This window comes from Lactuca sativa, chromosome 7 (genome assembly GCF_002870075.4).
Source record: "Lactuca sativa cultivar Salinas chromosome 7, Lsat_Salinas_v11, whole genome shotgun sequence".
In the NCBI taxonomy this organism is placed as follows: Eukaryota; Viridiplantae; Streptophyta; class Magnoliopsida; order Asterales; family Asteraceae; genus Lactuca; species Lactuca sativa.
The window spans coordinates 16461977-16593975 of NC_056629.2; the positions used below are offsets into that span (position 1 = coordinate 16461977).

Genomic DNA, 131999 nt, shown 5'->3' on the forward strand with positions numbered 1-131999 from the left:
ATTATATTAATTGTTGGTGGTTTAAAAATATAAAATTTGATTAATATTTATATATAAAAAATGTTTGTGTATTAAAATAAAATAATTTAATTAAATTAAAAAAATAAAAAAATAAAATGTTAGAAATGTCACCGTCTCCTACTAAATGATAAATAAAAAAAAATGAGATGACCATAAAAAAAATCAACTGATGTTACAAGATGGTTACAGATTTTGAGACGTAGTTTACCTTATTTTTAAGCAGTGCTAATTAGTCAACCATCTTGAGAAAAGAATTCCCATTCTAATAATGTATAAGGTATGAAACCAATTATATTTGCCCTATTTCATCAAATAGTGTAGCGACTCAAAAGAAAGAGACATAGTTGATCTCTCTCTCACACTGATCTCGATCGTCAGGTAAGGTCTCTCTCTATTAATGAATTTATGTATCGATTTCTATCTGGATTTTGCTTTCTATATGATTTGTCGATCTTTTATGCTCCGAAAAACCCCAAAATGTTGTCGGTTTTTGTTTTCTGTTGTGAAGTACTTTAATTGATGATCAGATGAAGCAAATAGTAGAGTAGCATTGTTGTAATGATCGAACAGGTGGTTTGTAAGTTTCATATGTTGATGTTTTCTTGCTGGTTTCCTTTTGTATACGTTACGACCAAGTCTTCGTTCATGTCCAATACGCTCATAAAACAAAATTGAGCGACTTGACTCTACTCTACTCGTGTGTTAACGTTTCCAGTCTTCATTCACACGCAAGGTCTGCTGCTAGAAGAGGGAGAGAGGGAGAAAGGGAGCAATTGAATTTTCACAGAAGTCTTGTCTTAACGGCTCTTGCCATAACCCCAGCAAAAGAAGGTAATTGGACATTAAGCGTTTGTTTGCACATCGCCTGCCTTTTTATTTTTCTCAGTTGCATTTTTCTTGATATGAATCTTAATTGTTTGTGATTGGATGAGGTGTTTTTATTCAATTCACCATCTTTATGACTTTATGCTTGCTATCCTCATGTGTTCGGTTTTGAAATTCACCAATGTCCAAATTTTTTTATCTTTGTGGCCATGGATTATAAGAAATTTAGTGTATATATGGATTTCTGGTCTTGGAACGTATCTGGATCCCATTTTCCTTGGATAGTTTCTTAATTTGTTGTTTGTGATATTGGTAATTGGTGATCTTACCTGATCATGATTACGATTGATACTCATGAAGTGTTAGTGATTTGAGCTTGCAATTTGCCTATTCGGACATTACAGTTAGTCACATAAACCTCTCTATATTGTATAACCAACCTTGGTTCATTCCCTAACACTGCAGTCATGGCTTTTTTTTTTCTTTCTATTTCTTGATACTTGCAACATGATGTCTTGTCTATTTTGACATGCTTAACAGGTGTAGTTGATCATTTTGAAGGCCTTGAATGAGTGTATGATATGATATATACGTCCATGTGAGGAGAAACCATTTTCTGCTTTTAAGTTTTGATCTCTACTGTCAACTTGGAACATTTAAACAGAGACAGCAAACAAGTCTAAACCTTTCCCTAGACCTCAGACATTAATTTCCTTCTGTGCTGTTGCAATGGATGATGCCATGGAGACTGGTAATTTGGCTCCTTACCAAGAGAGACCTAGGACTTTTCCAAACATGCGCAGTAAACCTAACACACCACTGGTAATAGTTATCTTCTGTCATCTGTTAGTGTTTTCATAAACTTCTTTACATTTTTTTTATCATCTTTTAGATCATGCAAAAGTGTTTTTCAGCTTCCTCCTTTGGTTTTTTTTTTTGTTTTATGTTGCTTCATTTGATTTCCTTTATGCAGGTATTTCGAATTCTCATGACAATGAATGTCCGTCTACTTTTTGTGCTTATGTTCGTGGTATTTGGAGGAATTTTTTACATTGGAGCTAGCACCTCACCGATCATTGTGTTTGTGTTCTCAATATGCATTGTGAGTTTCATCTTATCAATATATCTCACTAAGTGGGTACTTGCAAAAGATGAAGGCCCCCCTGAGATGGCTCAGATATCAGATGCAATACGTGATGGAGCAGAGGGTTTTTTTAAGACCCAATACGGGACAATTTCTAAAATGGCATTATTTTTAGCAGTGGTGATATTTGGTATATATATGTTTCGCACTACAACCCCTCAACAAGAAGCTTCAGGCATAGGGAGGTGAGAATGGAGATGGAATAATGGATGTGTATAACTTGTATATTTCTTTGATGAGTATCTTTTCATGTTTGAAGTTTTTGACAAAATTGGAAATATGTTCCTGTGTGATGCTTGTGCAGGTTAACTTCTGCGTCCATCACTGTCTTTTCTTTTCTTTTAGGAGCTGTATGCTCTGGAATGGCTGGTTATGTTGGCATGTGGGTTTCTGTACGTGCTAATGTTCGTGTTTCAAGTGCTGCAAGAAGGTCTGCAAGAGAGGCTTTACAGGTTTCTTTCTTTCTTTATTCTTACTTACATTACATAATTGTTTTCTAAGCATCTTGCTGAGCTGGCAGATTTTTTTTTTGTTTAGATAGCGGTTCGTGCTGGTGGTTTCTCTGCCTTGGTGGTGGTTGGTATGGCTGTGATTGGTGTTGCAATCCTGTATGCAACATTCTATGTTTGGTTGGGTGTGGACACACCAGGGTCAATGAAGGTTACTGACTGTGAGTGTCCATTTAGTATAATATACTACCATTTCTAAAAAAGAAAAAAAATCCGTTTTCATGTTATGTCATATTATTATGTATCTTCAGTGCCTCTTCTTCTTGTGGGATATGGTTTTGGAGCTTCATTTGTAGCCCTTTTTGCTCAATTGGGTGGTGGAATATTTACAAAAGCTGCTGATGTTGGTGCTGACCTTGTTGGAAAAGTAGAACAGGGAATACCTGAAGATGATCCTCGGAATCCAGCTGTCATTGCTGACCTGGTATATTTTGTTTTTGTTCTTCATTTCATTATGTTGACTTTGTTGACCTAGTATATTAAACTAAATTTTAATTTTGTGATACAAGGTTGGAGATAATGTCGGTGATTGTGCAGCAAGAGGAGCTGATTTATTCGAGAGTATAGCTGCTGAAATAATCAGTGCTATGATACTTGGAGGAACCATGGCTCAAAAATGCAAAATTGAAGGTAATCATTTCGTTCTATTAGTTTTAGTAAATTACATTTTTGGTCCCTCGAGTATAGCTGTTACTTTTTTTTTTTTTTTCGTTTCAAAAAGTTCTCTTGTAATTTTGGTGATTTGGTCCTTATTTGAGTTTTTTCTAACATTTTTGTCCCTGTTCCAAGTAAGATGATGATATTATTAGGATCAAAATTGCAAAAATCAGTTATATACAGGGACCAAAAATAGTCATTTTTACTTGGAACCGGAAACAAAAATGATACAAGAACGTCAAACAAGGACCAAAATATAAAAAACCAGCTATACACAGGGACCAAAACTGTAAATTACATTTTTGGTCCCTGAATATAGCTGATTTTATCAATTTTGGTCCCAAATCATGCAATTTCGGTTCTTATTTGAGATTCTTGTGACATTTCCGTTTCTGTTCTAAGTAAAGACTACTTTTGGTCAGAGTACAGCCGATTCTTGCAATTTTGGTCCCGAAAGATTAATCATTTTACTCTGAACAGAGGCAAAAAAACGTTACAAGAACCTCAAATAAATTTACATATTTGGTCCCTTAGTATAGCTGATTTTTTCAGTAATGGTCCTTATTTGAGGTTCTTGTAACGTTTTTTTGCCCCTGTTTAGAGTAAAATGACTATTTTTGGTCCGAGCAGTTATGGTCCAAAAAATAGTCATCTTACAAGGAACAAAAACCTGAAAATAAGTACCAAAATTGCAAAAAACCAATCAGCTATACTCAGGGAGCAAAAATGTAATGTTGTCTATCATTTAATATGCATACTAAATTTGATTTCTATTACTACACGCATGCAGATCCATCCGGATTCATCTTATTCCCTTTGGTTATCCATTCATTCGATCTCATAATCTCATCAGTGGGGATCTTTTCAATCCGTGCCACACGTGATCCTGGAGCAATGGGAGGTATGGAGGATCCCATGACAATACTCCAAAAAGGATATTCCATCACAATAGTTTTAGCAGTTATCACTTTTGGTTTCACAACACGTTGGATGCTGTACACAGAACAAGCTCCTTCTGCTTGGTTTAATTTTGCTCTATGTGGATTGGTTGGAATCACAACTGCTTACCTTTTTGTCTGGATCACTCAGTATTACACAGACTATAAACATGAGCCTGTAAGGAGATTAGCTCTTTCAAGTTCAACAGGTCATGGGACTAATATTATTGCTGGGATTAGTTTGGGTTTGGAATCTACTGCTCTTCCTGTTCTTGTGATTAGTGTGGCTATTGTTTCTGCTTTTTGGTTGGGGAATACTTCAGGGTTGGTTGATGAGGCTGGGAATCCAACTGGTGGATTGTTTGGGACAGCTGTTGCCACAATGGGGATGCTTAGTACTGCAGCTTATGTTTTGACTATGGATATGTTTGGACCTATTGCCGATAATGCTGGTGGGATTGTTGAGATGAGTCAGCAGGTAAAAATGTCAAAATACTTTTTATTTTTTCAGTAATTAGTATATAGCATCGTGTTTGCAGCCAATACTAGAACAAATATGTTGGTATTGTTTGCATTTAGTATAAGGTTTGGGTATTTATTTGTGATTTGCAGCCTGAAAGTGTTCGAGAGATCACTGATATTTTGGATGCAGCTGGGAACACCACAAAAGCAACCACAAAAGGGTTTGCCATTGGATCCGCTGCACTTGCATCTTTTCTTTTGTTCAGTGCGTATATGGATGAGGTGGCATCATTTGCTCGGGTCCCATTTGCACAGGTAGTCTTTTCATGCTTGCTTGCTTTAACTTCAAAATCCTATCTTAATATATGTAATTATAATATGAGGTTGGTTTGTTACAGGTTGACATTGCTATTCCAGAAGTATTTGTGGGTGGGTTATTGGGGTCCATGCTTATCTTCCTTTTCAGTGCATGGGCCTGTGCTGCAGTCGGTAGGACTGCCCAGGAGGTTGTCAATGAAGTAAGAAGACAGTTCATTGAGAGGCCAGGCATCATGGTAGGTCCCATTCCCATTCCTTTTTAACCTCCTATGATGATGATGATGATGTTATGTTATGTTTTGGGGTGATATAATTTGATAGGAGTACAAGGATAAACCGGATTACGGGAGATGTGTTGCAATTGTGGCTGCTGCATCTCTGAGAGAGATGATAAAACCTGGAGCCTTAGCGGTTATATCACCTATATTTATTGGTGTGTTGTAACTTGTATCTTTATTTTATATATAACTATTATACAAATATATATATATATATATATATATATATATATATATATATATATATATATATATATATATATATATATATATATATATATATATCTCCTCTTAACTTTTTTATTTTTAATTTTTTATGAAGGGATTGTGTTTCGGATATTGGGTTACTATACTGGGCACCCGTTACTAGGGGCAAAAGTAGTGGCATCCATGTTAATGTTTGCGACAGTTTCTGGTATTCTAATGGCTCTGTTCTTCAACACTGCTGGTGGTGCATGGGATAATGCTAAAAAATATATAGAAACCGGTGCACTTGGAGGAAAAGGAAGTGAAAGCCATAAAGCAGCAGTTACTGGTGATACGTGAGTGACAATAAATCCCTTAATTTTAAACATCCAATCTTCTGTTTTTGCCACTTACGTATTTGTGATATTACTTGATATACTTTTACAGGGTAGGTGACCCGTTCAAAGACACAGCTGGGCCTTCGCTTCATGTGCTTATAAAGATGCTTGCAACGATAACACTGGTCATGGCTCCAGTCTTTCTGTGAAGCATAATATTGCATATTGCATGCACATACAGTAGGGAGGGAGGAATCTAATTGAGTTACTTACTATATAATTACCGATTTTGTGTCAACTTGGAAGCCAGATACATGTGAAAGACTGCTGGTTGGCATAATATGAAAGAATTACTGCCGTTTTTTTTTTCAGAGAACTTTGAGTGAACCTGTATTCGGTTAAGGGTTTAGTTACATCTTCCATCTAATTGCTTCTTGTAGTTAACTATTACTTTATGGGGGGTTATTGCATTATTTTTATGGAAGAGATCGACTTTTTACTAACCTGATGTGTTCTTTTATTTTGACTTAATGGGTTCAGCTCTTAATGTGGACACATATGTCTGTTTCTTTTTACTTAATGCATAAATCGGTCTCAATTCATTAAGCCCAAAATGTTGGCTTAATCCATATGGACCCAAATCTTTACCATGTCATTTAATGGGTTTTCTCCTTGTTCAAATTTCTGATTTTATGGGTTTTCTCCTTTGTATATACAACGTTTTAGGCAAGCATATATTATTATCCGTTCAACCATTTTATTTATAATGATTTAATGGGAAAAAAGAAAGACACTAAGATATTAATTGCACTTTTGAGCTCCTTAAACAAACTATTTTTTTTTTTTTTTGAACTATCCATTTTTACAAGAAATTGCATTTTTGCAGTTTTCTCAAAATAAAATATTATGTCCACCTGAATTTATTAAAAGATAATTTTTTTTGATGTTAACGGTTATGAAAACCCAATTTATTTATTAAAAAGAATTTGTTCTGTTGGTTATAGCAGAACATAAGTAGCCAGCAACGAAGGAAAAAAAAAACAAAGCGATAAAGCTCAATGGTAATGGTGGTGTGTAGCAGCTGTATGTTACGGCCGTTCCAATCGCCGGTGGTCTCCTTAGCAGCGACAGAATCACCATCGTCATCGTCGTCGTCGTCTTCATCTTCATTATTTAAGAACATCAGGCATAAGCATAAGCCTGGATTTCATCGTCCTCAATCTCAACCACTGGTCATCGAGACTACGCTGGCCGAGACTTCCAAGGAGGATTCCAGTGTTCCATCTCGACGCTTGATTCTGCTTCGTCATGCAAAAAGCTCATGGGAGGATCGCTCACTTAAAGGTACTGATACAAATAACAATTTTGCCCTAGTTATTCTGATGCAACTACGAAGTTTTTGCAACGATAAACGCGCACAAGTTTCAATTCGTGGTTTCAAATTTCCCAACCTTATGTCATTACTCCATATAATCAGAGGAAATTTTGCAAAAAGCTCTCTGCAAAATGTTTTACTTGATGACACAATCATAATTGATTAGTTATCAGCGTTGAACTTCAATATTAATCGGACTCATGGTGAATGAAGAATCTTACTATTAGGTAATTCGAAAAGCCGAGTGTTACAATGTTCTATGAAATTCAAATGCATCTGCAGATGTAAAGTACAACTATTCAAATGCATAACCTCTAGCTAGCATTAACCTTTCTAGCCACTATCATCTGCATTCTCTTAGTTTTGTTTCTTTTCTTACCCTTCATAGACCATGATCGACCTCTGAAGAAAGCTGGAGAAGCTGATGCTATACAAGTCGCTTACAAGCTCCAACAGTTGGGTTGGATTCCTGAGCTTATTTTATCAAGGTAATAATTATCTTCTTTACATGTTCACATACTATTTTGATATTGAAAGTGTTGCTGTTGTTGATGCAGTGATGCAACAAGAACAAGGCAAACTCTTAAAATCATGCAGGAGCATGTAGGGTCATTCTTGGAAGCTGAGATACATTTCATCTCAAGCTTTTATTCTATTGCAGCAATGGATGGGCAGACAACTGATCATCTTCAACAAGCAATCTGTAAATATGCCAGAGATGAGATACTTACAGTTATGTGAGTTCTGGTGACTGCAACAGCTTATTTGGCCTTCAATGTGTTTGTTTGCATTTAAGTATTAGGAATCTTTAATTGATTTATAATTATATAGTGAATTAATTGATTAAGATGTGATGTTGGAATTTCAATTTTCAGGTGTATGGGACATAATAGAGGGTGGGAGGAGGCAGCCTCCACTTTATCTGGTGCCTCCATACAACTCAAGACTTGTAATGCTGCGTTGCTTCAAGCTGCTGGAAAATCATGGGAAGAGGTGCTTACACTTTTCATCTTTTACTATGGGAAAATTACATAAAAGCCACTGTATTCTGGTCATTTTTGTGGTTTAACCACTATATTTCAGTTTTGTTTTTGTCAAAGTTCAGTGGCTTTACTGAAAATATTTCATTAAAACCACAAAGTTTAACAATTTTCACTTTAATCTGTTATAAGCAGCTCAAAGTGGTAGACAGAGAAAAAATTGTCAAAATTGTCATTGACGAAACTGAAATATAGTGGTTAAACCATAAAATAGTCAAAATATGGTGGCTTTTATATTATATAATTTGCCCTTTTACTGTCTTTGTTTTTAGTTATTTTGTTATATACTATTTGTTTATTGTGAGTGATTACAAAGTTGTAAATTGTAGGCATTTCTTTTGGCGGGACATGGTGGGTGGAAACTACAACAATTAGTCAAGCCAAATGGTGGCCCTTAGATATAGAATGACTCTGGGTTATGATGATAGTCTTATGTTTTTCTTTTTAATATTTTCTAAGAACGTATATAAATTTAGAAATAAATCAAAAAATTTAATTAAAAAGCAAAACGTCCAACTCATAATTAGTGTACACATGGACAAAGATAGGGTGGAGGATAGAGCTACACTCTCTCAATTGTGTGTTATGTCATCATCATACAACTGGTTTTGTGGGTCGTATAGTTTAAATTGATGAATGCAAGTTTAATATTGTAGTGGATAAAAAGGTTAACTGTATAAAAGATATTCTATTTTTTTATATTTCCAGTTTAAACTTAATTTTTTTTAATACAAAAAGATCTTTACACAATTTTTTTTGGGTTTTTACCGACAATCTTTCGGTCTAGGAAAAAAAACCGAAAAAACATTAAATTTTTTTTCCAAAATAACCCATATATTTGACAAATATTTTCTTGTTTGTACAAACCTTTTCATTTTAGCTCAAGATTCTTTTTTTTTTTAAATACTCCATCTGTTTCAAAATTATTGTTCACAGACAAAAAAAAACACACACAGATTAATGAAACATTAATTTCAACTAACTTTATACAATAAAATGATAGTTTTGTTCTTACTTTGCATTTAATATTTCATTAAATGTTTAGTTGGTTAAGTAATAATGAGGGAGTATTTTGGTAAAAATGTTATTTATTTTAAAAAATAGACTATTATTTTTGGACAAACCAAAAAAGAAAGATAGACTATAATTTTGAGATATATGGAGTATTGTTTATGACATTCTTGATGGTTTTCAACATTAAAATCCAAAATAAACATTTGAATTGTTTTTTGAAATAAAAAGAAAATTGTGTATAGATCTTGTTAGAAAAATACTTATTAAAATCTATTTATAAGATGTTTTGAGATGGTAGCAATGAAAAACAACAATATAGGCTGACTTGACATCTTGTATTATTTTCAGAAGCAAACAGATAAATAGCTTTCAAACTTTATTTTATGTTTGAAATCTAATTTCAGTTTTCATGTCTGATCTCTTAAAATATTTTCAATCTTAAAATTGTTTTGATACATAATAATCTTATTAAATTCCTTTGAGAGTCATTTTCCCATTAATAACGTGTTAACATAGTCATTTTTTTTCGCATTGCATTATTATTCAATTTCAAATAAACATACGCAAAAGTCAAAACCTTTCGTTTGCTAATGGAAGGTTCTACTCCTAATTTGAAGTTGAACAATGGTATAGCCACCGTATGGGCTAAAAATAATTAAGTTATCTTTTCGAAAACATTTACTAATTTCAGAATTATTAGGAGAATTTAGACCCCAAAACTTATAGTATCACAATTATCGTTGAAAAGTTAAAGATGTATAGTTAGATCATAACATAAAGGCAAAGGTGAACCACTACATTATTAGTCAACTAAAATATCCAAGCTAACTCCTTTAGCTACGCTTCATTCTTCTAGTCTAAGTAACCTAGGCTTTTTGTCTTGGATCTGATAACGGAAATAATCCAAATGCCAAATTCTAACCCTCAAAATATTTATAAAATAATTATATATTTGTAAGACATGTGGGGATAAAAAACATTAGAAATAACCAATTCAAAATCAAGCAAGTATGTAATGTACATGTTTCTAAATTCCCAACTCTGAATCCTCTTACACTCGAAACAAGTACCTTGCATTGGTGGTTCAATGACATAAACAAGACAGTGACATCGTACCCAAAACCAGTTTAGAGGCCTAGTAATAAATATCAACATTTTGGAGACATATGCCACCCACATGAAACCATAGAATGTGTTTACAAAGTCTATCCATTAATTAGTATCGACTTATGCGGTAACCAATACCGAAAATAAGATTTAATCCTAAATTTTTGGGAAGGACTTAAGTCAAACTATCCCAAGTGATATACATTTATAGGATGCTTAACAAAATTTCAATCAATATGATATTTCCCCCAAATGAAAATACATTTAAAATATGTTTTGTGGATGCAACAACATACATATGGTAGCCACATAACAAGCAAGAACACCATAATATAGATTAAGTCAAAAATATCAAAAAGTAATGACATGGACATATATTTTTGGTATTTATTCAACTCAATTGATTGACAAACCTTCTCTTTTATTCCAAGACTATGGAGTTTCTTTAATCATCACTTATTGAAATTTTTCACATGATTACAAAATGATCAAAATATCCATATGAAGGTCTTCAACTTTCTTAAACTCATTTAATGATTAAGACCACTGTTTCAACTCTATATGAAAGTTATGGAGGTAAACAGAGCTCAAATGCTTAAAAAAACAAAACAAAAACTTGTTTTGGAAGTGGCACACCATTATACAACCCGTGTAACAATAGCCTTGAGAACTACACAAACACGTAATATGCATGGCTAACTCATACAAAACTTTCGTCCATTTTCAACATTATACTATGATCCAAATGACTTTGAATCATCAAACAAAATCTTAATTAACCTCACATATGTTCTAAGACCGTGAGACTTATTAAACTACTTTAACACATCTTATCTAATGATGAGTTTTCTAGGTTATAAAAGTGGTGGAAAATACACTTAAACCCTTAAGTTCACATGCAACCTAGAAATGATCTATGTTTTCTCTATTGATACCAACAAATAATGAATATCAAGAAAACCCTAGAGAGAGGCTATAAAATCGAAATTCACACAAAGATTAGGGTTACATACATTTTGATTAATATAGCAATCAATCAACAAAATCTTCCTTTGAGTTCCTTGGAAAGCAAGCACCAAAAGCTTGGATGCCTCTAATGGCTTGTACCCAAAACCTTAAACTAGAAGACTTGAGGAGAGGGGAAGCAAAAGTAAAATTTCGGCTCTATGAAGGTATAGAGGAGTGGACGAAATCAGGCTCCCAAGGGGCCCTATTTATTAGCTGTATGATAACCCCAGAAACCCTAATCTTGATTTAAATAATAATATTTCAAATTTAAGATAATTATCTAGTATCCTTATCATCAGGAGGCTTCTAGAAACCCTAATTGGGTTCCTCCAAAACTGTATCTATCGGGGAGGTTCTGGAAGCCTTCCTTTTTTCAACATTTGAACAATGACAACCTTAGTCCCTACACTTTTAACTAATTCAATCAATCCAAAAATTAATTCCAATTAATTCCAAATTAATTTGTAACATCCGGATTCCTAAGTATTCTATGTTATTCATTTATTTTGAGTTAGAGAGAAGGACTCGACGAGTTGACGCCTGGACTCGTCGAGTAGGATCGCGAATTGCTGACTGGATTAATGAATGGACTGTAGCACCTGGTTCCTAGTATGTATTTTTATTTAAGTGTTTTGCATTTTTGGCTTGGGAATCGGCGAGTTGAAGGACCAACTCGTCAAGTAGGAGCGGGTTTGGACACGGGATTTAAGTATTGGACTTGTCGAGTCGGGTCCCGGACTCGACGAGTAGGCTCTGACTGGACAAAAACCCTAATATGAGGGTTTGCACCTTATTTAATCATCTCTTTCAGCCACCACTCGTCCCTATTGCTCCCAAAAACCCTCCATAGCAAACCCTAAGTGTTTTGGTGCAAGATATAAGGCTTTTGAGTGATTTTTGTGGGTTTTTACCACAAGGAAGAAGGAAGAGCATAGAAGGATCAAGAGGAGACTGAAGGATTCGAGTTTGGTACATCATTTGCAGTCTTTGAAAGGTATAAAGTCTATACCTTGCTTGTTCATTTGTTAGATCCCTTTTTGGGGAAGATTTAGGGCTTTTTAAGCCATATGAGGTAGCCAACCATGATTGCAAACATGGTTGGGGGTCAAGACCTCGGATCTAAGTCTTGGGAGGAGTCACAAGGCAGATTTAGGTTACTTTTGCACTCAAGGAAGGTCCCATGCAACATAAGAGCCATTTTAGAGCCTTTTAGGCTTAAAACTCCCATGCATGCACGTAAAGTTCGTAACTTTACGTGCTAGATCGAGCTTAGGGGCTTGGATATATCATTTGGTTAAAGGTTGTACATTAGAAATCGAGGAAATAGGATGTGGACGCTATCAACTCGGCGAGTCCGTTCTTGGGACTCGACGAGTCCAAGGCATAAAGTTCCATATCTGTTGAGGGTCAAAAGAACTCAGTTGGGTGTTAGAAGGGTTGTAGAAGGTCCGAAGGAGTGACCCAACGTATTGGACTTAGCCTTAGACCTGGAGTTCATGGGACTCGACGAGTGCTAGAACAGACTCGGCGAGTCCAAGGCAATCTCCCAACACATGAAGACGAACTCAACGAGTTGTTCATACAACTCGGCGATTCAAGGACAGGACTTGTTCATCAGATGAAGGCAAACTTGACGAGTTTTTCATACAACTCGGCGAGTCGGATGAAGGTTCATTCGATGTTCATATAGAAGAGGAACTTGTCGAGTCGTTGCCAAACTCGACGAGTAGAGTCGTGGATAAGGACGGGTAAAGGGTTAGGGACTCGACGAGTTGACGGCCCAACTCGGCGAGTCGGGTCAACTGGAAGTTGACTTTGACTTGGACTTGGTTAGGGGCAAAATAGTCATTTTACCCTAAGAGTAGATATTAGATTCTGACTGAGTGTTTTGTGGGGATTATAGCCGAAGGATTTCCGGAGCAACGGCATACAGAGGTTTCCCGCACAGATTATCAACACCTACTCGTATGAGGTGAGTTACCTTCCAGTAGAGGTAGGTCTAAGGCACCAATGCCGGCCCACCGGCAGGAGTTGTATATTAGATGATTGTCTTTGTGATATTCATCTAAGTTTGCTACTACCTGATATGTTATGAGCTAGTATGATATGATATTAGATGCTAGTAGCAGTAGGGGAGGTAATCCCCAAGGTTACCGGTCGATTGGGCCAAAAAGGGGGTGGTCATATCCAGTCATACTAGATAGAATATGGTTGTGTGTTACATGCTATGTGGTAGTAGTAGAGGGGTGAAATAGTCCCCAACATCCGGTCGAGAGGACCGAATGGGGGGCCAGCACCCAGGTATGCTAGGCAGTATCCGGTCGAGAGGACCGCTAGGGAGGCCAACACCCAGATATGCTGGGCAGTATCTGGTTGAGAAGACTGAAGGGGAGGCCAACACCTAGGTACGCTAGGCAGCATCCGGTCGAGAGAACCGAAGGGGTAGGTCGGGCACCCTGATATGCCTGATAGTATGTGTATGTTATGTGATTGTATGGTATGCATTACGATAGGGGAACTCACTAAGCTTCGTGCTTACAGTTTATAGTTTTGGTTTCAGGTACCTCTTCAGTGAAGGGGAAGGAGCTGGCGCGGTAGCAGCACATCATACACACATTCATTATTTTCCTCACTATGGATATTTTGGGATTGTACTTTGAGATGTTACTATTTTTATGACTTGGGTTTTGAGATATGATACATTGTTTTATGAGATGTTGTGATTTCACAGTAATTTCTTAAGAATATTTTTATGAGTTAGTTAATTAAATGAAATTTTTGGACTTGAAATTTGGGTCGTCACATGGACACGACGAGTCGGTAGGGTGACTCGACGAGTCCGCACTGAGGTCAGAAACCCTAAATCCGCGAGCCTGAGCCCTATTTAAAGGACCTTATAGCCCTCATTTGCGGCTACCAGTCCAGAGAGAGAAACCTTAGAGAGCTTGGGCAAGTTGTGTGTGAGAGCAAGCCATTTTAATCATTTTTGGTGTTGTTTTGCAAAGAAGAAGGTGTTTCCAGCTAAAGGAGGTCAAGATGGTTGCTAATCTGTGGTTTCCAAGCTTGGATCTGCAGTGTTGAGGAGGAGGCTAGGTTGGGACGTTGAGCACGAGAGTTTATCCGACCTCGTACGAGGTGAGTCTTCTCATTATACTGTACCCAGTGTGGTACCTATGTGTGACCGAAAGGTCTTATATGCTATGAGATGTATGTGTTGTATGCTGTTATATGATATGTATGTGTTATGTATGTTATGAATGATAAGGACCGGAAGGTCAAGATGATATGGACCGAAAGGTCAGGAGATTACGGACCGGAAAGTCGATACGGGTAGGACCGGAAGGTTTACCAGAATTTCGGGACGGAAGTCCCCTGAAACACTTGGACCGGAAGGTCCCACAGAGTTATGTCCTTGAGTGGCGTATGTGTTGTAGGTGGTATTTTGGGGAACTCGCTAAGCATTTATGCTTATAGTTGTTGTGTTATGTGTTTTAGGTACTAGCGAGGATCGCGGGAAGGCGCCGACATGATCCGTACACACTCATGGAGTTTATGTCTTGAGATTTTGGGATATGTTTTGTTATGATAACATTGGATACATTATGTTTTGATATTATATTATGAATAAAAGTATGTTTTGAAAATGAAAAATTGTTTTGGAAATTTACGTGGTTACATAATTATTACTATTTCTAATTAATATATTAATAAATCATTTGTTACAAAACTCTTTACCCCCTCTAAAAAAATCAAATAGATGGGGTACGAGATGAAGAATATGTTTTATTATCTAGACTCTTAATGAATATGTATTCATATCAATTAATTGCTCATATGAATTAATTGGTATAATAGAAACTCATACAAATTAATCATATGCCAGGAACCAAATTTGAATTGGCGACAGGAGGATTTTCAGTCCTCTGCACTACCAACTGAGCTATCCATTATTAATCATATAATTAATTAACAAATAAGTCAGCCTCTCCAAAAACCATTCTATTCAATTATTGGTTATGAAGACAACCTAAAAAGGACTTTGCTTCTAACCCAAGAATATACCAATTTAGTTATTGGTTTAGACAACTTATGGGGTGTTTGGATAGGAAAAAAAAGAGGTGTTTATTGCTTATTCCCACAATAAGCTAATTTGAGTGTTTGGATAAAATCCAGCTTATTAGGCTAAATAAGCTAATTTTAATAAGCATTCCTCCCCATGCTTATTGCTTATTGCTTATTGCTTATTCCCACCACAAATAAGCTATAAGCAATACGCTAAAAATCTAATCTAAACACCCCCTTAATCCAACAACTAATTCATAACTTGATGATTTAAACGAGTTAATGTCTTAGAAGCTTAAATAAGCACACCCAAGGTATCAACCTTCCTAAGGTCTTGTTTGATTTCAATCTGACTGAGTCCAGTCAGAGTTTTTTCTCTGATTCGGCCAGCAAAGTTTGTTTGATTTGCATATTTAAAGGTCTAACCTCGTCATTTTGCTTCTTACCAAGTCAGTGAAAAAAATTAGCTGACTAAGAACCTTCACATTTTTACCTTTGCGTCAATCTCCTCCAGCCTTGAACAATAGACATTCCAGCCAAATCGTCATCGTCTCAGCGACGACAATGACATCGTCGCCATCATCTAGCCTCATCGTCGTCGCTTCCGTCATCTATCTTCGTCGCTATCGCCTTCCTCCATCGACTACCTCTTCTCATCAGATATGGGTTCCGATTTAATTTCTGTTCCTTTTTGATTCCTGATTTTTCTGTTCGTTTTTTTAATTCTGTTCCTTTTTTATTTCAGATTTTTCAGATTTCTCTGATTTATGCATAACAGTTGACATAATAGGTTCCAATTTCTGATTTTATCAGTTGAACATGTATATGGGTTCCAATTTTTGTTCCTCGTTGATGTTTGTTGTCCTGTTCATGTTGATTTTTCTGTCCTATTCTAAAATTTGATGGTATGTTGATGTTTCTCATTGACCGTTCTTTGTTTTTGCTGGTTTTGTTGTTGATTTTGATGTTGATTTTTGCTGATATGTTGATTGTGGCCATGATTTTGTGTTTGATTTTTCTTTGTGAACTAGTAGCAATTTTGTTGTTTTTTAGAAATACATATATATCAGTTAAACACATACATATCTATTCAATTGAACACATACATATCTGTTGGATTGACTTTCTTGTTAATCTTGATCTTGATAAATGTTATGGTGAAGTTAAGAATATTGTTTTACTGTTTGTTTTTAGTTTATTCTTTTGTTTTAGATTATAGTTGATCCTATTATTCTACCAAAAATAAAGTCATAAAACCATTTGTTTTGAGCATCAAAGATATAACTTGCTTTAATGGTAAGCTTATGGAGGAATGAGAATGAGCAAGAAAGATGAGTTCCCAAACACCTTTTCTTGAGAACAATATCATCCGTCGATCAATGCCTGGAAGTTATCAAGACTCATGTTAGGTAAATGGAGTTGGAATTTGAATGGAAGAATTTAAGGTTTTGATGATCCAAATGTCTAGAATTTAATCGGTGTTAATTTGATATAAGTGATCATTAATGGTTTTGTAATCACTAAACTGCTTGTTGATCAGCTTAAAAAGTTCTAAGTTGCTAATTGGTATATTGTTGATTTGTTTTGTTATTTATGGCATTTTCATGAACAGGGGTATTTTGGATACAAAATATTATATGTATGTTTGTTCTAAATGTTGAATCAAATTTGTGCTTAAAATGTATGTTTTTATAATTTTCATCAATTTCATCTATCATTGTATAAAACAACAGGTAAAATGGTCATTTTTCATTAGTCGGCACATTTAGTCAGATGTACAATCAAACAATATGGTTTCTTACTCAGTCAGGATTTCTTACCCAAACAGACATTTCCCGGTCAGTACTTTCTCAGTCAGCAACTATCAAACGAGACCTAAGTTAATCCATGAACTTCATTTGATTTAATAGATCATCCATATTGTTCCTAAATGGTTTCTATTGATAGATCTAAATGGCTTCTATTTAATCAAATGACATTCTAAACATGTTAGTATTCTTTTGAAAACATAATTACACAAGGATTTATGGCTCAAGTGTGATGATCCAAAGTTTTGACTTTTGAGCAATACAATTCCATTAAATCCCATAAAAGTCAAATAAACTTCAAATTCTCACCAATGTTTTACTAAACATAGATCATCGGCAATTATGTTTCAATCCTACTTAATGAATCAAACTCATGACATTTCAAAGAGCTTTAGTAAATCAAGAGCTAGTTTATGGACATAAAAAACGTAATTTAAAATTTCAAAACCAGATTCAAAATCTTAAATTTCAAGAAAATCTTTTGTTTTTTTTTTTTTTTTTTTTTTTAAATATCACATTCTAACAAAAAGTTAAAAAAACAATAGCAAAATGAAGTAGATAATGATGCAAGACATAAAAGATGTCATTTAGTTGAGAAAATGACAATATTTCTATTTCTATTTGAGAGTTAAAATAAATATTTTTTTGAAATATATTTCATGCAAATTGAAAAATATATATTATACATTAAAAATATATTATTGAAATCCAAAATGCCTATTTCAGAAATGATATTCACTTTCATAAATGGATAAAAATTGATTTACCTTTCTGTATTTTGATCATCATATAGTCAAATAGTCATGTTTGTCATTATCCAAAAAAAAAAATTTAAACCAAAAATATGAAAAGTAATGAATGAAATAAACCTGTATTGTACTTTTGTAGTTTACTCTTTTGAGTTTCTGGATAATTGAGTTGGCATAACTTTAATGAAATTACTTACTTATAACAGAACATGGGCCACATGGTCGTATTTCCCTTCCCAAATTAACAGTCCAATGGTCATTCTTGCTGTACTTCCACAATCGGATTACTCATCGTCTACCCCTCGCTCACCCACAAAATCCTTCATTACAGACGTTTGCACCAGAAATTGTGTCACTCATCCTCAATTACTACGCCCAAATGATCCCTAGATACACACGCATCTGAGTTCCTGCTAGGTTTCCTGGTGGGTCAAAGGGAGCATTCGTCCTCCGCCCTTGTTCATTGGGCGGAGTGGTTCTATACTACTCTCCGCCTTAACTTTCCGACGATATGATTGATCAGTTCATCAATTTTGTCATTCGACCTCCCAGGTATGGATACGCTTTCCGTTTTGACTCATGATTATGGTTTACTTTATTTTAAGAACTTTGTTCCACATCTTTTTGGAAGCATATTAGGTATCGATAATTATTTGCCAAACATAGCATAGGATATGTAAAACGGATTGGAATACTTCACTATGTGTAGCTTCGTATCCATGACATTGCAGATCTGTTCTTGGGAGTTTCTTTTATCATCTTATGAACTCCCCAAACTTTAACCCAAAGCCCTTCATAAGCAACTCTTTATGGTCATTCCTTCATTTCCTTGTGAAAGCCTTCATAGCTGTTAGCTCTATCCATTCCTGCTTTTTTCGAAGAAACCCTACTCAGTTTTTCTTAAACAAAAGTCAGTAGTAAGCAACATCCTTCCTCAAATTATCTTCTTGATAAAAACCTATGTTTCATGCTTTCTGAATGAAACAGTTTAGAGCAACAATTCCTTCTCTGTTATCTTCTGTAATAACAATATCATCCCATATAATGCTTGCAGAATTCTCTTAGATATAGTATTTATAGTTTAGGGTTTCATGGCATCTTAGTGTTACTTGTTTTTAGTTTCCCTATTTAGGTTGCATTTTGTATATAAATGAAAGTTTAACCTCACTATGAAGTACAAGAAATATATACCAGATCTGATGCTTACAGACTTCTGATCCTGTCAATGGTTACATATATAATCTGAACCTCCTACTCTAGGTTAGATATATTTCATAGACAGGTACCATGCTGATTAAGAAATATAACAATTGACAAGGTACTAAATATTAAAAGGGTAACACCCTTGTCAACATTTGACAATAGAAAACAGCAATAACACTTACCTTGAATAAAAACTCAAGGCAATCATAGCGCATCTAGTCCCTGATACATACATAGATACACCCTTGTCAACAAATTCATTACCTTTTTCTCATTCTTTACTTGCACCAGCTTTTTAAGGTTATACTTAATACTTTGGCTTAATCATAACATCATGTTATACAGACCACATATGATACTTGTTCATACTTATGCCATTATAATGATACCATCTTAAAATAATCTTGGATATTTCAAAATTTGTCATCACCTGTAGCTTGGTACCTGTATATATGATAGAGTCTTTATTTATCAAACCTTTAACTTAAGCATACTTCTCACATTGGCTACTTCTTTTACATATATTGTCTTGATTTGAACATCCAATTGATGTTTTCAAGATGAACAATTTTATGGACTTGGCACAATTTAAGTCCTTTTACGCATATTTTACAACTCTCCAGTTCATAACTTATACATTTAATTATACCATTGACAATCGAATCATGCTTACTTAACTTAAACAAGTTCTTTATCATCATAAAATTTAAGGATGTTACAAAAGGTCATGGTTGAACAAGACCAACACATTCATGGAACTATTATTTAAAAAGAATAAAAGATAATTCTGCACAATTATTATGACTGAATAGCAATTGATGATGTTGATGAAACAGGGCTGATTATAATCCTGATCAGTATTTATGGGAGAAAGACTTCACTCTTGCTGGAAGGAAATACAAAAGACAAGACCTTGAGGCAAGTATGGACATATGCATATATATATATATATATATATATATATATATATATATATATATATATATATATATATATATATATATATATATATGATATATCCACAACTTACTTAGTATTTACATTACATTAATTATTGGGATTTAAGTTTAGCAAAATTACCATAATAAACTTTCTGAATCATATTATTATTATTATTATTATTATTATTTAAATTTCAGCTCAGAAATGGTAGAGGGCATATATTAAGGTGTAGCCATTACATGCCTTCACCCTTCCCAGATAATACTTCTCTTCCTTGTGTCATATACTGCCATGGAAACAGGTTTTTCTCTTTCAGTTTAATTAAATGTTTTTCGTTAAATGTATATAAGAAACTTATTTGTCATCTGTGGGACCCACTCGTGTAGTGGATGCAGGGCGGATGCAAATGAGGCTGCTGTGATTCTTCTACCATCAAATATTACTGTTTTCACTCTTGATTTTTCGGGTTCCGGGTTATCTGATGGTAATTATGTCAGCCTGGGTTGGCATGAGGTATATTATAATTATACACTCTCCATTCTTGTATTTATTTTTTTTACTTATATTCTTTATTTTCTTTCTATATAAATATATATGTGTTTATTAATTTAATTTCAGAGTGATGACTTGAAGGTTGTTGTGTCATATCTAAGAAGCAATGAACAAATATCTCGTATTGGTCTATGGGGACGCTCTATGGGTGCAGTTACCAGGTACTCTTTAATCTTTATTTATTATTGTCTTGTTGAAAATATTTAGAGTTAGTAAATTACCATTTCGTCCCTGACTGAGTATAGCCTTTTTTGGTCCCTGTGTTGTTCAAGTTAACAGCCTAGGTGTTAAATTTACTGCCCATGGATCAAACTGAATTTTTTTTTTATTTTTATCAATCTGATATGATGCAGCTTACTGTATGGAGCTGAGGACCCTTCTATAGCTGGAATGGTGTTGGATAGTGCTTTTTCTAATTTATTTAATCTAATGATGGAACTTGTTGATGTGTACAAAATTCGGCTTCCTAAATTCACGGTAGGCTAATGTTTCTTGTGCATATGAGTATGGTTATTGTTTTTAATAATCATATATGATATATGATATATAATTAAAATTAAATTTATTGACAGGTGAAAGTAGCTCTGCAATACATGCGTAGAGTGATTCAGAAGAAGGCAAAATTCGATATTATGGATATAAATGCATTGAAGGTTGCACCAAAAACATTTATTCCTGCTTTATTTGGACACGCAAAAGGGGACAAGTTTATACAACCCCACCACTCCGACCTCATTTCTAACTCCTATGCAGTATGAACATATCCTTAAATAGTTATTAAAAAAAATAATAATATATTATACATTTTGACATATTGTTATTGATGATGATTTTAGGGAGATAAAAATGTGATAAAGTTTGATGGGGATCACAACTCATCTAGGCCACAGTTTTACTATGACTCGGTCTCCATATTCTTTCACAATGTTCTTCACCCTCCTCAGTTATCACCTTCATGTTCAACAAAATATGAGAAGTATTATGATTTGGGAGATCTTCAAGTTGATGCTGCTGGTATAGAAGAGGTAGTTTAAACTTAATAGCTTTTTTATTTCTCTTGTTTATGATATATATATATATATATATATATATATATATATATATATATATATATATATATATATATATATATATATATATATATATATATAATAAACATTTGTTGTGTTGTGATCAGAGTTTGTTGTATGAGATAATCGGGGGGAAAGGGCAAGGTTTGGGTATGGAGAGTGGCAGTGCAAGCACTTCATCTGCCCCACCTACCATTTTAACCACGGATTCGGTTGAGGATTATCTTCATGGAACTGGAATTATGCCCCCTCTTTTTAAGGTAACTCATGACAACTCTTCTTTAACTTTTAAAATCATTCATTTTGTAAAAAAATTGTAATAATTTGTTGTTATCCTCATGTCATGTGATGTCATGTGTGCAGAAGGCGAACGATGTAAATACGGAAGCAGCACAACCACAATTGCAGGAGTCTTGTTCGTATACAAGCTCAAATAGAGAGAGCTGGGGAAGATGCTCCTCTCTGGGGAGTGATGTTGAACCTTTTCCAGATTGCTCAACATCATCCAACGACAATCACCTGGTTGCTTCTCTCTCTCTCTCTTTCACACACACACACACACATAGAAACATGATTTTGATGATATATATATATATATATATATATATATATATATATATATATATATATATATATATATATATATATATATATATATATATATATATATATATATATATATATATATATATATATATATATATGATTGTTGAATTGTTGTAGGTAAGATTGAAGGTGCTTGCAACACCACTTCGAACGACGAGTAAACATAAAAATGCAGCTGCAGCTGAAGCTGAAGAAAAGAAGAAAGTAGTAAAGAAATCATCTGGACGTGAAAAGCTGGAAAAACTAGAGGCCCTTAGTCAGCGCTTGCGACTCTGTATTTTGAAACGTGTCAGGCATAGGAGGAATCATTCATCTTGAATTTGGTTATACTCCATCATATGTTGTATTCTTTGTAGGTCCCACTCCCCACTCCCTAGCTTTTCTAACTAACACATGTAGTATGTAATATGTAAACATGTAATGTACCATTTGCAAATTTGTATTTCTATTCTTGTGTAACAACCACTACTAGTAAAAGATGAAAACCCAATTCTAAATTAAACCTTTTTTTTTTTTTGAAAAAAAAAATGCAGTATTAGTACAATACAAAAAAGTCCTACTCCAAACATATGAATTCATCATCACCATTCTTTTTAGAAAGAAAGAAAAAAGAACCCCTTTTGACACACATTAACATTACATGAATCAATCTTAATCCGCCCTACCGACCTAATCTTGTTGATTGTCAATCGATGAAGTACCAAATTGGAAACCTCCTGATTGCTGTTGTTGGTGATGCTGGTATGGTGGCATAGTGGTGGTGGTGGTGGTGGTAAAGCTGGACTCCAATATCTGGTGGTTCAGCCCCAAAGCTGTTCCTGGTTTGACTGCTGTATCCATGTTGACTCGTCGCTTCTTCATTGACCTCTCTTGATCCTCTTTTGGGCTCTCACCACCACCACCACCACCACCACCACCAGATGACTCATCATCAGGCGTTAATGGTTCATCTATGGAAATGCTGTTTGCAGGCTGAGTTTGATTATTATTGTTATTATCAGATTCTTGTGGGTCTATACCAGCAACACCACCACCAAGTTTCTGTTGCTCTTCGATTATCTTCTTGAGGTACTTCCCTTGGGCTTCTATCCGTAACTGAAGTTGTCTTTGCACCTGTAAATAATGTATCATACACAACCACCACACTTTTACTAATCTTCACTTGACAAAAACCAGCAAATAATTTATAGAAAAGAAAATATAGATATATAACCACCTCCAATTGCTCATGCAGTCGCTTTTGGACCTCCATCTGCAGTTTCAGTGCTTCTGTGATTTGCATACCACTGTTTTTACAACACAACAAAACAAAACAAAACACCTAATATTTAATTCACTACACAAGTGATTGCTGGAATTGAAACAAAACAGGAGAGAAGGAGAATAATACTAACGATGACCCATCCAAACTGGAAACCATATCACCCGATTCCTTCTGGTCAAATGTTTTTCCTACCATATATCATACACATATTAGTTTCACCAAAATAATCAGCATCCACTTATCACATTAGTCAACAGCTTGGTTTAACTGGATTATATAATATAATATATACCTTCAGAAGAGGAGTCAGGGAGATACTTTGCAAGCCGATATTTCTGTATAAATAACACTTACAGTTACCATTACATACATAGATAGATGTCAACAAAAAAAATACCATTACAAATGCAAGTATGCAATCATATCTGTATCTGTAAACATTTCCACTTACCTGCAAATGGCTCTTTACATGATAAATTGTTAGACCTTGCACACCCATAACTCTCAGTACACCTTTTGGAGTAGCCCCTGAAAAAACAAAAACAAAAAGAAAAGGAAATCAATTAAATTCCTCTCAACAACATACATAACCTTTGGTCTTCCCATAAATTCTTTACATAGCTAGCTGATAAAAAAAGGCAAGATTTTAAAGAAGATGAAGATGAAGATGAAAGTGACTCACTATCTGGGCCACCAAGTTGTGCCACAGCATCAACAAAACGTTCATGAAGCTCATGTGTCCAACGAAGTCGTTGCTTAGAGGCTAGACTCTGGCTGCTGCTATTGTTGTTGTTGTTGTTGTTCATACCATTACTTCCATTCACCATGTCCATGATGATGGATAGATGATCAAGACATACTGTGCTCTTCAGACCTACAATTGAACCACAACCACCCTGTAATCAACAACACAACTCACTCATCAAATTCAAAATCAGTCACACAAAATTTAGTTCAAAAAATTCCATCAACTTATTGCATAACTAGGTCATAGTGTTGTACAAGGCTCTCTCTCAATGAAAGAGGATTAACGATTAGATACATATCAACAACTAACATTTTTCCATTCCAAGTATCAACTTCAATCCACCTCTAAAACCCTTTCATAACTAAAACTTATCAACCACACAAGTTTCATTTATAAACCAGGCAGAATTGTGTAAAGCTAACAAACAACAGTGACAATGCCTAAAACACCTTAAAAACTGGAAATGAAGATCAACAATAGACCACTTCTTGCAATAAAAAGGACTCGTCATCGACCTCTATACCTTCAGAAAATAAAAGAACGTGTATGATTACGGAAGTGCATCTCCGAAAATCGAGCTCGTATACAAATTACACAATCAGACACTCAGTTAGGGTTGAAGTGCAGTGGACGGAGTTTAGCTAGTTTCGTGAAAATCCACATCACTTGAAGATATCTAGGTATGCTGCTATTAACGATATAGCTCTACGATTAAAGAAGAAATCAAATGGAGAAGACAATGAAGACGCGACATACCGGCCTGAGACGTCGACGTCGTAAGGTGTTGTAACGAATCAACGAGATTTCGAAAAAATTACTGAATCTGAAGGAAACGAACTCAACGAGAAGAAGCAGGCGGTTGTAGATCAGGGCTGTTGCGTCTTCTTCGCCTTCCTCTTTAACTCCTGTAAGAAAGAAAGAAAGTCCACGCACCAATGGTGGTTCATAATCAACTTCACCTGGGTTAAAATGCTTCCATCAATTTTTATAATTTATTATATCAATTTGTATAATTGTAATTTGCTGCTGTTTTTATTATTATTCTTACCCAATAAAACCATATTCTTTTGTAAATTTTGTTTCTATTTTAGGCATAAATAAATAGCACTCCCTCTTCCTTTCTTCCTTTCTGCTTTTTCTTTATTTCTTTATTTATTTTTCTCAATTGATTATTTCTTATAGTCTAAAAATTAACTGTGAAAAATAAAACTTATAAATTTAAATGATGATAAAAAGTTTGTGATAAAGAATTTTCTAAATGCAACAATTTATTCAATTATAATTTAACAATATTGAATTATTAAATTAAATGATATATGTATTTATAAAATGTTGATGAAATAAAAAAATTTGTCAAATCAAACACTACTTTGACCAATACAGTGATGTACCCAACAACGTGTTTTTAGCCTTTGCCCTTTGGGTCAAATAGATAGCAAGAGTAGGCTAAAAAGTGTAACATTTATAATAGCAACAAAATCATTTATGAATGTTACCCAAAACTCTATTATTGGAGAGAAAGGGAGGGAGGGAGGGAGGGAGGGAATGCACAAATGATATTTAACAAAAACTTATTATATAAAATTTCTCACAAGAGATAAATTTATAAAGTTTATAACTATATCCATATTCTCAAACATAAAAAATTAATTTAAGACATTTGACAATTGAATTATTTTTAAAATAACTATCTGTGATATCTTAGTAATGATTTGATTTATCATTTAAATTACTGATTTTAGTGGTAGGGGGGGGGGGGGGGGGGGGGGGGAATTGTACAAATGATATTTAACAAAAACTTATTATATAAAATTTCTCACAAGAGATAAATTTACAAAGTTTATAACTATATCCATATTCTCAAACATAAAAAATTCATTTAAAACATTTGACTATTGAACTATTTTTAAAATAACTACAGTGATATCTTAGCAATGATTTGATTTATCATTTAAATTACTGATTTTAGTGGTATGGATCCTCTTATGTAATTGAAATTAATATGATTATCGATGATAAAATCTTTTATTTAAAACAAAGTAGAGGGTGCGGAATGTATATTTGTATATAAGACGATTTTAACCCCGAACATAACAAAATGTAAGGGTCATGGGAAGGACCTTTGCGGGATCCAAGGGACATAACCACTTAAAGTGATATAGAAAACATGCTCAGATGGAAGTAAAGTTAAAGAAATAGGTGAGTTTGGGTCTCATTAGGAGGCACAATTCAAGCTGCCTAATAGCTTTGAAAACCAAACTGCCTACTAGCCAACGCTGCCTAGACAACCTGGAACCAAGCTGTCTCGACAATCCAAGCTATTTAGACAGCTTCGAGTGAAGTTGATTGTTTGAGTAATTCTACCAGCAACTCAAGCAAGATAGTTTTTTTCAAAAAATTTCATCAACCTAATCAAATTTCCAGACAAATGAGTACATATATACTAATATTTCTCTTATAATTCTTATGATTTTTTTAGAATGAAAAAGACTTTAGTAAAACAAATCTAGCAAGTAGCTAGATCAAAACAACCAAACCATTACAAAATAATCGACATATGGTTTTGAAGTCAACCAACTTAGCTAAACGACCTCTTATACCTATTTCGACACCAAAAATACGCTTGAGTGACAATATTTTAAAAATAAAAACTCTCTTATGTTGAATTTAAGAAAAAAGAACTTTGTTCTTTAAAACCCAAAATGTGCCACCATATGATAAGGAAAACTGCCTCCAAGAACTCCTTAACAACCTTCCGAATTCAAAGACCTTCAAACCAAGTAAACCAATACAAAAAAAAACCATGAATATCTATAACCCGCCAACACAAAACTCGGTCCATAATGGCCAAAGCAACCGGACACGAGAAAAATAAACGGTTCACCGACTCCACACCATGATCACAAAAGGGCAACTCAAAGAAGGAATTTCCATGCCTATTTAGATAGAAAAATCCAAGTTGGCAACTAATCCCAAGACTCTCTTACGTAATCTAACAATCTATATTGCTTTGTGTTTTGTACCAAAAACTTTTCAAAGCTTTGTACCAAAAACACAAGAGAGTCCTAATGTATTGTCCCACATTGAATGTCTCAGTATCACATACATATCAAAAAAATATCAACACCAAAAGTGAATATACACAACCCATGTGATATCCACATTCTTATCTACCAAACCCATGCTATTGAATCCTATTTTCTAACAATTATATTGATATCTCTGTTGGTAACTAAGGTCGAATTTATCAAGGACTTGACTTCAAAGTTTGCGAAGTTGGAAAAGTTCAAAGACACTGATACCTAACGCCGGTAGATAAAATGCGCTTTTTGTTTAAAAATATAAAAGTAGTATATGTCTAGTCTACCCCGATGCTAGAAATTGTGGAAGACGAGACACTACAATATGTAAGGAGGATGAGTATTTTGGTAGAAAGATGATTACACATACAAAGAACATATTATAAACGATACAATATGTAAGGAGGATGGGTATGTGGTAGAAAGATGATTACACATACTGATGACATATTATAAAGGATATATCTAATTTCTTATCCGATATTTACTAAAATGCAAAAAGTACGAAGAGATTGTGAAATTACCTTGAATCAAAATATTCTTAGAAGATTTTGTTTCTTCACAGAAGTTTTTGGTAAACAATTTAGTGAAGTCATTTGCATTTTGGATCAATTCACACTACAAAAAATAAATATGAATGAATCCATTGTTGTGTCTAGTGTGATTGGTAAATTACCTCCATCTTGGAAAGATACAACGGTACATTGAAACACAAAAAAAAAATAATAATAATAATAATAATAAAAATTCTCATTTGTTTAGTGTCATTTGCTCATTGGAGATTTTTTTTCGGTACAAGAAAATGACAAAAGTAAAGGTAAAATTGAATTGGATAGACATCTCTTCACATGGTTGAAGAAAAGAAAACAAACTCCAACAACAAAGGAAAATGCAATAAATGGAAGTTTGATGGACCACACAAATCCAATAAAAAGTAAAAGGATTCGGTGTGTTGGAGATTCAAAAAGTTTGTTTGTGTTTTGTACCAATATCATATTATATAAAAAAGCATGAATAATATTGTTACAAAGTTGTTTCAAAATTCATAGAACAAATACGGATGTATACATTTTGCCTTTTCTTCATCCTTATCGTAGTTGTTTTTGTTTATTGGAAACTATTCATATCGTATATTTATAAAAACATTTGTAAACATGCAATTTTTGTTTGGTTGAATCGTTAGACGATGTAAGTAATATTTTAGAAATTGATTTGAAGAATTGTACTTTGTGTGACGTTTTTAAAATTACATACCCTATGGTGATCATTAAAAACATAAGACACCATCCATTTTGTTCATAACAACAATTATGCCACATCTGATCTAAATCATAGTTTTATTTGATCTTATGGGGTTCTCTCTCTCTCTCTCTCTCTCTCTCTCTCTATATATATATATATATATATATATATATATATATATATATATATATATATATATACACACACACACATCTCACATTAGTGGTAGTATGATTGACATGATATAAAAGGGGAAGGGAGGGATTTAATTTAATAGTATTTGTCTTTATGGCATGTCAATTTAGGCATCTTTCACAAACAGATTCTCTCCTCCCTACTTTTGTCCGTTACCTTGTCTTAATTTTACTCACCAATATTGTCCAATGGTAATAACTTACTCAGACAAGTTCTTGGTGGGACTTAATCAATATACTAAACCATCAAGACCCTTAATTTCATATTAAATCCTCAAACCTTGTTTAAATTTCACATTAAATCCTCCACAAAATAACATTTAGACCTCAGTTTCATTTCTGGTAGAATCTTGTCTCTTAACATCTCATTAATTTCATGAAAATTAGTATGAGATCGATCTCCCACAAAAAATACATAATTGCACCCCTTAACATACACCTGACTAAACCCTGGCAATTTACTACTCACTTTAACCTTCATCTCCCTCCTCACTTTAGCAACTTCCTCCCATCTCCCAGATGCTGCAAAAACATTTGCCAATAACACATACCCTCCTGATTCATTTGGTTCAAAATCTATCACCTTTTGTCCTATTTCACTTGCAAGAACATCATCACCATGCAACTTACATGCACCTAATAGTGCTCCTAAAACAGCAACATCTCTCATATCATGAGGCATTTGGTCAACCACTTTCAGAGCCTTGTCTAGTTGACCAGCTCGACCTAAAATGTCAACAAGACACGCATAGTGCTCAGATTTTGGTCCCACATTGTAAACATGCATCATTGAATTAAAGAACCTCCATCCTTTATCAACAAGACCTGTATGACTACATGCGGTTAACAGGGCTAAGAATGTAATTTCATCTGGATGAAACCCTAATCGTAGCATTCTTGCAAAGATTTGTATAGCATGAGGACCAAATCCGTGAGTTGAATATGCTAACATCATTGCTGTCCATGAGACTATGTCCTTTGTGTGAAAAGTATCAAAAGCAAGTTTAGCAGATTCAAGATCTCCACATTTGGCGTACATTGTGATGAGAGAATTAGCAAGTGAGATCTCATGTTCAAGCCCTAATCGTATTGCAAGTGAATGAGTTTGTGATAAGTCAACGCAATCATCACATGAAGTCACCACAGAAGTGAGAGTACACTCATTTGGCCTAATGTGAGAATGAAGTAGAAAGATTAGATGCTTGAAGGACTCACCTCTGGGACCTGCTTTAGCATATCCACCAATGATTGCATTCCAGCTCACAACATTCCTTTCAGGCATTCTATGGAAAAGCTCATTGGCTTCAGTCATCAGGCCTTCATTTGTATAGGCAGTTATCATTGCATTCCATGCAGCTATGTCTTTTCTTGGCATCTGATTGAAGTATTGTCTAGCAAGCTTTGTAGAGCTATTTTGTGCCAAGCCTGTCACCATTGTAGTCCAAGAAACATGATTTCTTTTAGGCATGGAAGTGAATAAGTCAATAGCTTCTTTAGTTCTGTTATCATTGAAACAACCTTGAATCATTATGTTCCATGAGTAAAGATTACGCAGTGGCATGGAGTTAAAAAGTTTAAGTGCCTCATCAGTTTGGAGATTATCAATGTATACCTTGATCATGGCAGTCCACACAACCACATTTTTGTTGGGGGTTTGATCAAAAACAGCCCGAGCTTGATCAATCAAACCATTATGAGCATAACCTAAGATCACCGAGGTCCAGGACACCACGTTTTTACCAGGCATTTCATCGAACAGCTTCTGTCCCTCACTGACAAGTCCATTTCTAAAAAGCCCGGATATCAAACTGGTCCATGAGTAGACGTTCCTGCGGGGCATTTGATCAAAGATTCTCCAAGCGTCGTCCATGCGGCCAGCTTTGGTGTAAGCATCAATCATTGCAGAATCAGCGACAATATTTCTCTCTGGAATTGTATGGAATAGAGCTTCGGCGCTGAAGAGATCGTTGTTCTTTATGTAGACGGTGATCATAGAAACGTAGGAAACAATGTCTCGTTGAGGCATTTCATCAAACAGTTTCCTAGCATCATGGACTTTCCCAAAGCGACCTAACTCAGTTAATCTGATATTGTAATCGTACAAAGTATTCGGAAATGCTTTGGGCTTGTAATAACCAGCGTCGGGGGAACGAAATGGATATGGAGGGTTAGATTTGTAGGAGTGTAGCTGGATGCAAAAGGTGCGGCGTCTGTGAGAAGAAAAGATAAACGGATAGCCAGATAAAGAGCCCGTCCACCTCCATTTCCACCGGATTAACTTGGCGCCAACATTCATATTCATAAACCACGCCGCCGCCGCACTATTGCGTCTTTACGACGGAGTGTGTCGTTTTCAGGGGCCAATTCATTTGAACATCGGTGAAGTGATTTGTGAGTTGGTAGTTAAACAATGTGACGATTCTAAAATTTCTTATTGAGAAAACTAGAAAAATGATTCCTGTGCTGTTTCCTTTGGTTCTAATCCAACAGGTTTTTGTTTTGCAAAAGGAATCCTTTTGTCAAAGTTTGATTGTGGTTTCGTTTGTCTTCTCTTTTATTGTTTTTATTACATGTATTAAATAAAAAATAGAAAATTTTGGTAAGTCCTTTTAGAATTTTCAAGATTTAGACAAATATTAAAGATTTTTAAGCAATAACCACCAATTTTGAGGTTAAAAATGTGAAATTAGCTCTAAGGTTGCGCACCTGTAAAATTCTTTTTCGTAGGTCACATGTAATGATCCAAATTTTTTAACATCTAATCTATAATTATGAAATTCTACTCTAATTAAAACACTTAAATTTCAAGGACAATCAGCTATTTACAATAAAATCTTACATACAAATTGGAACAACAAAAAATACAATAAATAGTAACCTACTATTTAAGTCTTGTCCTTGTGTTCCCGTCTTCTCCTTTGGTACCACGACTACTGCTACTTGAACCTGTAAAACATAAAATCTCTGCAAAATCAAACACAATGTGTCTGGTGAGTTATTCTTCTATCTTTCCTTATATTTCTTTTCCTTATCTTCTCATACTCTTTCTTTAGTAACATGTCCTGCTATTATTTCTTCTTTCATCTATTTTTTTTTTGTCTTTCTTCTCTAATTTGTCTTTTTACTCTTACTCATCTCCTCTGTCTCTTTCTCTGTCATCTACTTTGTTTCTCATACTCTTCTTTTAGCCTATTCTTAGGCTCTTCTCATACTCTATATCTGTATCTAACTTTGTTTCTTCTTTACCATGTTTCTTCTCTGCTCTACCTATTCTATGCTCTTTCTCTTCTCCATCCCCAATTCTAATGCCTCAACATTCTGTTCTCATTCAGACCCAACAGTCACATCTCATACTTTATCATCTATATCTTCTAAGGGAAGCAACATCCCACTACATTATAAAGTATTCTCATTCGGTCATACTTCTCTTTCTTATGATCCCTCGTGATCCTTAATCTTTCTTCCCCTCTTGAATCTGCTCATGGATTCATTGCTCTTAATCCTTCACGGATTATCTATAAGTTCTTATAAAGAACTATATTATCTTGCTCCTCTCAAGGAACCTTTCACTATCTTCTATAGCCATATACAATATGGATTCCCGCAGGAGTCATCTATCTAAATTCCCAAAGGGAATCATCATCTCTTTGCCCGTAGGGACATACTCTCATTCCCGAAGGAAATCTCCATCTCTTGTCCCCGAAGGAACCATACATTTATTCCTGAAAGAATCATACTCTTTGTCCCCATAGGAACCTCTATCTGTTGTCCCCAAATAAACCTCTATCTCTTGTTCCCAAAGAAACCTCTATATTTACCTCTCCATCTTTGTTATGTGACTAATCACATAATACTTGTCCCATGGATAATTTATATCTTTATCTCATCAAGATATCATCTAATATTTCTTTTATAGTACTTAATTCATTAAGTACCTTATTTCTATCTATGTCTAATAACATATATGTATTCTACACAATACCAATACTGTCTAGACATACATTCTTACTCTTATGATTATACTACATATAATCATCTTTTGTTACTTTCTACTATCTCTTGGGTATTAACAAATACCCTTCTCATCTCCAATCATGCATATGATTATATTTCATATAATCTTATTCTTCTTTTATCTACTCTTATGGATATTACTCATAATACCCATATCCCTTCCTTGTACATACACACATGCTCTGGTTATACATACATGCTCATGTACATGGTCTTACATGTATAACTACAAGCACTTAATCTCACATATGGTTATAATTTATATAAGCCTATATTTCCTTTCTCTTTGTCATGCTCATATACATGACTCTAACATACATAAACATATATACATATATACATAAAGTGTATAAAATAACTTAAAGAGATAAAGAGAGAGTAATAACTCACCTTATTAGTTAGCGAAGATTAACTATCCCATTTTCCTTTACTCTACCATTGATGCATTTTGGATCCATCTTCTTTGCTCTTAAGCATGTTTATAAACATGCACAAGTATCTTAATATTTGTCATAGTCTATTAAGAGTTTTTGACTCTCTAAGTCAAAATAACCACTTAATGGATCATATTTATATATTTTCATTCTCTACATCTTAATTCCTATCAATTAATGAATTAGGCATCCTATACTACCTAAGTCGTCCCAATATAGCATCCAATGAATTAATTAACCATAATCACTAGTTAGGGTTTCAGACCCTAACTATTATTGGATTGATCCCACTCATGGGGATTACATACAAAGCTTGTTTAAGGCATCTAACACTTTCATTAACACAACTAACAAACATTTTTTTAACATAATTTAACTTTATTAGCTCAAATCATCAAGAATATCGTTTAGCCGTAATTAGCTTAAAATTGGTTAAATTGATTACCTCATGAGCTCTTAATCTCCAATTCAAACCTCAAACACCCTTAACCGCCTCTTATTCGTATTCATTCCTCGGAATCACTAGAGCTTAGCTCCAAAGAGGGGTTTTTCTTAGGGGGGGGGGGAGTGGAGAGAATGAAGGCTTAACATCCTTTTTCATCTGATGCAACACCGTGCCCCAACCATCTTTTTATCGCACCGTGACCAGTTGACCTCGGTCAATGGTCGTCACTTAAGCCATCACACCGTGGCAATTTGCTTGCCATGTCGTAGTACTCTTTCTCCACTAGCATCCTACTTTGGCCACCGCATCGTGGCACCTATATACCGTGCTATGGGGAAAAGTACATTGCCATTTTTTTCTTACGACGGAGTCTCGCCGCGTCGTGGTAATCTACCCACCGTGTTGTGGTGGCTACTTGATAGCAGCTCCTTGGCTGATTTCAATCCAGCTTTAAGACATTTTGTAACAACCATTTTCTAGGATGAATCGAATTAGGGTTTCGAGGAGTCAAAATGTTGGATTTTGGAAGAAAAGTAGCCTCACGACATGAGATTGGAGGCTCACGACATGAGATGGGTTGCATGAAAACTTTTATCCAGGATTGAACTCACAACGTGAGACATGGAGCTCACGAGGTGAAAGCTGTTGCAACCCAAGCCAATGATCATTTTAGGGTTTCCTTTGTATTTCAGCATCTCTCAACTCATTTTAGGGTTTCTTATCAGCCCCAAACCCTCTTTCACCTCAGAAAAAACCCTAGTCTTGATTCTTGCTTGATCTTTGGTCATTTTTGAGCTTATCTTGGTTTGGAAGAAGGAGAAAAAAAGAAGAAGAAGGTGATGTTGAGTTGAGGCTTGTAAGACATCTTCATCATCATCTTACATTGTTTCTAGATCATTGCAAGTATCAAATATTCATCCTTTATTGTTCTATGAGGCCAGATTTAGGTTTTGTTCCATTTTTCCTCTTAGTTGTGCAAGTTTGATGGATGAAAACCATAAAGTTGGTAACTTTATAAATTATTAAGGTCTTAAGAGTAATATGGAGTTGAGATCTAGTGAATGGTTGAGTTTTTGGAGCCTTGCATGAAAGTTGGATGTTTTTTCTTCAACTTTTGACCCAAATGAGATCTAGACATGTATTGGACATATATGTCTTAAAAGCATCGACTTTCCAGTGCATTATGGAGTTATAAGATCTTCTGGAAAGTTTCAAGGCTTAATGGATTAAGGACTTAAGAGTTGGACTTTTGACTTCAGACTGATCTCACGACGTGAGGGTTGAATGACCTCGTTTCTTGTTAGCTTTTTGACGCTCACGACGTAAGAGGAGGCTCTCACGATGTGAGTTCAGATCCGTTGACTTTTCTTGACTGAGTTGGCCAGGGTGAGTTGGGATGAGTTGGAATCGGACCGAGTGAGATCTCATGACGTGACTAAGGGTTGGTCACGGTGTGAGGGTGGATAGTCTTCTGATCTTCCAGATCTGCTGAGGAATACTACTTCTATAAGCCGTAGTGCTGTCGGATCATCTTCTGATCAAGTGAGTGTGTAGTTATTTTCTTTCTAATACAATAATACGAAGTATTTTATATAAAATACGTGCTATGTGTATATATTTGGTTGTGTTATGTGTGAATGTGTATTCACTCTCTTCTATCTTATAGATCTGATTATTTCTCTATGAGATATGTGTTATGTGTGTGTGCGCCTCATCTGTAATGTGATATATGTGTTGATTAAAGCATGCTATACAGTTTTTTTTTAAAAAACTATGTATACAAATGTATATTTTTATCTACTAATATGTTGGGTAGAACATAGGTAGACAGTTGGTGTGTAATAAACAGATGAGAGGCCTCGTTGTTGTTTGATTGAGTCATCTAGCGGAGTTTAGATGACGACCACTGGCTATTCTAGACAGTCTTGTGGAAACATTAGCAGGTTTGCCACCTGTAGGTGTTAATGAACTTGGGTGTTCATTCGCTGTACTCCATCCCCCTCATGGTTGCCTTATTTGACTTATATTGCTGAGGTACCCCCGAAGCATGTGTTGTCGCCCCGTTGAAATATTCTTAGACTAGGTCCCTTATGTTAGTTGTTTTAGGGACATTAAAGTGAGAATAACGGGAATGGGTAATTGGGTTATTGTTGGTTGGTGAAAATTAAATATGATATTTATTGTGGGTTGAAAACCCTATATGCTCACCAGGCTCCCAAGCCTGACCCACTCAGTTTTAAATTGTATTACAGGAAGTGGCGCAAGGGCATGAGATGGATGAACCATCAAGTTGTTTTGTTTACAAGTCTGCATATGTTTATATTTGTTATATGACTTGTAATGTATTCGTTTATGCTTATTGGTCTGTATCGAAAAATGACACCCCGAGTTTTGATTATAATGAAAATACATTTCTTTTATGAAATGCTTCGGTAAACATTGTTTTATCATGTTTTGTTTTTGGGAACAAATTCCGCAACTCTTTCAAATCAAAAGGATTTACTCTGAAAATATTTAAAAGCATAAATGAAAATCGGTCTTTTCTGGCCGAGATTTTGGGGATGTCACAGTTGGTATCAGAGCATTAGTTTAAGCGAACTAGGAATTTGTAGGATTTCTAGACTTAAACTTAGAATGTTAAGTGAAATTTTGAGATGTGTGTCTGTTGTGATTTAGACACGAGCACTAGTTTATTTTAGGAAAGTTGCCTAAAATGCTTTTATGTGCTAAATGTTATATGTTGCCATATATGATATTATTTTTTCGGATCTATGGTCTGTTGCCGACCGGATCTAGAAACCTTATGTGTGTAGGATTCTAAGCGTACGTCTACGATATTAGAACTAGCATGTAAACGTTTCGGAGTGATAAGGATGATTTGAATATCTATCATGATTGATGATCTAATTTCACCTTATTCGGTGTGTAGATCAAAATGGTGAGAACAAGAAGTGGAGTTGGAAATGCTGACGAAAACAGGAATCAACCACCAGTGATTGAGCCAATACCTGTCGTAGCAGCAGCACCTGAGCCAATAACCATGGCTGGTGTGCAATTGATGATTCAGACGATGTTGGATCGTCAGATGGATGAAACTAGACGGTTGCTTCAACAAAATCGTGAAGAACTGTCGATTCGTGTGGAAGAGCCTGAATTAAATGAAGGGCACTCGGAAGGTGGAAACTTCAGTGGGTCTGTTGGTCCAGCCAACCCACCGATAGTTAGGCAAGATAACCGTGAAGGAAGGAATGATGGAATGGGATGCAAGTACAAGGACTTTTTGACTTGCAAACCATCGACCTTCAATGGAAAGGAGGATCCGATTGGGGTTATGGATTGGATCTCCGAAATGGAGCTAGCCTTCATGACTTGTGGCTGCAGAGGTAAATTACAGACTATCTATGCCGTGCGTCAATTCCGAGGTGGAGCCGTTCGTTGGTGGAACACTCTAGGGAAGACCTTAAGCCCTAATGAGCCACTGTAATTGTCATGGGCAGAGTTCTTGGTGCAATTCAAGCGCAAGTTCTGCTCGGCTCAAAATCTGTTGGAGTTGGAGAACAAGTTCCTGACATTGACTAAAGGCAGCATGTCAGTTGATGAATACACCAATAACTTCACCGATAAGATGGAGTTTGCCTTGCGTATCGTTCCAGACGAGCTGACAAAGGTGGATCGGTATGCGAAGGGACTTCCATGGGAGTACGAGGTGCCAGTACGTCAGGCACTTACTCTAGAGGCAGCTATCTGGGCTGCCAAGTCTGTGGAGAACATGATCAAGGGGAGAACCACCGACAAGGTTGTTGTTGGTGACAAAAGAAAGTTTGAGGGAACATCTGGTTCCGGTAAGAAAGGAAAATTTTCGAAATCTGATTCGAAAAAGTTTGGAGGAAAAGGAGGCGAGGCGAAGTGGTGTGACAAGTGTAAGAAAAAGCACTTTGGGAAATGTAGCGAGGATGTGACCTGCTACAAGTGTGGAAAGGTTGGACATTTTGCCAATGAATGTCCGATCAACAAAAGGATGTGTTTTGGTTGTAATGAAGAGGGGCACATTTTGAAAAATTGTCCGAAGAAGAAGGAGGCAGCAAAGCCCAACATTCCACCAAAGCCGAAGGCGAGGGCCTTCCAGATGACACTTGAGGCTGCAAAGGATGAAGCTGATGTCGCTTCAGGTACCTTTCTCGTAAACGAATTACCTGCTCATATATTGTTTGATTCTGGAGCCAACTACTCCTTTATTTCGCATGAGTTTGGTAGAAAGCTAGCTTTGCCTACTGATAGACTAGATAATGCTTTATTAATCGAAGTAGCTAGTGGCAAGTTTGTACATGTTAGCCATCGTATGAAAAACGTCTTGATCGACCTTAATGGGAATAAGTTTCACGAGGCGTTATTGCCTATCGAACTAATGGTTTCGACATCGTCTTGGGAATGGATTGGCTTAGCGCCAATGATGCCGAAATTTTATGCAAGAAAAAGATAGTTACACTACAAGAAAAAAGGCCTTTTACGACGCTCATTGCGCGTCGAAAAACGCTCAGACGACGCGCAAATGCGTGTCAAGGAAGGCCCTATCATAAAGAGAGACGACGCGCTTTTGCGCGTCGTCTATAGACGACGCGCATTTACGGCGCGCATTTACGACGCGCGGTTACGACACGCAATGCGTATCAAGGAAGGCCCTGTCATAAAGGAAGACGACACGCATTCGCGTGTCGTAACCTTACGACGCGCGTGTTAATGACACGCAATGCGTATCAAGAAAGCCCCTGTCAAGAAAGGCCATGTCATAAATGAAGATGACACACATTTTTGCGTATCGTAATTTTAAATGTTTAAAAAAATATTTTTTTATAGATTTACTAATTTTCAAATTAAATTTGCATTTAATGCATCATAATAGAAAATAAAATATCATATACAAAAAATATGATCCATTTCATAAAATTTAATGTCATACAAAAATAGAATCCATTGCATAATATTTTATTACAAATTTGACATTTTTTTGTTTCCGTACTTTGACAATTTGTGCTGCTGATGATTCCGGAGCCAATCCGCGACTGCATTCCAGAGCTGATTCAGTGGAAAGAGTATCCCAGACTCCATCACTTGAAATTACAAGCCGCCCACAAGCAGAAGATAGCTGAAGATCATGAATAAATAAAATTTGTTAATAAAAAGAGGAATAAATTGAGTTTAATTACTAAACACCAACATTCAAACCAATTAATGAAAGTTAAAGCATCTAAATAATATAGCATGGGATGCAAATATATCATGCATCGTACAAACAATGAAGATTTTTAGTTTCTGGAAGATTATTGACATCATTGGGATTAAGAGTTTTCTTTGCTTATTCGTTGCACCTCATATGTTTCCATCACATTTGAAGGATTATAATGCTACATAGCTCTATTAAAGATGCTACAATATCTCTCTATTGTTATGCATGAAATCAAGACATATGATCTTCTAATACTAGAAAACAAGAGCTATTCGGAATAATAAAGCTACATACCTGAGTTTGCAAGAGGTATCGCAAGGTGCTGCCGACTCAAAACCAAGCAGCCTTAGGCACTTATCAAGGACTGAACTGAGGATGCACATCTGATAGAAAAAAGATAAAAATATAATTACAAGGATTAATAAAAGCTATTCGGAAGCCAACAATGAGAACCAAATTTATTTAAAAAAAAGGAGATAGAGAAAGAGAGAGACTACTTGCATCTAGCCTCTAAAAATGTGCTTTGTGTAACCATCACCCGGATCAGCACCAATCTGGATCTTTTGATCTGAGGCTCTGTTATGTGTCTCGCTTAAGACATCCAGATAATCTGAATGCTTCTTCTCAGTTTGAAACTGCAATAATTGAGATACATTTCATTTAGAGGGGATAGATAAAGAAAATATGAATGACCATCAATTTATCAGTAATCAAAGGGGACGGTTCTCTTCAGCAGAAAGATAGAGCCTTTGATAGATCCTAGTGAATCAGTTACTAAGGAATGTGACATGTAGATTGGATTGGTAAACCAAAAGGTAACAGTGTCACTGCAGGGTTTTGCATTTTCTTGAGACTCAAAAGGGCAGTGATGTCTTATTCTAGGTTGATTGTTAAAAAAATTAATATGGAATACCTAATATGGAAACAGTAAAAAAATTAATAGTAAAAAATAAGTAGTACCAAGTCAACAGACAAATGATTTCTTTAAATATTACAAACAAGATAATCTTATAGTTAAAAACGCATCCAAACATATTTAATTTTGACAATGATTTATAGTAAAAATCATACCTCTTTTTATAGGTTTACAGCCTCAGCATAGAATTGTTTCTTTGAGTAGCCAAATTTTCTCAATTTTTCAATATCATATGCATTTTTTAGTTACATGTATATACAAAATAAGTAGTACCAAGTCAACAGACAAAGGAAGGTAAAACTGAAACTTGAAAATTAAAGATAAGTTAAATTACACTTTCAGGTTAAAAAGATAACATATATATATATATATATATATATATATATATATATATATATATATATATATATATATATATATATATATATTACTCGTATAAAGAAGCATTCAGAATGTAAAATTTCATGTAAAAGGTAGTAAAGTAGATTTAATTATAACATCTAGAAAAATATCATCTTTTGTTCTTCTCCATCCAGTCCTTGTGAACCACCTACAGATGAAGCGTCTAATTAAGCTCGTTTAATCAACTCAGATATCTAATTAAGCTCTTTTAGGACCCTATACCATTTATGCATTCAAGCCAGTATATTTATATTTTTAGGTCAGGCCTGGGGCATTTGCCCGTGTTCACATGCACTGTAGAACTAGCTGGTTGTACCTTTATAGGTGAACAAAGCCAAGAATAAGAAACAAGCTGTAAAGAATGCTGCCATGTCAGCTTGGTCATCTCTCTAAATTTGTAAGCCATATAGTCACTATATATATATATATATATATATATATATATATATATATATATATATATATATATAGAAAATGGGTTTATAAAAAGATCTACTTACTTTTTATTACCTAATGTTTAGTGACTCAGCAAACAGAAAGTTCACTGATGCAAAAAGGGATGTTGGAGGAGCATGTGATTGTAAAGCTACTCAACCAACATATCATGTCATTAGAATAGACAATAAAGAAAAATAGAAATTGAAAATACAAATTTGCAAAAACAACTTACTTGTAAGGGAGATTGTAGAGAATCCCTGTATCCAAGCTACATAAAAATTTATGATATCAACAATATATCATATTATAATTTTTATAAAAATAGATTATTGGATTAATAATGGACACCTCACCTCAAATCGTTCTTGTTCAGGAAGGGGTTCCATTTTCTAAATAAAAATACCCAACATCATCCAAGTATGACCTTAAGTCATGTCTTTGAGCTTCTGAGTAACAAAATATTAAATTTAATTCAAAATCATATAAAAAAAATGGACACACCAGAAACTCAACATGAGTCTCAAAGTGACCAAAATAATAATTGAACAGAAACTCTTGTTCCTGACTCTGGTTTGGTTTCCATCTCCAGCAATCACAACAAAAAAGTTTCCAGGGAGGATTCCATGGGTATGTCTAGCTGTCATGTGGTCAATGGAGTCCCTGCTCCCAGTCACTTTCATCCCATACGAATGAACTCTGGAAACGAGTGAGTTTTATTTTATTATATTTTGATGTGATGAATTAATAAAAAAAGATAAAAAGAAAGTTTTTCCCATGTGTTGTTACTGAAGTATGGGGTAGACCTTCTTGGACCTGTGGATGAGATCTTTTATGAAACTTATGACAGATATGAGCCAACAAATGATGTTGAAGCTGACAGCTGCTTTGTATCAACTGTAAGTAGCAATTAATGTGTTTTTTTGTAGCAACTGTAAGTAGCAATTCACCTTGTATCCATTTCCCAAGTTCAAATAGGCATCAGAAAATGTTGGCTTAAGTTTGACAGCCTCCTGAAATAAACAAGATCCACACTGAGAGTAAATCCATCCGAATAATACAAGACACATATAACATTTGCATGTGATTGACAACAAAAGTAATAATAATAATAATAATAATAATAATAATAATAATAATAATAATAATAATAATAATTATATGTATATACCTTGTAATACTAGAGTTCCCTATTAAGATCACGTGGCTCCATGAAAAGGCCAGCAAGGTTTGACCAAGCAATAGCAAAAGTTGGTTGAATACTCCTTTCCACAAGAAGTTCCCCTCTGAATAGCTCGTAAAGATATTTGGACAAGTAAAGATAGAATGCATAGATAGACAAAACTTAAGTCCACTTTTGCCCCTGGATCATTGTATTGTAAGCCACTGAAGTTCAAATGACATAAATATATAGACGTTAATTTCTTAAAACTATTAACTTTAAATTCCATATCACTTACCATGCTATGAGAAAGGCAGAAAGATAATATGCAGTATTGAGTAGCTCGTAGGATAGTATCCTTGAAATTCCATATCTCCTAAGCTTTTTCAATATCCTGAGAGAATTCCATGGAAAATATCAACAAAAAAATGTTTCTATTTAGGTTTGCCTTTGTAAAACTGATAAATGACAATCAATGTCATAGCCTGATAATATTGAGCAACAGTGATGAAAGACAAGAAGCTTGTACTCTGATGACGAGGATGACATGACTTTCATTTTTTTCTTCTGAACCTAAACAGAACATGTGGAATTTTCAGAAGCCTTGCACTAGAATTATTTTCCCATATGTAGAATTGCTATTGAGTAGACATAATTCCATTGATCAATACCTTCGATAAAGCTGCTGGCAGAATCTGATAGTCTATAAGGCTAACCTTGAAGTGAAGAGTTAACAATTAGCAAAATGGTAAAATTTAAACTGTAAATTAACATATAGTTAACAATGCTAACACCACTCTGAATCTAGAATTTATTCCTAATTTTGATATAAGCATGTAAACCCTAAAAGAACGTCTAGATAACTAAATTTCATCCATCAAAATCAATACCATTAACACTTCCTAACGATTTCAATAATCAAATATATGTATAAACAAATTAACCACATAACATAACTATAAGAGAATGGAGAAGAAATATCGAGAGAAAAAAAAAGGGGAGAATGGAGAAGAAATATTGAGAGAAAAAAAGAGCGAGAATTTAGGTGCTCAAGAATGAGGGACCATCAACTTACCTGATGGGGAGGAACAACAAAGATATATTGCGATTTATTTTTGGAGGAGGCACGACCAACTGTAACTTAGATGATGCTTGAATCGTACCTATCTAGGGCTTCATTAGTTCATAGATGGTGATAGGGAGAAGTTGTAAAACCCTAAATCTCCTTGTTGTATGTCTGACACAAGAACAATGTAACGAGCCCTAAATCGTAGTCTTGTGAGCGTGAAGATCCGAAAATGGTTGGATCTTAAACAAATGCTTGTAAACTTGAGCAATCGTTGCAGTCTCGGGGAGGTGAGGTGAGCTTGAGGATGCCGGCAGGAAGAGGTGAGCATAGGTCGCCGGTGGGAAGAGGTGAGTGGAGATGAGCAGAACCAGAATCCAATGTTTGTAAACTTGAGCATTCTAGTAGTGTTTCCTTCGGTTACTCCTTTCATGTCTCCGACAATCTCCATCTATGGAGGAGAGAGATGAGAGAAAACACGGTGGAGGGGGAGAGACGAGAAGGTGGATGCAAGCGCTTTCCAGAACCAGAATCCAATGTTGGAGAAGATGCAGCAGACATTACCATTGCAAATGCGTTATGTTTGATTAGGGTTTACATAGAGAAGGAAGTGAAAGTCGATCGCAGAGGAAGGGGTTGCAGAGAGAAGGAAGGGAGAGAATGAAATCGATTTGGCGGGTGTAGAGAGTACACAGGGAGGATGGCGGGTGTTCAAAATTTTGGGGGATTTCATTTTCCCTCGGACACGCGCGTTTCTTAAAAAAAATATAAAACGACATTCACAGATGACGCACAAGTGCCTTCCGTGTTTTTAATATTTTTACATCAGACACTAATTTAAAGGCACTCAGTAATGCGCGACATAAATCCTTAAAATTTTTGAAGAGATGACACTTTTTTAATGTCACTCTCTAATGCGTAACATAAATCAAAGAGCGTCGTGTTTTGCGCGTCGTAAAAGGCTGTTTTTTCTAGTAGTGTTAAAGTAAACCCGCCTGGAAAAGATTCGTTTATGGTGTATGGGGACAAACGGCGAGTGAATTCTGGGATCATTTCTCTAATGAAAGCCAGAAAGTGTTTGACCAAGGGATGTACATCATATTTAGCATTTGTGATTGATGCTAAGAAGGAAAAGAAGGTGATGCAGAGCATTCCAGTGGTGTGTGATTATCCGGAAGTATTCCCCGAGGATCTTCCAGGATTGCCACCTGATAGACAAGTGGAGTTCAGAATAGACTTGTTACCAGGAACCACGCCAATAGCAAAAGCACCTTATCGATTAGCACCGACGGAAATGAAGGAGCTGATGATGCAACTTCAGGAGTTATTGGACAAAGGTTTCATTAGACCTAGTTCATCGCCCTGGGGAGCTCCGGTGTTATTTGTAAAGAAGAAAGATGGAAGTATGAGAATGTGCATCGATTACAGAGAGCTGAACAAGGCAACAATAAAGAATAGATATCCGTTGCCGAGGATTGATGACCTGTTTGATCAATTGCAAGGTTCGAGCTATTTCTCGAAGATCGATCTTAGGTCAGGATATCATCAGCTGAAAGTAAGAGAGCAAGATATCGAGAAGACTGCATTCAGAACTAGATATGGACACTACGAGTTCTTGGTTATGTCGTTTGGACTAACCAATGCTCCAACAGCGTTCATGGATTTGATGAATAGGGTTTGTAACCCGTTTCTTGATAAATTTGTGATAGTGTTCATAGACGACATTCTGATTTACTCGAAAAGCCAGGAGGAGCATGGCAGACACTTGCGAGGAGTGTTAGAAGTTTTGAAGAAGGAGAAGCTTTATGCGAAGTTCTCCAAATGTGATTTTTGGATTCGTGAGGTCCAATTCTTGGGTCACGTGGTCAACCAAGAAGGGATAATTGTTGATCCAGCGAAGATCGAAGCTGTGACGAAGTGGGAACAACCGAAAAGTCCCACGGAGATTCGAAGCTTTTTGGGATTAGCCGGATATTATTGCAGGTTTATCCAAGGCTTTTCTTCAATTGCTACTCCATTGACAACTTTGACCCACAAAGGAGCTACTTATGCTTGGAGTGAGAAGCATAAAGAAGCATTCGAGAAGTTAAAGAAGAAGCTATGCGAGGCACCGATACTTTCTCTACCCGATGGAGTTGAAGACTTCGCTGTTTATAGCGATGCGTCTGGTGTTGGATTGGGTTGTGTTTTGACCCAAAGAGAAAATGTGATAGCATATGCGTCTCGACAGCTGAAAGAGCATGAAAAGAATTACCCGACTCATGATTTGGAGTTGCAGCGGTAGTTTTCGCTTTGAAAATATGGAGGCATTACCTCTATGGCACGAAGTGCAAACTTTTCACTGATCATAAGAGTCTCCAATACCTCTTTAATCAGAAAGAATTGAATATGAGGCAACGACGCTGGCTAGAATTACTTAAAGACTACGACTGCGAGATACTTTACCACCCCGGTAAAGCTAATGTTGTTGCTGATGCTCTCAGTCGGAATGTCAATCTTGAAAGGAAGAGGCCAAGAGCGTTGAGAATTGAAGTTGTCTCGACCATTGTGGAAAGTATAAAGAAAGCTCAAGAGGAAGCTTCTGAGAAAAATGACCGAAAGGAGGAACGTTTGGGTAAAACGTTGGTGTTTGGTACTAACGGTCATGGACTGAAGGTATTCCAAGATCGTATTTGGGTACCTAAGTCAGGAGGAATTAGGGATCTTCTGATGGAAGAAGCTCACAAAACCATGTACTCAATTCATCCAGGTAGCACTAAAATGTATAGGGACCTGAAACCCTACTACTGGTGGCCGACGATGAAGCTTGATGTTGCAAAGTATGTGGCCGAGTGTGTGACTTGTGTGAGAGTCAAGACACAACATCAGAAACCGTACGGGAGTTTAGAACCATTGCATGTGCCTATGGGTAAGTGGGAAGACATTGCTATGGATTTTGTCACTAAACTGCCCAGAACAAAGAATGGTCACGACATGATTTGGGTGGTCGTTGATCGATTCACTAAGAGTGCGCATTTCATAGCGGCCAGGGGGAAATGGTCTATGGAAAAGCTTGCGAATTCTTACGTGAAGGAAATTTTGAGGCTTCACGGTGTTCCGTTAACGATTGTATCGGATCGTGATAGCCGTTTCACCTCAAGGTTTTGGAAAAGTCTACAAGAGGAAATGGGTACCAAGTTATGTTTAAGCACAGCTTACCATCCGCAGACTGATGGTCAGAGTGAAAGAACGATACAAAACACTTGAAGATATGCTGAGAGCATGTACCTTGGAATTCCTAGGTAATTGGGATGAACATTTACCGTTGGTAGAATTTTCCTATAATAATAGTTTTCACTCGAGCATTAAGATGGCACCTTATCAAGCTTTGTATGGGCAGAAGTGTCGTACGCCGTCTTGTTGGCTTGAGGCTGGGGAAAAGCAGTTTATGGGACCGGAGATGGTTCATCAAACTGCTGAAAAGTTGAGAATAATTAGGGAAAGAATGTTAGTAGCTCAAGATCGTCAAAAGACCTATGTTGACAAGAAGCGAAGACCGATGACTTTTGAGGTTGGAGATTCGGTTTTGCTTAAAGTCTCGCCGTGGAAGGGACTTATAAGATTTGGTAAAAGGGGAAAGTTGAGTCCAAGGTTTATCGGACCGTTTAAAGTCCTTCAGAGGATTGGGAACCAAGCTTACAAGCTCGAATTACCCGAAGAACTGAATGGAATTCACAACACTTTTCATGTGTGTTATTTGAGGAAGTTCACGGGAGAAGTTCCCGATATAATTCCAATTTCTGAATTGAGAATTGATGAGAACAAAAGGTTGATTGAAGAACCAGAGGCAATTGTTGACCGAAAGACTAAGAAGTTGCGACGCAAAATGGTTGGGTTAGTGCTTGTCCGATGGAAACACACGAATGGGTCGAATCTCACCTGGGAGACGGAGAGTGACATGTTGAGTCGCTATCCGCATTTGTTTGTTGATGTGTGATTCCGGGGACGGAATCATTCTAAGGTGGAGAGAATTGTAACGGCTGTGTTTCTGGGCTTGCCATTTGTAGCAATATAATAGTCTAGGTTAACCTTCGTAACCCGTTTTGAAATAATAAGATTGTATTATTTGAGTATTATGTGTTTTGTGCTTAATTGCTTAATTATGTGGTTTGATTAATTAAGAATAAAAATAAGCGTCAAAATTTAAGTGTAAAATAAACTTAATATCTTTGATTTATGTTGTAGTAGTGGAAACGAGGTTTCCGAATATATATAGAACGCCCAAATCTGACTTCGTATGAGGAAGTTATGATTTATCGAAGTTCCGGCTTAGCGGTATACAGCCTGTTATACTCGATTTGAGATCGAGCGGTTTTTAGCCGAAGCAATCTAAATGAGAATCGAAGATCTCATTGTTGGTATTGAAGCGATAAAAAGTTAGGCGAGAACGGACGTCAAACGAAGAAGTTATGAATTTATAACGAAAGTTTCTGTCCCGGCCTATTAAAAATAATTAATAAAAATAAAGTCAAAATAAGCCGACGGAGTCTAAACGAAAGTCGTAGAGCGTGGTCTCACCTTTCCGTGGATATAAAGAACGTCGAAAACGGAGTTCGTATGAAGAAGTTATGAATTTCCGAAGTTTATTAATCATTTTGTATTTAAATTTAAATCAAAATTCGGAAGCATTATCCGAAGACGAGTCACCGGTCTGATCCGAGGTACGCCCCGCGTACGCGAGAACGCCCCGCGTACTCCGGAAGTGTCGACACTTCGGATGACGCATGCAGTGACGATTCGGAGCCCTGTACGCCCCGCGTTCGTGCGAGGGTCCAACACTATAAAAGGGGATCCGAAGGCAGCCAAAATTCTTGTTCATTTCTTCTCTTCTCTCTCCCGTTTTGCATCGTTTTGCGTGCCAGAAATACCCCGAAGCCCCGGTATCATACTCTATCCCCGAGGCAAGTCCCGAGATCCCGAAGATCCCGAGGAGTGCAGTTCCCGAGTCGAAGCTCTGCCCGCGAGAAGTTCGATTTTCGAGGAGATCTTCCAGATCTGCTGAGGAATACTACTTCTATAAGCCGTAGTGCTGTCGGATCATCTTCTGATCAAGTGAGTGTGTAGTTATTTTCTTTCTAATACAATAATACGAAGTATTTTATATAAAATACGTGCTATGTGTATATATTTGGTTGTGTTATGTGTGAATGTGTATTCACTCTCTTCTATCTTATAGATCTGATTATTTCTCTATGAGATATGTGTTATGTGTGTGTGTGTGTGCCTCATCTGTAATGTGATATATGTGTTGATTAAAGCATGCTATACAGTTTTTTTTTTTTTTTTTTTTAAAATATGTATACAAATGTATATTTTTATCTACTAATATGTTGGGTAGAACATAGGTAGACAGTTGGTGTGTAATAAACAGATGAGAGGCCTCGTTGTTGTTTGATTGAGTTATCTAGCGGAGTTTAGATGACGACCACTGGCTATTCTAGACAGTCTTGTGGAAACATTAGCAGGTTCGCCACCTGTAGGTGTTAATGAACTTGGGTGTTCATTCGTTGTACTCCATCCCCCTCATGGTTGCCTTATTTGACTTATATTGCTGAGGTACCCCCGAAGCATGTGTTGTCGCCCCGTTGAAATATTCTTAGACTAGGTCCCTTATGTTAGTTGTTTTAGGGACATTAAAGTGAGAATAACGGGAATGGGTAATTGAGTTATTGTTGGTTGGTGAAAATTAAATATGATATTTATTGTGGGTTGAAAACCCTATATGCTCACCAGGCTCCCAAGCCTGACCCACTCAGTTTTAAATTGTATTACAGGAAGTGGCGCAAGGGCATGAGATGGATGAACCATCAAGTTGTTTTGTTTACAAGTCTGCATATGTTTATATTTGTTATATGACTTGTAATGTATTCATTTATGCTTATTGGTCTGTATCGGAACATGACACCCCGAGTTTTGATTATAATGAAAATACATTTCTTTTATGAAATGCTTCGGTAAACATTGTTTTATCATGTTTTGTTTTTGGGAACAAATTCCGCAACTCTTTCAAATCAAAAGGATTTACTCTGAAAATATTTAAAAGCATAAATGAAAATTGGTCTTTTCTGGCCGAGATTTTGGGGATGTCACAAATAACATGAAACATGTTTACAAATAACACACACACACACACACACACACATATATATATATATATATATATACACACACACACACACAACAATTTTTTTGGGGGTACTGTAGTACCCCCAACGCCCCATCTAGCTCCGCCACTGCTGTTGTTTGAGCTTTAGAATTACATACCAGTATGGCTCTCATATGATTGGATAGAATGGATTGATTAGTTGGTATGTTGGTTAGACTTTCTGATGCCCCAATGTTGCTTGCTTTGTGCTGTGTGGGACTCATACTGATGTAAGCTAATTATTTCATGAATATGTTAAGTTGCATGATGCATAGGTTAAATAATCTCAGTCTGATTCATTTGGCCCTATGGCGCAACTCACGTTTGATTCTAACCGTTGTAGGGTTGAGTCTTTTAGTCGAAGGATTATCTAAGCTTTGTGGCTTGCAATTGTATTCATGAAGTAGTTAGCTGACACTAGTAAGGAATTTTCAGCAGCTGGTGGTAGGATGGGGTAAGGAATCCTAGGAGAACCTAGGAAGTATGTTAGTACAACGAAGACATTGGTAGCAAATGAGCTAAGAAGTCCTTTGATTGGTCTATGGCTTGGAGTGTTACTACACGAATGTTGCTTGCTTAGTGTTTTGTAGAACTCTTAATGATGTGAGTTATCTATTAAGTGAATATGTTAAGTCACATGTTGCAAAGGCTAAGTAATCTCAGAGCGATGGATTTGACTCTACTACGCAACTCTCGTATGAGTCTAACCGTTCTAAGGTTGAGTCTTTTACTCAAAGGATTATTTAAGCTTTATGGCATGTGATTATATTTATGAAGTAGTTAACTGATATTCATAGGAGTTCTTCAGCAACTGATGGCAGGGTGAGGTCGGAACCTAGGAGAACCTAGGAAGTGCTTTAGTGGGTTGGTTGCGCTGTTAGCGGGTATTTAGACATATTAGTTGAGAAGGTGACTTGAGGATTCAGGATGACTCTTGAGAAAAGTATGGGTAGGTGTGGAAGGTTGTATTGGGCCCGTACAACTGGAAGCACATGATCCATACTCGAATCGAGGGGAGTCACGGAGAATATAGGAAACCTGTGAATGAGGATCATTGGGCATGTTCTAATAATTTTTATGATTGTTTTTTTTAGAATGGTGATGAGCACACGTGGAGGAGGTTCAGCTTCTGGTTCAGGCTTAGGTGCAGATACTGAGCCTATTGATGAGCGGATGCGGGAGTTCATCTCGTCAGAAATCACCAGCGGTATTTTGGAGCAGACTCATGTGATCTTTAGAACGGTCAAGGAGGGGGTTATGGAGATTTTGGATGAGCGTCTAAGCGCGTCCTGCATTGAGATTATAGCTGTTGTGGGAGCTCGCACTCTTTCCTTCCGTGAGTTTCGTGCTTATGGAGCTCCTGACTTCTTTGGGGAGAAGGAACTTATTGCTAGGAGGAGATGGTTAGTGGATATGGTGAACACTTTCCGGACGAGTTTCTGCCTCGAGGGGTCGAATGTCAGATTTGCATCATGTCTTCTGAAAGATAAAGGTCGAGATTGGTGGGAGGAGGTAGATTTCGCTTTAGGAGGCAAAGCCCTTGAGACGATGACTTGGGATGAGTTTGTAACTCGGTTTAGGGCAGAGTTTGCACCGGCTATTGAGGTGCAGTAGTTGGATAGGGAGTTTCAGGACCTTCTCCAGACAATTGGGACTATGGTAGAGATCACTGCCAAGTTCCGAGAGAGGGCCTTGTTGGTTCCGTAGTATGCAGCAGACAAGTATATGAAAAATGTAAGGTATCATGATATGTTGAGGGATGATATGAGGGAGTTTGTGAGTTTTTCAGGGTGGAAGACCCTGAATGATATGATTGCTAGAGCCCGGGAACAAGAGATCGATTTGGAGCACCTCGAAAAAAGGAGGCCAAAAAAGATTCAAGTCGTAGTGGGCCAGGCGAAGAGGCCCAAGACTCAGGATTTGCATTTAGGAGGCCATCAGGGACGAGGCCGTTGTGCCAAGTGTGGGAGGACCCATGAGAGAGGATATCTGGAGATAGGTCGGGGATGTTTTAGTTGTGGTCAGATGGGTCATTTTAGTAGGGATTGCCCCCGTGGGTCAGTTCCGATGTGTTTTTACTGCAACCAGGTGGTCCATAAGAAGGAAGATTGTCAGATGTTGAGGGATGGAGCAGTGAGTGCACTTGCTCCAGTTACATTGAGGATCACTGACGGTCGTGAGGGCAGGGCAGGATCTCCAACAACGAGGAGCCGTGCATTGCAGTTTCAGACATAGGAGGCTTGAGTTTCATCAGACCCTGTCGCGGGTATGTTATCTTTTTTCTTCCTCATAACTTATTATTCGTATATATATATATATATATATATATATATATATATATATACCCTTGGATCATGTGATTGTATGTAAAAGGCATTGTCTTTGATTTATTTTCTCTGTAATTGCCTGGTTGATATTATCAAAGTTTGTTATATGCCATGTATGCATGCAAAGGGTTAGGAGTGGGACACATCTAGTGGAGTTGGATTCAGATTGTTAAATAGTTTGTTGTGGACCATTGGTGAAGGAAATTAGGGGTACCGCTTAGAAGATCAGTAGTTAGATTTGAGTGATTAGTTCGATTACAACTCAAAGTTCAGAAGTGTTGCGTCGCACAGTAAGGATGACATATGTTTATGGAAGGACTTTGGGGTCCGATCACTATCGTTATTAGGGAAAGGGTGGTAGCAAGTGGATAATATGACATTCGTACCATAAAGCCTGACACCCGTACTGCAAAATTAAGATAAAGTTTTCATTTTTATAGAGAAATTTACAGAAAAGTCCCAACTTTTGGGAAAAGTTTAAAGAAAGTCCTAAAAAAAATTTTTGAACAGAAAAGTCTCATTATTTTGAGAAAATCACATAATCTATCATTTGTTGTTCAAATATAAAAAATAGCTTTTTCGTTAATTTGGGCAAAATGTTAAATAATCAGGACTTTTCTGTTCAAAATTTATTTAGGACTTATTCGAAACTTTTCCTAAAAGTTTGGTACTTTTCTATAGATTTCATTTTTTTAATAAATTATACTTTTGTTACTTTTTTAAAGAATACATTTCTTAGATAACATTTCTCTAAACAATCATGGATTTATTCTCCCACTATGTTAGGCTCTTTTTATTTGTTAAGAACTATGGTGTAGTATTTTCCACATATATAAACTTTTCCCGATTTATTATATTTGGTAAAAATAAAGATAGGCAGGAGATAAGTATTAGTCTGTGTTACCAACATCCTGAATTACACTATGCTATAGAGATAGTTGATGAGAGTGATGTGTAACATTTGAAAAACTTTATTGAAGTGGCTCAAATGTTATACATATGTATTTGGTAATGGTGATGATGCTTCGACTATTCAATATAATGCATTGAATCAATCAATTGTTGGTGGAAACTAGTATATTAGAAATTGGTTTGGTGAGAACCGATCTCACAGAAGATGGAGCAACAATCAAGTACACATTTTGAACTATTGTAATTTCCCTGAATATGCTATGGAGTTCCTGAATATTAACACGAGAACAACCACTATCACTATCTAGATATTGAAACTTATGATGACGATGTTGCTACATATGATGCTAATGTTGGCACATATAATGATACATATTGCCAATATAGACTTCCCTTTATGAATTATACCAATCTAGCTCCTTATTGGGACCCGGTAGAACTTTGTTTAAGGGTATCTGAGTATTAAAATAGTAATCCTGATAAGGAATGGTCAGATGATATGCACACATATTAGTACATAAAACACCATTCTATGGTATGCCTCCAAAAGCATGTTTACAATTGGTTTATGCAACTATTCAATCACACAGTCAAAAACCATCACGAAGGATCAAATACATACAAACATTCAAAAGCAAAGAAGCTTTTCAACTAGCTCTTGTAGTGAAAAGTGTTCATGATCAGGGATTTCAATATAAATTAAACATATCTACAAAATCAAGGTTTGAGGCAATATATTATCAAGACAATTGTACCCGATGTATTTTGGTTAGACTACTTAAGTCTATTGTTTTTTCCATGTTTGAGAACTTGTTGACAAACACACTTTTTTTTCAACACAATTGAACCTAAACCATCACCAAGCCACAAAAATATGGTAGGTCATTTAATTCCCGATCTTATGGGTAGTGATTGTAGCATAAAGTGACATTATTGGTAGTAATATCATAAGCTTGATACTAATGGTTTGAAAATTATCTCTTGAATATCAAATACAAAAAATGACAACTCTCCATTTGTTTATCAACATTGTAATGAAACCACATATCCTTTACGGGACACGACAATATCACATCATTGCTGTCACACCCCCGAACCAGACGGCGGAAACGTCCGAGGGCTGCCGTGACTTAATTGAATACCATAACATTTAATATATATGAAACATAACATCATTCATCACCATGCATTAATATAAAACAACTGATAAAGTTTACACTGAGTACAATGTTTTAGCATTACATTCCCAAAAATAAATTGTTCGGTACATAGATAAACAAACGACAAGCCATCACTGAGTACGTTTTCCTTTGGTTCACTTGTTACCTGAGAATACAAGTATTTTGAAAAATGTCAACATATGAAATGTTGGTGAGTTCATAAGTGGTATTTGAAAAGCAACGTTTTGTATTATTTTGAAAACCACCAGAAAATCCGATATTTTCTGAAAAGAGTTTCTGAAAAAGTTTGTGAAGATCCATAAGTATGCTTGTTTGTTTCTATAGTTGTAAAAAGTGTTCCTTAAACTTGTGTACATTTTGAAACTGTATGTATTGAAAAACCCTAGGAAAACCCGATGTTTTCCTAATACTTTGAATTCCATGTAGTTGTAGAACCATCGCGGCGTGTGAAGTCATTGATTCCAGGCGACGTCGGATTATGGCGCATGGTGAATTGCTATAAACACGCGTTACACAAACGACCAGTTTACAACTATACTAACGATCCCGTAGGCGTCGTCCGTACTATTCACGTAATCCAACCACCCTGACTTCTTGTAGTCCCACATCCGAAGAGAAAGAGGGCACGAAGACCTCGATAACTCCGTTAGTCGGTTGGAAAAAAAAGAGTGCGAAGGCCCCTTGACCCGACTCGCATTTTAATAACCGATTTTACTAGCAGTACCAAAGGACCCTTGGGGACCAATAGTATAAAAGCCATTGAAAGTCCTTTTACGTTGTGTTTGATCATGTAAGACTCAACAACTCGTAAGGTTGAAGTCTTCGGGCCTAAAGATCAAGCCATTGGGCTAGCTAGGCCCAACAAACAAGATTTTACACTTTGGGGCCCAAAGATGGTGCGTCGACGTCTGTGCACTCTCACGTGTTTATTGAATTCCCAAATTTTCCGTATACGAATCGAGTTGTCGTCGTGTTAGTAGTTTCGGGTTTGTTATTGATTCGAGACCGAATCAATTCGTTAGATAACGATTTTTGGTGTTGATGTGTATTGTAATTCGTCAGTAGTCGCAGTGCCAATATTTGATCACAACGGATGTATCGAATTAGCATTGAAAATTTTCTGTTTTCAGCCCCTCTTTATTTTGTAATTTTACTTTTTCAACCCTTTGCATAAATAAATTTCCGGTTTAGTCCTTAAACTATTTTTCTTAGCATTTTAACATCAAAACTTATTGGAATTGATATTTTTCAGCACATTTTTAGTTGAAAACAGTTTTAGTCCCTGAAAATACAATTTTCTCGGTTGAAACCTTCCTTTTTCGCAATTTTACACTTTTGGCCCAAATTGGAAAATTTTTGCAACTTTGGTCCTTTTTAATTATGAAAAGCATTTTTAACCTTAGAAGAGGACTTGGGACACTAGTAGTCCACTGTTTTACAGAAAAACACAGTTTTGGCCCTTCAAAACAGAAAATTTCGCATATTGGGCCCTATTGGGCCAAAAATGTCATTTTTAGCCCATTAAGCTTCAAATTTATATTTTTAACCCTCCAAAAGAGTATATTTCCAGAAAATACTTTATTGAAACTGTTTTGACTCTTCTCATCCATCAGAATTCGTAATATGTCATTTTGGGCCCTTTAACTTTATTTTTTTAACATTTTGTGTCCAAAAAATGAGTTTTTAGCCCAAAGGAGATGTTATTAAGCCACTTAGCAATTTTTCTTGGAATACTTTGTATGTAATAATATAGTTTATGCTAGTATCATTTAACATAAATATATCTCGATTTTTAGGAGTTTATGGCTAGATCCAACATCATAAACACACAAAAACACACATATAAGCATAGAAATCATACAAGACATACAAAACACATATAGATCTACACTTTCACTTGTATTCCCCCCCCCCCACAAAACTTATAAAACAGAAAAATAGGGAGTATGAAGCTCACCTTAGGGTGTAGTTTCGGTTTTTGAAGAAAAGATGGAAGAAAACTTGGTGATTTTTGGCCCTAGCTCCCCTTGATGAAGATCTCGAGTTTATGGAGTTTTCTAGGAGTATGATCACCAAAGAAACTTGTTTAGAATAAATGGTCTTATATGAGAAGGGAGTTTTGTAACTTAGACATGGAAAAACTTACCAAAGGATGATGATTATCTTGTAAAATCCTCTTGAAACACAAGAAAAATTTCGAGATTTTGAATGGAGAGGAAGAGAGAAGTCTTGAGTGATTTAGAGAGATTTTTGTGAGATGTGTGTGTGTGTGTATGTAAACTATCGGCCAAAGGAAAGGAAAGAGAGAAAAGAGAAGTGAGTGAAGTGATATGTGCATGGAAACATGTGTTTGTGCATGGAGATCCATGAGAGAATAAAGAGGTGGCAATGAAAGTCAAACCTTCTTCATTTCTTCTTGGATTTGGGCCTTGGGCCGAGAATTTTGAAGGAAAAGGAAAATTTGGGCTTTTATGCCCTCTAGCCCATGTAGAAGTTAGGTTGGATGAGTTTTAACCTAAAAGAAATATAATATGATTTTTACACTTTGTTGGACTAGTTTAGGTTATTCATGGTTCAAAACTCTTAATTTATTTCATTCTAGGCCCAATATGGCCCATAATGTTGAAATAAATTAATGTGGGTCCAATTAGAGCCCAATTAAGGGTTCTAAGCCCATGATAGTCAAATTGGAAGCTTATTGGTCCATTGAGTCCAATAAGGAAGTCCTAGTCCAAAATAGACCTAAACAAGAACTTCTAGGGTTTCCAATTGCTTATTGACTATTTGTAGTATTTGTATGATGTATTTGATTGAAGTTTTTGATGTCATAATAATAGGTATCACACATGCTCTTAAGTTTTTGATTCAACATTTTACTTAGGTATAGTGATTACAAGACACAAAATTTCTAGTTGTGACAATTGCTTCCTCAGGCACACTTAAGACGAATCTCATATACAATCCGAAATTAGAATTTGAGATTACAGATTTGGGATCCTCTAAGCTATCTTTTGGCATCTTAACTGCTGACAATTCCAAATAACATGTTCATATATCAATGCAAATAAACCAAGACCTCTTTTCAAAAATGCTTCTCTCCATCAAGTTTATTTGGGGGACTACTGTACCTCACATTTAGTCAACCAGAAATTATATATACTCATTAACAAATATGTTTGTTCATGCATTCTCTCACTGAATCACACTATCACACTGTACCACCTTAAAATACATCATTATATACCTTAAATGTACAATCCACTACAAACTCCATATGTACCCATAAACTCATACTTATGTCATTTCTTATACAATTGTTAATCGGGGCGGATGCCATGATACCATAAAATCAACCTCCTCTATTATCTTGTATCTTTTTGGGGGAGACAATCTTGTTTATTGATATACCAACGACAACATAATCTCTCATACTTGAGTGCTAATGTAGAATATTACAACATTGCAAACAACACTGTGAAAATGTGTTGGCCTCATACCCTTCCCAAACTCCACTACCTTCTATGCTAGGCCACTCTTGTTTATTACAACAATTTGTCCGCCGTTTACCTGTTTATCTGTCAGGCAACCCCATCTAACATCAACAAACAAAACATAACGTGATGAACATCCATTTTGTTCGAGAAAAAGTTGCTTTCAGTCAGGTTCGTATGTGCCAATGACGGAGGCAGGTATGCGCCAGTGGCAGAGACATGTATAAATAGAAGTTGCATGCACCCCACTTGAAAATTGGTTCGAGCATATATACACACGTTATTTTTTTTTTTTTTATAAGAGGGTTTTGTATTTTTGAGACCAGATAGTCACGCTTTCTTAGCTCTTTCCTTTTTTTTTTCTACCCAAATTCACCCTTCTTTCTTTGTCATTGACATGAACAGTTTAATATATTAGTTTAAAGGGTTAGTTTAATTTTAATTTTTATTATATTAACTAATAAAATGGACCCCTATTACCTTTAGTTCTGTCTCCACCATTGGTATGCACGCACCACATTCCTTCCTCCTACCAATATATTAACATATTCACCAAAGGTCTACCACCATAAGTTCTTCCTCGATATCAATGCTTGGTTGAGCGTTTAACCCCCTCCCGCTCAAACTACAGATGCATATTAATCAAACTACATTTATGATTATCTTGATATTTATTTGGTAGATATCAGTCCCATAAGATTTGAAATCCTTGTATATATACCGCTATATTGGAATACAAAGGATACACAATTTAATACCAAATTTCAAACATATTTAGGTCGTACAAAAGTAATGGGGAACAAAGTTATTTCTTTTTAAAAGTACGTCATGTCTATTACCATATAATCTTGTATATATGGTACTAGTTCATTCCCATGAAATTTATATCAAACAAACGAAAAGTCTACTAATGTGTTTGAACATGTTTTAGATGGAAAAATAACCATCACATGTTCATTTTTTTAGCAACTAGCAATACTGAATTCCATATACCAATACATAACTCCACTGATTTTAAATCCTCCACCATTTGGCTTTTTCATATTATCATATATGGAATATTAAGAAATTAAGGTTGGTTTTATGCATGGCCTTGGGGTTTGGTAAGAACTAATTGTCGGAGGTGTCGATCTTCTACCTCTGTCTGCCTTTATTATCACCATCACCTGATCTACTTGTTTGTATCCCTGTCTTCCTTGAATCCAGTTTACTTCCTTCCTCTACTATCTGGGATCCCATTCCCACAACCTTTGTCCTCCTTGACTTGTGCTTCGATTCTGGTTCAGATTTTTGTCTTGTGCTATCAGGAGTCTTACTTCTTATAGCATCACTGGAGCCTAATTGTAAACTTTTTAGGTGATCCTCAGAATTTGTTTTTCGTCTGTCATATTGTTGAGTTTTGGATTGTGTTTCAGAATGTTGAAAATCTTGTCTCCTTGTTGCCTTGCTTCCACTTCTCTCTTGCTCAAAGAAGAGGACTTGCATCACCGTTCTCACTGGAAGCCTTTCGTTCTTCACAACGTGAGCACAAACTCCTGGGGACAGTTTTTGGCAGTCTATAATACTGCAGAGCTGCTTCTTCTCTTCCTTGCTCGTTTGAGGATGTTCCTGTATATATGTTCATCATCATTCAAAATTATCTAGTCAAGAAACAAAAGTGGTCATGATTTTTTTTTTCATTCTATTCATACCTGTAGATAGATGTCGATTGCTTTGTACAGATTGTCATGCTCAGGGCGAGCAAATTCAGGTAAAGCTTTTGCAAGCGACAGTACTTTCTGTACTGGCATATTCACATCCCTTGCAACTATTTGAAGATAAGAGTCGATAAGTTCTCCAACTTTTATAATCAAATCTTGTCTAGAATAAGATTTTCGTCTCCATCGCATTATAAAACTTTCCACAACAGCTTTAACCAAGTCAATATCATGGATGCGATTATTATTATTATTATCATCAGAAGATCCTGATGAAAGTAACAACAGATCGCTTGGTGTCGCATCCTCTAATTGCAAACTGGATTGCTTAATAAGTTGTGTCTTGATCACTGGTGATGCCTTTAAAATACTTGCTAAATTAAGAAGTTTCAACAGGAATCCAACCGAAACAGATCCTCTATCTTCTGGAATCATGCTGATGATAGTCTCAAGTAGTCTTTTTTTGCTTGAAGATTCTACTGAGGTTTCAGGGTCGGGTGTACTCCTTGTAAGCCAAAGTGATGCATAAACATGCAAAGATTCACCAATAAGTTGTGGTGGCAACATGTTAGTTAATTTCACCGTATTAAGTACGCATCTGAATAGGTCTATATCAAGATTTGCTATATCTTCTGTCCACCAATCTTTAGGTGCCGATTGATGATGCTTCTTTTTTGCATATCCATCTCTCGTGTAAGTGTATGACCATCTAACCTTGGTGGGTGGAGTGAGTATTTTCTCGACAATAGAATCCATGCATTTTCTGATAATCCCAAGATTTTCAGACCATTCAGGCAGCTTTCCAGTTGTTTGCAGTGTCACAATTGAATCTTTCCACCCTTCAAGGATGCATGAATGGAAGAACATCTCTAGCTTTGAGACAAAGTTTCCTTTCTCAATAGATTCTGTCATCTGCAGGAACTTAGCAGCGCATATTGCTGACACAAAGTTATGGGCACTGAGATCAATAGTGATCCCATAGCAAAACTTAGCGCACAGCTCAAAAGCATCTTCACCTCCAGGGATATCATGAAGCTCCAGTGTCAATCTGCTGGAATCCCCCCTATTAGAGCAAAGTCTCTGTAAGAGGCCACACTTTGGAACAAGTGGAAACTGCAACTAGGGATACAACAATATTCCATGTAATTTTCTGTTATATTATAAAAAGACTACTAAACTACTGATGTATACATAAATATATATGCATTTAATTAATAGATCGTACCTTATGGAGAAGATAGGTGATGTTGTTGACACGTATGGTTAGATCACTTGGTAAGTCTGAAACTACAGTCCTGCAGTTTGTTAAACATCAGATATATACTTGAAGAACAATAATATTAGAATAGTCATGTATATTGAATATTGGTGCTGCTAAATATTCATTACCGGATGGCTTCTTCTGTATAAAAGTTGTCTGGCCTTGTCCCAAGTCGCATAAACTTCATCTTTGCTCTTGATATTTCTGTAAATATATTATAGATATAGATCAGTATAAGCTAGCTCTTGATCAGGGTTCTGGTTAAATGATAAATTATATAAAAAGTCAGTCTAGCATATATATGTATATATCCAGCTGAGATTCCTAATTGACAACTGGCTAATAATGAACATGAAAACATGTAATCATCAGTTTGATTTACAACTTCTTTTCTTTTTGGAAATATGAAAGAATGATGTTCACCTGGAAAAAAAAAACTTAATTAAGGGTATAATTGGTTGGTTGCAATCAAGAAGCAAACTTTTATGGTCCGAAAGGCTGCAAATTTAGTCATCCATGGAAGCTCCACGAAACAAACGTACAGTAGTGCTGGCGTCAACCACTTTGAGGTATATATTGTTTACATATATGAACTACTCAGCTTTATCTTCACCTTTTACAAGGAGTTGTGGCCATTAAGCCATACACGCAGAAATTTGTAGTTGATGATGCGTTCATGAGAGATTTCTGCATGTAATGATGACCATAAAAACAGGAGCTTGCATTGATTGTTGTTAGTGGTCTTGTGACAGCTGATAAATATTGGAAGTTGAATCAATATCTCACCTCCGTTGGTAGAAAGGAATGGTTTTAGTCAACGAATAATGTAAGAAAAGAGAGAGTGTAAGTCTGACAGAGACATGAAAGTGGGGAAAAGAGAGGTGAGAGAAATTAGAAGATTATCAAAAGGAAGCAAGAAAAGATTTTTTCTATGCAATCCTCATCATGATTTCTCCCACTAGCTTTCTTCATTGACATGAAAATATATATCACTCATGAGTCATGCCCCTTGAAGGATTTTATTGGTTGGATGTCGGCCACCTGTCTGGTTTTCACACCGTTAGATGCATAATTTTATTCGTTCTATCAACCAACAGAAAAGATGTCGAAAAGATGTCGAGGATGGGATTGGTTTGTTGGTAATTACTTATGAATGGAATATAAGACTCTTTTGGAGACAGACTTGCCCAACATTTCGATCCACATGTACATGCATGCATGCATGCTCTTCTCTGCTCTACCATTCAATTTAAATCTGTTCGCTAGTCAATTTGTTTAAATCTTTTCATTGCGAGTATGAACGGGTGATATATAATTAGATCAAAGTTATAGCTTTTATATGAAGTAAATCCAGGATTCCCTTTTGTTATCTCAAATGCCTTTCCTTTTAGCCCATTAAAGTAGGGAAGAGAGTATTAAAAAAAGCTAAAGAGAGTTTTCATGAGGTGGCATGGAAGATGATCGTCATGATGATGGTAATGATCATCATATAATCAAGTCATAACTTTGTTATTATTACAGCCTGCATGCCTAGCTAAACCCATTTGGTTTCCTATAAACTTGACTTGTAATTATTGGTGTCAAGTGAATATTTTCAGGCCATCATATTTGAACTAAAAAAATGCAAAACTATTAATATTATAAATGTATTTCACTTCTGCCCAAATTGCTATACATTGATGGCTCTCTTTTTTCAGAAGTAGCTTCACATGGTGAATATCTTTTCCGGGGCGAAGCCACAAATTTTTAATGTGTATCGCAATAATATATTAAAGTATATTTTATCTTCGAATACTATAATAAAGGTTTTAATTTTGAAAAAAAAAATGACAAGAAAAAATAATCTATAAAAAATACAACGTTTTTATTATTATTTCACCTATAAGAACATATTTTTAAATAAGGTGTGAATCTAAAAGAATTATGATATGTATGTACATACCAAAAAATATTTGCAACATTTTAGTAATAGTAGAATAAAATATGAAATAGACATAACAAATTTACTTAGAGATACGGTAAGCAGAAAATATAAAAAGACTAATTATGGAAATTTGATTATACAAAATAAAAACTCTAATTCAGAGATTTGCTCTAAAACGACTTAGTTAACTATTGTGGGCTTATTAAAAGCATATATGGATATATGGATAGAGGATTGGGGGGGCGGGGGGGGGGAGGGGGGAGAGGAGGGGGAGGGCTGAGCACCGGGTAGCCCACTGTATCTTTTGTTCAAAAATAGCATCTTGTTAAGGTATATAAATTCTTTTGGGAAGTACAAATTTGAATGTAAGAAAAAATCAAATAAGTAAAATAGAAATAAAATAAATCAAAGTAAATAATTAAATAAAATATTAAAATTAATTAAATAAATAAAGTTATGAAAGTAAAATAAGTTATTACAAATAAATTGGAGGATTAATATTGGTGAAAATTAATAATATATCGTGAAGGACTAAAAATATAAATGTTGAAAAAACTAGCATTTGACCTTAGTTGACTTACGGGTTATTTGTTTTTTGTCTGGAAGTCTACGTGACTTCTTCTATATGCACCGCACAGACGACACACATATATAAGGGCTTGCAATGTGTTTGTTTTTTAGAAGTATGTAGATATAAAAATATCTGCACGAGGTCTTCATGGGATAGACCCGACCATAAGTCTTCTAAGGTCTGCAAGTTTTATTCAGAACCTAAAAAAAACACTCATATGTTTCTCTCCACATATGGGCACCTCCATAGTTCATTCTCATCATTCAACGTCTCCCTCCTTCACCAATCATCTTCCTCCTCTCCCTGTCGGTGTTGTCCTGGTGGCAATCTACAACTGTTGTCGGCTAGAAGACATCCATAGTCGTCGTCGACATCCATCGACGCCTCCTCACTGTTGACGACTCTGTTCACCATCGGTCTTCATTAACCTCTCGTCTACTCCTCGTGACGCAACCGTCAAGGCTAGACGTACCCAAACGGTCAAACTAGACGTCCCTAGAACTACCAGATTTTCCCCTAAAAACAAAAATATGTTTGCATCTCTTGTTTTTGATTTTTTTTCTTGTTCTAATATGAAATTAAAGGTTATTGTTGCTAAAAAAACTCTCTATTTTATTGAAATTTGGTGTTTAATCCTACTGAAAACACTCCTTATTGCTTAAATTTGTTTATGAATGTGTTGATAATCATTAGTTGCTTTTTGATGTTGCTGGAAATCCAAAACATTGCTGAAAATAGCATTTCTTGCTTAAATTTCTTGTTGAATGTTGTTGAAAATCAATATATATTGATGTAAATCCCATAACATTGTTGAAGTCAAGCATTTTCTTGATGAAAATATAAAATTAAGTGCTGGAAATATGAACTAAAGATGTTTATGTTTTTTTTAAATGTCTTTTTTTATGTGTATGATATGAAATCAAGTTATGCTTGCTATAAAATCTGAAATTCTTATTAGAAACCTGATTTGTATGTTTCGTCAAATCTTATAAGGTTATGCTTGCTTTAAAATCTGATTTGCATATGTTTTTTTGGTTATTAGAAATGGGAGAGAAATAACAATGGTCAAATGACCATCTAAAATGCTTATTGGAAACTTGCATTGAAGAAATAAAATATATGGGTAGAAATGGACTAAATTTGTATAAAGATTCATGGATCAAGCTAGGAAGAGTTCTTAAGGAAAAATTTAGCATGAATTTGACTAAAAACAAATGAAAAACGCATATGAAAATCTGAAAGCCAAACACCAGGATGACTATATTTGAAAAACAAAACTATATGTAACATCCTTATTCCCGGTATGTACTATAATCTAATTTTATTTTTCTTGTTCACTAAAATCTAAAAACTGAGAATCTGAAATTTATCGTAAAAGACGCGGGGCACCTTTTAATAGGTGCGTCAAGCCCTGACCCATGCGTTGAACGTCTTTTTAGGGTTTGAGAGGCTATTTAAGTATCATTAACCCCTAGGTTTTGACCATTCTTAGCCTCCATGACCCTTTGAGCGATTTCTCAGAACCCCCCCCCCCCTCTCTCAATTTTGAGCTTGTGGTTGATTTGTGAACTTATTTTCCCATTCTTGAGTGAAGCTTGAAGATCAAGAAGCTCTCCTAGTATCTTTGAAGGAAGGTTCACGCTTGGATCCAACAAAGTTACTTCATTTTTTTTTTGACCTTTATGAGTATAAAATTCCTAATTTGCTATTTTGATTGCTAGATCTTGTTATTGGTCATATTTGTCCATTTTTTGTCCATTTCGATTATGACTTTGGAGTTAGATGACTCCAGCTCATTTTGAGCACCTAGGAATGCTCAATGGACCTTTTGGACTTAGAAAGTTGATATTTTGTACATATCCTTTAAGCCATGTAACTTGGTTGGTCCTTTAAGTCATTTTGTAGTGATAAAGTTTAGACACTGCTTGACATGGATGTCTTAATGGATAATGGTCGAAACTTTATCCATTAATACATTGTTAAGGACCTGGAAGTCTGAGCTTTGACTTGTTGGAATAAGTCAAAAATCCATTCAAAAGAGGGTAAGGATGCGACACATCTTACCCATGCGCGACACGTTTTTGGAGGTTTTTTGGAACGCATGATTTAGAAGGTGTCATGCACCATGTTTTGAAAACCGGACCGGACCGGCCGGTTCAACCGGGAACTGGTCCCAGATCCGGTTCATATAGGTCAAAAAACCGGCATTTGTTTGAACCAGTGAAAACCGGTAAAAACCGGTCGAACCGGTAAAAACCGGTCCGGTTGAACCGGTAAAACCGGTCAAAACCGGAAATTTTAAAAAATATTTATTTTTTTCATTTTTTGTATTTTTTATATAATTATGACATCATCCGGTTTTTCCGGTTTTTGAGACCGGTCCGACCAGTTGGACCACTTGAACCATCGAACCAGTAAGACGACCGGTTCGGTCTCCGGTCCGGTTTTCAAAACCTTGGTCATGCAAGAAAATATGTAGTATATATTGTATTTGATTCTGTATTATTAATAAGTTACAATGGTCCTTATATATAAATATAGATATGCACTTAAGTACCCTTTTAGACCTGTAATAATTACAATTATCACATATAGCGTAATATACCACCACATGCAAAGGATGTTGAAAGACCAATAATATATATATATATATATATATATATATATATATATATATATATATATATATATATATATATATATATATATATATATATATATATATATATATATATATATATATATTAAAGTTATGAAAGATTTTTCAGTAAAGTGACATCCAAGTTATAACATTGACCCTTCACATCCAAGTTATAACATTGACCCTTCACCTTTATGCTTTTGTTCACAAACAACCTTTTCACTTTGATTTGAATTTTTCACAACCCTCACCTTTTAGTATTTAGTCTTTTGGCAGAAATGGTCCCTCATTATTATTATTATTATTATTATTATTATTGTTAGACAAAATTACACGATTGGTTCCTGTGGTTTACCATATTTAACATTCTTTTTTTGATTTTAAATTAATGTTTTATTTATTAGAAAGTACCCACCAAATACCATAAACCCACCCACCATCTGCCATCACCACCACCACCGCCAAAATTACACGATTGGTCCCTATGGTTTACTCATGGTGACAAATTCAGTCCCTACTACCTGAAAAGACCAAATTACCTTCACATTAACGGACAAAAAGCAACCGTCTATATTTTCTAGGATGACATTGTTTATCTTCCTTTACTAAATTATCTCAATACAATTTAACATGCTATTTTACTTTAAAAAGCAATACCTTCCGTCCCGACAACACCGGGGAATCTTTTCTAGTTTGTATTATATAAATTGTACGCAAAGAATTTCCTTAACATTTTTCTTATCAAAGTGAAAATCAACTTCCGCGTGCTTTGTACGAGCATGTAAAACATGATTAGTAGAAAGGTGGGTGGTCACACCATAAAATAGGAGTTTAAGGTGTATGTGCGACAAGTTCACAAAGAAGAGCTTGGAGCTGAGTAAGTTTGGCTACTATGTCAACAAAAACTTTGTATTTGGACTTTGTAGAAGATCGAGAAGATGGGTGTTGTTTACGGGGTTGGAACCTAAACAAATAATTATCAGAGAAAAGACAATTTCTTGAACAACCTTAGAACAAGCATGTATATAATTATAAACACTTATTCATGCACCTTTCAATATTCATAATATAATATTGCTTAGATAAATCATTCAACATACATTTACAAATATAACGTAATCTTTATTTATAAATGTCATGCATGCAATTACATGTCTACATATAACATGCTTTTTATTCATAAATTTCATGTATGCAAAGGTTCATGATGATCTAAACTTGGAAGGAGGAATTCTAGGATGACATAGAGTTCTATCTCTAGGGTCATGATGAACGATCATGGAATCCATTTGTAAGCAATAAATGCTTTCATCTTTGAACCTTCAACAAACTAAACTAAATTTCAAAATAATTGTTAGATTTTTGGTTAAAAAATATAAATATAAACTTGGATAATTCTAGAATCGTGATTGTAATCACTTTTCAAATCTATGATTTCGACCCTTTGGCTTGGGGAATCATAAGATTTGATTTTGGATAATCCAAGAATGACAATTTAGAAGCCAGACCACTTTCAAATTCAAAACATAGAAAATACTTTGTTGCTTTGCGTTCTTGAGAGATAAATAGGTTCACATAATCAATTTTAGGTATCAAAAGTGTTTAACCCTTTCATGGAATATCCATCCTCCATTTATAGAAGGAAGATGACGGCTGGAAGTTTGGTTATATACAAAATGGCATCAAAATGGTTGGTTATACGACCGATTCTTGCATCACAATGATGTCACAAATCACAACCAACACCAGGGGCTTTGCACTTGGACTGTAAGGGTCGCTGCCCCTTGGCCCGGGGCGCTGCCCCGGACCCCTGTATTCCCGAGTTCACATTTATCACTCCGAATGTGCACCACGCACCTTTAGTCTCGGTGAGTAAATAGAAACTCAACCTATCTCAAAATTAATAATAATTACACTAAAATATATTGATAACACTATAATCACCAACAATAACTATCGATAATTTGAAAAAGCATGAACACAATAAGCAAGTAAGAAAATAATGACCAAGGCACCAAGCATTGTTTGAGCTACCAAACGTCTATCTTTTTTCATTTCATCTCAACAAGAAAGATTCAAACCCACATCCAAGGGTAGTAATCAAATTCCAGGTCCAGTACAAAAATAATAATGTAGTACATTAAAATACAAATGTCAATTCACAATAGGGCTAAGTACCTGTGTATTTTTGCAAAATAGATTGTAACCATCCAAAAGCTTCATCTACTTATCTTAGCTACCCGAACAGATCATCATCACTATCATCATTTCCAATATTACCCTTTACAGTTACAGCACCAGGAGCAGGAGCCTTATTTTCATCATCTTTAATTCCAGAAGAATATGCCCAGGAAGAACCCACTTTGCTAGAGAGTGATTCTCCATAAAGATCATCATAAATCCCACCTTTTGGAGGAGCTTTAACTTTATTCAACACTTCTTGTAATTTATCAGTAACACCTTTTGAGGAAACATTAACACTAACTTCTTTTATGGATAAAGATTCCTTCCCTTTAGGTATTATTGTTGTTTGTACAAGTGATTCATACTTCCCAACAAGACTACTACCTTCTTTAACACCCATTGGACCTGGCTCTGTTTCCACATCTACACCATCAGACACACCCACAACTTCAACAAGCTCACCCCCAACTTGATCTCTAAATGACACTTTTGCCCTTTTGGTTCTCTTGACAGGTCTTTCTCTTTCTGTTTCTCGACTGACAGATGTAGATACTACTTCAGATTTAGACAGATTGTAACGGTTTACAAATGTGTTGTAAGCTAATACAGCTTCTTCATCTGAAGGATTAGGGGGTGGGGGGAGGCTAACTTCTGTAGGTAATGGAGGAGGGAAAAGAGCTTTATTGTCTTTTTTCAAGATATAAACCCTAGTTGAAGCAGCAAAGCGTAAAGATTGTCCCACCTCGAGTTCAACAGGAGATTCTTTTGTCAATCGTTCATTTGCAACAAATGTGCCATGTGCAGATCCTAGATCAATTACATACACACTTCCATTTTTATGAGGGACAACAGCAGCATGTTGGCGGGAGACTGATTGATGATCAAGAACAAAATCACATGTGTGAAGCTGTCTCCCAAAAATGTGTCTTCTTTTATCAAGATTTATCCTGTCAAGAACTTCACCATCTTTTAAAACATCAAGGTAGTAAACACCAGAGCGAGGTTCAATAGCCCAATCGGGAGGTTGCCAAGTGGATTGTCCACCTCCAACTTGTGTTACGTGCTGTGGAGTGGTGGCAATCTGCTCTGCATCATTGTTTGCAGATTTTTGAGAAACTTGTTGGTGATTTTGGTTCTGGGTTTGGTGATTGTGAATATCAGAATGGGAATGTAATTGTGTAGTTGGTTTATGTGTTGAATTTGCTACAGAAAAGGGTTGTAAAGTTTGTGCCTTTTTGAAACGTTCAAGACCTGTTCTGCCATACATGGCTTTCTTTGAACTTCTGGAACAAGTTTTTTGGAAAGAGAACAGGAGTTTATCTGTTTATGTAGCTCTGAGGAGGATTCCTTCCCACTTCCAATGAACAATCTATGTTGAAATAGAAAATTATCCATTAGATCAACAGCAAAGAAGGAATGGAACTGGATTTCCTATGGTTATGGAGTCAGAATTGAAACAGAATCGGTTCAATGTTTTAAACTATATGAGCTTGAGAGCTTCAACCCCGGTTCCATACATCAAATTCCATAAAACTCTATTTAAGTTTAATTAACAGATAATCAATTAGATAGAATAAAAAAAGGGATATATCGTATTGTCTTGCATTTATGTTATGAAGCTTTGCTACCGTTGGTATAAATCAATAAATTGCAAGGGTTCCAATCAGGAGCAAAAGCAAGATAGCAGATTTCCATATGAAGCTTTGACCAAGGCTCCGTAGAATAAGATGATATCAAATTGAATCCAGATAAAGCGATATGATTTAAGGTTTAGAAAACCTAATGGAGAAGGGCAAGCAGCTTTGAAGTTACCTGTGAAATTTGGAGACACGCGTGAAAGGTTTGCATTCATACATACACAGATTTAAGGTATCCTCAGGAGCGATTTCTGGTACAAGTAATGATTGATTATCGAAAATTCCATGGGAGATTGTAGTCTGTGAGGAACGGAGTGAGAGAAAAAAGGGGTTTCGATTATCGAAAATCCACGGGAGATTGTAACCCGGGCTTTCTAACGGAATACCCACAACCCACACTCCATATGCACAAAGCAACCCGCAACCCGTATGTTTCGGTAAGGAAACCTTTTACATTAGAGTTGTTGACTAAAACCACTGTTAACGAAAGAAAAATTAAATATCTTTCTATTATATTTTTATATTTTTCTTCTTATCATATTAAACTAGGTGTTAGACCCATGTATTACATGAGTTTATTTAAAAAAATTAAATAGGAAATATTAATAATTTGAAAAGTTAGAATTTATAAGAAAAATGAAGAATCTTTTGAATTATTAAAATTAAAGAGACTTTAATGTATTAGATACATTACATATATAAACCATTTCTAATAAATATCTTACATATATATTACCTTACATATTAAATATGTAATTTTAATTTAATAAAATGAAAAATACAATAAAATGACAAGTGAAAAATATAAAATTTAAAAATGTTAAAAAATGACATGTGTCCAAATGAAGGAGAAAAGGACATGTGACAAAAAAACATTCATTTATTATAATAAATGTTGACAAGTGGATTAAATGATTATTAATTTCATTAAATGTCTAATTAAATGTAACACATGTCAACATTTGATATAATAGGAGGAAAAGTAGAAACAAATTGTAGGAGGATATTTAATTTCTCTTAATGAAATCGTATATCAACAAAAACCACATTATTTGATATTAATTAATAGGAAGATATAATTACACGAAATTAGGAAATGTATAAAAAGACTTCAAGACTCGTCAAGAGGAAGCAAATCATTATTAGATATTAGATAATAGAAAGATATGCATTTCTACCCATGTTATAGTTTTTCTAAGTAAATGTATGTTTTTTTTTTATATCTTATGTGCAAGTGGAGCAATTTTTGAAACTTTATGATTCACAAACTAAATACCATTTTGCGAAGGTGCGTTTTTAATAGTTTTAGGTATCTTCTACTTACAGTGACGAATCTAGAACAAAAAACACATGGTTCCTTATGTAGATAAAACTAAAATAGTTAGGTCTTTTAGTAAAAATAGGTGGGTCTTTTAGCAAAAATGAGATAGATCCTTCATATTTTCTATATATATTTGTTGTATTTAAAAAAAAAAGGTAGGTCCTAGGACCTACCTTGTTGAAGCTTAGGTACGCCCCTGTCTACTTACACAATAGATGTACTTTCTTGATATTGTATGTGAAAATGTAATATTTTTAAAACTATATGATTTGTGAATGAGAATTGGTTTATGAATATTTGAAATAGGAAGACAGCGTGAAATTACACTTGAAGGAGTTAGCGGACGTAACCTCAAATAGAAGAACGTAGAGGCTTTGAATCAGAATAGAAGAGTAATATTGATGTAGTCTAGGTTCTAGCTTTTTTTATTGTTAGTTTTTGTCGACCAATTTTCACTTCTTATCCTAGTTTCACTATTTACATATAGCGTATACAGCTAGTATTTGCTTTCAACTTACTTCTTATATCTTCTTCCACAACTTATGTATATATTCATGTTTTTACTCGTTGATCATTTCCCTTCTCCATGTGTAAATTTTCCTTTTACAATAGCGGTCACTTCATACAGACAAATGCAATTTTATCATTTATTATGAGCTAACATTTTGTATGTTGACTTCTTATGCATGGACAACTTCTATGTAGGCATTTTTTCGGTTTTTTTTTAATTTTTTGCTAGAAGTCAGAAGGCCTCCCTTCTACGATGGAGTTGCTGATTATTCTACCTCTCCTTACCATATTTGTATGGGACGAGGTAATATTGTTGTTGTTGTTAACTTTTATTTAATCTTAATGAAAGATGTAATTGCATAGAATTACAATTCAAGTAACCAATTGGTCAATGTAAAAGTCATTTAAATTTCTTATAATTCTAGATCAAATTTTTAGCCCCAAAATTATACATTCTAGAATAAATTTTTTGCCCCAAAATCTTTTTCCTTTTGACCCTTCACTTTTTCTTTTATTTCCAATTAATCTACTAACCGATATAAAACAATTTGAATTAATAGACATCCCTTTTTACTTAAACCATTTCTTAGTTGAATTTGATAATAAAGCTCTAGTGTATGACGATTGCAGAAGGTGTCTTTTTTCATTTTCCAAGTATATTGACAAAACATGTACAAATCAACATCCATGCTAATGAAACATTTTCTATTTAATAACTAGAACAAATGATGAAATATGATACAAGAAAATCAACGAAGGAAAAGAAGTTTGTTTAATTTTTCTAATCCTAGATTAATTCCAACTCTTTATATATAAGTGATTTTGGGTCAAATTTATGATCCTTTGGTTTCTTCTCTCCACTTGTTGAGCTCAGTTTCGACTGTCTGCCTTGCTGCATCAGCCACCTCAGCTGTTTTCTCAGCTTTACTAATTTGTTCTTCGATTTCCTTTTGTTCTTCCTTGCTTTTCTCCAGCTTTTCAAGGATTCCTCTCTCATTTTCTTTGATTGTTTCCACCTCAGCCATAATAGTTTCCACTTTTGTATCAGCCTCAATTATTGCTTCCTCAGATTTTTTATTCAAAGCTTCAAAATCCTGAATCGATAACATGATCATGTTATCAGACTTGGAATCAGTTAACTCTTCCGTACAAGACCTTTTGCGTATTTGATCATTCGCAAGCTCTTGTGCTGCTTTTGCTTCTTCAACCTCTCTTTCTGCAACTTCCAGCTTCGATTCAGCTTCTTTTACCTCCACCTCCGACCATTGAGCATCCCTCCAAAGGTTTTCCACTTGTCTCTTAATTTCCTCTTCTTCCTTTCTCGCCTTTTCAGCTTCCAACAACATTTCACGTATTTTGATTTCCAATTCGTCTACCTCGTTTGTTGCTTTGGTTTTCTCTGTTATGGCGTCTTTGACTTCAAGTTCGATTTTGTCTAATTCACCTTGCAATTGCTCTCTTTTTATCTCTTCTTCCCGTGACACAGCAATATCCCTCTTCACATCCTCAACTTCGTGTTTCAATGACTCCACCAAATCTCTAAGAGATGTCTCTTCTTCCTTCGTTTCATCAAGTCTCTTTTTTGCATCATCAAGTTCTGAATTTGCATTACTAAGAAGCTCCATATCTGCAGCACGTACCTCCTTCAGTTGCTCCTCTAATACGTTAATGGCTCCAGTTGTTTCTTCGAGTCTTTTTTCTATATTCCCCGGATCCTCCTCGGATTCTTTTCTTAGGTTTTGAATCTTTAAATCAGTGTCTTCCTTTGCGTTCTTCTTGGACTCCAAGAGCGTTTCCTTTCCTTCCATAAGATTTGCGTAGTCTTCCTCGGCTTTATCAGAAGCAAATTTGACGCGTTCAAGTGTTACACTCATGTCAACAACATCCTTTGAGAGCTGTTTTATTTTCTTTCGGTTGATTTGTGTAGCATGTTGAGCTTCAGCAGCTCGTTGAACGGCAGCCAATTTTGCTTCTAATGCACTATCAAATTCCCGTTTAAGGTTGTTAAGTTCTTGCTTGGTGGCAATAAGTTCATTTGCAGCGACTTTATACTGGTTTCTTTCGTTGTTGATTGTTTCTTGCCTAGCTTCGTCATCTGCTTGGTTTTCAGTGGATTTTAGTTGTTCAAGTTCATGGGCTCGGATGTTTGCAGTTTCGGTCTCCTGAATTGATGCATGTTTGGATTCGCTTGCTGCTTCTAGTTTGTTGGTTAGCTCCTGCAACGTCTTATTAGCCTTGTCCAGATCCCGAAGCGCTTTCTCTTTTGTTGCTTCTGCAGTTTTGACGTATTCTTTATGCTTGTCGATCTCCTTGTGGATCCAATGCAGCTGTGCCTCCTTCCCTAAAACACTCTTTATAATGAACAAGACTAATTATTATGAGATAGATAGAGTACCCCATGCAGGATTGATGGATCGATTGTTGTATGATGATAAATTATAATGTATGATAGGAAGTTGATTAATTAATTGTCACCTCCTCTAAATTAGGTCTTGGTTTCTTGATGACAGGTTTGTCGACTTTGGGGGATGCTTCAACAAATAAGGTGACAGCGGCCCTAACGGATTCAAAGGGTGCAGCGGTGTCAATCTCTCCAACCGCTGCTGCTGCTGATGATGTGCTTGGCAAAGATGGATCGGTGGACGTCGGTGCTGGAGAAGCAGCCGCATTTTGGCGGTTTCTTGCTTGAAAACCAAACATTATTTTTTTTCTATGTATAATATATCCACCTTCATCATCCACATTACATATTCATCGTCAAATCGTGTAACAGAAAAAAGAGAAGAGAATTTAGCATGAAAATCTAGCATAGGGTTTGTCAGAGATAAAGAAATTAAGATGAATTGAGTTGATATTATAATTAAACTTTAATATATATATATATACCTCTGCTTGTCTCAATTCGTGTGTTTGTCTCAATATATATGAATGTGTTGGCTTCCGTTAAGTGTAGGGTAATTGGAAATCATAATACGAGAGAAGATAAGAGACATGATCAAGAATCTCCCTTTCCCTTTCCCCTTCCCCCTCTCTGTGTTTGCCAAATGAGGAAGGTGGAACGTTGGAGAATCTGACCGTGAAAAACGAAAAACAAAAGGATGGTGATCAACAATATTGTGGGCCTATTTTTGTGGGATACATGACTCAAAATTTATAATCATCTCATATCCTACAGATCTGATATTCACATTTGAACTTTGATGCTAATAATAAATCGATAACAAAATAAATTTTGAATGGACGAATAAATCTTTAGTAACCAAAATAAAAAACTGGTTATCTAAATTTGACTTTAAGTCTACCAGAAATGAATGTAACAGTTATGAATTCATAAATATGGACTAAAAAATACAGAGCATAAAAGCGACGGAAAATAATGAAATTCAATGTGTTTTGTCTTATACCGGTGCAATAGTAGATAGAAGAAACCTCAGCTTTTTCCATTTCCATGTTTCAAGTTCCAAAAGGACAATCGTCTCCACCGAACTTCTTCTTCCCAATAAACCTTTCTTGATTGGGATTCCACACACTCTCTGCTTCTCATCCATCCTTTTTACGCTCAATTTTCCCTTTCCTGTTGTTTGATCTTTTTTTGCAGAATTCTCTCTCAATCATGGCTCATACCGATCAAATTAACCCTCGAGGTACCTTTCAATCCTTTCTTTTCTTGTCATACTCTGCTTCTTAGTTGACACGAATAGAGCAATTACTTGCTTGCCCTAATGATTGTACTAATTTTAACATTTTTAAAGCTTTTCTGTTCTGATTTTGTACTGAATTTGATCCACGAATAGAGAAATTACTTACTTCCCCCAATGATTGTACTAATTTTAACATTTGTAAAGCTTTTCTGTTCTGATTTTGTACTGAATTTGATCCACAGATGTTTGTATTGTGGGTGTTGCACGAACACCTATGGGGGACTTCCTTGGTTCTCTTTCATCTCTCTCCGCAACCAAGCTTGGATCCATAGCCATTGAATGTGAGTTACCAATTACCATATTTCTCTTTACTTATATCCCTTGAGCTTCAAGTGTCACATACTATAACCCTAAGATGACCTTCTAACACCGCAGGTGCTCTAAAAAGGGCTAACATTGATCCACAACTAGTCCAAGAAGTTTTCTTTGGAAATGTCCTGAGTGCAAATTTAGGTCAAGCTCCTGCAAGACAGGCTGCATTAGGTGCAGGCATACCAAATACAGTCATTTGTACAACTATTAATAAAGTATGTTCATCTGGGATGAAAGGTTAGTCTTTACCTTTATTGAATAAAATGCTTTTAATTCTTTATAATTATATAACACGAATTCTGTTTTTCCAACTCAGCAACAATGATCGCAGCACAAAGCATTCAAGTTGGTGCAAATGATATTGTAGTGGCTGGTGGCATGGAAAGCATGTCTAATACACCTAAATATGTAGCAGGATCAAGGTTAGTCTCAACTGTTAAATATACATCTCATTTTGTACTTTTTATGATATTATTGATGACATACATACATATGTATTAAATTAAATCAACAGAAAGGGATCTCGACTAGGACATGATGTTATCATTGATGGCATGGTCAAAGATGGTCTTTGGGATGTTTACAATGACTTTGGAATGGGAGTTTGTGGTGAGTTATGTGCTGAAAGCTTCAAGATAACAAGAGAAGATCAAGATAATTATGCTGTTAGAAGTTTCAACCGAGGAATTGCTGCACAAAAGAAAGGCGCATTCAAATGGGAAATAGTTCCGGTGAGAGTCAAACTTTATGGTCAACAAGATGATGACGTGGCATAGGTTAAATTATCTTACCATGGTGGTTTCTCGTGTAGGTGAAAGTTTCTTTGGGAAGAGGGAAAGGAACTATAGTTGTTGATAAAGATGAAGGCTTAACAAAGGTAAATAGTATTTTTTTTTTAAACAGTTTTGTAGATTATTTATGGATTAATGTTTTGGATAATTTGTTTTTTGTGTAGTTTGATGAAACAAAATTGAGGAATTTAAGACCAAGTTTCAAGGTTGAAGGTGGTTCAGTCACTGCAGGCAATGCTTCTAGTATAAGGTCTGATACTGACTCTGTCACTGTCATTGTTATTGTCACTGTTACTGTTTCTTATAAGATGATGAATGCACAGTGATGGAGCAGCTGCATTAGTGCTAGTGAGTGGAAAAAAGGCATTAGAACTTGGATTAAAAGTGATTGCTAGAATAAGAGGTTTTGCTGATGCTGCTCAAGCCCCTGAATTATTTCCAACTGCTCCCGCTCTTGCAATACCAAAAGCTATTTCAAATGCTGGATTAAAACCTTCACAAATCGATTACTATGAAATAAACGAAGCCTTTTCTGTAAGTATTCATTCATGTGTCAAATGAATTCAAATAATCAAATCCACACTTTTTTATTGTTTTTGTGTTGATGAATTTGTGATTTGGAAATTGGAATTGTAGGTTGTGGCTTTGGCTAACAAGAAGTTGTTAGGAATTGGTGATGAGCAACTTAATGTTCATGGTGGAGCTGTATCGTTAGGGCATCCATTAGGTTGTAGTGGAGCTCGGATTTTGGTTACCTTGCTAGGGGTATTATCGGAAAATAATGGAAAGTTTGGGGTTGCTGGTATTTGCAATGGGGGTGGAGGAGCATCTGCGCTTGTTCTTGAGCTCATGCCATCTTCAAGGATGAGTCACTCCAGATTGTGACAAGGAAATTGTAATGATGTCTGTCTCGATTAAGTGTTTGTTGTATAAATAAAGTTTGTTTCTTTTCTAGACTAAATAAACTGTCTTAATAAGAATAAATGACCATTTTACCCTTACATTTCAACAAACAATAATATTTTTACATATTGGAATCTAAATAATGGCTAATGTACAAAATAATACAGCTAACATAGTTGACTGAAAGGTAACAGAAGAGGGCATGCTACCACTATCCTTGCGAAAGAACATCCCTTCATATAATGGAATGTTGATGAGAATTATCAAACCACACAAAACCATCTGTACCCCTAACTCACTAAAACCATTAATGTCTGAATCCATAATCATCCACTTTACTCCATTAACAAAACTGAGAACATTAACGAGTGCAAGTGTTGATAAAATGTTGAACATTGGTGAGGTGGCACCAAATTCCATGATCTCTTTGTTGTATCTCTGTAACGCATCTTCTTCAGAAACCTTTGATGTGATGACAAAACCAGAAGTGGTGAAACCCATTGACTTGAAGACGACATCACAGAATCCAAAAAGGTAAGAAGTTAATCTTCTGTATAACCACATTCTTTGGTCATTCCACCAACCTTTTATTGTCCCTCCTAACCAGTAAAACTCCCCTAAACTGTAGGCGTATTTTCCAACAAATACATACGCGAAAGGTAGAAACCAGTAGCTTGATAACTGTAGGTATAAATAGTTAAGCACAATCAAACATATGAATGCTATTTATAGTAAAACAAAATGTATTGATTTTGAAATGCTTGAAAAGTCAAACCTTTGGGAACAGAGAGATGCGTGCGAGGAGACAATAAGAAGGGACAGAAACGTAATATAGCGTAGCCCAACAATTTGCAGCCCATAAGAGGTAACAGCAATAAGAAATTTGAAGTCTCAGTGGAATTTTGTTGTGCCCGAATACAAGGGGGCAGTATTGGGATAAGAATATCTGGAAGTCACCTTCTGCCCATCTTTTTGTCTGTATAAGTGTCTGTAACAGTGTAGTTGGAGAAAGTCCTAGGAACGCTTTTCTTTTTGGATTTAAATGGACAGATCTCCAACCTCTACATTTTATGGATAATCCAGTAATGATATCTTCAACTGGACACCCATACTTTACTCCCATCTGTATGGATACAGTTAAATCATAGCACAATGTTATATATATATATATATATATATATATATATATATATATATATATATATATATATATATATAGAGAGAGAGAGAGAGAGAGAGAGAGAGAGACCTCTTTTCCCCATTGAGTGTTGTGTTCATAGCTACAGCTTACAAGAATTTTGCATTCGTTTTCGATCGCGTCAATACTTTCTGTAATTTCTTTATGATTCTCTTTCTCGCAATTGATTTTTGAGTCGAGGGTATAGATTCTGCCACAGAGAGTATCTCTTCTGTGAAAGCAACCACTTCCAACGTATAGGCACCCTCCATAAGAGTCCAAACCTCCAACCTCCACCTTTATCAAAAGGGTAATATGGTCAGTTACTTACATTCAGACAGACAGTTCATTCGGTCTAAAAAGAAACAATCTTACATCATTGATGACCATTAGAGAATTGCTGTAAACATCGTTTCTTGTAAGATTATCAAAGTTTTGTGGAAACTGTACGAATGCAATATTATTTTGGCTCCTTTCATCCATGAAAAAGCACATGGCATCTCGTATAGATTCTGAGTTGTTTGAGTACATATCACAATCTACATTTAGAATAATTGGGTTGTTGCTTATCTTTGATGACACCCGTATCTGTTGATTCATTTACAAATGAGTAAATCGACCAAATCTTCAATTCATGTTCTTTTTGTTATACATGAATTGATGTGTTGAATATAGATTACCAGAGCATTCATGGCTCCAGCTTTGAAGTTATGATGCCATTCAGGTCTCTTCTCACGTGCCACGTATACCAAACCTGGCAAACTTTTCCCATCTGTATCTCTTGCTTCTGGATCTCTTTGATCAATTAGTATCTATATATAAAAGTTTAAACTTTATGTATATAATTATAAATAGTATATAAGTTATGTTTTTTTTTAAAAAAAAAAATATGTAGTATGTGAAAGATGTGAAGTACTTGGATAATAGCCTGATGGTCATTTTTGTTTGAACCCAAAACCCATTCGTGAAACCCTTTATGCTCTTTTCTCATCTCTTCTGTCACTTTCCCTAAACTTGTGGTGTCATCTATTCGTTTCCTCATTTCTTCATATTTATTCTGTTTGGTTATATAAATTAAATATAATTATTAATTTATGATACTAGTTTATTATTTATGTAATTATGTTGCGAGGTCTGACCTTGATGGATGACCATTCGTTGTTGATAGGAGATACATGAGCAAAGTAAGCTGAGGGTGAACGTGGCTCAATCTTGTACCTTTTGCAAAAAGGTAGCCAGTGCTTCGAGAAACGAGAAGCTTCTAGAAGTGCATAGAACATTAACTCTGATCCACCATCGTCGGAGACATAAATGTTGAGCTTTTCCGGTGGGTAATCGTATGCCATCATGGATAACACTGTGTTTATCACCATTAATGGCGGCTCTATTACTGGGTCAGCTGTACAGACAAATATGTCAACACCAGGAAGCACGTTTTCGTACCTGCAAACATAAGGAGACGACATTAACATCACAACAGCCACATGTTGAAGATAAGATTGTGGATAATAATTGAGAAATTAAGAGACTTGAGAGAGAGTTGCTCTTTGAAGGTCTGGTGTGTGACTGGATTCCATCGAACCAACTGGGTTATGAGCCAGTAGAAAGTGAACCATAGCTCAGCCATGAACAATCCAATCCATAAATATCTTCCGGTTTTGCCCTTTTCGGGTGTTTGGGTTGCTCTATAAACGCATATCAAACATATACCCATCGCCATTGATGCTGCATAAACCTTGAACAAGGTTCTTCCTTTAGCTTGCTTGGTTTCAAATAAAGGAAAGTGTTCTATGTCTCCCATCTTTTGCTCTGTGTGCGTGACTGTGTGTGTGCTTTTCTTTTGATGTTTTATTTGGTGGTTCTGGCATGCAAGGCAGGTCGAGTATTGTTGTTTTCTATTCTTGTTTTCTTCCTTATGAGTTATCGAAGGGAAGGGATGGAATTCATCACATAGGAGTTGGCATTTGGTAACATCCACAAAATAGTAAAGACAAATAAAAAGGAAAAGGAAAAGGAAAAATGAGTCACCTCACCCATAGGGATGATAGGGGCGGACCGTTCAGGGCCCATCTTTTAAAGCAACCTAAATTTTTCATAGAAATTGTTATATTTTGAAGATAATACAAATAATTTTCTTTTAAGTATTGATTTGTTATAAAAAACTTGATTACATGTATGTATTTTAAAGGCTTATTTTTTTATCTCGTCATGAGTTCAAAATATGTTTGGAACGACCTTAAAATGAATAGTGGTGTAAATGATCCAACTAGAGACACGGGTCATGGGTTGGGGTTGAATTGGAGTCTTTTGACAAACTGCCTTTGTTCTGTAGTCAATAACCTTATTAAGTTATTAGATATACACAATGAATCCAAAAGTAAACGAGTTAAAACACAAACGCCAATCGAAGTTGTTTACGAAAAAGATTTATTGACAACCTAATACATGTAGTGTGTTAGTGCATCAATTGAGCAATGTTGCAACGTTTGGTGTTTGTTACACAGTAAAGCAATATATAGTTCGGTTGATGTGACCTACGTCTACGAGCAGGAATAGAAGATTATTATCGAGTCGGGTTATCCATTCCGATCACCAAATTCCAAGTCACATATTAACAATGTGGCTATTGTCATGTTGTTTAAGTCTTCAATTATTTCACTATATTCACATAAATCTCTAACCTACTCAAAAATCTACATATTTAGATTAGGTAAGTCTTTTGTCTTTTAGCAAAAGACAAAGTTTATATCTTATAAACTTTGAGTTTATAAAATATAAACTTCTTTTTCCTTTTTTCTTCATGATGGCCGAAAATGAGGGAGAAATAAAGAGCGATGGCTTTCTTCTTAGTTAAATCAAAAGAAATAAAGCATGATGCAGGCATAGGGACAAGCTTGTCTAAAGTGTTTATTGGATAAAGACCTTTACATTAAGTTCATGCTTTAAATAGTTAGTGTCTTGCACTCTTAGTGGTGCTTCTTTCCTCCCATGGCCGAAGTTATTTCTCTCCCTCTCATTTTCTCTTAATTAATTAAGAACACTTGAGATTACTTGTTTTTACATGCCCTCTTTAAGTTCATATTGGTTATGAACTTAAAGCTTAAGGGTTTAAGAGTTTATGGACTAGCATCTACATCAAGTTGAGTCATCGTTGGTGTCTCAAGGGTTCCACATTCTACATCAACTTCCAAGCCTCCCAAGAGGACCCAACGAACAACAAATGTTATTTCTTCTTCCTTTCTATGGTTGGTGCTTAAATCTTTCTATAACTTGCAAGATGATCCTTGCCTCCTTGGTGGGTATAAATGTTTATGTTATTTTTGAAAATCATAAGCCTTTCGTTTGCCATTTTGTAGTTTTTGAAACTAGTTTTGAAATAAAACTCAAAAATATTTACATAGTACTCAAATTAATCTCATTAAAATAATGCTCTTCATGATCCAAACTCAATGCTTCCCATAACCTACAACATGAACATTATTTCCCATCATTTTAGTAAGCAAATCCATTGCTTTTGAAAACAATCCATTTTTGCATAACATGCAAACAATTTTGATCAAAAGTTTCATCTTTCACTGCAACCAAGATTGGATCCATAGCCATTAAATGTGAGTTACCAATTACCATGTTTCTCTTTACTTATATCCCATAAACTTCAAGTGTCTCATAATATAACTCTAAAATGATCTTTAAACACTATAGGTACTTTACAAAGGGCTAATACTTACTAGTTCAAGAAGTTTTCTTTGGAAATATCCTCAGTAAAAATTCAATTAGGCCAAGCTCTTGTAACACGAGCTGCATTAGGTGTAGGTGCAGGCTTACCAAATAATGTTGAGTTGAATTTCATGAATGCAGAATAAAAACGACATAATCAACTAGATAGGTTTTATATTTAAACTTGTTGTATAAATTAGAGCAAAGTACAAAAAGGATCTAGCTCAACTATATTAACAAACTAATTAACTGCTCTCTACTCTCTATGGCTCTTACATATTGAGCTCTGATTTACAAATGAATACATCAAGACTCTATATATATATATATATATATATATATATATATATATATATATATATATATATATATATATATATATATATATATGCTTAGGTTATTTTGTTTTTACTAACTATTGTGTGCCAGAATGCACAGATCTAGACCACCGGATGTAATAAAATCAAAGGTCATGATCTGGGGGTCTATGATATTACAATAGGGTAACATATATCATATAATCACACAAATTTCAGCATAAAGGCATTTTAGTCAATTGAGACAAATTTAAAAAAGGAAAATCAAGATTTATAGGATAATTAATGATTTTGATTTAAAAAAATCTAATTTTTTTCAAATTAATTCAATTTCAAACGTAATTTGTAAGCATAAATCGATTTTATTCTATCAGAATGTTATTTTATTAGAATGATGTTCTGTAATTCTATTAAAATGATATACAACTATAAACATAATATTATGAACATAATATTATAAACACATATTATCAAGACCAATAATTTCCAATGAATACAAATTTTACATAAGACAAAGTTTAATAGTTTAGAATCAGTAATTACATTCATTCTTAAAGAATACAACTATGAACATAAATTACATTCATTCTTAAAATCTCTTGCAAAAAAATATCGGCATTCTTGAAAGAATCCTCATTCACTTTCTTGTTTCATTCCTAGATGTCTTGTGTATGTTTGACATCTAAGCCACTTAAAAATATGTTAGCATTCTATGAGATTGACATTTTTGTGAGATTGACAATCTGTCAGAATTATATTGCATGAGAATGATTTTATACAAGGAACTGCAAAAGGAGATAAACTCAAGGATGGTAAGTGATCCCTAAGTAAAACTTGAAACATCTGAAAAACATAAGAAACAAAAATCATGTTAAAACATCAACCAGAATACAACCCTTGCAAAATCATTCTTATGTGATTCTACCATAATCATTATTATGTGATTATACCGGAAATACAATTCCGACATAATCATTCTTGTGTGATTCTCCAAAATTATAATACTCTCTACACATTATTCAAATACAAGAATACATTAGATACATAATATTCTTAAAGAATGGAATAATTATTCTTAAATAATGAAACAACTAGAGATAAGAATAAACACCCAATGATGAGGAAAGAAAGTCACTCTCACATAATTAACTTAATTAGCTTAAAGGGAATACATTATAGAATGCACCTGATATATTTCATAATCTAAAAATGATTTCCTCTCTTTCAATATTGAAAAAAAGTGAGAGGAATTCTAAATTTAAAGTATGATAGAATAAGATAATTCCCTGATTTATTTTTGTTTACCTTTGGAGATGAAACGCACAACAATAAACATTCCATCACTAACCATGAATACAATCTGAGACTGTCATATTTTTCTTTGGCATTTCATCAAACACTTTAAGAGCGCTCCCTAAATCACAAAATTTTCTACGAATCATGAATGAAAAAAAAAATTCCAATTCAGAACCATCGACATCAAATTCATATGAACAACAAGATATTTCAACACTGTTATAAAAATCTAAAACTAAAAGTTGAAATTGTAGAAATTAGTTAGTTGGAAGAACGAAGAAAAGAACCTGTTTTCTATGGAATGGAATTGCAAGTCTGGTAAATGTAAAGAAAAGATTAATAATAGTAAAAATTTAACTGTTGGCGCTACTAATAGTTGACTTTTCAGAGTAAAGGCTCAATTTTTCATTAAAAGATTCATCAATGATCAAGAAACACGTAAAAGATCGAAAATTCATAGTAAAATTGAGTATAAACTAACATAGAAAGAAGTGATTGTTGTTACTTGTACAAGAATGCACATAAACGAGTGAATATAATCGTGAATTGATACTGTAAAACTACTATAAAACAATTGGAACTTACAGGTCAATGACTAATCAGATTTAATGGCGCCGATGTAGACACACTCGCAACCACCTTCGCCGATCTTTGCTGATCGGGTGAAGCCATTGGTGGCCGATTTGAGTTTGGGGAATGTAAAGACTCGAAGATTACTTGCTGATCGGCTGAAGCCATTGGTGGCCAATTTGAGTTCGGGGAAAGTAAAGACTCGAAGATTACTTGGTCTCTGTGAAAAACTAGGAACATTAGACCTTCTGTCGATCTATGAAAAAGAATAAGCCTCATTGATATAAGACAAGATATAAGAGAGAGAGACTAGGTCAAATATATTTATTTTATTTTCTTAATTGCAGGATTTCAATTAAATGATCATATAATTAAAAGTACAAAAGGTCTAAAATACCCTTAAATGATTTATTGAATTATTTATTATTTCTTAAATATCTCTCTCTCTCTCTCTCTCTCTCTCTATATATATATATATATATATATATATATATATATATATATATATATATATATATATATATATATATATATATAAAGAAGTTCATGATAAGTAAAATGGAATATTCTCCATAAGTACAAAGGAATATTCCAAGCTTCTTTGTCGTTTTCCATGGAAATCATTGCAACACTAACAAATACACTCATTTGTACAACTATTAATAAAATATATTCATCCATGATGAAAGGTTTATATTATGTTTATAAGTTCATAAGATCAAATGTTTTTATCTTGGTTATGATAATATAAAAGAGTATTTGATTTTACAACTCAACAATGATAATCACAGCACAAAGCATTTAAGTTGGTGCAAATGATATTGTAGTGTATGGTGGCATGGAAAACATGTATAATATACATAAATATGTAGCATGATCAAGATTAGTCTCATGTTGAATGTTCATGTCATTTATACATTTTATGAATTGATGATATATATATATATATATATATATATATATAGAGAGAGAGAGAGAGAGAGAGAATTAACAGATAGGGATCTTAACAATTATGTTGATAGCTTCAAGATAACAAGTGAAGATCAAGACAATTATGTTGTTAAAAGCTTTAACTAAGGAATTACTTACTTCAAAAATAAAGAAAGGTGAATTCAAATAGGAAATAGTACCGGTGAGAGTCAAACTATATAGTCAACAAGATGATGACATGTAGTGACTGACATTTGGTTATATTATCTTTACCATGGTGGTCTCTCATGTAGTTGAAAGTTTCTTTACGAAGAGGAAAGGTAACTTTAGTTGTTGATAAATATGAAATGTTAACAAAGGTAATTTGTATTTGTTTTTAAAGTTTTTTAGATTATTTATGGAGTAATGTTTGGATAATTTGTTGTTTTTTTTGTGTGTAGTTTGATGAAACAAAGATGAAGAATTTAAGTCATAGTTTTAGAAGATTGTTTGTTACTAAAGGCAATGCTTCAAGTATAAGATATGTTACTATCATTGTTGTCACTATCATTATCATCATTATCATTGGCGTCGGTATCACTGTCACTAACACTGTAATTTGCCACCATCATTGTCACTGTCTTTGTCTTTGTCTTTTTTGTTGAAATTAATTAATTGTTATCTTCTTATCCCATTTACGTTCTTATCTTTTCCTATGTTTTTATCTCTTCCTTAGTTATAGGAAATCTTCATGTATTTATTCTGGAACCTTAATAAACTTTGATTTGATCGGTGTTAATACCAAATTCTTCATGGTATCAGAGCAGGATACCCAGATAAAGCGTCAACCCTAAGTCTGACGCCATGACCAGCGAAGGAACAGCAAACCCCAAGAATGAAACAATTGACACTAGCTCACCCTATTACATCCATGCCTCCGATTCACCAAGACAGATGCAGACCAACGATCCCCTCACCGACAGCAATTACAGTGATTGGGTCCAAGAGATGGCGAACTTCCTGTTTGCAAAGAACAAGATGGGATTTGTAGACGGAACCATTCCGAAGCCTGATGAAAAGGACAACACCTACATGCCATGGATGCGATGCGATGCCATGATAAAGGGGTGGTTGACGACATCCATGGAGAAGACCATCAGAGGCAGTGTCAAATACGCCAATACCTCAGCAGAAATTTGGGCTGATCTAAAGGAACGTTTCGGTAAAGAGAGTGCTCCCCGAGCGTATGAGTTGAAACAAAAACTCACCATAACAAGACAAGGTAACAATTCTGTTTCGGCCTACTATACGACACTTAGGAGCCTTTGGGATGAGATATCCTCGGTCCTACCCACACCCCGATGTACCTGTGGTCGATGTACCTGTGAAATCGGAAAACTTTTAAATGAATTTCAGGAAAAGGAACATTTATATGAGTTCCTTATGGGCCTCGACAATGAGTTCTCAACCATTCGAACTCAAGTCCTCTCAATGAAACCAAATCCCACACTCAGGGAGGCTTACAGGCTTGCATCTAAAGATGAGCAACAACGATCAATTGTAGCCTCCAAAGAAAGCCATGTTGAACCTGTTGCATTCCAGACTTATTCTCGTGAAAGGATCGATAGTGTTAATAAGCGAAACAATGTTGGAGATAAAGGTGGGCAAAAAGATTCCAGACTGGAGCATTGCACCTTTTGTGATCGAGATGGTCACAAGAAAGAGGGTTGTTTCAAAATTATTGGATATCCAGATTGGTGGCCTGGAAAAACGAAGAATGAGAAAGGCAAATCAAAGGTAGCACATGTCGACAGTGAAGCATCCAACATAGGAGGGTTGTCTAACAACCAGTACCAGGTCTTATTGAAGCATCTTTCAGAATCAAACGACAAGATACAAGGTGAAGTATCACGCAAAGCTAACATGGCAGGTAAGTCCAATGCGAAAAATGATGATTGGATCATTGATTCGGGCTCGACTGATCACATTGTTCACAAATGTGACATGCTTGAAAATCTATCAAAGGCTCATTCTGAAACACCCGTAGTAATACCAAATGGAGAAAGCATCTCTGTTGAAGCTACGGGGGATACCACCCTAAATAGTGAAACTAAAATTGGAGGGGTTTTATATATTCCCAGATTTAACTGCAATTTATTATCCGTGAGTCGACTATCAAAAGAACTAAATTGTTTTGTTGGCTTTTACCCGGATTTTTGTATAATGCAGGACTTACACTCGAAGAATTTGATTGGAGCGGGTAAATGCATGCGTGGTCTATATCGAATGAGTGTGCTGAAGGGTGATAGAAGAGTCATGAGTTTGAAGACTGATGGAGAAGTCTGACATTCGAGACTTGGTCATGCCAATATCTCGAAACTTAGTCACATTGATTTTTTGATAAATGTTTCTTTTAGTTTTAAAGACGATGTTTGCCATGCTTGTGTGAAAGCTAAACACACTCGTTCTGTTTTTCCTAAGAGTTTTATTAAATCAAATGAATGCTTTGAACTTATTCACTGTGATGTGTGGGGCAAATATAGAAAACCTTCAACAACTCATGCAAGTTTCTTTCTCACCATTGTCGATGATTATAGTCGTGCTATTTGGGTTTATCTTATTAAACATAAGGATCAAGCAAGTGATTGTTTGATTAACTTTCACAAGATGATTGAAACCCAGTTTGGGAAGCGAATTAAAAGAATTAGATGTGACAACGGAGGGGAGTTCACATCCAACAAAATGAAAGATTTTTACTCACGAGAAGGAATATTATTTGAAACTACGTGCCCATATATACCCCAACAAAATGGGGTGGTTGAACGCAAACATCACCACTTACTTGAGACAGCTCGCGCTTTGATGTTCCAAGGAAGCCTACCAAAAAATTTATGGGGTGAGTGTATTGAAGCAGCTACCTACATCATTAATAGATTGCCATCTAAAGTTATTCACCATAAAAGTCCTTACGAAATTATTTTTGGTAAAAAACCTGATTATGAGGGAATGAGAACCATGGGATGTCTTGCCTATTACCACAGTACGGTGACAGGGGAGACAAATTCGAACCAAAGGGAAGACCAGGAGTTTTCATTGGTTATCCTGTTGGGACCAAAGGGTACAAAGTTTATGATGTGGAACATGGAAAGATTGTAGTTTCGCGTGATATCCAGTTTTTTGAAAAAGTTTTTCCTTATATGAAACTAAAGAAAGAGGGTCATAATCGGTATTCCTTTGAAATTCCCACGTGGCACGAAGACACTATTGAAAGTAGTTTTGGTAAAGAGGGTCTCCGGGTTGATGAGGAAACCCATTCTTCAAGCAATTTGACAGGGCAAATCTTTGAAGATGAAAATGAAGTTCATAGGACATTTGAACCTCACAACACAGCTACACAAGACATACTTGAAGAGGGACAGATCACTTCGCCCGTTGACGACGAAGATCAACTGACGAGACCAAAAAGAAACAGAAGCCAACCAGCACGTTTCCGTGATTTTGATGTCGAGCTGCCACCTTCGATAGACCACACGCAAACCGCTGCTGATCAACCTTCTTCGACGGTATATACCATTGCTAACTACGTTTCATATGATGCTTTTTCTGACTCACATAAAGCTTACTTGGCAGGCATTACAAAAAATAGTGAGCCCAAAACTTTTTACCAAGCCATGAAGGATGAGAAGTGGCGAAAAGCTATGCAAGATGAGATTAAAGCCCTTGAACAAAATGATACATGGTCTCTAGAAAACCTACCGGAAGGCAAACATGCCATTGACTCTAAATGGGTCTACAAGATTAAATATAAGCCTAATGGCGACATCGAAAGATATAAAGCGCGTTTAGTAGCAAAGGGTTTCACCCAAATTGAAGGCATTGATTCTCATGATACTTTTGCTCCGGTTGCTAAGCTCGTGACGGTCCATTGTTTTTTAACAGTCGCTGTCAAAAGAAATTGGAAGTTACATCAATTGGATGTTAATAACGCCTTTTTACATGGCGAACTAGAAGAAGATGTTTATATGAAGATTCCACAGGGGTTTTCAAAACGGGATGACACTCGTGTATGCAAATTGAAGAAGTCGTTATATGGTTTAAAGCAGGCCTCGCGCACATGGTACCAAAAGTTCACTGACGCTTTAGTTGACTTTGGTTATAAGCAGTCCCGAGCTGATCATTCTCTTTTTACGATTCAAGAGGGTGATTTGTTTGCTGCTGTTCTCATTTATGTTGATGATGTTATCATCACGGGAAATCATGTTTCCAAGATCGACTCTACTAAACAACATCTCGACAAAGCCTTTAGCATCAAGGATTTGGGTCCTCTCAAATATTTCCTTGGAATTGAAGTAGCAAAAACTTCAGATGGTCTCGTTATGAGCCAACGGAAATACACTATTGATATTCTTGAAGATTGCGGTCTACTTGGCAGTCGCCCTAGCACATTCCCTATGGAACAACACACGAAGATTGACAAATTTCTTGACAGTCCTCGAACTGATGTCAAGCAATACTGACGCATCATTGGACGTTTGTTGTATTTACAAGCTACTAGACCTGATATCGCGTATTCTGCAAACGTCCTAAGTCAGTTTGTCTCTGACCCACGTGAGGAACACATGAAGGCAGTTACCAGAATTTTGTGATATCTTAAGGCTACCCCTGGTCAAGGAATTTTCATTCCCAAACATGGAGACTTTCACCTTGCCGCTTATTGTGATGCCGACTGACTTGGTTGCGTTACTACACGAAGATCACGTACCGGTTATATTTTACTCTTAGGTGGCTCCCCAGTATCCTGGAAGACAAAGAAGCAATCTGTGGTCTCGCGTTCCTCCGCTGAAGCGGAATATAGGGCCATGGCAACGACTGTTAGTGAAGTCCTTTGGTTCCGATGGTTGTTGCAAGATTTCAATATTTATATAGCCGATCCTACTCCTTTGTTTTGCGACAACCAAGATGCGCGCCACATAGCCAATAATCTTGTCTTCCACGAACGAACAAAACACGTTGAGATGGACTGCTATTTTGTTCGTGAACGTGTGGATTCCCGTGACATTAAGCCTCTCTCCATTGAGTCCAAACATCAGATTGTCGATCTCCTTACTAAGCCCTTGGGTGCTGAACGACTCCAATTCTTACTTAACAAGCTGGGCATTCGTGATCTTCATGCTCCAGCTTGAGGGGGAGTGTTGAAATTAATTAATTGTTATCTTCTTATCCCATTTATGTTCTTATCTTTTCCTGTGTTTTTATCTCTTCCTTAGTTATAGGAAATCTTCATATATTTATTCTGGAACCTTAATAAACTTTGATTTTATCGGTGTTAATACCAAATTCTTCATTTTTCACTATCATAACTGTGATATGTGTTGTTGGGGCTTAATCACTTTAACAAACAATTCAAACAATTTCACACACAAAGCATTAATGCAAATGAAAAACAAAGAACATAATATTTAACGTGGCTCTCACGAATCAGAGTGATTGTTACATTTTGTGTGTGTGTGAGAGAGAGAGAGAGAGAAGGGGGGGAAAGAGAGATTTTATTAATAATGCCAAACTATAATTCTACTATCTCACTTGTTTTCTTCACATGTTACACCGATTAATGGGATCTATATATAAGGAGCAAAACACCTAAAATCAACCTAACGGGTATAAGGTCAAAAGAATGAATCAGACTCTACAACTCATAATCTCCAACTTGGAGGTTGGTCAACCAATTTGTTGTCATACAATTTATAACTTTGTAAACTTCATCTCTCTCTTTCTCTTTCTAGTCCACGCCTTCTCTTCAAGTATCCGGAAGGCCATATGAAGTCATGTACAACATCAACTTCTTTATTGTCGCCACCTTTGTCTATTGGATTCTTTGTGCCAAGGATCTTCTTCAGGTTTAGGGTCACATCACCTATCAATTCCTAAATAAAATTGCACATCATTTGAATGTGTTTCGTCCTACATAAAACATTGGATTCTTTGCCAAGTGGATTACATTCTAGTGGTTGTCATCGTGCAATACACAATCTTGATGTTGCATACCAATTTTTGATACGAAGTTCTTCAACCATATGAGATCCATACTTGCTTCTATAATCGTTATTTGTTTCTGTTGTTGAAAGTTATTGAAAGAGCAACACTTTTCTATAACATGGACAACCAAGTGAATACGGTACCCATGATTGTCAACACTCAACATATTACTTATTATGCTTTTTCCCGAATCCATAGAACTCCCCTTGATCCTGTCCGTTTTTTCGGGAGTGTATGACACATGTTTGGTCTTACTAGCGGCTATAGGGTCAGAAGAGAGAAGAGTAAATCAGACTCCACAACTCAACCAAAAAAGAAAAAACTTTTGGCTATTAGTTAAAAATTGTCTTTATTCATAAATGCTTTAATAAATAAGTTGAAATATGAGTCCTAGTAGACGTATTTTTTACATGTTGCAATCTAAATAATGGCTACTGCACAAAATAATACAGCTAAAATAGTTGACTGGTAGGTAACAGAAGAGGGCATGCTACCATTATCCTTACGAAAGAACATCCCTTCATATAAAGGAATATTAATGAGAATTATCAAACCACATAAAACCATCTGTATCCCTAACTCCCTAAAATGATTAATGTCTGAATCCATAACCACCCACTTTACTCCATTAACAAAACTGAGAACATTAACGAGTGCAAGTGTTGATAAAATGTTGAACATTGGTGACGTGGCACCAAATTCCATGATCTCTTTGTTGTATCTCTGTAACGCATCTTCTTCAGAAACCTTTGATGTGATGACAAAACCAGAAGTGGTGAACCCCATTGACTTGAAGATAACATCACAGAATCCAAAAAGGTAAGAAGTTAATCCTCTGTACAACCACATTCTTTGGTCATTCCACCAACCTCTTACTGTCCCCCCTAACCAGTAAAACTCCCCCAAACTGTAGGCGTATTTTCCAACAAATACATACGCAAAAGGTAGAAACCAGTAGCTCGATAACTGTAGGTATAAATAGTTAAACACAATCAAACATATGAATGCTATTTATAGTAAAACAAAATGTATTGATTTTGAAATGCTTGAAAAGTCAAACCTTTGGGAACAGAGAGATGCGTGCGAGGAGACAATAAGAAGGCACAAAAACATAATATAGCGTAGCCCAGCAATTTACAGGCCATAAAAGGTAACAGCAGTATGAAATTTGAAGTTTTAGTGGAATTTTGTTGTGCCCGAATACAAGGGGGCAGTATTTGGATACGAATATCTGGAATTCGCCTTCTGCCCATCTTTTTGTCTGAATTAGTGTCTGTAACAATGTAGTTGGAGCAAGTCCTAGGAACGCTCTTTTTTTTGGATTTAAGTGGACAGATCTCCAACCTCTACATTTTATGGAAAGTCCAGTAATGATGTCTTCAACTGGACACCCATACTTTAATCCCATCTGTAAGTATACAGTTAGATATATACTGCAATGTGTGTGTGTGTGTGAGAGAGAGAGAGAGAGAGAGAGAGAGAGAGAGACCTCTTTTCCCCATTGAGTGTTGTGTTCATAGCTACAGCTTGCAAAAATTTTGCATTCGTGTTCGATCACGTCAATACTTTCTGTAAATTCTTTATGATTTTGTTTCTCCCAATTGATTTTTGTGTCTAAGGTATAGATTCTGCCACAGAGAGTATCTCTTCTGTGAAAGCAACCACTTCCGATGTATAGGCACCCCCCATACGAGTCCAAACCTCCAATATCCACCTTTACCATAAGGGTAAAATGGTCATTTACTTACATTATAGGGTCCAAAAAGAAAAACAATCTTACATCATTTAAGACCATCAGAGAATTGCTGTAAAGATCGTTTCTTGTAAGATTATCAAAGTTTTGTGGAAACTGTACGAATGCAATATTATTTTGGCTCCTTTCATCCATGAAAAAGCACATGGCATCTCGTATAGATTCTGAGTTGTTTGAGTACATATCGCAATCTACATTTAGAATAATTGGGTTGTTGCTTATCTTTGATGACACCCGTATCTGTTGATTCATTTACAAATGAGTAAATCGCTAATTATTCTTTTTGTTATACATGAAATGATGTGTTGAATATAGATTACCAGAGCATTCATGGCTCCTGCTTTGAAGTTATGATGCCATTCACGTCTCTTCTCACGTGCCACGTATACCAAACCTGGCAAACTTTTCCCTTCTGTATCTCTTGCTTCAGGATCTCTTTGATCAGTTAGTATCTATATATAAAAGTTTATACTTAATATGATTGTAAATAGTATATAATTTAAGTTATGTTTTAAAAACATTTATATGTGAAAGATGTAAAGTACTTGGATAACAGCCTGATGGTCATTTTTGCTTGAATCAACATCCCATTCTTGAAACCCTTTATGCTCTTTTCTTATCTCTTCTGTCACTTTCCCTAACCTTGTAGTGTTATCAATTCGTTTACTCATTTCTTCATATTTATTCTGTTTAATAATATAACATATATAAGAATTTATGTTATTAGTGTATTACTTATGTTGGGACTTGGGAGCCTACCTTGATGAATGACCATTCGTTGTTGATAGGAGATGCATAAGCAAAGTAAGCCGAGGGTGAACGTGGCTCAATCTTGTACCTTTTGCAAAAGGGTAGCCAGTGTTTGGAGAAACGAGAAGCTTCTAGAAGCGCATAGAACGTTAATTCTGATCCACCATCATCGGAGACATAAATGTTGAGCTTTTCCGATGGGTAATCGTATGCCATCATGGATAACACCGTGTTTATCACCATTAATGGTGGTTCTATCACCGGGTCCGCTGTACAGACAAATATGTCAACACCAGGAAGCATGTTTTCATACCTGCAAACATTAGTACACCAGATTCATATCACATACAGCCACATGTTCGAAGAGAAGATTATGGATAATTATTCAGAAATTAATTAAGAGACTTGAGAGAGAGTTGGTCTTTGAAGGTCTGGTGTGTGACAGGATTCCATCGAACCAACTGGGTTATGAGCCAGTAGAAAGTGAACCATAGCTCAGCCATGAACAACCCAATCCATAAATATCTTCCGGTTTTGCCCTTTTCAGGTGTGTGGGTTGCTCTATAAACGCATATCAAACATATAGCCATCGACATTGATGCTGTATAAAGCTTGAACAAAGTTCGTCCCTTAGCTTGCTTGGTTTCAAATAAAGGAATGTGTTCGTCTCCCATCTTTTGCTGTGTGTGTGTGTGTGTGTTTTGATGTTTTATTAGTGGTTGCATGCAAGGTTCTTCCTTATATATGTATTGTGGAAGGGATGTAATTGATTACATAAGTTAGTATTTTCACTATTTTGTAACATCCACAAAATAGTAAAGACAATTAAATAAAAGGAAACGGAAAATAAGTACCTGTGTACGTAACTGATCCAAATAGAGACATTTGTCACTGGTTGGGGTTGAATTGTAGTCTTTTGACATAGGAATATTATTATAATTAAATATAAACTGTATTGGTTATAAATAATATTTTTAATTAATGTATTTTATATTTTTTCAATCAGAAATATTCTTTATAATTAATATATTTCATATTTAATTATAATAATATTCCTGATAATTAATATTTGTTGGCATAGTTAGAAAATCTCATTAAGTTATTATACACAATTGATCCAAAAGTAAATGAATGTAGTGTCGGTTAGTGTATCAATTGAGCAATGTTGCAACGATTAGTGTCTAGGGGCAGGAACCGAAGAACTTTTACTATCGGGTCGGGTTATCCATTAAGATCACCAAATTCCAAGTCACATAATAACACTGTTGTATCCATGGAGAGCATTGCAACCCCAACATGTACAGTCATTTCTACAACTATTAATAAAGTATGTTAATCCGGGATGAAAGGTTGATATAATGTTTATAAGTTCATAAAATCTAATGTTTTTATTTATGTTATGATAATATAATGTGGTATCTGATTTTCCAACTCAACAACAATAACCGCAACACAAAGTATTCAAGTTGGTGCAAATGAGATTGTAGTGTTGGTGGCATGGAAAGCATCTACTACACCCAAATATGTAGCATGATCAAGGTTAGTCACCTATTGATTATTCATGTCATTTGTACATTTTATGATATTATTGATGACATGCATATATGTATTAAATTAACAGATGATCTTAACTAGGACATGGCATTGTAAAGATGATCTATGGGATGCTTACAATGACTTTGGAATGGGAATGACCTATGAGTTATGTGTTGATAACTTCAAGATAAGCAGGGGCGGAGCTTCAATGTTTGATTCAGGTGGGGGATATAATATGTATAAAATTTGGTAAACAGGGGGGCTACAGCAAAAATTTTATATTTTTGGGCCTAAAATGTATAAAATGAAACTATAAGGACTATTTATAAACAAAAAATCGGGGGAGGGGGGGGGGGGCACAGCCCCCCTTGCCCTTATAAAGCTCTGCCAATGAAGATAAGAAGAGAATATCAAGATAATTATATTGTTTGAAGTTTTAAACAAGGAATTATTGCAAAAAAGAAAGGTGCATTGAAATAGGAAATAGTTTCGGTGAGAGTCAAACTTTATAGTCAACAATATAATGACATGACATGACGTGACTGTCATTTGGTTATAGTATCTTACCATGATGGTTGTATACGTGAAAGTTTTTATTTCAGAAGAGGGAAGTTAACTACATTTGTTGATAAATGAAATTTTAACAATCCGTTTTTGTGTAGTTTGATGAAATAAAGTTGAGGAATTTAAGTCATAGTTTCAAGCTAGGTTGAGGGTGGTTTGGTTAGGAAAGCAATGCTTCAAGTATAAGGCATGTCACTATCATTGTTGTCATTGTCACTACCACTTTCAGTGTCTTGGTCTCGGTCTCGGTCTTTGTGTAACACCCAAAAATGGTGATAAAAATTTTCATCGAAAGACTATCAATTTCATTCATTAAATTGTTTCAAAACCATCACCAAATATAATACCCAAAATATCATAGTACAATTATTGAAAATGCGGAAATCATAAGGGGAGGATGTTGTGCCATCATGTCGGGTCTTTCCCTTTCAATCCAGAAGTACCTGAAACCATAAACATAAACTATAAGTACAAAGCTTAGTGATTTCTCGATAATATCACATACCAATCATACAGTTGGGCTTAACCCTTGGGTATGTTCCAACTCGATCAACACATAAGGGCTCAGCCCGTGAGCCTCGCCTTGGGTATATTTCAACCTGATCAATACATATGTCCCCGCCCTAGGGTATCTTTCAACCCAATCATACAATAGTAGGGCCCGCCCTGGGTCTATTTCAACCCGAACATGTGATAATAGGCCCCACCCTGGGGTTTATTTCAACTCGGACATGCAAACACATATAAGCCGCATAAAAGCTATCATCCCGCATAGCACAATAATGGACCGGCATTGGTGTCTTCGACTCCTATGGACACAGTGAGAAAACTCACCTCACAGACAAATAATAAGCTAAAACCACACGCTGCTCCGAAACCAACTCTACCGGTCACCTTTACAAATAACAGTGAGCAAAACTCAGGCTACAGCTCAAAATACTCAAAATACCCTGTAAGTCAAACTTGGTCAAAATCATGGTCAAAGTTAAAAGTCAACCAAGTCAAATCCATTGGAAAAAAACCCTACCATAGGGTCTCACGTCGTGACTAGTCCTTGGTCACGTTGTGAGAGTCGAGCAGGTCCGATCCTAGCAACTCACTCCCGACACAGATAACTCAGCCATGGATTCTTATTGAACTAACCTCACGACATGGGAATCATAGAGTCACATCGTGAATTCCATGAACTCAACAATATACGGGGTTAATCTTTGTCGCATCGTGAGACCTGATATCTCACGTTATGACTACGACCTGAAGCCAAAAGTCAACGTTTTAAGTCCTTATTATGTTAAGCCATTGAACCCATCTTATCCGAAAGCTAAAGGGGGCCCCTAAGGCCCATAAAAATGTTTGCTTTGTGGTCATGCTTGCACTATGCATGACCCGACCCATTCTAGGTCAAAAAGTGGGAAAATATGCATCAAACTCTCATGCATGGCTCTTATACCTCACCAACTTCCAGATCTAGTCAATATGATGATCAAAGAACCCTTAGAATCCATAAAGTTGCTAACTTTATGGATTTACTTCACTCAAGCATGCTTAACATGAAGAAATATGGACAAAATCCTAGATTTATCCATAGTATACAATCAAGTTTGAACCTTTGGTACTTACAAAGGTCTAACAGCAAGAAAAGATGATGATGATACTTTGCCCACTCCACCACTAGAGCACTTCTTTCCTTTTCTTCTCTTCTTCGTCAAGCTAGAAAATGTACCAAAATGACCAAGGGCTTCAACAATGATTGATATCAGGGTTTCTGGAGGCTTAGAGTGTGAGGGAGGCTGAAGGTGGACAACCCTAGCCCTCTCATTCCATTAAAACTGAAAATTTAAGGTTTTGGTCATCAAACCGCTCTCACGTCGTGAGCAACAAGGGCTCACGTCGTGAGATTCAAAGAATGTGGGTCAACGGGTCAACCTTGACTCACGACGTGAGAAGCGTTGCTCACGTCTTGACTTCATTCAAATGATAAAGAAACCTCGAAATCATGCACCTTAAAACTGAATGTACACTTTGTCACTGTTATAACTTTGATACATGTTAGCGTTTGAGCACTTTAACAAACAATTTCATACATAGTATTAATGCATATGAAAAACAAAGAACATAATATATAATGTGGTTCACACGAATACTTATGAGAACCCGACAAACTTTTTTGCTGTAGATTTTTTTTTAAAAAAAATTATGCATCTCTAAAACGTATGTGTGTGTGTATATATATATATATATATATATATATATATATATATATATATATATGTGTGTGTGTGTGTGTAAGAACTTATGTTTAAACAAATTTCAAAAAAAATTTGCATATATGTATATTTGCGTTGTACACATATGCATTACATGATATGCATATATGCTCATTTCATATATACACATGTTTTGAAAATTTTTTAAACAAAAGTTCTTATATATTAGGGGCGTCGATCGAGTAAAATTTTCGGGTTTCGGGTAGAACGAGTATTTCTTTAAAAAAAAAATACCCGATACCCGACCTATATGGTAATTCGGGTTTTCGGGTTTTAGGTCGGGTCGGGTAATTATCGGGTATACTCGAAAATGTTTCTTTTTTTTATTTTTTTTACTTTTATTTTTGCATTTAGGTTGGTTTAGTAAAATATTGGGTAGCAAAATATTTCATTTCAAGTTAAAGAAGTTAAAAGTATGTGAGTATTTTGAAGAGCATGCGCATGTCATTCTAGTGTATTGAATCTCGAGGAAATTAACCCCATGTTTAACACACATATTTTGAATCCAACTAATTTTAGGTTATATTGTAATCTCAACTACAACAATTTATTATGTTTATTATTGGATTAAATAACTCTTATTAGGTTATATTGGATTCAAAACCAGAATTTGTTGCATCACTTCATTGTTACTGTTGTATAATGTATGTTCATGATGCATGACTAGTGAAAATATGCATTAGGAGAATTTTCAGCCTATAACGAAGATGGAGGCTGAGAATTGTATCTTTGTGTCGATCAAGAAGAAGTAAAGGGTTTTAATTTTTTTTCAAGCGTGTTTTTGCCTCCTGTTACCAATAGTCTAATACCCTATATAATATATGGGATATGGGATATACTAATATTTAAATATACTATGTATTATTTTAAAAAATGAATTCAGGTATTCGGGTATACCCGAGAATTAATATTCATACCTAAAACCCGACCTATACTATTATCGGGTTAACCTATTACCCGAATGTCCATACCCATTACCCGCTCTACCCGACCCATTCTACCCGAATTCGGAACGGGTCGGGTGGGTAGAACGGGTTTCGGTTATTTTCGACAGGCCTATTATATATACACATTTTAGAGGTACATAATATATTTTCTTTTTTTTTTGAAAAAAAAATCTACAACAAAAAAGGTTCACTGGTTTTCACGAATATAAAGATTCTCAAAAGATCCTAACCGTATATATAAAAGGAGCATAACACATAAAATATGCCTAACGGCTATAAGGTCAAAAGAGTAAATCATACTCCACAACTCACCAATCTCCTACTTCGAGTGGAGGTTGCTTAACCAATCTATTGTCATACAATCTAGAACTTTGTAACCATCATCTCTATCTAGTCCACACTTTCTCTTCAAGTACCGGTAAAGCCAGGTGAATTCATGAACAACTTCAATTTCTCAGTTGTCACCACCTTAGTCTGTTGGATTCTTTGTAGCAAGGATCTTTTTCAGGTTTAGAGTCTCAACACTTATCTCTTCTTAGATAAAATGGTACCTTATTTGAATGTATTTTGTCCTACCATGAAACATTGGATTCATTGCCAAAAATGGATTGCACTCTGGTTGTCAAAGTGCAATACATAATCTTCCTGTTACATCCTAATTTCTTATAGGAAGTTCTTCAACCATATGAACTCCTTACTTGCTTCTATAATCACTATGTACTCTACTTATGTGGTTGAAAGAGCAACACTCTTCTTTAACATGGACAGCCAAGTGAATGCAATACCCTTGATTGTCATCATATAACCTATTGTTCTCTTTTCCAAATCCATAGAGCACATACTTGACCCCCGTCCGCTCTTTCGGGAACGGGACCCATGTTTAGTCTGACTAATGGCTATAGTGTAAGAAGGGTGAATCACAACTCAACAGAAACAGCCTCTTGGCTATTAGTTATACATTGTCTTTTTTTTCACAAATGCTTTAATAAATAACTTAGAGTATGAGTCGTAGTAGACATATTTTTACATGTTGCAATCTAAATAATGGCTACTGCACAAAATAATACAGCTAAAATAGTTGACTGGAAGGTAACAGAAGAGGGCATGCTACCATTATCCTTACGAAAGAACATCCCTTCATATAAAGGAATATTAATGAGAATTATCAAACCACATAAAACCATCTGTATCCCTAACTCCCTAAAATGATTAATGTCTGAATCCATAACCACCCACTTTACTCCATTAACAAAACTGAGAACATTAACGAGTGCAAGTGTTGATAAAATGTTGAACATTGGTGACGTGGCACCAAATTCCATGATCTCTTTGTTGTATCTCTGTAACGCATCTTCTTCAGAAACCTTTGATGTGATGACAAAACCAGAAGTGGTGAAACCCATTGACTTGAAGACGACATCACAGAATCCAAAAAGGTAAGAAGTTAATCTTCTGTATAACCACATTCTTTGGTCATTCCACCAACCTTTTATTGTCCCTCCTAACCAGTAAAACTCCCCTAAACTGTAGGCGTATTTTCCAACAAATACATACGCGAAAGGTAGAAACCAGTAGCTTGATAACTGTAGGTATAAATAGTTAAGCACAATCAAACATATGAATGATATTATAGTAAAAAAGAAATGTAAGTTGTTGATTTTGAAATGCTTGAAAAGTCAAACCTTTGGGAACAGAGAGATGCGTGCGAGGAGACAATAAGAAGGGACAGAAACGTAATATAGCGTAGCCCAACAATTTGCAGCCCATAAGAGGTAACAGCAATAAGAAATTTGAAGTCTCAGTGGAATTTTGTTGTGCCCGAATACAAGGGGGCAGTATTGGGATAAGAATATCTGGAAGTCACCTTCTGCCCATCTTTTTGTCTGTATAAGTGTCTGTAACAGTGTAGTTGGAGAAAGTCCTAGGAACGCTTTTCTTTTTGGATTTAAATGGACAGATCTCCAACCTCTACATTTTATGGATAATCCAGTAATGATATCTTCAACTGGACACCCATACTTTACTCCCATCTGTATGGATACAGTTAAATCATAGCACAATGTTATATATATATATATATATATATATATATATATATATATATATATATATATATATATATATATAGAGAGAGAGAGAGAGAGAGAGAGAGAGAGAGACCTCTTTTCCCCATTGAGTGTTGTGTTCATAGCTACAGCTTACAAGAATTTTGCATTCGTTTTCGATCGCGTCAATACTTTCTGTAATTTCTTTATGATTTTGTTTCTCCCAATTGATTTTTGTGTCTAAGGTATAGATTCTGCCACAGAGAGTATCTCTTCTGTGAAAGCAACCACTTCCGATATACAGGCATCCCCCATAAGAGTCCAAACTTCCAAGCTCCACCTTTATCACAAGGGTAAAAAAGTCATTTACTTACATTCAGACAGTTCATTCAGTCCAAAAGGAAAAACAATCTTACGTCATTGATGACCATCAAAGCATTGCTGTAAATATCATTTCTTGTAAGATTATCATGGTTCTGTGGGAACTGTACGAATGCAATCTTTTCACTCCTTTTTTCATCCATGAAAAAGCACATGGCATCTCGTATGGATTCTGAGTTGTTTGAGTACATATCACAATCTACATTTAGAATAAATGGGTTGTTGCTTATCTTTGATGACACCCGTATCTGTTGATTCATTTACCAATGAGTAAATCGACTAAATCTTCAATTCATGTTCTTTTTGTTATACATGAATTGATGTGTTGAATATAGATTACCAGAGCATTCATGGCTCCAGCTTTGAAGTTATGATGCCATTCAGGTCTCTTCTCACGTGCCACGTATACCAAACCTGGCAAACTTTTCCCATCTGTATCTCTTGCTTCTGGATCTCTTTGATCAATTAGTATCTATATATAAAAGTTTAAACTTTATGTATATAATTATAAATAGTATATAAGTTATGTTTTTATTCTTAAAAAAAATAACATGTAGTATGTGAAAAATGTGACGTACTTGGATAATAGCCTGATGGTCATTTTTGTTTGAACCCAAAACCCATTCGTGAAACCCTTTATGCTCTTTTCTCATCTCTTCTGTCACTTTCCCTAAACTTGTGGTGTCATCTATTCGTTTCCTCATTTCTTCATATTTATTCTGTTTAATTATATATAAAATATATAAGTATTCATGTTATTAGTGTATTACTTATGTTGGAAGCCTACCTTGATGAATGACCATTCGTTGTTGATAGGAGATGCATGAGCAAAGTAAGCCGAGGGTGAACGTGGCTCAATCTTGTACCTTTTGCAAAAGGGTAGCCAGTGTTTGGAGAAACGAGAAGCTTCTAGAAGTGCATAGAACGTTAATTCTGATCCACCATCATCGGAGACATAAATGTTGAGCTTTTCCGGTGGGTAATCGTATGCCATCATGGATAACACCGTGTTTATCACCATTAATGGTGGTTCTATCACCGGGTCCGCTGTACAGACAAATATGTCAACACCAGGAAGCATGTTTTCATACCTGCAAACATAAATAAGGAGACAACATTCATATGTTGAAGATGAGATTGTGAATGAGATTTTAGAGACCGGTGAGAGAGTTTTTCTTTGAAGGTCTGGTGTGTGACTGGATTCCAACGAACTAATTGAGTTATGAGCCAGTAGAGGGTGAACCATAGCTCAGCCATGAACAACCCAATCCATAAATATCTTCCGGTTTTGCCCTTTTCTGGTGTGTGGGTTGCTCTATAAACGCATATCAAACATATACCCATCGCCATTGATGTTGCATAAAGCTTGAACAAGATTCGTCCCTTAGCTAGTTTGGTTTCAAATAAAGGAAAGTCGTCTGGTTCTCCCATCTTTTGCTCTCTCTGTGTGTGTGACTGTGTGTGTGTGTGTGTGTGTTTTGATGTTTTATTCGGTGGTTCTGTCATGCAAGGCGGGTGACGTATTGTTTTTTTCTTCCATATGATACAGGAGTTGGTAACATCCATAAAATATAATAGTAATAAAGACAAATAAAAAGGAAAAAAGGAAAATGAAGACTTATCCAAATAGAGACACGTGTCAATGTGTCATGGGCTGGAGTTGTTTGACAGACTACCTTTGTTGTGTAGTCAATAACCTTATTATTATACACAACGGAATTGGAATGGATCCAAAAGTAAACAAGGGTCTTTGTTATGTTTTGTAATCAAAATTGCTTTTGTTGACTGCTAAATACATAAAGACAAACTTCTGTCCATATTTTTAAATTGAAAGTACAATCATATAATTGGTTAAGGAAAATGTCTTTAACAAGATAATATATTGAAAACACAAAGGTGTAATAGAAAGAAACTAAAGTAGGATGCTATAATACAAGAAGTTGCTATTTTGCAGAAATTGTTTCCATAGCACTCAAATGAATCTCATTAAATGAATGCTCAATTTGTAATCCAACTAACAGTGTTTCCCATGATCTACACCCCGGAATAACATTCTTTCCCATCATTTCAGTAAGCAAATTCATTGCTTTTGAAAATAATCCATTTTTGCACAACCTGCAAACAATTTCATCAAAAGTTGCAGGCTGAGGCACCATGCTTTTGGACACCATCTCCTTCAAGAGATCTAAAGCTTCTGACATATCGTCTTCTTTAACCATCCTATCAATCATTATATCATACGTTCTTGAGTTCACAAAAACACCCTTTCCTCTCACAAGTTTCAAAAAGTCACTTGCTTTACTAAGTTCTCCATTCTCATAGATCGCACTCAGTAGTGTATTGTAAGTGATTGTATTGGGTTTGCATCCGATTTCCTCCATGCTTGAAAGCATCATGATTCCATCGTCAAATTTATTCTGTTTACACAAACCATTCACGTACACATTGCAAGTGTTAATATCAGGAACCAAGCCCATTACAAGCATTTCATCGAACAGTTGATCTGCGCCTTCATAGTCTCTTTCAGAAATCAACCCATCCATAACCATGGTATAGCAAATAACATCAGGCTTAAAGCCATCGGATTTCATTTCACTCAACGCCTCCAAACCTTCCTTGCCGTTTCCCCTCTTCACCAATAACCGAATTACGTTCACCCAATCTGCTCTGTCGAGGCAAAACCCTAATTTCTTCATTTCTTCAAGCGAATCGATAACTTCATTACGTTTGAGATCGTTTTGCTGGCACAATGTCAAGAGTATCAATGAAAAACTCCCGCGATCAATGTCAATTTCATGATCGACCATATGAAACAACAAACTAATCGCATTTTTTGGCTTTTTGAATCTACAAAGCGCTTTGATTAATATACAAAAGCTGGATTCTTCAAGACGAATGTTCATTAACCTACTCTTTAACAGAACCTGTGGCACAACTTCAAGACCCTCTTTTCGCTTACACAAAACCGAGAGCAAACAATTGAGCGAATCCACACTAGGGGTACACCTAAAATCAGGTAATCTAAAGAAAAGATCAATTGCTTCCTGAAACTCTTCGTTCTCACCGTGGAACTCGATTAAATCAGTAAAAATCGATTCGGGTGTTTCAAATTTCTCGACTTTCTCGAGTTGGTAGAGGACGGGAGGAATGTAGTGGGATTGAGAGGTTTTAATTAGGGTTTTGATGACAAAATGGTAAGAATTTGGAGTTGGGTCGCAGTTGTAGAGAGCGTAAGAACTGATGAGAGTCGAGAGGAGATTAACCGGTGATGATGATGATGAAGCTTGCTGTCGAAGGGCTTGCATTGCGTGTTGTTGGCTTAGTTTCTCGTGCCAACGGGCTTTGTAAACTGGGTGTGGCCATTTTCTTCTTTTTCTGAGATAGTAGTTGTGATATTTGCTTCGCGGAGAAGACGACGATAATCTGAAGGAGAATAAGAAGAAGAATTGGGATTTGGGGATTATAGTGTTGCTGCAGTTAGACACTGATTTTAACATCAGATTCCAAGATCTTCAGAATTCTGAATTCTGATAGCCGAGACAAACACACCGGCATGCAACGGCTGAAATATACGAAATAAATCCCAAACAAACACAACCGACGGTTATAATAAATAAATACTAAATAAAAACTAAGTCTATTTATCTTTTACAAAATAGCAATTTTATACTAAATAAATCATTTTGGATTTGTTATTGACATTTTATACGGACAAAAATATATTTTGTGCATTTTTTTCTTTTGCAAAGAACTTTTTTCAAAATATTTTCTCTATTTTTCGAAGGTCTATTTCAAATTATCTAATATTATTGTTTTTCAATCAAATATCTTAAGTAATTGTATCATATATATAATTTACATTTGCTACGTGTTTCTTTAATTTTTTTTTTTTTTTTGTCAGAGTATAGTAAAAATAAAGATTTCAATCTTTTCAAATTTTAGAGCTTTTTTTCGAATGCGAAATTCCAAACTAAATGACATTCCAAAATTCAAATCTACATGTCTCCAAATTAATGTGAGTAGCAAAATAAACAAATCCTGTCTCCAAATTAATGTAAGTAGCAAAATAAACAAATCCAAAATACATTGTCTTTTGCCTTAGATTGAAATTTGAGTTTTTTTTTTTCTTAACCTATGTCCCTGTATTCAAAATTTTCTTTTCTTAAATATATTTTATTGGTTTATTGGATGTGATTGAATTTTTTTTTTAAATATATTTTATTGGTTTAACCATATAATATTTTGAAAATAATGACAAAGAAAGAACTATCTTTAGAAACCTTCTTCAATACATAACTTATATTTGAAAGAAATAATAATTTAATTAAACATTTATTTTCGTCGATTTAAAACATATTTATAAAACCTTATATATATTTTTGTTTTCTAAACATAGATCATATTTATAATGATGTTATTTTGTCGATTATGTAATTATAAAGACAAAAAAAAAATACAATTTTAGCTCGTATAAGAAATAAATTAGATTCATCAATAAAAAAAAACAATAGAACTATGAATATACAATATCCTTAAGGTGATAAAATAAAAACATTATTAAGACGATAGAGTAAGAAACTATAATACAATAGATAAATAAGTATTTAACAAATAATAAGTGATTGGTAAAAAAAAGATTATGATATTAAAAAAAATTAACCGCAAACTAATCTAATCTTACATTACTCCTAAATCCACATATGTCTCCGACAAGACTCGACCTCTCAACCTCAAGAAGAGTGAGCAACACCTGATATTAAATGGTTGAAAAAATAGCTCATTCAATATGGTCTAATGTACAAAAATCATTTTTCATGAAATTCAATAAAGATCAATCTATCTAAATTTGTAATTTGCATATTTGACCTTTTAAGAAAGGTATAAACGGGATCTATTAAGGATTAAATACTTATTCACACCAACATTTATAAAACTCTTAATAGAAATTTCCATTTCCAAAAACATAAATCTTTTAAGATATTAAAATTACTTTACGTAATCGATCAATGTTATAAGGATTATATACTTATTTACAAAACATGGTTGTGTATAATCTATGTAAGTAAGACATTGTTGTATAACTAAAAAGCATTCAGCCGTTATCATGTTACTAGGAAACAAATTCCAGTTCCGATTCCAGATACAAAACAACAAAATGGAATCCATCTCCATTCTTGTTTCTACATCCCTTTCAAGTTTCAACAAAACAAGAGTGTTTACACAACTCGCCTGAATGTGAGATTAACTCGTGTGGACCCCGCTTTTAACCGTTTAGGCACTGAATGAAGCCAATCTCGTTGTGTGTTACCCCTCATCAGTAACAACGAACCATGCTTCAAGTTAAAACTATATTGCTCTACACCATTATTCTTCTTCAATCGCTTGCTTGGAGGCTCACCCTCAACTTCACCTACACACACACACACACACACAAGCCCAATAAGAAGGAAAAAAAATCTCAAAGCTAGTTTATAAGCTACCATAATGGTCTCATTGAACATTACATTGCAATAAGTTCAAAAAATAAGCTAGTTTATGCCTACCAATTACAAAGTCTACCTTGAGATTTCTTATAACTTCTCTTTTTCAACAAAAAGTCTCGTTCACATCCAAAGGAGATTGAGGCGATTTCTGGATTGTCTCCATAAAGCTTCTCATCATCAGCATGCCACCCAACATAGTCATTTCCACTGTTGTATCTGTTTAAAAGTAAGCTGTTAAAATGACTCCCAGGAAAGGCTTTGTGTACCTAAAACCCAAATCATATCAAGTTCATCAGTCCGCATCATTTATAGCTTGATTCCATACATACGATCATATCATTTTTACCTCATCCAGAATCTCCTTCAATGGTGGAAAATCATCCCAAGAATGTGCATCTGGTTTATATCCACTGTAACTTAGTTCCTTCAAGCCTTCACTTGCAATGTAGCATACATCTCTAGGCTGTAGAGAATATTAACAAGTTTAAGTCGGATATGGGAGAGGAAAGCATCAAGAACAGATGAATCTAGTTTCTAGACTCCCAATTTTCGAACTTGTAAATACTTGTACTGTAGAAGCTAAACAATTTTTACCAATTTTGAAAATAACCGGCTCAAATTCAAAGAGGGTTCTAGAGAAACAAGAGAATACAAATCACGATACGTTATCTAAGCAAACAAATACGGTATTCAAACACGATGATGAGCTAATCGTTAGTAATCTATTGGTGGTTGTAGAGGAATGAAAGTGAAAATTAGGAGTTGAAAGGGTTTGTTTACCTGGACACAAGGCTTACCGAAGACGCGAATGGTAGGTCTTGTCCATGGGATGTGTTTGTTGAGATAGTGGAGATACTCCCATGACTTTTCCGGCGTCAGAAACCGGGGCAAGTATACAACGTCGCTCCCATTTCCTAAATCCGTCACCTTTCCGCCATTTAAACCGTCTTTAGGGTTTGAATTAGGGCTTTGATGGTCCGTGAAACCAGAATCTGGTATTAACGTCTGCTGCTTCATCACGAACGTGATCCTCGATAACACCCAACCAAAGAGGGAGGAATTTGTTTTGAAATATATAATTTTGGATCGTTGCTTTTCCCTCCTCGTAGGTTATATTAGGGGTGCAAGTCGTGAGCTACTACTATAGATGGTTAAAAGATTGAGTCGAAACCCATTTTAAACGAGTTGAGCTTAGAACTTAATATCAAGTTTGTTTATTAAATGCGTTCGAGCATATGTCGTTAAGTTTGATTAGGATTGCGAGTCTAAACGACCATTTATATAATATAACTAGTTTATAACCCGTGGAAATCACGGTTACAAAAATAATTCAACTTTTATTATAAAAACTCAAAATTATTAATCAATTATTTTAAATAAATTATTAATTAAGAGATTGTTTTAGTTATATGAAATTATAATCATTAATTTAAATAAATATGTGAAATTATATCATTTTATAATTTGTATTAATTTTATTTTAATTTTTATTATAATGTTATTAATTTAATATACTTAGAGTGGTAAATTTAAATTTTGAAATTTGAAATGAATAATCAATAAGTTGATAAATGATATACATTAATTAGATGACATAATAGGGTGACACATGGCAAAAAGAGAATAACATATGCATTAATTAAGAAACCTAATAGAACGACACCAAATGAGAATAAAACTATTCTTTTATTAGAATAGGGATATTTATTATTATTTTATATATTAAAATGAATATATATTTGGGAAATTATGGATTATGGATATTAGTAAACAAAGAGTCGAGCTCGAACCGAGCTTAAGTTTATTTAGGCACGTCAAATAAAAAAAGAGTCGAGCCTGAACCCAAGTCGAGTTTGTATAATTCTTTACAAGCTCGAGTCGAGCTTGGTATAAGAAAGTTCAAATCGAGCTCGAGCCTCGTATAACTTAACCGAGCCCGAACCAACCCGGGCTTTGATCGGCTCGTTTGCATCCCTATATTCTATTGTTAATTATATAGTTTTAAACTTTTAAAAAAAATAGAAATTTACTAAAATACCTAAATTTCTTAATTACTATTTTGTACAAAAGAGCTTAATTTAGTATAAAAAAATCAAAAATAGCTATATAATTCGTCGGTGATTATACTCATTTGTGATTTCAAGTCTTCCAGTTTGCGATCTCAACCAGAACCGTTCCAAACATCTTTTGGACCCAGAGCGAGAGAAAAAAATGGACCCTTAAAATACATAAATGTTATTAAGTTTTTTATAATAACTTAATAATTGAAAGAAAATTACTTGTGTTATCTTCTAAATATAACGATTTTCATAAAAAAAATTGGGCCCTTTTGAAAAATGGGCCCTGGACGGTCGCTCCTATCGCCCACCCTTTGGGACGGGCCTGATCTCAACTTCATAATCTGTAATTTTGCCTATTTTCAGCCCATTACCAGCCCAGCCCAATATTATGTAGGTATAAAATGTCTGATTTTTACAATCGTAGACGACTAAGAGCCACCTACAAATGTACAATATACTTATACATAATGTACGATCAAAGACTTGTACATTCTTAGTTGGCAAAAAGTGATTTACAGATGTCCAAGTCATTGATGTACATATGTATCCTGACTTATACATTGTTACCTAACAATTTTTCACTTGATATTTTGTCATATAACTCTGTTTTCATCTACAATTGAGATTTTCGATATTTTACTAATAAACACCGATAAATCTATCTTAAATGTATTGTAACTAGTAAAACATGGTTACTAAGAGCCACCTACAAATGTATAAGCTATTTTTTCAAAATGCTACTTAGACTAGCTTTTCATTAGTTTTTTTTAAAATTCCCCGAATCTACCCTTATATATATATATATATATATATATATATATATATATATATATATATATATATATATATAGAGAGAGAGAGAGAGAGAGGGAGAAGGAGAGAGAGGAGAAGGAGAGAGAGCTAGGTTCAGGTATTCAAAGTAATTATTATGTTATTGTATGCGTAAATGTGGGTCAATCAAAATTTAAAATAAAAATAAATATTTAAATAAATAAATAAGGGCACATAGGTAATTTGATAACTAGTTTCCACAAATAATATCATATAATTATGGTAACCATTGACTTCAGCTACCTAGGTTTTCTCCATCCATCGTCTGCTTTTTAAATCCACATCTAATGTAAACCGTAACCCTAACCAAACCATCTCTAGCCGTCACCTTCATCCTTATGCCTCACACCACTGGCCGCCACCCTACCCTCTTGCTCCTCCGACCATCGTATCCACCGCCATGTCAAGGGTTGTTGTTGCTATCTTTTCGTGAAGGCTGAAGATAGAGACCGACAAGGGGTTGCACCATTTCAGTCGTGTGTAAGGAGGAATGCACCACAACCGCCTGTCGCTGCAGTTGTTGCCGCTCGGAGACGCGTCCATCGTCGGATGTCACAGCCTTCTTGCCTGAGAAGGGAGCTGTGGAGGAGCCGCTGCCATTGGTCGAAGTCCGCTGCTATCATTCTTCTTATTCTCTTCTTCTGCTAGTTGTCACCTGTGTCAATGACCTTCTTCTTATATGTAAAGTACAAAGTGAAGGTAGTTTGTCACTATTTCCATATCAATTTTACTTCTTTTTATATGATAAAAATCAATTTGTTTATGTAGATGATTCAATGGATGATATTGGTGAGATTCAAATTCTATTGGAATGGAATCACGAATTCCAATTCTGTTGGAATAACAGAAGTTGATGCTTGAAGAGCGAACCATAAAATTGAAAGTGGTTCTAAGAAACGTTATTCTTTTAGAATGTATTAGTGTCGTTGTTAGATTTTGATGTTTTCTTTCCCGTTTTGAAAGTTTTTTTAGTTTTATTCTTTAACAATAAATGTAATTCTTAACAATTGTTACCCGTATTCTATAAGATATAATATATTTTTTGTTTTTATTCATCAATTTATTGTTCAAGAATTTGTTATTCTACAAGAAGTTTTTAAATTCATGATCAAGAAATAGGTTCAAAAAATATTTTTATTATTTATGGTTCAAGAATATTTTTATTTTTGAATATAATCATAAACATATTCTGTCAGAATGTCCGAATTAAAAGAATTATAATTTGTAAAATCGGATTTTTAAAATTAATAGAATTTATGATCCCTTAAAAAAATACAATATTCCTTTATTAAATATAATATTAATTGACTAAATTACCATTGTAATTAATTAAGATGATATTTTTCAATTATATTTAATTCAATAATATATATAAATCACTTTCTTAAAATGAGTAAATTTGATTGGCCTACATTTATGCATACAATAACACAATAATTACTTTGAATAGAATAACCTAAGCCTATATATATATATATATATATATATATATATATATATATATATATACTACCTCCGTCCCAAATTAATTGTCCACATTTGATTTTTCCAGTCTTTATTCTTCAACTTTGACCTTAAATAGTTTTCTTTTTGATAGATAATACTTAATACAAAATATATGAATAAATTGTATTTTAAATTTCTTTTCATTGTTATAAGTTTCATCAAGTAATATATAACACAAATAAAAATATTTAAGGTCAAAGTTAAAGAAAAAAGATTCCGACAATTAATTTGGGACGGAGGGAGTATTATTTTATATTTTCTAGCTAGCTTATCAGCTAGTTTTTACCCTTGTAATTAATTAAGATGGTATTTTTCAATTATGTTGTTTGCTATTGCTGTTATTTCCATATTCATTTGTTTTTTAATGATGAAATGTGTGAGTTAGGTTTATGTAATTGAATTGGAATGAAATTTTAATATGGTCATATGTCTATGATATCAATGTACTTTAATGTGATTTGTTTATCAATAAGGATTGTACTTTTAGATGTTTGAAGCAATTTATAGAAACATACTTAAATGGGCACTATAACATTAAGTTAAAATGGTTCAAAAAGAGCATTTAAGGGGCATTCTAACATGATGTAAGAAAATGGTTCCATTTAAGGTACTAACATAGTTCCATTTAAGGGGCAATCTAACATGATGTAAAAAAATGGTTCAAAAGAGCAAAATGGGACTATTTTGGCAAGGTCAATGGAAAAAAAAATAAAAATAAAAAAAAAAATAAGAAAAAGAAGAAGAAGACTATTCTAGCAGGTACTAGTCATCTTTTTCGGCCAACACCATCCATTTCCACCACAATTGCCACCATTCACCTTTAGCAACAAGCACCACATTTCATCACCACAACCACCCATCACCACCGTTCACTACCACCACCACCAAGTAATCTAAAATCAGCTTCAACCTACAACAAAATGGATTCAAACTCACATTCAAACCTATAAATTGATTTAACTCTCCAATTAGTTCAAATTCATATTCTAGTGATAAGATTGCATCCTTGAACGAATGTGGTTATTGGTGGCATACGATTCAAAAAAAATGGGAGAGATAGATGTGGTGGTAGGGTGGTTTTTACAAACTAGCAGGAGAGGGAGGAGAGCAGACAAAGATGTGAGCATAGTAGGAGGGATGTTGGCTTTTTCACCGGGGAGGAGAAAATGGAGATTGTTCGCTTTGCAATGTTTTAAAAAAATGAAGAAGAAAAAGGTGTTTTCTTTCTTCTTTGAAATTGTGTTGGTTAGAGAGTGGTCGGAAAATTGATGATAACCAGAATAGATAAAAGTGATTAAATGTGTACAAAACTTAGTTTAATGATAGATATTTTATAAAAATGAAAGTTTAATGATGTTTATTGAGCAACAAATATGAGTTTAATGATTTTTTTTAACGGGTAAATCGGCTAGACCTGCGATAGCCGATCAAAATGGTATTTCTTTAACAATAAATACAAGCTTAATGGTAATTCATGTACCGAAAAAATAACCAAATATGTACAAAAGTAACACAACCATTTTCCTATAAGCAAAACTAGAAAGCCAGTATATACCTAGATATAAAATCGAAGCATACACTATACTACTGGTTTTAAACATCCATCTATATTGTTATTGTTATATGATAAGCTCCTTTGTTTCGTCATTTTGTGTATCAAATGTGTAATGTTTAGATATCCTTTATATTAGAAAACATCAAATGTTTAATATGGATTAATCTTCTAATAAGCATTGGAACCTTATGTATTCACCTAGCAAGGTAATTGTATATCTTAATTACACATCTCACATGATACTAGTCGAATAAAATTTTGTGAGTCAACTCAAAGCCAAAGGTTACTGCAATAGATTAGTTATTTTTGTATTATCAAGATGTTGACCGACTCAGATTTTAGTCTTTTAGTCGTTTAGTTTTTGGAAGGGACAAAAGTCTGTCTTACAAACATCAAACAAGATGAGACAAAACATATATAATAAATATATTCCCCAACAATTTTAACATTAAACTGATTTCAACAAAAAAGGGAAAGATGCAGATTTCTATGAACAATATTAAAATATATTCAATATTCTAGACCAATAGTGTTTATTGAGATGATCAACACTTAATTAGTTGATCAATTTGAAAGATGGCTACTTCATTTTACCTAATCCCAAGTTCCCATTGACCAAAGTATATTACTTGACCAAGACAAAAACACTAAGCCATAACATCCTACTTTTGTTCTAAACAAAGCTTCAGATTTAGCAAAAAGAACAATGGATTATGAATCAATTTCAACATTTAAAATCCTAAACTTGTACTATAATTATCATCAGATCTTCATAACCTGCAACTGCACACACACCCATATGGCCTCAAATATTTATACTACTTGGGATTTGGGAGGTAAAAAAGGAGCAGGAGGCTTCATGAACTTGAGCTTCAACTCAATCTCCCCAGATTCCACTTCACAAAGCCTCAACCAAACATCTTGTACAACTTCACCTTTCACCCAATCAATCGAGCTTTCTGTAACTACACAATTATCAGTCTCAGGGATCACCTTCCTCAATACTGTTCCTTCCTTTGAAACCCCTAAAATCTCCCTCAATCTTGCTGCTGTCACCAATGGCTGAATGTTCACATGAGCATGTCCCATCTTGTCATCAGCCTTGAAAACGTCTTTATCAAACACTTCCTATCACAAAGTAAAAGCATAATATTTAAGAATTTAAGCATATAAATGTGGATTAGAGTTTCGAGAATTTAGAATTTACCAAGTTTAGAGCTTCAATAGGTTCTACAAGCGAGAAAGTCATCTCTTCATTCCAGACGGGATTCAAGCAACTGTTTACAACCTTCGTCTTTGCTGTCTGCAACATTACATGGAACCGAGTTACCCAAATGTTGTAGTTTGACGATGATTGAAAGCAGGTAAACAATTATATATCTGAAAGATAACCTGATTTCCGACTTTGACAATGACATAAGGATCACTGGTTTTGAAATCGCGGATTACAAGTTTCTTGCCTCGGACAACGATCACTTTTAAAATCCCAATTGGTTCTCCCATATATATGACCTGCAACTGCAAAAGGTACCAACTTGAAGAAATATTGTGGAGCCCTAATTGGCTAATTGTACAAGCAGATGGAGTATTTGAAGTATGATATGCAGAGAATGCAAATATATTAACAATCACTGAAGTTACCCAGAAATTATCCTGGCTAAAATCAAGCTGATAAGAAAAGTGAAAAGTCCATTGACTACATATGAGAAGAATATATAAAGAAGGATGAGAATCACCTGGTTTTAGCCTTTTAGGTCAGAATACGACTGGGTTTGTTTCTGCCCTCTTTCCTTTTTCTTAGGATTGGGTTTTTAGTGTTAGCTTTAAGAAACGCTTTGTTTGATTGAGAAAGATGAAGCAGAGACGAAGGTCGTTTTACATTAGGAGCTTACAAGGTCTTAGTCGAAGGAGGTACTGGTTATATCTGGAGTGTTTCAATGGAGGTTAACTGACACGTTTCTTACTTATGTCGCGGACCAAATCTAGTCAATGAATTGGAGGAGTAGTTTTCTGTTTAACTGTTGTAGGTCGTGTATGGTGAGTCTGGTCGTCGAATCTGACGAGGTCCAAAACAAATTGTTTGGTCATCATATTGACTGGTTTAATTTGATCGAAACCCTCAAGACCAATTATTGTAACCCTAAGAATCAATCCCGACAATTTATTAGACTAGATTAACGACTGAGATTTGATTTTAAAAAAAAAAAAAAAAAAAAAAAAAAAAAAAAGAAAAGAAAAGTGGTGGCACAACAATGACTAATGTGCTTTGTTTTTTGTTGGTTTTTTTGGAAAAAACTTCTTCAGACCTCTTATTGCTGCACGGCGCAGCACACGTGCAATATTTTTCATCTCGTAACTGTTTGTTTTTGTTGATCATTGAACAAATGAAGAAAGAGAAAAATGGAAAAGATTCAGAATTGCATTGAGTGTAATTCGTTAAGTTACAAATGAACAATTTACAGAGAATATATATATATATATATATATATATATATATATATATATATATATATATATATATATATATATATATATATATATATATATATATTAATAGACTAAACTAACAACTTCTTCTAACAGACTATCACGTGCACTACACATGTATTCTAACTGACAAAACTAACTTGTATCACACATGCTCATATTAACAACATAATGATAACACCCCCCCTCAAGCTAGAGGGTGGGACACACCTAGCTTGTTAAGCAAGATGTGATGTTGTTTACTTGGCAAATTTTTAGTGAACAAATCTGCAAGCTGAGAACTAGTAGGCACATGTTGTAATTTGATCAATCCATCCTGAAGCTTTTCCCGTATAAAATGGCAGTTGATTTCCACGTGTTTGGTCCTCTCATGAAATACAGGGTTACGAGCAATGTGGATGGCTGCTTGGCTATCACAACGAATTGGTAAAGGCACAACATTTGGAACAGAAATTTCATGTAACAAACGAGTTAACCAAGCTAACTCAGTTGTGACTTGTTGCATAATACGATATTCAGCTTCAGCTGAAGAGAGGGATACAATTATTTGTTTCTTGGATTTCCAAGTAATTGGGTTGTTCCCAAGGAGAATTATGAAACCACTTACACTTCTTCGAGATTGGGGACATGAAGCCCAATCTGAATTACAGTATGCCTTCAAGGTGAAATCTTTGTCATTGTTCATTAGTAAACCTTGATTAGGATCAACTTTGATGTATTTTAAGACATGAAAAGCAACTTCAAGATGTGGAACACGTGGATCAGACATAAACTGGCTTAGATGTTGAACAGCAAAAGCAAGATCCGGTCGAGTATGTACTAATAAGTTCAATTTCCCTACAAGTTTCCTGTATATTTCTGGGGATGCTAACATTTCTCCTTGTCCCAATAAAAGTTTCCTATTTGATGGTAAAGGACAAATTGCAGATCCTTTACAATCAAAGTCTTGTAAGAGTTCATGGGCATATTTTCTTTGACTGAGAACAACACCTTTAGTTGTGTATAGGACTTCAATGCCTAGAAAGAAGTTTAAGCGACCAAGATCTTTAATTTTGAAAGTTTGGTCCAAGAAACTCTTTAAATTGGAAATTTCTTCATCATTGTTTCCTGTAATCATGATATCATCAACGTAAACTGCCATAAAAGTAGTGTAAGACCCCATACTTTTGTGAAATAAAGAGTAATCGTTCTTGGAGTGTTGATAACCTTTCTCTCTTAAAGCAGATGATAATTTGGCATACCATTGTCTTGAAGCTTGTTTTAAACCATAGAGAGATTTGTGTAACAAACAAACTTGATTGGGATTATCTAGCTGCAGACCAGGTGGTGGCTTCATGTAGATCTCCTCATCAAGATCTCCATGAAGGAATGCGTTATTCACATCCAGTTGTGATATAGACCAACCTTTCTTAACAGCTGTTGCAATGAGAGCTCTGATGGTGGTCATCTTGATCACTGGTGACAAAGTTTCATTGTAATCAATGCTAGATTTTTTAGTAAAACCTTTGACCACTAGACGTCCTTTGCACCTTTCTAAATCGCCATTAGCTTTGTATTTGTACTAGATGTTGATCTGGTAAAGTCATCCACAATTGTAATAAAGTAGGATTGATTTTGATAAGTTTTTGTGTGATAAGGACCCCAAGTGTCAACATGAATGAGTTGGAAAGGAGAAGTAGTGTGAATAGTGTTGTGAGTAAAAGGCAATTTATGTTGTCGAGCTTTAGAACACACATCACAAGCATTATCAAAAACATCATTAATCTTATTAGGCAAATTAAGAGTGTGTAACTTGTACATTGGAAGATGTCCAAGTCGTGAATGCCAAACAGAAACAAGAACATTTTTAGAAACTGAAACATTACATTTAGAAATGTAATTTGATACATTCTGGGAAGAAAGAACACATGAATGAAAAGAAGATGTAGATTTAACAGAGAGACTAATTCTTCTGTTAGCACTTGGTTTAGAATGGAGATAGTACAGCCCAGCTCGATGCTTACCAAGAACCAGTGGCCTCTTCATTGAAGGGCCATGACGCCCTGTAACAAGAAACAAAATTGTTCTGAAAACACAACAAATGAATTCATTTGTTTGCAGAGTTTAGATATTGAAAGAAGATTGAATTTAAACAAAGGAACATGTAAAACATGATGAAGAATCGCATTTTCAGTCAACTTAATGCTTCCATATTCATGAGCATTAGTATGTTGACCGTTAGGAAGAGTGATTTTGAAAGGATTTTTGAGTGTCTGTGTATGAATGAATAATGACTTATTATGACACGTGTGATCACTGGCACCGAAATCAATGATCCAAGTCATTGGTGTTGTTTCAAGACAATGACAATTAATGAAATTATCTTGAGAAATAATGGTGTTACCTGTAAAATGAACAAATGATTGATTGACCTTCTGTGGATCTGTGTTACTGGCAGAGCTCTCATTGTTATCATTCATTTTGCTCAACAAAGAGCACAATTGATGATATTGATCATTTGTTAGCTCTTGCATAGAACGGTTGCTCTGAGATTGATTGGAGAAGTTGATCTCTTTAGCTTCACTTTCACCATTGAATTGAGAATTTGATACAATTGTTGCAATATTCTTTCCTTTGGTGAACTTAAAATCCTTTGGAAATCCAACTAGTCTGTAGCACTTGTTTGCAGTATGGCCTGACTTCTTGCAGAACGAACAATTGAGATTCTTCTCATTATCATAATTTCCTCTTAAATTGCTTCCATTGCCATTGTTGTTGGATTTCACATTCATTGATGCAGAATCAGATGTGAAATGAGAAGGAGAGTAAACTTCTCTTTGTTTTTCATCTTGAATCAGGAGGGAATATGCTTTAGCAATTGAAGGTAAAGGATTCATCATGAGGATATTACCTCGTGTTGTGTTGTAATCACCATTTAGTCCCATGAGGAATTTTAGGAGTTTCTGATTCTGTTGAAATGCTTGCATTTCATGAGCAGCAGCACAAGTGCAGTTAGGAATGGTTGAGAGAGCATTCAATTCATCCCAACATTTCTTCAATTTGGTGAAATACGTGGCAAGATCGTTCGATCCTTGAGTCAGATCTGAAATTTCCTTCTGAAGTTGATATAATTTTGCACCGTTTGATTGACCATAACGATCTTCCAAATCTTTCCAGATTTCTTTAGTAGAAGATGAATATATAACAAATTCAGATATGTATTGGATAGAGTATTTAGAATCCATGACATTACCATATCATTGCATCGTTGCCATAGATGAAAATTAGCATGATCGGGAAGAAGGTTTAACAATTTTGCCATTAACAAAACCAAGTTTGTTCTTCGCTGAAAGTGCAATGGTGATGGCCTTCTTCCATGAACCAAAATTTGATCCATCTAACTGCTTAGTGACAAGAATCATTCCAGGATGATCAGAGGGATGAAGATACAACGGATCAGAAAAATTGATTTGAGTTTGAGAAGAACTTAAATTGATTTGAGGTGTTTGCTTGGCATTTTGACAAATCGAAAAAACATAGATTCAAAAAGAAGAGATGAATGATTGAAATTGAAGAACAGTGATGAATAATCACAGCTCTGATACCATGTTGATCATTGAACAAATGAAGAAAGAGAGAAATAGAAAAGATTCAGAATTGTATTGAGTGTAATTTGTTAAGTTACAAATGAACAATTTACAGAGAATATATATACTAACAGACTAAACTAACAACTTCTTCTAACAAACTATCACATGCACTACACATGTATTCTAACTGACAAAACTAACTTGTATCACACGTGCTCATATTAACAACAGAATGATGACAGTTTTTTAAAAGTCTTCAGAGTCAAAAACCTCTGCGCGTACTCTGTTTGGCGCAACACTTGTACTGCCTCTTCCAACCTCTTCTTCTTTTTTTTTTCTTGCTGAAATTTTTATTATATGTTGCTGAAATTTTATTTCACTTTTTTTTTTCGTTTTTTTTTGTTTATTCTTGTTGAACTTTTTTTTGTTTTTTTTTTTATATTGAATAATGATAGATTCTTGATGAAATATCATTATTTTTTACTAAATATCTTTATTTTTTTGCCGAAATGTTAAACATTATTAAATTTTCCATATTAAAAAACTATTTTTGATTTATAAAATTAGTTTATTTTAATTTTTTAATATTTACAGCAGTATGCAGATGTTAAAAAAACAAACATGCTTCTTGTTACAGTTTGCAGCCGTTTGGTCCACCTCTTCTACTGCAGAGGGTTGCAGAGGTGGTCTGCAGACTTCATAAATTTTTCCTTCAGAAAATCAAACAACACCTAGAAGGTAATAAAAAAATTATTTTGCACATGATTTTTTTTATATATTATACCAATAATTTTATAAATATGTTTAAAGGTTTAACCGACATTTATTGGTTTACCTGGTTACCATTTAACGTCATGGATTTTTGGTTTACATGAATTATATATATTTTGTCACTAATTTCTTTTCCACACATTTAGCCACAAAACTTATATATATATATATATATATATATATATATATATATATATATATATATATATATATATCAATCATTTTAATTATTTTAAAAAAATAATTAATGCATATTACATGTTGTAGATATAATGAGTATTAATTAAATCTTTAGCATTTAATATTCATTAATTACTTTCTTAAAATAACAAAAATGATTGGTCCAAAATCAATCCTACATGCACACAATAGATAATAGAAACATTTGAACCTAACAGCATCCACAATGAAGAGTTTAAAGGAAGAGTTGAATGAGGTGTCATGCCTACTTATCATTTAATGGATACAACTCCACCATTGTGAAATGCCACATTGTCATTCAATGGATTTGGAGTTCAATGGCCATTGAACTCTTCAATGGGAAAAAGGAAAGTATTTAAATCTTTACATAAATATTCTTTTAATCTGTTCCATTGAACTTGTAGAGTTTAATGCATTGTGGGATGAAAATGAATAGATTTATATGGAATAGTGAATGATGATATGGCACTCCATTGAACTCTATAGAGTTCAATGCATTGTGGATGCCCTAACACTCACTCTCTCTCTCTCTCTCTCTCTCTCTCTCTCTCTCTATATATATATATATATATATATATATATATATATATATATATTGTAACTAAACTTCTCTTGTATTAATTATATTAAAATTAATTCAAAAAAATGTCACTTAAAAATGTTTGTTTGGTTTTGAACTAATGATCTCATTTGTTTTGGTTAGATTCATAGTTTTAGTTTCTAAGTTTAAAAATTAATAAATTGTATTATATGGTTTATGAATATTACAGTGTTGGTCCTTGATTCATATAAAAAAAACTAATTTATTATTATTATTATTATTATTATTATTATTATTATTATTATTATTATTATTATTATTAAACAATTTTATTTGTTCTTTGTTTTAATGAAATTTGTATAGATTTGTTATAAAATTATTTTTATTTTTTTAAAATTAATTATCTAAATTATATATATATATATATATATATATATATATATATATATACATATAAAGAGAGAGAGAGAGGGAGATGTTCAAATGTTTCTAACAACTATATTGTGTTCTGAATGCACCAATCAAAAATTAACAAATATTAAATAATTATTAAATTGTTAAAGGGTATAATAGTAATCTTTACCATATTTAATTTTAGTGATTATTTAAAATATTTAATATCCCTTTAAATAAGGATAATTAGTTTAAAACCCTACATTCACAATTGCCTCTACATTCACAATTGTCGATCTCCCCTATTCACGACTTCATCCCTCACCACTAGTGCAACCTCCTTCTTCCCTGCAGTTACCAGCGTCATCGTTATATTTCCCCGAAATAATGATCACGTATGTATCTCATTAACCTAACCCTACGCGTCTTCATCAACAATCGATCATCAGGAGACTTTTATAAATCCATCATTTTGCATTGGTAACAACAGTTCATCTAAACAAGGGCTAAAATTATCGATTTCTATACCCTCGTTGATCCAAATCGCAACCAAATTGAAGCATACTCTATGCAAATCGCAACAACAAAATTAGTTCCTTTAAATCAAAGCATAATCGATCAAAATCGTTTCCAAGTTAAGTGCTTTTTATTTCTTTTCCATTTGTTTATTGTTTTTGTTTACTTACCTTAATTTTACAATCTGCATGTATAAATAATTAAGTGGGTATGGTGTAAAAAGCTTATTGGTAAACAACAAATTTAAGTAATAATTATATTCATAAGGTGTACAATAGGTGTTTGTGGAAATGCCTAAAAATAATTTTGCTTTTGCTTTTATAAATCCTTTTCACTTGTTGGATCTTTGTTTTTTTATACTTTGAGTTTTGATTCTCTATTATTTATATATGTTGCACAAAAGGTGTTTGTGGAAATGCCTGAAAGAGAATTTGACCGTATTGTATGTATTATGTTAAAACTCTGTTAAGGCGTGTCAAACCCAACAAATAAAGGGATACAAATGACTCCAAAAACACTAATACTTTGCACTAAAAATGTAACACAAGCTAAGCACGGTCGATCCACAGAGACATAGAATAAATGTTTATACCTTTTGCGGAAGGTACAATAATGGTCACATAAATGGGGGGGGGGGGGGTTGGTACGCAATGATTTAAACAAGAGGATAAAGCGTTAACTAAATGATCAATTAAATGAAACAAATTCAGGATTTGTGAGAACTCCAACTCTATGCAAGACAATGTAACAATGTGATTCCAAGGATGAAATGATATCTACTCAATTCCACCTAAGTTGGTACTTGAAAGTGTTAACAAGTTCTAACACTTCCCATTCACCAAGTTGTCAAATTCAAAACATGCTCTTTGAAAATAACCTAACCTTCTAATTTAAGTCTAAACAAGTTTTTAGATAGAAATCAAAAGGTTGCAATAAGATTTATGTGAATGTTCCCAACAACACCCAATACTCCTCACAAGCTCGGGAGTGTAAGAGTATGGGAATAAGATTTACACTAAATTCATTAAATGGAAATCGATTTAGTGTTTGTTACTTAGTCCAATTCACAAAACAATTACGAATTTTGCAATTAGATAACTTGAATGACCTAACCCTAATTCAAATGGCCAATAAGAATCACAATTAGAATCAAACATTCAAATAAAACAAAATCAAATTCACAAGGTAGGAATTAGAAGCAAACCTCAAATCACATGATTGAAATCACAACTAAAAAGTCAAGACATAAAGTTGGAGAAACTAGGGTTCTAGCCACTCATGACTAGAACAAGATCACAAATCTAGAAAATAAATTAAAGTTCTTACAAAATGAAATCAAATGTTCCCAAGTGTTAATCAACTCCAAAATCCTCAAGAAATTCGCCCTCTCTTCTCCAAAAGTCAACCCCCTCTTTAAGAATGGTGAAAAACTGCTTTAAAACCCGCATTTACGTTTACACGGCCAGCGTAAATTAACACTGTCGTTTACGCGTCCGCATAAACGCAAAAATACACTGCGCAGAAATCTACTTTTACACAGGTGTGTAAACGCAAGGCTTCCATTTACACGACCTTGTAAATCTCTGTAAAGCCAAAATCTTCATTTCTTTGATATCTTGCTCCTCGGTGCTCCGCAAGTCCCGAAATTTTGTCCGCAACTCTTATTTACCTCCTCCAACAATATCCTACCTCCAAAGGTCCCTGAAGTATCACAAAAATGTGTGAATGAAATTGCCTCATGAAAAATTGAAAAACATGCAAAATGCATGAGTTTAAGCCTATATGCAATGCACTTTCCTGGAGTAAAACTACAAAATGGATGCATGAAATGCATCTAACAAACTCTCAGAATGCCTATTATTCTGTTAAAATTCGATTTCAATCTCATTATTTGTCAAGATAGAAAAAGTACAAAACATTACAAGATATGAAAAAGTAAAAAACATTTTGGTAGAATATGTTATCATTCTCCATTATATAGTTTCCATTAAATAAGTAATGTTTATATTCTGTCAGAATTTATTTATATAAATGCATTTTGTTAAAATGTATTTGAGAATGTTTGTTAACAACAAGTATACTTGCTTAACTGGTAATACTAACGAGTAATGCATGTTATTCTTTCAGAATGCCTTCAAGAATGAATTAAATATTGATCATAATAGAGAAAGATTTGGAATGGAGTTAAAAAAACAAGTATATTTACCAGTGTTGCAGAAATCACCCTTGGCGGCCGATTAATTGTTTGACGGTCTTAAGCCGATTACGATTAGGGTGCTTGGCGGAAATTGGTCAAAATCGGTCAAAGTTGGCCTTGGCGGTCATAGGTGGGAATTTTTTAAAAAATTCAAAAAAATTAATTTTCAAATATTACACCAAAAGTTTAAATTTTCAAAATTTTAAGCTTTCAAATTTTAAAATATTAAACTAAAATTTTCAAATTTTAAAATTGTAAACTTTCAAATACTTAGTTTTTTAGGGAATATTAATTTTTAAAATAGTTTTATTAATAATTAAGGGTCCCCGATTAATCCCCGCCTAGTCCAATTAATCCATTATCATCAGTCGACCGCCGAACAATTTTTACAACCTTGATATTTACGAAGAATTGCATTCTTACGATTATACATCACATTTTTGTAAGAATAGTTGGAATTAAGTCGATTATTTGGACCATTAAAGAAAATCAATTGCATTTGTTAAATAATTGTATATTTAAGAATGCAATTTTGTAAGAATTTTGTTCATTTTTTATGGCATTCTGTTATAATTTGTGTAATTATATTAAAACGTATAAGGTTGTTATTATGTAAGAATATGTATTGATTTGTGTTTAAGTTCGTATGTCTATCAATAGATATAAGAATGTTGTTATTATTCAACTGGGGGTTCAAAAAAATGATTCTTTAATAATATTCTAATAGAATACCATTCTGACATAATTACAGAACATCTGTAGCATCTGGTTCCTGGTACGTATTTTAAATATGAATTATTGCATTTTTACTCTAGGACTCGGCGAGTTGGAGGCCCCAACTCGTCGATTTGAGGTGAAACTTGGACATGAGTGGAATGACCTACTTGCTGAGTCCGATGCCCTGACTCGACGAGTAGGCCTGCCTGGATGAAACTCTAATTTTAAGGGTTTGCACCCTATTTAAACACCTTAACTGGCATCCTTTACAACCTCCAGCACCTTCAGACCATCCTCACGAAACCTTAATTGATTTTTTAGTGTTATTGAGCTCTGTGTGCCAATTTGTGTGTGTTAGAAGCTTGAGAAGAAAGAGAAGGCTTGGGAGATTGTGACATCCCCGTTTTTACAGCCAAAAAAGACCGATTTTGTTTATGCTTTATAAAAATTAGAGCACCCTTTCAATAAAAATGTTGCGGAATTGGTTCCCAGAAAACATGATAGTTACATTATCAAAGCATTTCTGAATAAATGTAATTTTTTTTTTCCTTTTAAAACATTGGGATGTTATCGTCAATGTAGAAACATAAGGATAAACATACCTTAAATTCATTTACACTAGTGATCTACATCTCCTTAGTCTCTCAGTGTAATGTAGCTTCGTATCGACACCTATGATACAAATAAACTGAGTGGGTCAGGTTGGGAAACCTGATGAGTACATAGGGATTTCAATCTCACAATGTTATATTATATATATGTAATTTAGAACTCACGATATATACAATTTCACATCATATAAACAATTTCATCCCACCCCGACAATCCTCACAATGATACGATCTATACCCTCGGATCTAAATATTACCGTATTTTCTAATCCATACTCATGGATTTGAAATTAACCTCTTTACCTAATCCATACTCTTGAATCTAAAATTAACCTCTTTACCTGATCCATACTCCCGAATCTAAATTTAACCTTTTTACCTGATTCATACTCCTGGATCTAAAATTAAACTTTTTACCTGATCCATACTCCCGAATCTGAAATTAACCTCCTTACCTAATCCATACTCCCGGATCGGGTATGTCTGATCCATACTCCCGGATCAATAATTATGTGCATTCCATACTCTTGGACTAGAGACAATTGACTATGTCAAATCAATGCTCTCGGATCAATGTCAAATCTAAAGTTTGACTCTCTGTGTATATCTCACTCGTTCTCATAAAGATATACTACCCAATATTCCTCTTAATTAATTTAGGTTTACTCTGTATCCTAAATTATCGTATATTATCAGATATGCTCTTAACACGTATTTTAGGCAATATCAAATATTTTACACACCAAAAAATATTTAATACATTATTCAATACTTGTATTAAAATCATCTTCATGAAAGAGATTATGCACTCACTTGTTAAAGTGATGATTCTAAACTCGGGCAGCGCTTCGCTTCTAACGATTCTATTTTCCTTCGACGAAACCTATCATTATTATTGTTAAATTTTAGTCTAATCTTTATTGCGATTAATTATTATTCTAGATTCATAATTAAATCAAAGTCTACTTTCATGATCTATCAAGTAAGGAACAACCAGGTAGGATCATGTCGGAGGTAGGGACCGTTTGGTATATGAAGTATACTGTTTGGAAATCCCACTTTAAACACCTCAAATCACAACCTAGACATCATCCCCATAAGTAGATCAATCAGTATAACGACTTGGAACCACTGATAAATCTTGTTTATATTCTCATAATAACAATAATGAACTTAAACATAAGTTATACTAAAAGTAGGGTAAGCATAACTCACTTACTAGGAGTTTGGTTAGGAACCGGGCTCTACAGGGGCAGGACTTTCGAGCCGAAAGCTCTTCTTCTCAGAGCCTTCTAGATCTCCGGGACTTGCTTCTAACTCCTTAGAGGTGCTAGGGAAAAACCTTGAGGGTTTGGGGTGTTTAGGAGAAAAGAAGTGGAGAGGTGTGAAGAAAATGGAAGATGTGCGCCTCTATTTATAGGCTGAGTTCGGTGCGAACGCAGCGCGTTCCCTGTAAGAACGCAGTACGTTCCCTAGATGAACACAACGCGTTCATTTCCACATGTCGTCATCTCATTCCAAGCCGTGGGGAAGAAGGTGTGACCCAGATTTCCCCACGTGTCACTTGTAGATTACCCCAAAAACTAATTATCTTCTAAAATCCGTAACTTTCGCATACAAGCTCCGTTTTTTACATTATTTATATCCATGCGTAGGCGGAAACATGATCTACAACTTTCGTTTAGCTCCATTGGCAAATTTTGACTTTATTTTTAAAGTTATATTTTTAACAGGTCGGGACAGAAAAAGTCCGTTAAAAATTCATAACTTCTTCATCCGACGTCCGTTTTTGTCTGTCTTTTTACCATTGCGCTACTAGTAATGAGATCTTCAATTCTCATTTAGGTTGCATCGGCCAAAAACCGCTAGATCTAAAATTCGAATTTCGGGTTGTGCACAGTCATGTCAAATCTTAGAAAAATCACAACTTCCTCATATGAAGTCAGATTTGGACGTTCTTTTGTTCACGCTCTCGGTTTAACGTACAATACAACTTTAATCTAGATCACTAACACCAAAAGTCTTCTATCATAAATTCACTATTTACGTTTCCCAGTGTCGTGCCGGTTTTGCTGTAAAATTTCGACGGGCCATAACGTCTTCGTTATCACTCGAATTTCGACGTTCTTTATATGTACGGAACCCTTGTAACATATACTATAACTTGGTTAAGATTAATCCTTCTAAATAATCTTCCATCAAAAACTCATTTTTGATGCTAATTCTCTTAAAATTGACTAACCTAAAACTGCGGGTGTTACAAAGATCAAGAGAAGGCAAATAAATCCAGAAGTTTTGGCACATTTCCAGTTTGCTTAAGGTAAAAAGCTTCAACCTTGACCATTTATCTCTTTAATCTCTAGTTAGGGCAAGTTTCTACCTTTTCTAAGTTTTAGTAGAGCCATTTTTCGGGATTTTGTGGTTCTAATGGAGTATAACCATAGATCTCGAACCATTAAGGATTCCCATGGCATAAGGGTGCCAACTTTATGGCCATGGGAGTCCCATGCACCTTGTGGACCTCATTTTTGGGTCTTTTGAAATCGACGACCCATGCATGGACGTAAAGTTTGTGACTTTACGTGCAATATGGACCCTAGGAGAATAGATCTATGTTCTAGATGCATTAAGGTCGACTGAAAATCGACTGAATAGTTTTGGATATGCAGGGCCGGTCCAAGACAATTTGAGGCTCGGGGCAAAATAAAAAAATTGGGCCCTTCGCAATATATATATATATATATATATATATATATATATATATATATATATATATATATATATATATATATATATATATATATATATATGTAGAAAAGGCGGCACCTCCGGAGAATTTTATTATTTAGAATAAAGTAATACAATTTTAGGTGACTCCCCCATCTATGGAAAGGAAAAAATATTCGAACAAGCCCGAAAGTCAAACAATCTATCATTTGTTGATATAAAACAACAAAATAAAATGGTCTCTGAACCCCAATACATACATGTAGCAAACAAAAACTAAAGAAATTTATATTTTCCAACTCTTTTATATACAAAGTCATTGGTTATAGGCTTATAGCATCAGGTTCAATATTATCCAACAAATCTTTCTCAATGCATGCATATACCTTTGTACCTACTGTTGGCTGCCTGTGACGTTGTGTATAACCTCTAAGAAAGTGAATAATTTGACCAGTGTGGGAATACAATGAAGAGCTGAAGGACATAACAATTGAAAAAACCAAACATAAGCATAAAATTCTAAAGTTCAGAATAACAGGGAAATCAAAATTAAGAATATTAACATTCAAAAATTAAAATTAAGCAAATGAATAAGAAATCATCTCTAAAAAATACTTACAGAAATTCCATGGACGCTTGAGATTCACAATTAGAAGGTCAGAAACTCATATTATAAGATTCTATAGAGTAACACAACATACAATTGTGAAGTTCAAAAAAGATTCATAAAAAAGAATAAAACAAAAAAATAAGAAATTTTAAGAAGGTTTGAAAGTAGAACTTACAGAGATTCACAATCAGATGGTGGGATACTCAGATTCTACTTACTCTCGATTCTTAATCACAGTGGTGGTCTGGTGCTGTGACAACCGTCAATTTCTGGTCAATTCAAAGTCAAATAAAGTCAACAGGTCAAACCGGTCAACGTACCTAACCCTGGTATACAAAGGTTTACATTATGTTTAAAATTGTACAACTCGCTATTTTAATAAGGAGTTATCGCTTGGAAAGTTTGTATATTCGGAAATTCTAAACCCTAATCGGGGTAACTGTTGAAACTATTCGATAAAACATTATTCCATACCCTTCGGGGACATATAACAATCATAAAGAGGCTTAACGGGGTGTACAAACCTTGCGTTGCGAAGCTAAACATCCAAAAAGGGTCACAAACGAAGTCTCTCTCAATCTCGCCTTCGCCTTTATTCCAACCTTCGCTTTCGCTTCCTTCTCTTCTCGCCTGCGAAAGTTCTCGGGTCGAACCTCCTCTCGGTCCTCAACCTTCCAAGACCGAACCTACCTTTGGTTCTAACCCCTGAAGACCTAACCCTCAGCTCCAAATCCGAACTTCACAGATTTCACATATTTTTCCCAGTTTTCAACAATTTTCGCGTTTTAAGCCCGTTTTTCATGATTTTTGTAACACCCGTAGATTAGGGCTAGTCAATTAGAGACGATAAGCATCAAAAATTAATTTTTGATGGAAGATTATTTAGAAGGATTAATCTTAACTAAGTTGTAGTATATGTCACAAGGTTTTCGTGCATATAAAGAACGCCGAAATCCGAGTTATAACGAGGAAGTTATGACCTGTCGAAGTTTCGCGACAGAACCGGCACGACACAGCGCGACGTAAATAGTAAATTTACGTTAGAGTGATATTTGGCCTTAGCGATCTAAATGAAAGTCGTAGAATACGTTAAACCGAAAGCGTGCATGAAAAGAACGCCCAATGCTGATTTCGTATGAGGAAGTTACGATTTTTCAGGTTTCGGCTTAGCAGTGTACAACTCGAAATTCTAATATGAGATCGAGAGATATTTAGCTGAAACAATCTAAACGAGAATTGAAGATCTCATCGATAGTAGTCCAACGGTAAAAATACAGACGAAAACGAAAGTCGGATGAAGAAGTTATGAATTTATAACGGAGTTTTCCTGTCCCGGCCTACTAAAAATAATATATTAATATTAAATTCAAAATTAGCCAACGAAGTCTAAATGAAAGTTGTAGAACTTATTTTTACCTACGCGTGAATATAAAGAACGTCGAAAACGGAGTTCGTATGCGAAAGTTATGAATTTCTGAAGTTCGGGGCGCGAAACCCCAAAACTGTCAAAACTCACGAGGTGAACAGATGATGGATGTCTTCCAGGGAAAGTGGCCATGACGAACACAATGATGTATCGAGCTCACGAGGTGAATATTAGAAACTCACGAGGTGAAGATTAGAAACTCACGAGGTGAATATTAGAAATTCACGAGGTGAACCCAGAAAATTCACCCTATAATAGAATTCAAGGGGCAGCCGAGTTTGGTTGCTCATCTCTTACTCTCCCACTCTCGATACTCTCTCTCTAAGCCCTATTTTAACCCCTGAAGCCCCGGTATCATCCCGAGACCCGAAGCGAGTCCCGCAGCACCGAAGATCCCGAGAAGAAAAAAGTTTCCGAGCCGAAGCTCGGCTTGCGAGAAGCCCGGTGTGTGAAGATCTTCCATATCTACCGAAGATTACTACTTTTACAAGTCGTAGTGCTGTCCGATCATCTTCTGATCAACTGAGTGTGTGGTCACTTTCATCTTACACATAGATATGAAGTATTTTATAAAATATGTGCTATGTGTATAATATAAAGTTGATTATATGTGTGGGTGTATAGTCCCTTTCATAAACACGAGTATAATACAAGTATTGTTTGAATGTATTAAGTATATGTTTAGGTGAGTGTGTAGTTACTTTTTCTTCTAACACATAAATACGAAGTATTTTCTATGAAATACGTGCTATGTGTTTATATATTATTTGTCTATTTGAGATGGGCATGGAATTGAAGTTTTATATAAGTTTTAAATGAGTTAAACTGTATATGTATTTTATCTCTACAAATATGTTTGGTAGAACATGGGTAGACGAAATAGTTGGTGTGTGATGAAGGATGAGACGAAAGATAAACCTCGGTAGCTATGGATTTAGTACTGTAAAGATAAGCCTCGGTAGCTATGGATTTAGTACTGTATATAGATGAACCTTGGTAGCTATGGATTTAGTACCGTATAGACGAACGTTGGTAGCTATGAATTTAGTATTGTTTGATAGACGATGATAGCTATGGACTTAGTACCTGTTAGATAAACGTTGGTAGCTATGGACTTAGTACCTACACTAGTAGCTATGAATTTAGTACCCGATGAATGAACTATAGCAGCTATGGAATTAGTGCTTTACGAAAGAACCTTGACAGCTATTGTCTTAGTGCCTAATAAAGAATCCTAGCAACTATTGTCTTAGTGCCTATTACGGAGTGAACGAATAGATGACTCTTAGAGTAGACCGTTAAGAGTAAGGAAGATAATGGGGATGGGTAATTGGAATGATCGTTTGATTATTGAATATATATATATATATATATATATATATATATATATATATATATATATATATATATATATATATATATATATATATATATATATATAATATTGTGGGTTGAAAACCCTATATCCTCACCAGGCTCCCAAACCTGACCCACTCAGTAACTTCATCCTACACTTGATTTTCATGCATCCTTTCACTCGAATCATGGATTCCTTACACAAATATCATCATAATTGTTACTAGATCTTCAAATCCTCAAGTATCTCCCAAGTGTTCTTGACTTGGAAACTCCTTTTCTTCATCATCCATCTACTGAAATCACTCAAGGTGAGTTCGTACCCCCACATTTTCATGTTTTCTTCAAGTTTTAGGGCGGGGGGGGGGGGGAATACAAGTAAAAACACCAACAACATAACTAAACTCCAACATCAGCTTTCAACAGAAAAGTTAATGTTCATTCACGAACTGTTTTGGACATATTAAATTTTTTAGTTTTCAAAACTGTATTAGATGAAAATATTTTAGATTTATACCTTTAAAATGACTACTTACACATGTCCATACGATTTTTCTACAATTTATGGTGATTTTTACAAAACTGTCTATCACTGTAGCTACGAATTCGGACCAATCTGTGAATATGAATGTTTTCACACCAGTTAGAGGCTTCTAAAAATCATTATAAAGTTTATGAACAAACTAGACACATTTTCTAAACTCTCATAGTTTACGGAGTTAGTTTTCGATTTTAAATAAGTGCAGAAATGGTAAAAACGAATTCACGGATTACAACTTTCATAACACTTTGTAACCTGTTGAGCAAAGTGTAAATCTTTGATGACCTCATATTTTGCATGTGTTTTCTGTTGGGATATAAATATATAACAGAAAAATGTTCACTAAATTGTAAGAGCCTTTATTATTACAATTATTACATGATGAGGCATAGTAAACATAGTTATGTTTTGCTACATATTCTATTTACACAGAAAAAGTTACCATACATTACAAACATTTTGATAAACTATAATAGGTATAGTTTATGTTTCATATAAATTACGAAAGAGTAACTTCCTACAAAAAGGGGTTTTCAATTTCACACTACGTAAATCTGTTAATGAATAAATTTGTGAGACATTCGCTTCACGTTACTTCCATAGTAACGCAACAAAAGTCCTGTAATTATAATCAAAATCTCTTGTAGGAAGAGCGTGATAGTTGTGTATAGATCTATATTGGGTCTGACAAACCCACACCTTAGCTGCATGCAACAGCTAGACCGACAGGTCTGGGGTGACAAATGTCATTAACATTCCGACGCCTGAAGAACGTCGTATACAAGGCCAACTTAGTCATAGTATGGTTATAATAACTCACATGGGGTATTAACAAAACATACGATTTACGAGATTCCATTTAAACAAACGAGTTTAAGGTCAATTTAAACTTGCATGATTTACAATTTCTATGGAAAATACTAGTACATTAATAGTCTTGGCATTTAAGGCTGCATTACATTGTTAAAAGGAAAATATTGGATTTTCTGGAACAAACATACTTTTACAAAGAAAGGATTTCAACATTTCATTCAAAAGCTTATGAGCTCACCAATTAATTGTTGACACTTTTTCAAAACTACTTGTATTCTCAGACAATCAGTAAAACAGGTAACCAACGGCTTTTGAGGATGGAACGCTAAGGCGTCAAACATTCAATTTTTGTCAACATAATGTAATTGATTTAGAAACATGTAAACTCATACTACGATGTAAAATTTTCAATTATATTTATGTTGGTTGTTTGTACT

General features: G+C 34.9%; 15 protein-coding genes and 1 long non-coding RNA gene across 27 annotated transcripts; 5 read left to right on the forward strand and 11 right to left on the reverse strand.

The window, feature by feature from the left end:
* The first annotated feature begins 246 nt into the window (after nt 1–246).
* On the forward strand, nt 247–6179 carry LOC111899343 (pyrophosphate-energized membrane proton pump 2). 6 transcript variants are annotated; one of them, XM_023897859.3, is made up of 14 exons: nt 247–399; nt 755–852; nt 1387–1668; nt 1820–2175; nt 2295–2442; nt 2528–2660; nt 2751–2923; nt 3009–3129; nt 3947–4572; nt 4707–4871; nt 4955–5110; nt 5196–5307; nt 5475–5694; nt 5786–6179. In XM_023897859.3, the coding sequence occupies exons 3-14, from the start codon at nt 1576–1578 to the stop codon at nt 5883–5885; spliced, it is 2403 nt and encodes an 800-aa protein (XP_023753627.1). In that variant the 5' UTR covers nt 247–399; nt 755–852; nt 1387–1575; the 3' UTR covers nt 5886–6179. The 6 variants fall into 6 exon arrangements, with proteins under 6 accessions (XP_023753627.1, XP_023754182.1, XP_023751241.1 ...); XM_023895473.3 differs by having other exon boundaries at nt 255–399; nt 737–852; XM_023896691.2 differs by having other exon boundaries at nt 272–404.
* A 494-nt stretch (nt 6180–6673) lies between these two features.
* On the forward strand, nt 6674–8790 carry LOC111903191 (uncharacterized protein At3g52155, chloroplastic). The gene is made up of 5 exons (XM_023899258.3): nt 6674–7020; nt 7440–7539; nt 7609–7788; nt 7927–8044; nt 8421–8790. The coding sequence occupies exons 1-5, from the start codon at nt 6735–6737 to the stop codon at nt 8487–8489; spliced, it is 753 nt and encodes a 250-aa protein (XP_023755026.1). The 5' UTR covers nt 6674–6734; the 3' UTR covers nt 8490–8790.
* Nucleotides 8791–18062: 9272 nt separating this feature from the next.
* On the forward strand, nt 18063–22674 carry LOC111904061 (uncharacterized). Of its 2 annotated transcripts, none has more exons than XM_052765949.1 (11): nt 18063–18391; nt 19879–19960; nt 20182–20285; nt 20371–20497; nt 20603–20697; nt 20890–21013; nt 21109–21288; nt 21373–21561; nt 21714–21866; nt 21973–22128; nt 22330–22674. In XM_052765949.1, the coding sequence occupies exons 1-11, from the start codon at nt 18351–18353 to the stop codon at nt 22528–22530; spliced, it is 1452 nt and encodes a 483-aa protein (XP_052621909.1). In that variant the 5' UTR covers nt 18063–18350; the 3' UTR covers nt 22531–22674. The 2 variants fall into 2 exon arrangements, with proteins under 2 accessions (XP_052621909.1, XP_052621908.1); XM_052765948.1 differs by having other exon boundaries at nt 18064–18391; nt 21970–22128.
* A 95-nt stretch (nt 22675–22769) lies between these two features.
* On the reverse strand, nt 22770–25208 carry LOC111904952 (myb family transcription factor PHL7). 2 transcript variants are annotated; one of them, XM_023901531.3, is made up of 7 exons: nt 24981–25208; nt 24159–24350; nt 23928–24004; nt 23769–23811; nt 23607–23664; nt 23429–23498; nt 22770–23325 (listed from the first exon to the last, which is right to left on the reverse strand). In XM_023901531.3, the coding sequence occupies exons 2-7, from the start codon at nt 24307–24309 to the stop codon at nt 22882–22884; spliced, it is 843 nt and encodes a 280-aa protein (XP_023757299.1). In that variant the 5' UTR covers nt 24310–24350; nt 24981–25208; the 3' UTR covers nt 22770–22881. The 2 variants fall into 2 exon arrangements, with proteins under 2 accessions (XP_023757299.1, XP_023756700.1); XM_023900932.3 differs by having other exon boundaries at nt 24159–24372; nt 24981–25207.
* Nucleotides 25209–28976: 3768 nt separating this feature from the next.
* Nucleotides 28977–31269, reverse strand: LOC111906357 (pentatricopeptide repeat-containing protein At4g02750). Its single transcript, XM_023902414.3, has one exon. The coding sequence runs from the start codon at nt 31040–31042 to the stop codon at nt 29033–29035; it is 2010 nt and encodes a 669-aa protein (XP_023758182.1). The 5' UTR covers nt 31043–31269; the 3' UTR covers nt 28977–29032.
* Nucleotides 31270–57836: 26567 nt separating this feature from the next.
* LOC111907184 (BTB/POZ domain-containing protein At5g47800) lies at nt 57837–60817 on the reverse strand. Of its 4 annotated transcripts, none has more exons than XM_042896526.2 (5): nt 60505–60817; nt 60020–60095; nt 59856–59925; nt 58625–59749; nt 57837–58541 (listed from the first exon to the last, which is right to left on the reverse strand). In XM_042896526.2, the coding sequence occupies exons 2-5, from the start codon at nt 60076–60078 to the stop codon at nt 58068–58070; spliced, it is 1728 nt and encodes a 575-aa protein (XP_042752460.1). In that variant the 5' UTR covers nt 60079–60095; nt 60505–60817; the 3' UTR covers nt 57837–58067. The 4 variants fall into 4 exon arrangements, with proteins under 4 accessions (XP_042752460.1, XP_023759609.1, XP_023759024.1 ...); XM_023903841.3 differs by having other exon boundaries at nt 58625–59743; nt 60315–60816; XM_023903256.3 differs by having other exon boundaries at nt 60315–60816.
* A 6231-nt stretch (nt 60818–67048) lies between these two features.
* On the reverse strand, nt 67049–69257 carry LOC111909167 (protein phosphatase 1 regulatory inhibitor subunit PPP1R8 homolog). Its single transcript, XM_023905269.3, has 2 exons — nt 69024–69257; nt 67049–68580 (listed from the first exon to the last, which is right to left on the reverse strand). The coding sequence occupies exon 2, from the start codon at nt 68476–68478 to the stop codon at nt 67264–67266; it is 1215 nt and encodes a 404-aa protein (XP_023761037.1). The 5' UTR covers nt 68479–68580; nt 69024–69257; the 3' UTR covers nt 67049–67263.
* A 2100-nt stretch (nt 69258–71357) lies between these two features.
* LOC111914422 (WEB family protein At1g12150) lies at nt 71358–73379 on the reverse strand. The gene is made up of 2 exons (XM_023910431.3): nt 73155–73379; nt 71358–73030 (listed from the first exon to the last, which is right to left on the reverse strand). Exons 1-2 carry the CDS (start codon nt 73377–73379, stop codon nt 71513–71515), a joined length of 1743 nt encoding a protein of 580 aa, XP_023766199.1. The 3' UTR covers nt 71358–71512.
* On the forward strand, nt 72751–73468 carry LOC122195055 (uncharacterized). Its single transcript, XR_006184993.2, has 2 exons — nt 72751–72887; nt 73190–73468. It is a non-coding gene; the product is annotated as an uncharacterized LOC122195055 (long non-coding RNA).
* A 589-nt stretch (nt 73469–74057) lies between these two features.
* Nucleotides 74058–76484, forward strand: LOC111912655 (acetyl-CoA acetyltransferase, cytosolic 1). The gene is made up of 9 exons (XM_023908676.3): nt 74058–74323; nt 74563–74661; nt 74756–74929; nt 75009–75114; nt 75207–75423; nt 75504–75569; nt 75648–75733; nt 75807–76017; nt 76120–76484. Exons 1-9 carry the CDS (start codon nt 74293–74295, stop codon nt 76366–76368), a joined length of 1239 nt encoding a protein of 412 aa, XP_023764444.1. The 5' UTR covers nt 74058–74292; the 3' UTR covers nt 76369–76484.
* Nucleotides 76120–79531, reverse strand: LOC111910898 (cellulose synthase-like protein E6). Its single transcript, XM_023906978.3, has 8 exons — nt 79093–79531; nt 78703–79006; nt 78480–78620; nt 78244–78375; nt 77939–78151; nt 77636–77860; nt 77162–77509; nt 76120–77067 (listed from the first exon to the last, which is right to left on the reverse strand). The coding sequence occupies exons 1-8, from the start codon at nt 79362–79364 to the stop codon at nt 76522–76524; spliced, it is 2181 nt and encodes a 726-aa protein (XP_023762746.1). The 5' UTR covers nt 79365–79531; the 3' UTR covers nt 76120–76521.
* An 11220-nt stretch (nt 79532–90751) lies between these two features.
* On the reverse strand, nt 90752–93755 carry LOC111913559 (cellulose synthase-like protein E6). Its single transcript, XM_023909554.3, has 8 exons — nt 93317–93755; nt 92921–93224; nt 92707–92847; nt 92482–92613; nt 92189–92401; nt 91898–92122; nt 91469–91816; nt 90752–91374 (listed from the first exon to the last, which is right to left on the reverse strand). The coding sequence occupies exons 1-8, from the start codon at nt 93634–93636 to the stop codon at nt 90829–90831; spliced, it is 2229 nt and encodes a 742-aa protein (XP_023765322.3). The 5' UTR covers nt 93637–93755; the 3' UTR covers nt 90752–90828.
* A 5394-nt stretch (nt 93756–99149) lies between these two features.
* LOC111910033 (cellulose synthase-like protein E6) lies at nt 99150–102202 on the reverse strand. Its single transcript, XM_023906120.3, has 8 exons — nt 101811–102202; nt 101439–101742; nt 101230–101370; nt 100992–101123; nt 100687–100899; nt 100386–100610; nt 99908–100255; nt 99150–99808 (listed from the first exon to the last, which is right to left on the reverse strand). Exons 1-8 carry the CDS (start codon nt 102155–102157, stop codon nt 99263–99265), a joined length of 2256 nt encoding a protein of 751 aa, XP_023761888.1. The 5' UTR covers nt 102158–102202; the 3' UTR covers nt 99150–99262.
* A 268-nt stretch (nt 102203–102470) lies between these two features.
* Nucleotides 102471–104260, reverse strand: LOC111911791 (pentatricopeptide repeat-containing protein At2g38420, mitochondrial). The gene has a single exon (XM_023907822.3). The coding sequence runs from the start codon at nt 104146–104148 to the stop codon at nt 102595–102597; it is 1554 nt and encodes a 517-aa protein (XP_023763590.1). The 5' UTR covers nt 104149–104260; the 3' UTR covers nt 102471–102594.
* An 899-nt stretch (nt 104261–105159) lies between these two features.
* LOC111915311 (DNA oxidative demethylase ALKBH2) lies at nt 105160–107293 on the reverse strand. Its single transcript, XM_023911244.2, has 5 exons — nt 106915–107293; nt 106481–106597; nt 106211–106400; nt 105881–106061; nt 105160–105401 (listed from the first exon to the last, which is right to left on the reverse strand). The coding sequence occupies exons 1-5, from the start codon at nt 107149–107151 to the stop codon at nt 105329–105331; spliced, it is 798 nt and encodes a 265-aa protein (XP_023767012.2). The 5' UTR covers nt 107152–107293; the 3' UTR covers nt 105160–105328.
* A 5277-nt stretch (nt 107294–112570) lies between these two features.
* LOC111916198 (protein C2-DOMAIN ABA-RELATED 11) lies at nt 112571–114280 on the reverse strand. Of its 2 annotated transcripts, none has more exons than XM_023913273.3 (4): nt 113823–114280; nt 113479–113598; nt 113294–113389; nt 112571–113214 (listed from the first exon to the last, which is right to left on the reverse strand). In XM_023913273.3, the coding sequence occupies exons 2-4, from the start codon at nt 113587–113589 to the stop codon at nt 112900–112902; spliced, it is 522 nt and encodes a 173-aa protein (XP_023769041.1). In that variant the 5' UTR covers nt 113590–113598; nt 113823–114280; the 3' UTR covers nt 112571–112899. The 2 variants fall into 2 exon arrangements, with proteins under 2 accessions (XP_023769041.1, XP_023767903.1); XM_023912135.3 differs by having other exon boundaries at nt 113479–113604.
* Nucleotides 114281–131999: the final 17719 nt, after the last annotated feature.

Bases quoted from the DNA above. Each gene is read 5' to 3' on its own strand.
- LOC111899343 (XM_023897859.3), top strand. From the start codon at position 1,576: ATGGATGATGCCATGGAGACTGGTAATTTGGCTCCTTACCAAGAGAGA. The intron at 3,130-3,946 runs GTAATCATTTCG...ACACGCATGCAG, and splicing joins TCAAAAATGCAAAATTGAAG to ATCCATCCGGATTCATCTTA. The intron at 5,308-5,474 runs GTGTGTTGTAAC...TTTTTTATGAAG, and splicing joins TATATCACCTATATTTATTG to GGATTGTGTTTCGGATATTG.
- LOC111903191 (XM_023899258.3), top strand. From the start codon at position 6,735: ATGGTAATGGTGGTGTGTAGCAGCTGTATGTTACGGCCGTTCCAATCG. The intron at 7,540-7,608 runs GTAATAATTATC...TTGTTGATGCAG, and splicing joins CCTGAGCTTATTTTATCAAG to TGATGCAACAAGAACAAGGC. The intron at 8,045-8,420 runs GTGCTTACACTT...TGTAAATTGTAG, and splicing joins CTGGAAAATCATGGGAAGAG to GCATTTCTTTTGGCGGGACA.
- LOC111904061 (XM_052765948.1), top strand. From the start codon at position 18,351: ATGATTGATCAGTTCATCAATTTTGTCATTCGACCTCCCAG. The intron at 18,392-19,878 runs GTATGGATACGC...TTGATGAAACAG, and splicing joins TTTGTCATTCGACCTCCCAG to GGCTGATTATAATCCTGATC. The intron at 21,014-21,108 runs GTAGGCTAATGT...ATTTATTGACAG, and splicing joins TTCGGCTTCCTAAATTCACG to GTGAAAGTAGCTCTGCAATA.
- LOC111904952 (XM_023901531.3), bottom strand. From the start codon at position 24,309: ATGGACATGGTGAATGGAAGTAATGGTATGAACAACAACAACAACAAC. The intron at 24,005-24,158 runs GTGAGTCACTTT...TTGTTTTTTCAG, and splicing joins ACAACTTGGTGGCCCAGATA to GGGCTACTCCAAAAGGTGTA. The intron at 23,665-23,768 runs GTATATATTATA...GATATATGGTAG, and splicing joins CCCTGACTCCTCTTCTGAAG to GAAAAACATTTGACCAGAAG.
- LOC111906357 (XM_023902414.3), bottom strand. From the start codon at position 31,042: ATGAATATGAATGTTGGCGCCAAGTTAATCCGGTGGAAATGGAGGTGG.
- LOC111907184 (XM_042896526.2), bottom strand. From the start codon at position 60,078: ATGAAGTTTATGCGACTTGGGACAAGGCCAGACAACTTTTATACAGAA. The intron at 59,926-60,019 runs GTAATGAATATT...AACAAACTGCAG, and splicing joins TATACAGAAGAAGCCATCCG to GACTGTAGTTTCAGACTTAC. The intron at 58,542-58,624 runs GTATGAATAGAA...ACATATATACAG, and splicing joins CAATCGACATCTATCTACAG to GAACATCCTCAAACGAGCAA.
- LOC111909167 (XM_023905269.3), bottom strand. From the start codon at position 68,478: ATGTATGGCAGAACAGGTCTTGAACGTTTCAAAAAGGCACAAACTTTA.
- LOC111914422 (XM_023910431.3), bottom strand. From the start codon at position 73,379: ATGTTTGGTTTTCAAGCAAGAAACCGCCAAAATGCGGCTGCTTCTCCA. The intron at 73,031-73,154 runs GTGACAATTAAT...TTCATTATAAAG, and splicing joins CAAGACCTAATTTAGAGGAG to AGTGTTTTAGGGAAGGAGGC.
- LOC111912655 (XM_023908676.3), top strand. From the start codon at position 74,293: ATGGCTCATACCGATCAAATTAACCCTCGAG. The intron at 74,324-74,562 runs GTACCTTTCAAT...TTTGATCCACAG, and splicing joins CGATCAAATTAACCCTCGAG to ATGTTTGTATTGTGGGTGTT. The intron at 74,930-75,008 runs GTTAGTCTTTAC...TTTCCAACTCAG, and splicing joins ATGTTCATCTGGGATGAAAG to CAACAATGATCGCAGCACAA.
- LOC111910898 (XM_023906978.3), bottom strand. From the start codon at position 79,364: ATGGGAGACATAGAACACTTTCCTTTATTTGAAACCAAGCAAGCTAAA. The intron at 78,376-78,479 runs GTACTTCACATC...TTTTATATATAG, and splicing joins ACCATCAGGCTATTATCCAA to ATACTAATTGATCAAAGAGA. The intron at 78,152-78,243 runs GTAATCTATATT...ATGAATCAACAG, and splicing joins CTGGAGCCATGAATGCTCTG to ATACGGGTGTCATCAAAGAT.
- LOC111913559 (XM_023909554.3), bottom strand. From the start codon at position 93,636: ATGCAACCACTAATAAAACATCAAAACACACACACACACACACAGCAA. The intron at 92,402-92,481 runs GTAATCTATATT...ATGAATCAACAG, and splicing joins CAGGAGCCATGAATGCTCTG to ATACGGGTGTCATCAAAGAT. The intron at 91,817-91,897 runs GTCTCTCTCTCT...GTATACTTACAG, and splicing joins ACACTCAATGGGGAAAAGAG to ATGGGATTAAAGTATGGGTG.
- LOC111910033 (XM_023906120.3), bottom strand. From the start codon at position 102,157: ATGACAGAACCACCGAATAAAACATCAAAACACACACACACACACACA. The intron at 100,256-100,385 runs GTCTCTCTCTCT...GTATCCATACAG, and splicing joins ACACTCAATGGGGAAAAGAG to ATGGGAGTAAAGTATGGGTG. The intron at 99,809-99,907 runs GTTTGACTTTTC...TTATACCTACAG, and splicing joins GCATCTCTCTGTTCCCAAAG to TTATCAAGCTACTGGTTTCT.
- LOC111911791 (XM_023907822.3), bottom strand. From the start codon at position 104,148: ATGTTAAAATCAGTGTCTAACTGCAGCAACACTATAATCCCCAAATCC.
- LOC111915311 (XM_023911244.2), bottom strand. From the start codon at position 107,151: ATGAAGCAGCAGACGTTAATACCAGATTCTGGTTTCACGGACCATCAA. The intron at 106,062-106,210 runs GTAGACTTTGTA...GTGTGTGTGTAG, and splicing joins AAGTTATAAGAAATCTCAAG to GTGAAGTTGAGGGTGAGCCT. The intron at 105,402-105,880 runs GCGAGTTGTGTA...ATTTAATATCAG, and splicing joins CGAGTTAATCTCACATTCAG to GTGTTGCTCACTCTTCTTGA.
- LOC111916198 (XM_023913273.3), bottom strand. From the start codon at position 113,589: ATGGGAGAACCAATTGGGATTTTAAAAGTGATCGTTGTCCGAGGCAAG. The intron at 113,390-113,478 runs GTTATCTTTCAG...GTAATGTTGCAG, and splicing joins TTGTCAAAGTCGGAAATCAG to ACAGCAAAGACGAAGGTTGT. The intron at 113,215-113,293 runs GTAAATTCTAAA...ACTTTGTGATAG, and splicing joins CTATTGAAGCTCTAAACTTG to GAAGTGTTTGATAAAGACGT.